Raw genomic sequence first — 139,530 nt, forward strand, 5'->3', positions numbered from 1 at the left:
TCAGAATAAAATATATACAGGTAGTCCTTGGCTTAAAACTATTTGTTTAGTGACCGGTCAAAGTTACAACGGCACTGAAAAATAACTTATGACCATTATTCACACTGACAACCATTGCCACATCCCCTTGGTCATGTGATCAAACATTCAGAAGCTTGGCAGCTGGTTTCATATTTATGACGGTTTCCGTGTCCCGGGCTCATGCGATCCACTTTTGAGACCTTCTGACAAACAAAGTTAATGGGGAAGCCAGATTCACTTAGCAACCGGGTTGCTAACTTAACAACTGCGGCAAGCAAAGTCATAAAATGGGGCAAAACTCACTTAACAAATGTCTCACTTAGCAACGTAAATTTTAGACTCAGTTGGGGTCATAAGGTGAGGACTACCTGTATGTCATCGAATGGAGGGCTGTTGATTGTGAGGTTTTTTAGAACAGTTTTGTTTCAGAGTGTTGAAGAATTTAGGGTAAGCTTTCTCCATCTTACAATTTCTGGATTTCATCTTCACTGCCTCGTTTACAATGAAATTGGAGCCAAACATTTTGTAGTAGGTAAACTCAAAGGTTCTTGAAAAATTGACCTGTCTTCTTGCGGACATATGTCCATCCATCAGAACCAATGTGCTACTTTTACTCTGTAGTCATTTAAATATAGAAAGAAAAATTTTAAGTTCTTAGCTGCAGCTTTGACTTCACCTTGCTGTAACCTTTTTCCTTCTAATACTGTACTCTTTATTACTGTCTTTTACAGCCTTACCAGATTATTGTTATTACGACCTATGATTAGACCAATAAAATCACTCAGTTACCATGAAGTCTTCTCTGAGATACAAGGTTAATCAGATATTAAGTGGTGGGGAGCCTGTGTCCCTAAAATGTTGAATTGCAGCCAGTTCCTGAGAATAGAATAGAATAGAATAGAATAGAATAGAATAGAATAGAATAGAATAGAATAGAATAGAATAGAATGGAATGGAATGGAATGGAATGGAATGGAATGGAATGGAATGGAATGGAATAGAATAGAATAGAATAGAATAGAATAGAATAGAATATGGAATGCAATGAATAGAATAGAATATGGAATGCAATGAATAGAATAGAATAGAATAATAAGATAGGATAGGATAGGATAGGATAGGATAGAATAGGATACAGAATGAATAGAATAGAATAGAATAGAATAGAATAGAATATAGAATAGAATAGAATAGAATAGAATAGAATAGAATAGAATAGAATAGAATAGAATAGAATAGAATAGAATATAGAATGGAATGGAGTATAGAATGGAATAGAATAGAATAGAATAGAATAGAATAGAATAGAATAGGAATAAGAATAGAATAGGAATAAGAATAGGAATAGGAATAGGAATAGGAATAGGAATAAGAATAGAATAGAATAGAATATGGAATGCAATGAATAGAATAGAATAGGAGAGGAGAGGAGAAGAGAAGAGAAGAGAAGAGAAGAGAAGACTTGGAAGGGACTTGTAGGTCATCTAGTCCAACCCTCTGTCCAAGCAGGAGATCCTACACTATTTCTGACATGGCAGTCCAGTCTCTTGTTGAAAAGCTTCCAGTGATGAAGCTTCCACGATCCTGAAGGCAGTCTGTTCCATTGGTTGACTGTTCTCACTGCCAGAAAATTTCTCCTCATTTGCAGGTTGAATCTCTCCTTGACCAGTTTCCATCCATTGTTCCTTCTCTGGCATTTGGGTGCTTTGGAAAATAGGTTGACCCCCTCTTTTCTGTGGCAGCCCCTCAAATACTGGAATCCTGATATCATGTCTCCCCTGGTCCTTCTCTTCCCTAGACTAGCCATGCCCAGTTCCTGCTGCAGCTGGGGTGGTGGTCTGGGACCCCTGATATAAATGTAAGAAGCCTGACTGGATTAGCAACTGACTGACTGGGATAAACGTGTTGTGGTTTCATGCCTGGGTGTTGGTCCTGGAGCAAATATCCCCATTGTTGTGTTTAAAAGAGACCTCACTTGTCTTAGAGAACAGGTTAGATTTCCTGCAAAAAAGGAGAGGAAAAAAAATGATCTTTGGAATTTGAGGATGAGATCTGGTTTGATTAGAGAAATATTGTGCCATGTTAAATATACGGTTATGATTTCTAGACAGATAGATTAATATAGGTTAGATGAAACTATGAATATTGCTTATTTCTTAATGTTGATAGTTAGCATTTTAAAGATGTTTAAGTACTGATTCATTTAAACTTAGAGAAAAGTTATATTTTATTATTGTCTCCATATTGGGAAAAAGTAAAAAGTCACTTTTGAATATATTTGTTTTGGGGGATTTTTGGGTCACTGTGTAACTTTATGCTTTTATCGGCTTGCCTTGTTTCCTTTATATGTTAGTTTGTATTTTATTGTTTTCTTGAAATTGAAAAAAGATATTGTATGTCTGGCAGGCTGAGACAATCGGCTCTGATGAAAGGTGTATCAAAAAGATAAAGGAGTTGTTTCATTGGCTCAAGAGGTCATCACGTTTCTTTGATCGAAAAATGAAGGGCTGGCAAGACTTGTTGAGTTTTATGAGTTCTTGTGACTGATTGGAAAAGTAAGATAGTAACATCAGAGGCTTCCTGATGCAACTGTCCACTAAAGTGTTTTTTTTTTAAAGATAGTTTATCTATATATTAAAAATAACAAATAATGCCCAGATATATTAAGACTCTGGAGGTGCTAAAGAATAAAAAAATGGTTTATCAGTACATCAGTACATTAAAAATAACAAATGGTATATAAAGATAATTGCTAGAAATATTAAAGATAATAAAATGTTCTATCAATACATTGAAAACAACAAATGGCCCGTAAGCAGTACATAAAGACATTTTGAAAATAATAAAAAAAATATTATCTATAATGACATTAAAATAATAAAATGACATAAATATGTATACAGTACTTGTCTACAAATATATTGAGAATAATAAACTCTTCTTGGATTGTTTCCTTGTTCCAGGAGAACCTGTTGCAACCAAAACCTGTACATTTGAATGCCTGAGGTTTACAGAGTACAAATATCCTTCAAGTATACTAGAGAGCTACACAGTTAGCACCTGCAGAGCAAAGACATCAGTCATGTAAGTGCCCTTTTATCACAATATTTTTCTCCTTCCAGTTCAAAGGCTTGGACAAGAATTCTATGCTGGTTTTTCAGAGCCGTTGCACAGAGCTCAAGAAGGGTATTTAGGAATAACACTTAGCAATAGCACTTAGACTTATATACCGCTTCACAGCCACCTCTAAGCAGTTTACAGAGTCAGCATATTTGCCCCCAACCATCTGGGTCCTCATTTTACTGACCTTGGAAGGATGGAAGGCTGAGTCAGGATAGAACTGGTCAGGATTGAACCCCTGGCAGTGGGCTGTGAGTTAGCCTGCAATACTATATTCTAACCAGTGTGCTCCATGGAAGGGAAGGAAGGAAGGAAGGAAGGAAGGAAGGAAGGAAGGAAGGAAGGAAGGAAGGAAGGAAGGAAGGAAGGAAGGAAGGAAGGAAGGAAGGAAGGGCAATAGTAATAGTACTTAGACTTATATACCGCTTCACAGTGCTTTACAGCCCTCTCTAAGCGGTTTACAGAGTCAGCATATTGTCCCCAATAATCTGGGTCCTCATTTCACCAACCTTGGAAGGATGGAAGGCTGAGTCCACCTTGAGCCGATCAGGATCGAACTGCTGGCAGTCGGCAGAGTTAGCCTGCAATGCTGCATTCTAACCACTGTGCCACAACAGCTCTTGTTTACCCGAGAGGCGGACTCAGCTCCATTCAAAGGATGTCTGGGCAAACTGTGAACTAAGGCCTAGGGATACCAAGGTGTATCTAGGAGTGTCGGGGGCACAAAAGTCAATATGGTGGACCCGCCCATGCAATTGAAGCCCTGCCCATTTTTATGTGTGTTGTGCATGTAATGCAAACTGGCAAACAGGCAGGTGAGCATGGTGCCATTTTGACTCTTTGACCATGTCCTACGCATGAGTGCAGGTAGAGCCTCTCTCTGCAGACCACCGAGGTTGAGGGGCAAACTGCCAGTGTGGGTCAACACCATTTTCCGCTTGGTATCCTGACCCATAGAAGCTCCAAAGCAGAGAAGAGCATTTTACAGGTAGTTCTCAACTTACGTCCATTCATTTAACAACCACTCGATGTTATGACAGGACTGAAAAAAGTAACTTTGACTGATCCTCGCAATTATGATTGTCACGGCATCCCCACACTCGCTGTGCTTGCAACCAGCATCTATTTACAATGGTTGCAGCATCCTGGGGAAGTAGAGAAATCAGACTCGCTTAAGGACTATGGCAAGAAAAGTTGTAAAAATCAGGTGTGACTCACTTAACGATCATATCACTTAGTAATGGAAGTTTCCATCCCAATTCTGGTCGTACGTTGAGGGCTATCTGTAAAATCTTTAGCCTGCTCTTGTTTTAATATTTCATCTGAGTTTAGATGAAATTGACTGACCTGCTTATTATTTATGACTTCCAAGAGATCATTTTTAAAAGAGCCTTGGTGGAGCAGTGGGCTAATGCCTCCTTAAGTAACACCAGCTGCCTGCAATTAGTGCAGGTTCGAGTCCCACCAGGCTCAAGGTTGACTCAGCCTTCCATCCTTCCGAGGTAGGTAAAATGAGAACCCAGATTGTTGGGGGCAATAAGCTGACTTTGTAATAATGCCGCTGGGGGTGTGTGTGTGTGTGAAAGCCCTAATAAGCAGGCATATACATAGAATGAAGGCTACTGCTAAGCACATTGGTTTGTGCTTAAATTGTAAGCCGCCCTGAGTCTTTGGAGAAGGGCGGGATATAAATGGGATCAAAATAAAAAAAATAAAAAAATTTGGTTTCCAACTTTTTTTTTTAACTTTTGAAGGTGAGCAGAACCAGACAAAAAACTAAATTACTGTAAAATCAAATCAAACACAGCAAACACTGTAATTCAGGGATGGGGCCTGTTGTCTGTGCTATTCAGCTGAGCTATATTATTTTCCATTTCAATTCATTATTATAGCCAAAGGCCAACACAGAAATTAAACATTCAAATAAGACAAAACGAAACAGAACCAAACACAAGAAGACATAGCAATATATTACAATTGATGATGTAATCAATGGGTGACCAAGGTCTGCCTAGTTTTACAGACAGTATAACAAAACCTAGCTGCCTTCAGAAAAACTGAATCATACTGGCCTGACAATAAAAATAACATTGAGATAATGCTGGATAAAAACACGTAATAAAATTAATTATAAAAGATTATTAAAAAGATCTAAAATGTTTGTTTATGTTTCTGGCGAATCCCCAATGCTGCTGCGCAGAATCTAGCCACCTGCATCGGGATCACTGTCTGCTCGTCCTTAAGCAGCCACTGGAGATAAATACTTTCCGAATGACCAAGATACCTATCAATTATGGGGAGGATATGGTTTTTCCGAATAGCTCTAGAGAAGGAACATCAAAGGAGTATGTGTCCCATGGTCTCCACCTCTCCTGAGCCACAGGAGCAGAGTCTTTCAGCCAGTGGTGTCTTTCTATATTAATTTGTGAGTTTGTACGATACACCAATCTAGGTTAAATTGGGATTGCACCAGATGTGGTTCTGCCTATCAAAAAACCCAACCATTCTTTTCATAGCTTGTGTGAATGTGGTTTACCTGTTTGTGGGGAGCAATTAATGCTTTTGGAATCCAGAAATTATATTTTATTATCCTTGGGTCAGGAGATGACCCAATACTTCAAAATTAAAGGCATTCTACTGAAAGTTAGTGGGATTTAAAAATGCTAAAATGTCCTGGAATGTTAATATGTCCATTCCATCTATTCTTACTCTGGTTTCCCCCCCCCCCCTCTTTCCTTTCTCTAGACTGAAAACAAAGAAAAACAGAACTTTGTGTGCCAACGGAGACCATGACTGGGTAAAGAAAGTTATGCGGGACATAGATGCAAGGACTATTCCTTCACCTTCCAGATATGGTACCACCACAGAAAATCTCCCTGCAGCTAACAGACATTTAGGAGGGGCTGTGCTGGAGGTGGATGGTCACGTTCAGCCCACAAAAAAGGTTAGCACAACCTCCCACAAGACAGCAATACTTCCTGCGAGAACCACAGAACATCCCCAACCATTCATAGAAAGAGGGTTGGCTTGGTTAGAGACCACAACATCTTCTACGACGTGGTTGACTCCTCAACCAGAAACCATTGCTGATAAATCCACCCTTCAGTCTGGCTTGATTGCAAATAACAAGATAAGATCAGAAACCACTGAGGGGCACCAGAGATTCAGGCAGCATTTCACACCAACGAAGAAAGGCCTGGGGGATTTCGCTAGAACAACTCAGCGTTTGGTGTCCCCTCCAGTGCCTTTTCCAGGAACTGACAAAAGAAGCACCCAGAGTCCTGCCTTTGTTCCAGAGACTCTGACTTCAACACCTCCTTCAAGGAACTCTTCCATCAGCAAGCTTCTCCTGGAATTTGTCACGAAAGATAAGGCGTTGATTACAATACCCATCACGCTTTCAAGCTCCTCTGATCAACGCCACCGTTTGTCTTTAAGCAGCTTCAGCACAAACCATAAACCACAGTCAGTTGAGGAGTCGACGGCTCCACTTCCTACCAGTTCTAGTAGCCATTCAAGCGCACCTTCCAGCTCTGATGGAAACGGCCTCAATTCTGTTCGGCTTCGAGGGGTGATTGATGGAGACCGTGAAGAAGACACCAGAGAAACTTCTTTATTTATCGGAAATGGTACTTCGGATAGAACTTTCTCCAAACCTTCAAACGCTCTCCCAGTTCCAGGTTATCACCCGGAAACTTTTAATGAGAGTACTTTAACGTCCAGACCAAAGGTCCCACAAGACTGCAATCACCCTTCTCAATCCATGGTACAAAATAACATTATCCCTGTGGTTTCTACTGGGCTTGTTCTCTGCGTCCTCTTGGCAATCGGTGGCTTAGTCTATGTTAAACGTAACATATGTACCAAACAGTCACGTAAGAGGCAGGTCCAAGGCCTGTTTTACTATCCATGTGCTTCTCAAGCTGAGTCCTATCCCATGGCAATTGTTTGACCTTTCCATCTTTTTGATTGGCAAAAAAAAATCTATCTTATTTTACAAGAGGGAGGGACTGGGTTAGTAGTGTAACTGATGGGAGTGCTGTCTGCTCTCCTTCTCTGCCAAAGTCCAGATGGTTTGCAGCTGTTGGTCAAAGGATGCACTAAAGCATAACAACCCACTATCGGTCTTATGGGATGTTTTAGCCCATTGGGCCATGGGCCAAGGACACAGTCTTCAATGTGGGAGGCAGGCCTCCATACCAAAGCAAGAACTTTGTCTGGAAGAAAAACAGAACTATTCCTTCCTAGGCTGAATACACCCAAGTGCCACTACGTTGTCGGTACAGTTTGAATGTAATTGATGCTTGGCAGTGTTGAGATGAGCCATAAAGGATGAGCAGGGCTAGCCCAGAACATCTACCTGTTTGAGATGAAAGATGTGCCCACATCTCTACTCTACTCTACCCTACTCTAACCTACTCTACTCTACTCTATTCTTCTAAATTTACTTATGGAGCCTGACCCAGTTGCTGATGAAAGAGTACAGATCCAGGGGTTGTGCTCTGTTGCAGCAGCTCCCGTGCCCTGATATCTATCTTTCTTAGTCCTCTTAGAAGAACAGCAAAGATGATATGGGGACTGGAGGCTAAGACATATGAAGAACAGTTGCAGGAACTGGGCATGGCTAGTCTAGTGAAGAGGAGGACCAGGGGAGACATGATAGCAAAGTTACAATATTTGAGGGGCTGCCACAGAGAGGAGGGGATCAACCTATTTTCCAAAGCCCCGGAAGGCCAGACAAGGAATTACAGATGGAAATTGATCAAGGAGAGATTCAACCTGGAAATAAGGAGAAATTTCCTGACAGAACAATCAATCAATGGAACAGACTGCCTTCAGATGTTGTTGGTTCTTCATCACTGGAGGCTTTCAAGAAGAGACTGGACTGCCATATGTCAGAAAGGGTGTAGGGTGTCCTTGTTCAGGGGGTTGGACTAAATGACTTACAAGGTCCCTTCCAACTCTGTTATTCTATTCTCTTGGAAGGTGCCGACTCTTGGTCTTTGATTGTCCAGCAAGAGTCTTTTAAATTATGCCAACATCAGCTGATAGTAGATCCTGTGGGTGCTCAAAGGGCAGGAATAAGTGGCCTCTTCCACTTAGAAATGATTGTCTTAAGACAGTGGTGGGGAACCTATGGCACGAGTGCCAGAGGCGGCACTCAGAGCCCTCTCTGTGGGCACCCGCGCCATCCCCCAGAGGTGGCAACTGTCCCTCTTCAACCAGCCGCCTGCTAATTTGCTGAAGTCCCATGTGGCCGGATGCATCCCGGCACGGCTGGTTTACCTCCCCCACATCCCGTCCCTCCTGGGCTTGCATGCTCTCCTTTTCCAAGGCACAACCCACTGCATCGCCTCCTCAGCTGTTGGCCGACCATCCATCTCGGAGGCAGCTTCTTTGAACTGCTGGCGACAGGCTGCGGAGCCCCAGAGTGTGCCTGTCAAGGGGCCGGCAGGCTGTGGCTACTTACGGACACCGTTGGCCCCCATGCACTCGCTGGCCCCTGTGTGCGGGGGCTGATGGTGTCAGGCAGCAGTTGCCCCAGCCCTTGCCTTGCCCCATGGCAATGGCACCCCCACCCTGCCTCGCCTCACCTCACAGGATGAGTCTCCTGCCTACCGCCCCCCCGCCAGAGACCTCCTGGAGCTCCCCCAACCCCCCCCACAGGTGTCCCTCCCCACAAGCAACATTGAGGTGACCACGCCCACCTTGGCCACACCCACCCAATCTTCCATGACCACCACAGCCACACCCACCCAGTGAGCCACGCCCACCTGGCACCCAGCGATAAATAAGTGGGTTTTGGGTTGCAGTTTGGGCACTCGGTCTCTAAAAGGTTCGCCACCGCTGGTCTTAGGACTTCTAAGGAAGTAAAAGTTGTTACACCAAAATTGCCATGGTGGGCGGGTGGGGGAGGAAAGAACAACAGACAAAGCTATTTTATTGTTCTCAGAATGCACTTTGATATTTTAAATCCTGCAGGTTTGGGAAATCTGCTTTAAATCAAATCTGTTTTATATATCATCTTTCAAAACAGTAAACTAAATGAAACAATTAAATAAATCAGGGTTGTTTTACATTTATCTTCCAGGCTAATAAAATAAATCAGAACTGCTTTTTTTTCATATGATCTTTAAAAATAATAAAAGAGACAATCAAACTTAAGGCAAGGAGCATGTCATCCTTCATCAGCGCAAGTTGGAAATGAATGATCGTTAAACGCGAAGACCGGTTGTAAGCCCCTTTTTTCAACACCATCCTAACACTGAACAGTCACTAAATGAATGGTCATCAGTCAAGGACTACTACAAGAGTCCTTGACTTACAACAGTTAATTTAAGTTACAGCGGCATTGAAAAAAGTGACTTATGACCGTTTTTCACACTTGTCAAGCGTTGCGGCATCCTGATGGTCACATCATCAAAATTCAGATGCTTGGCAACTGGTTCATATTTACGACGGTCGCCGTGTCCCGGGTGTGTGTGTGTCAGGTGATCTCCTTTTGCGACCTTCTGGTGGGCAAAGTCAAGGGGGAAGCGGATTCACTTAACAGCCGGGTTACTAATTGAACAACTGCAGCGATTCACTTAACAAATGTGCCAGGGAAGGTTGTAAAATGGGGCAAAAGCTCACTTAACAACTGTCTCACTTATCGACTGAAATTTGAGGTTCAACTGTGGTTCTACGTCCAAACGTATAGTACTGATGTATGTGGGATGGATTTCCTAATCCAGCCTGCCCTGAAGGAAGTTATCCGGGGAGCTTTTAAGGCGCGAAAACCTCAGCTCCAGCTTTGCAATTGTGGTAACTGCTTGGCTTTTAGGAAAAGAATGCCTTTCTTGTGTGGACACTGAGAGCTGTTGCACTGGAGACAAATTCCTTGTGTGTCCAGTCACACTTGGCCAATAAAGAATTCCGTCCTATTCTTTCACTACAAATGGAGTTGGGCGTCTTTCTTTCCTGGAAGCCCGAGCCAGGGCAGGCCCGATATTAAGCTGGAACTGAAGTTTTCACCTGTAAAAGCTTCCTGGTTACCTCCCCTGTTCAATTCATTTGAAACAAACTGTTTTGGTAACAGTCCCTGTCTTGGCCTGTTGGGTGATGTCACATTCCATACCTTGACCTTGAAGCAGCGAATGGCTCTCACGGGATGCCACTCTGAGTAGTTTGGATTCTCCCTTCCCAGCCCCCTTTCCTCTCCCCCTCGCCCTTGTCTATGGCAGACTGGCATCTAGCCAGGTTTGGCTGGCACGGCAGAATGACAGTCCCGACGACATTTCCCTCCATGGCTTCAGTGAATTTCTAGGTATAATTCAAGGTCCTGGTCATCAGCCATAAAGATAAGGTGAGATGAGAAGATAAGATGAGACGATAAGAGAGGAGAGGAGAGGGAGGGGGATGGGAGAAGAGGAAAGAGGAGGGGAGGGTGGAGTAGAGAGGAGGAGAGAAGGGAAGGGAGAGAAGAGGGGAGGGTGAAGTGGAGAGGAGAGAATAGAAGGGAGGGGAGGAGAGAAGAGAAGAAAAGAGAAGAGAAGAAAACTTTTATTGTCCTTTTTTTTTACTGTGAGCACACTGGCCCACTTTAAAAATGAAATTCTGTTGCCTGCTTTCAAAAGAAAGTATATGTGTACCCATATTAAAGGTAAAGGTTCCCCCGCACACGCGTGCTAGTCGTTTCTGACTCTAGGGGCCGGTGCTCATCTCCGTTTCAAAGCCGAAGAGCCAGCGCTTGTCCGAGGACGTCTCCGTGGTCACGTGGCCGGCATGACTAGACGCCAGAGGCGCACGGAACGCTGTTACCTTCCCACCGGAGTGGTCCCTATTTTTCTACTTGCATTTTTACGTGCTTTCGAACTGCTAGGTTGGCAGAAGCTGGGACGAGTAACAGGCGCTCACTCTGTTACGCGGCACTCGGGATTCGACCCGCCAAACTGCCGACCTTCTGATTGACAAGCTCAGTGTCCTAACCCACTGAGCCACCGAGTCCCTATGTGTACCTATACCCATACCCAATACATATTCACATGCTATGTACATACATAAATATATATATCTACACCCATACATAAATATACATATAAATATTAATCTCTGTCCATCTTGAATACGTAGTGGGAAGAGGAAGCTTGAGAGTTCACAAGGTTAATACTGTATGGAACAAATCTCTATGACTCAATCTGGATGTTGTAGCAGACAACCCTGCTCAAGCTTCACTTATATGCCGGGTCCAGAATAGGAGGAAGTGAACCATTAATAATCTTTTCTGCCATCCTCACCACTCTCTGCACCGCCTTCCTGTCCGAAGCAGTAAAGCTCTTCAACACACAACAGTTATCAACAATTAGCAGAGCCACCTATTCCCATGATCTGGGCTCACCCCACCAGCTTTCATAGGAAAAGCTTGCTTTGGCTCTCTTCCATCAAACAACGTCATCAAGAGTCTCCTTGGCGTGATGGATTTTCATGATAAACAAATAAAATCTTACTGGGTCCAGAAGTGGTGATTTCCGAGGAGCAACATCTGTGCTGTGAAACAGCAACCTGCGGAGATCCAGATGGCCTTGACTCTAATCTTACTGTAGTCTTGTAAATTGTTTGGGCCAGTAAATTAGGCAGCTGATTAATGTTGGGTTTCATAGGGAGAGATTGATCTTTACCCTACGGATGTTGTGGTTTGGATCTGAAATGCTTGTTTTAATCTTGTACGCCAGCCAGAAGTCACGGTATCAATTAATCACCTTAGGTCAATCTTCAACAAACTGGCCTTCCGTAGGAATGATTGATTACAGCTCCCAACTGTTTCCAAACAGCCCACCCAAGGGATCTCCAAGCACCATGGGAGTTGTAGTACAAGCCTCGCTCCTTAAGTAACACCAGCTGCCTGCAATTAGTGCAGGTTCGCATCCCACCAGGCTCAAGGTTGACTCAGCCTTCCATCCTTCCCAGGTAGGTAAAATGAGGACCCAGATTGTTGGGGGCAATAAGCTGACTTTGTAATAATGCCGCTTGGGGGTGTGTGTGAAAGCCCTAATAAGCAGGCATATACATAGAATGAAGGCTACTGCTAAGCTTGTAAGCCGCCCTGAGTCTTCGGAGAAGGGCGGGATATAAATGGAATTAAAATAAAATTTAAAATAAAAAATAAAAAAATAAAAAAGTCAGCCCTAAGTTGTAGTTTGGAAGATGTTCGAGAAATACGATCATGTCGAGATGATCATATTTTACTTCATTAAGCCCAGAAGACTATTTAAATTGGGCTTGCATCCTTTCTGCACCAGCCTTGATTAAACCAGGGATTTGACTCTGAAGGAAAGTGATTGCATTTCTTTATTTTACATCACAGTTTGGATGTCACTCACTTTTTAAAAAATGCAATATATCACCCTCCCCTCAAACTTGATTAATAGGAAACTCTTTTAGAGTTTTGTTCCATCTGTTTTTCACTTGGATGAAACAGTGTTTTTGGCTTAAGGATCTGGAACATTTAAGGCTGGGGGGGCGGGTGTCTCTGAAAAAACTCAAAGTAGTGGCCACGGCAACACAAAACACTGCTCCCCCCCCTTTTATAAGCAACCCACTAGAGAGTGAGATGATCCTGGATACCGTTTGAATTTAGATTTTTTTTAAAAAATCTAAACCTGTCTATTGTGTGCCCATGGCACTAGTCTTAATGATCCTCTAAGTATAGAGTGAAATATTAATCGAAGCAGCTAGAAGCCTTTGAGACAGTCCCCCGTCTCTGGATTGTCTAGTTTCCCTCTGCACCCCCACCCCCACCTCCCCCATGACCAATTTGCTTTCTCAAGGGTTAGTGGGTTTCAAGGAAAGATTGCACAACAAATTGTCCAGAGCTTTTCAATGTTTTGTGAATATCCATTCTGTGTTGATTCATCTGCAAGGACTCAAGCAGCACGAAACCGAAATACGGATCAATTCTTGGAACTCTTCTTCTTTGGAAGCAGCAAATATCCTCCTTTTAAAAAACAGAATTCTTACCAAGTCAAGTCAGCAGGATGTGTCTTAATCTGAAATACAATGTAGATTAAAGTGATGCGAAGAGGGAGAAGTTGCTATATAAAACATTTATGCAATTTTAATAGCTACCTAACTCAACAGCTGGTCTGGTTTGGTTTGGTTTGCAGAACATCTTCATTTGGTCACTGAAGTAAATACTTGGGGATTTATTTTATTTTATTTATTTTTATTTTTATTCCATTTATATCCCGCCCTTCTCCGAAGACTCAGGGCGGCTTACAATCTTAGCAGTAGCCTTCATTCTATGTATATGCCTGCTTATTAGGGCTTTCACACACACCTCAAGCGGCATTATTACAAAGTCAGCTTAATTGCCCCCAACAATCTGGGTCCTCATTTTACCTACCTCGGAAGGATGGAAGGCTGAGTCAACCTTGAGCCTGGTGGGACTCGAACCTGCACTAATTGCAGCCCACTGCTCCACCAAGGCTTTGCACGATAACAAGTAAGGCCTCCATCAAATAAAGCTTGGTTCCTGGTGTCTTCAGGTCGTGTTTGTTGAGGTTTTCCTGGCAACTGTGCAGAAGACATTGGTCAATGCCATCTTCTAAGATGCTTCTGGACTTCCCAGTTTGACCTACAGCCCTGGAGTTTTAGGTAGTCTCCCATCCGAGTGTGAACAGGTCCAATCCTGACCCAGCATCTGAGTTCAGCCAAGGTCAACTAGATGCTACCACAAGGTACAGATCCATAAACTAGCCAAAGGTGCCGCATTTTATACCACACACAAGCCATCCAAAAACTAACCAAGATTAAAGGAACCATCCTTTGCATGGTGAATGCAGTCACTGGTCTTAAATTAACTTGCGAACAATATTTTGTGAAAAGAGGCTGGAGGCCTCCCCCAAACTCTGCTGAACATTCCTATCATTCCATTTAGTTATTCCTCCACTAGCTTCTATTCTGAGCTTTGCTAGTTCCCCCTCCCAAATTATTTCTCTCTCTGCTTCATTTGGTTTTTCTAGTCATCAGTGGTGCTAGAAAGACTGAGAAAGTGGGAACTCTGCAGCAAAATACTACCCAGGTATTGTTTCATAAGAAATAAATGGAGTTTCATCTCGGCTTTCCCCAAGAGAACATAGAACACAGAATAAGAAAGTGGGAATGGATCTTTAGAGGTCTTATAGTCGAATCCCCTGCTTGACCATTATGGAGAAATGCCTGTCCAGTCTCCTTTTGAAAACCTCCAATGATGGAGCATCCACAGCTTCTGGAGGCAAGCCCTTCCACTGGTTGATTGTTCTCACTGTCAGGAAATTTCTCCTCAATTCCAGGTTGCTTCTCTCTTTGATTAGTTTCCATCCATAGCTTCTTTCCTGCCTTTGGGTGCTTTAGAAAACAAATTGACTCCCTTTTCTTTGTGGCAGCCCCTCAAATATTGGAACACTGCTATCATGTCACTCATAGTCCTTCTTTTTACTAGACTAGACATCCCCACAAATCCTGAAGTTGAAACTCAAGTACTTTGGCCACCTCATGAGAAGGAAGGACTCACTGGAGAAGAGCCTCATGCTGGGAAAGGTTGAGGGCAAGAGAAGAAGGGGACGACGGAGAACGAGGTGGCTGGATGGAGTCACTGAAGCAGTAGGCGTGAGCTTAAATGGACTTCAGAAGATGGTAGAGGACAGGAAGGCCTAGAGGAACATTGTCTATGGGGTCACGATGGGTCAGACACAACTTCGCAACTAACAACAAAAGACATCTCCAATTCCTGCAACCATTCTTCATATGTTTTAGCTTCCAGGACCCTAATCATCTTTGTTGCTCTTCTCTGCGCTCTGCAGGTTCTCAACATGTTTTTTGTATCAAGGTGATCAGGATTGGATTTTATTTGTTTGTTGATACATTCGATTTAGATAACTGCCTCTACCACATACTAGATTCAAAAATTTAAAACAGGAAAAAACAATTTAAAAATAATCAATATCATATAACAAAACCACTAAAAACCATAAGAATGAAAACCATAAAAACAATATGTCAGAGTGCCATCTAACCATATAGCCATCTAACTGTCTCTCTTCCACCACTATCAGATGGTGAGACGGCAGCATCAAGTCTTCAGGCCCTTCCTAAGAATCAGGAAAGTCAGTGTCAATCGAAGTTCTGGAGGAAGGCATTTGTAGTGCTTCATCCTCTCATTGTTCTCCTCAACAATAACTCTATGAAGCAAACTGGGTTAAGGAAAAAAAAATCCCATGGGAAGTTTCTATGACTGAGATGAAACTCAAAACTGGATTTTCTCCAGGGGGTTTCTGTGCTTGTAGATTCTTTGCTTTTCACGGTTTCTCCAGGCTGTCCCTTGGGCTGAGAAGGGAGGACAGGCCTCCAAGTTCTGAGACTGAGGATTTGGGACCTAGAACCCGAGTTTCCTTGCTCCTAATCCAGGATTTCTGCTTCTGCACCTTACGGGTTCTAGGTTTAGAGAGTGGAACTGTAGGACAAAGGTGTGGCAGAACCTGGGAGCAGAATCAAAAGAGGGATAAGCCTGGCATCCTTATGTAGACACAAGCAAGTGATGCCCAACCTCCCTTGAACTTTGTTGACCTTTATCTAACTACAGGAAAGTACTAGCCGTTAGTTAAGAAAATTCCTGTAGCAATAAATCAGTTAAACTGGACCTTCATGTGTGGACCTGATAGAGACTGGCCCAAAGACATTCAGAGAGCTTCCATGAACAAATATGGACTAAAAGCTAGACTTCCCTTCTCCAAGTCTATCACCTTCATCTACTATATCAGCATCATTCTCATTGTATGGATTGTTTTCACCTGACACCCATCCTCTTACATGCTTACATGTAAAGCATAGGCAATGTAGACCAGGGGTGTAGACCATGAACAATTATACCAGAGGTGTCCAACAATGTAGACCAGGGGTGTAGACAACACAGATCAGTAGTGTCCAACCTTGGTAACTTTAACACCTGTGGACGTCAACTCCCACAGTTCCCTAGCCTGCATGTTCAATTCCATGGGTCTTATAGCTGTCAAGATTGGACACCCATGATGTAGATGTCAACGCTGCTAACATTGGATGTTCTTGCTTTGACAACATACGGAAATGCAACCATTTTCCTTTGTGTGTTTTCCTCTTAGAATTAGAGTTAGAATTAGATGATGCTGGGGGGAGGAGGAGGAATGAGCATGGGAGTTTAGTTAGACATAGCAATACTGTAGCTAGTGTGAGAACCAAGGTTTTTGAAATAAGAGATGATAAGAATTGGTGGGCTGGAGAACTGGAGGGAGAGCCTGCATTTCAAACTAATTGGAGAATGTGATTTATGACTGTAAATTAGAGGAGGGAATTGTGCTTTGATACTATGTGCTCAGGGGAGGGGAATTCAGATTTTGGATTTGCCTATGTAAATGCAGATGCTATGCTTCTCGAATAAAGATTCTTTAAGGCAAACAATGCCTCGGAGTTCTTTGAAGAGTTTCATCCGTCGGAACCATGACAGTAGACCTTTAACACCAAACCAGTTATTATGACAACATTTTTTTCTGAAGTGTAGCCCAGATGCATCAAAGCTAAACTTGAAGATTGATGGCCTTAAATCAGTTGCAGTTTATTCCATCCAGTGGTAGTATCCCAAGTCGGCTCTTAAGATAGCCTTTCTTGTACAGAAGGACTACAAAGACAGCTTCAATCAGAAACTCCAGAACTACAATCCACTAAGAGTTTTAATACTGTAGTTTTGTCTTCAACAGTGACATAGCTATATCTTGTCAGATCTGCCCCAGTCGGCCCCCTCAGGAAAGCAAGATTCTTGAATCCATTGAGTTGAATCAAAAGAACTTTTCCCGAGAGAAAGTGGAGGCAGTAAAGTCAGGCAGAATCTAAAGGTCCCAGGGAAAGCGTAAAGCAATTCTTTCAGTTTCCCAATCCCAAACCCCTTGACCAGTCCACCGGCAGCCAATGCGATGCCAAGAGGATGTTTTGAGAATGCTGAGGTGCTAGGCAGATAACAGTCCACACTCCGGGCATGACAGCCTTGAAACCTGGCAAAAATCTGCTGGGAAGGAGCCCATCCCATCTCCGAGGATGGTCCCCCTCCCTAATTCCCAAGTGAACAGCAGAAGCAGGAAAACCCGAAGCGTCCCATCCCCCCCTCCACCCTCAGCACGATGGCAGGACCCCAGACTATGATGGTGGGCCTTACACACAGCAATATCAGTAAAATTGTTCTGTGGATGGACATGGTTGTTGAGGTAAATATCAACTGCTGCTGCTTCTCAATTTTCTTCTCCTCCCCTCCTGCCCCATCCAACAAATGTAGGAAGAGCACGTCCATTCCTAAGTCTTCCTGTCTCTGGGATTTGCAGGAAGGACTGGACCAACGTCCCCCAAAGAGCTCCCACGATCGAGAGAGAACTTGAATTTGAATCTCTCTGGTGTCAGCCTAGCTTTGTAACCAACACACAGGGACGGCTCTGTAATATCAGCAACATCTTCCCATTGTCCACCCTGAAATGCTGAGCGGCCTGCCTCACTCGGTGTAATTCCATTCTTTCATCCCAATGGCTGACTCTAAGAAAGGCTCAGCTGATCTTCCACCCGCTTTCCCCAGCTTTCTCTCCTGTTGCTGTTCGAGGCACCCATCCGAAACCCTAAGCAGATACAAAATTATTATAGAATCATAGAGCTGGAAGGAACTGTGGAGGTCTTCTAGTCCAACCCTCTGCCCAAGGCGGGAAAACCAGGTACACCATCCTTTGGGCACCTTGGAAAACAGGTTGAACCCTCTCTTCTTTGTGGTAGCCCATCAAATAGCAATGATTAAAAAGATTGGGGGCTGACCTGATGGCAGAGCTCCAATATTTAAGGGGCTGCCACAAAGAAGAGAGAGTCAAGCTATTCTCCAAAGCGCCAGAAGGCAGGACAAGAAGCAACGGATGGAAACTAATCAGGGAGTGAAGCAGACTAGAACTAAGGAGAAACTTCCTGACAGTGAGAACAATTAATGAAGCGTTGCCTTCAGAAGTTGTGGATGCTCCATCACTGGAAGCTTTTAAGAAGAGACTGGTCAGCCATTTTGTCTGAAATGGTATAGGGCAGGGGTAGGCAACCTTGGCTCTTTTATGACTCGTGGAGTTCAACTCCCAGAATTCCTGAGCCAGCCATGCTGAGGGGAAAGGGAGAGATTTCCAAGCTGAGCCATGCTGGCTCAGGAATTCTGGGAGTTGAAGTCCACAAATCATAGAGATGCCAAGGTCGGTCTAGACCAGCGGTAGGCAACCTTGGCCCTTTTATGACTCGTGGACTCCCAGAATTCCTGAGCCAGCATAGGGAACTATGGCCCCTTCATGACTTGTGGACTTCAACTCCCAGAATTCCTGAGCCAGCCATGCTGAGGGGAAAGGGAGAGGTTTCCAAGCTGAGCCATGCTGGCTCAGGAATTCTGGGAGTTGAAGTCCACGAGTCATAAAAGAGCCAAGGTTGCCTACCCCTGGTATAGGGCAGGGCGTTTCAACCTGTGGTACGGGTACCACCTGTAGTACATTGGCACCTAGCAGGTGGCATGCGACCATCCTAGAAGAGTGGTAGTCAGGGAGGGGAATGACACCGCACAAGCCTGAGCGAGAGACGGCTGGAGCTGCAGGGCTGTCAGGGCTCAGCGGAAGCGCCAGGATCAGCGCCAGGCTCCAGCTGGAGCTCAGATCTGATCCTGGCTCTTCTGCTGAGCCCAGAAGAAGCGCCGATCAGCTGGAATGTTGCAGCATCTCCAGGGTCTTGTGATTTACATTCAGATGCTTGGCAACTGATTCATATTTATGACAGTCACAGTCTCTCAGGGTCATGTGAAGTGACCAAAACCTGCTGCAACCACCCAACGGGGGGGGGAATAAAAACCAAACACCCCCTACCCCACCCCCGCTGCCAATCCTCAACAGAAATGCTCACAACAATGAAAACCTCGGACAGTAGGAAGAGCGCCACCGGGCAGGCAGGCAGGTGTCTTGCTCGGCTGTGGCTTGGGGGGCACTTTTTTCAGTGCCATTCTAACTTCAAACAGTCACTAAGCAAACTGTTGTAAGTCGAGGACTACCTGTACTTCATCACTTTTTTCCTTTTTTTTTTTTTGTCATTAAGTTTTTGACACCTTGCTAGGCGACTGGTGGTGCTCGGATGTTGCCATATCCTAAAAGTGGTACAATGGGTGAAAAGGTTGAAATGCCCTGGTATAGGGTCTCCCGCTTGAGCAGAGGGTTGGACTAGAAGACCTCCAAGGTCCCTCCCAGCTCTGCTATCCTGGTGAAATGGTTGCCCAGTCTATTCCCAGCAACGGAGCATGCACAACTCCAGGAGGCAAGCTATTCCACTGATCTCACCCTCAGGAAATTTCCCCTTAGTTCCAGATTGGATCTTTCTTTTAACACATTTCCATCCGTTGCTTAGAAATGTTATCGGAGAGACCCCAGTTTGATTTCACTTCTTCAAACTGGTGAAATGTCACCCCTAGGTAAGCCAAATCTTCTTTTCGTTGGAAAGGGGAAGTATGCCTTTTGTGAGTTTTCTGTGAAATGGCAGGAGGACTGTTGGAGTGTTCTTGGGAAGCTGGGGAAATGTCAGTCTGTCTGTATAAATTAAGCTTGCACCTCTGTGCCTCTAGCCATCCCAGCCTGGAAGGGAGAGAAAGCAACAGAAGACCTTCTCCAGATACATTTGCTGTTCATCCATCATGGCAAATCTGACCTCGGCTTTTCTGATCATCCTGATCTTGGCTTTCTGTTATCAACCCATAGCAGGTGAGTAACCACCCTTTCCCTGTTCATAAGCTTGTTCCCAAATGTTTATTACTATTTTTTGTGTGCAATTTTTCTGCTTACCTATTGCAGGGATGGCACCATGGAACCCCAAGCAATCATCAGTAGCTGATTTTTGAAATGTATAAAGTACGGAAGGATCCCTGTTTGGGGAAACAGGATATTGACACTTAACGCTGGTCGTTGACTGTAATGACAGTTTGATTTGAGGGTGTTTACATCGATGTAGAAAGCCAATTAAAAGCAGAATACAGCCTAGTTTTCCCACCCCCACCCCACCCATTTTTCTCAGTAATGTGGCAAGTGACGGAAGCACTTTTCAACTGTTGACCGGCATATTAAAGCAGCGATTCCATGTCCCAGAGGTGCTTTTTCAAAAGGCAACTGGACTTCCTTTGTTTTGCTTGAAGATATTTCACTTCTTATCCAAGGAGTTCCTTCAGTTCTGAAGAACTACCTGTAACGAATTAGGCTGCTCCTTAGATATGAAATTGCCTTTGATTTCTGATGTCTTGATAAATCTATGGCAGTAATTCTCAACCTCTTCCTTTGATCTTTAGGGAAATGTCTCAGCTGTCCAGAAGAGTGTTGTTATGAAGTTAGAACAGGAAACCCTATACCTCTAAGCAGAATATCCTCTTACAGAAGGACTTCTCTGACCTGCGGAATGGATGCCGTGGTGTGAGTATCCCAAAGTTTTCCTCTCTTTTTATTAAAGTTCAGCTGAGTAGCATTCATGCTGAGGGTTAGGATTCTGACTCTCCTTTAACTGAATCCAATGTTGCAAATGTTCTGATGTGAAGGCTGAGCAGAGCAAAGCACGTATTGGACACTGCGTTAATTAGCGTAATGTGAATTTGACAGGTGGGTTAGGGGATTAAAAGTGCTGGATTACAATTTGGGAGACCGTGGATTCCAGTTCTCCTTCAGGCACAGAAACTGGCTGGCTGTTTTCCTCTTAAGCCCTGGGCTGGGAATTAGAAAACATCAATTCACCAACCTGTTCTGGTCAGAGTCAGAGATTTCAGTCCATAATTTTTAAAGAAGAGGTTTCCATCCTGTGGTGAATTGATGGAGGATGAGGAGGGAGAGGAGGAGGAGGAGGAGGAGGAAGAGGAGGAGAAAAAGAAGGAGAAGGAGAGGAAAAGGAGGAGGAGAGGAAGGGGGAGAAGGAGGAAGAGGAGGAGGAGAAAAGGGAGAAGGAGAAGGAGGAGGAGAGGAAGGGGGAGAAGGAGAGGAAGGGGGAGAAGAAGGAGTAGTAGTACTACTACTACTAGTAGTAGTAGTAGTAGGAGGAGGAGGTGGCAGAGGAGATTGTGGTCACCAGGATTCTCCTGAGAATCGTGAGGGGAGGGAAAATGGCAGGGAACCTATATTATATGTACACCCAAGAGGTCACAGGTTGCCTAGTGGCTGATTGAAAGCAACCAAGCACCAGCTGGGGGAAACTGCCATTGCATTATTATGACACACCGGTGCCTATTTTGTATAGATGTTGTGATGTCACGTCCGTGCCACAAAAGAGACGGAGCTTGGGCGGCAAAGCTGCCTTCCTCAGTTTTGACGGAGGGAGGAATCAGACCCTGTCCTCCTCCTTCCTTTACTTAGCGTGTGGGGGAGGGGCAGGGATGATCTGCCTTCTGGGCTCATCTGAGATCCCATCGAAACTCCTCGCTGGGATGTTCGGGGTCAAAGTCACGTCCTCTTCTCTCTTTTTTATCCCTCTAGGCTTGAGATGAAGAAGGGGGGGAAATTGTGCGTCGAACCTAAAGCCCCTTGGGTGAAGAGGGTCATGAAAAGGAAGCCCAAGACAAGAAATGATTGACCGGCACAATATACCTCGAGCAGGGGGTTGGACTAGAAGACCTCCCAGATCCCTTCCGGCCAATCGATTCTATGTTCTATGAAATGCTAAACCTTCTCTCCTGTGAAGGAGAAGGCCATCGCTTCTCTACTTTACTGCTTTCTATCTGTTGGACTGGATGCAAAGTTTGAAAAGATTGAAAAGAGGTTCGCTTCGCGGCTTCCATCCGAAGCTGGCTGGGGAATTCTGGGAGATGAAGTCCACAAGTCTAAAAGTGGCCAGGTTGGAGGATCCCTGTATTAGATCTCTCCTTAGCACTCTCATTGGCTTCCTTGCAGGACCTGTTCCTCAACTACACAGGCAGTCCTTGTTTAGCAATTGCCATATCTAGTGGCCGCTCACAGTTATGACGGTGATGCAAACCCTCACCATTGTGATCTTGACAGGTCTGTAAATTAAAGAAAATTTGAAGCCAGATCGTAAGCAGAGCTGCGATTTCACGCAGTGTGACTGCTTCGCTTAATGACCAAGTTGCCAGTGCCAGAGGTGGTTGTTAAATGAGGACTGCCTTCAGTTTCATCACCAACTACTCTGGTTCCCAAAGGCAGTGCCCAGTGCTGGCTGTAGGGAGAAGTCCCTCTTTTTTGGTGTGTGTGTGTGTGTGTGTGTGACACAAGAGGACCCTGTCAGTTTCTCTTGAGGGAAGACCGCCCCCCCCACAAGTCCTCCAGCTGCAATCCAGGAATGCTGAGTCTCCGGTCCACAGAATTGTCCTGTTCCATATTTGTTTTCAACTTCCTCGTATTTATTGCTTGTGTAATCTTCAGAACAATGTAACCTACTTTTTGTTCTGTTTTTTTTAAGGAAGAACAATGAGATATAAGCTATTTGAGTAAAAATAAAACTTTGGCAGCTCTTTATTTTCTCTGTGGTTGTGATATTCCTTCGAAGGCAGGGAGTTTGTTTGTTTTTCTCCTGCTCACTTCATGGGGGGAATCACTTGCAGAATTCACAGGTCAATTTTTTTAAAAAAAGAGTCCAAATCTTACTTCTGTTCCTCAGAAACAAACTATGTTCGCAGACGTTACCTGTCATAATCAACTATAAGCATAAAGCTTGCTGTGTGGTGTGAAGGCAGTGGTTTCTAGGAAAGTCTTGCCCTCTTCTGTGTTCACACTGTGTTCTAAGCCATGATTTGTTTAATAGTGGCTTCTTGAATAAACCATGGTTGGCTGGATCCAAACAACGAAAAGCTAAATCTCGTCAACTCACAAGGATGGAAAATGGAGCCCCATCAGTTTATCACTGTATGCAAACAGGATTCAAACAAAATGCTAAGCCATCCTATGGCTTTTTTGGATTGGTTTAGTTATTTTTATTTTATTTTTATTTTAATCCCATTTATATCCCACCCTTCTCCAAGACTCATGTGCTTAGCAATAGTTAGTATGTTACTTGAACCCAACTGCTGTGTTTTATCAGCATGATTCAAGGTGCCATGTGAATCTAGATATGATCACTGCAGTGGTGCATTTTGAAAGAACCACTCAGAGCTGTGCTCAGCCATGAACAGCTATACAAATCTTTTAAATAAATCTGCAAATTTGACGAGTTCCCCTTGTATTAGATGAGGGAATAGAAGGGGAACTCATCTAATTTGCAGATGACACCAAACTGGCAGGAATAGCCAATACCCCAGGAGACAAACTCAGGATCCAAAAAGATCTTGACAGACTTGAACAATGGGCCCTATCCAACAAAATGAAATTTAATGTGGAGAAAAGCAAAGTTTTACACTTAGGCAGGAAAAAACAAAGGTGCAAGTACAGATTAGGCAAAACCTGGCTAAAAAAATGTACCTGTCAGAGGGACCTTGGAGTCCTAGTGGACGATCAGTTAAACATGAGCCAGCGGTGTGAGGCAACAGCCAAAATAGCTAATACATTTCTTGGTTGTATAAACAGAGGCATAGAATCAAAATCACACGAAGTATGATTTATAAAGCCTTAGTATGATTTATAAAGCCTTAGTAAGGCCACGCTTGGAATACAGTTTTGGTCACCACATTACAAAAAAGATGTTGAGACTTTGGGAAAAGTGCAAAGAAGAGCAACTAAGGATGATTAAAGGCCCGGAGACTAAAACATATGAAGAACGGTTGCAGGAACTGGGTATGACCAGTCTAGAGAAAAGAAGGCCTGGTGGGTGGGGGACATGATAGCAGGGTTCCAGTATTTTAGGGGCTGCCACAAAGAAGGGGGTTTCAACCTATTCTCCAAAGCACCAGAGGGCAGGACAAGAAACAATGGATGGAAACTGATCAAAGAGAGAAACAACCTGGAATTAAGGAGAAACTTCCTGACATGAGGACAATCAACCAGTGGAACGGCTTGCCTCCAGAAATCGTGGGTGCTCCATCACTGGAGGCTTTCAAGAAGAGACTTATTTGAGATGGTATAGGGCAGGGGTAGGCAACCTCGGCTCTTTTATGACTCATGGACTTCAACTCCCAGAATTCCTGAGTCAGCATAGCTGGCATAGCTGACTCAGGAGTTCTGGGAGTTGAAGTCCATGAGTCATAAAAGAGCCGAGGTTGCCTACCCCTGGTATAGGGTCTCCTGCTTGAGCAGGGGGCTGGACTAGAAGACCTCCAAGGTCCCTTCCAGCTCTGATTCTAAATAAATAAACTGAACAAGGACAATTGTCAAGTGGAGGCCTTGAGGGAGGAATGGGCATCCTTCCCTAAGCAGTTGGTTAACCTGAGACTCCAAGGCTTCTAAAGAGGACTGTGATCCCAGCCAGGACAGATTTAAGAAATCTACTACTTGTTTTTTTTATATAACCATGTTTTATTATTTTTTTATAATCACAAATCCTCAGTATTTTATCAGCAACATGTTGTCTGGGTTCCAGTATTTAGCTTATTAATACATGTTAAATTCCTTTCTCTCTACCTCGTTTTTTCTAACCATTGATAAAATGTATCCCATGTTCCGAAGTCTTCTGAATCTTCTTTCTCTTTCATTTTCAATGTCAGTCTGTCCATTTCTGCACAGTCCAAAATTTTCTTAATTATCTCTTCCTCCTTTGATAATTCTTCATCTTTCCAATGTTTAGCAAATACAATTCTCGCTGCAGTTAGTACATGTAACATTAAATATACACATTCTTTCTCATAATGTCTTGCAATTACACCTAACAGAAATAATTCTGGCTTAAAATCTACGTGGTTTTTTGTCATTTTCTCTAACCATATATGTATTCTTGACCAAAATCTTTTAGCCTTAGGGCATGTCCACCAAAGATGATAATATGTGCCTGGTTTTTGTCTACATTTCCAACAATTGTTAAGCATATATTTAAACATTTTTGCTAACCTCACAGGTGATAAGTGCCATCTGTAAAACATTTTATATAATTTTTCTTTGTAAGCCACCACCTTTGTTATTTTAGAATTTCTTTCCCAAAGTCTTTGCCAGTTTTCTAGCTCTATGTTATGCTCAAAGTTTTTCTGCCCATGGTATCATTGTTTCTTTAACTTGTTCCTCTTCCATCTTTAAACTTAGCATACAGTTTCTTAATCAATTTTTCATCTGGACAATTTCTGCCTGTTCTTTATAGACTCCAGATGTTTTAGCATCTCATTTGAATTTACAGGTGTGGCCACCAAGATAGATCAATACCCTGTTCTTTTGGTTCTTGTCTAGATTTTAATTTTCCTTCAATATTCAAAATGTCTTTATAAGTCACAATTTGCTCATAGTTAATTAGGTTTGGGTGAACAAATGCTTCCACTGTTGAAAACCATCCAGGAATTTTCATGTAAATCTTCGCTTTTACCTTTTCCCATTCTAAAAGAAGTGCATTTCTCAGACAGTGGTTTTGAAAGTATCTATGTATTTTATTCTTCCCATACCATAGGAAGGCAGGCCATCCAAGCTGTAGGCCATGTTAAATGGCTTTCCTACCCAGCAGATACCAACAGCTCTGGAGTCTCAGCCCAGCTATCTCCACACCGGTGTTTTTCAAAACTTGGCCACTTAAACATATGTGGACCAACAATCAGAATTCTGATGACTGTGGAATTCTGGGAATTGAAGTCCACACATCTTAAATCTTAAAGTTTAAATCTTAAAGTTAAACCTTAGAGTTTGAAAGAAAAAAAAACCCACCCTGAACTGTGAGAGGTCCTTTGGTGCTCTCTGAGCTTGGTTGTTTTTTTGCAGACATTTCATTACCCGAACTAAATAAAATCATCAGTGCTAGAATGGAGGAGGAGGAGGAGGAGGAGGAGGAGGAGGAGGAGGAGAAGAAGAAGAAGAAGAAGAAGAAGAAGAAGAAGAAGAAGAAGAAGAAGAAGAAGAAGAAGAAGAAGAAGAAGAAGAATGTAAAGTCGCGTGCTTCACATAGAGACGGACACAGAGCTGGGGTAAAGATGAGTTTATTCTGAACAGAACGAACTGGGGAAACAGGGAAGCCTGGCGTCTATTTGTACCTGCCCAGGTGGATGGCATCCAATCAGTTCAAACCTGGGCTTCCTGCCAGTGCAGGTGACAATGGGTGTAGATCCTGGCTTCCCACCAGGCTGACCATGCCTGGGGCTGTCAACAGCTTAAGTCATTAGGCTTATCCTGAGTGAGCAGTCATCGCCCGGAGCTGTCCAGCCCCTCTGCTGATCTGCACCATCAGCCTCCTGCTGTGCTGTCCTTTGTGTATGCTGGGAGGCATACACTGCAAAGAAGAAGAAGAAGAAGAAGAAGAAGAAGAAGAAGAAGAAGAAGAAGAAGAAGAAGAAGAAGAAGAAGAAGAAGAAGAAGAAGAAGAAGAAGAAGAAGAAGAAGAAGAAGAAGAAGAAGAAGGCTGTGGGGTCCTTGATGCTCTCTGAGCATGATTGTTTTCTTGCAGACCTTTCATTACCTAATTAGTTAACTTCATCAAAGCTAGAAAGGAGGAGGAGGGAGGGAAGGGGAGGGAGAGGAAGACTGTGGGGTCTTTGTTTCTCTGAGCTTTCTTTGTTTTCTCGCAGACACTCCATTACCCAAAAGAGATAACACCATCAATGTTAGTGAAACTCAAAGACTTTGGCCACCTCATGAGAAGGAAGGACTCACTGGAGAAGAGCCTCATGCTGGGAAAGGTTGAGGGCAAGAGAAGAAGGGGACGACAGAGAAGGAGGTGGCTGGATGGAGTCCCTGAAGCAGGAGGTGTGAGCTTAAATGGACTCCAGAAGGTGGTAGAGGACAGGAAGGCCTGGAGGAACGTTGTTCATGGGGTCGCAATGAGTCGGACACGATTTCGCAACTAACAACAACAATCAGTGTTAGTGTTTAAACTTAAGTTAGCTAGCACTAACTAGCACTGAGGATGTTATCTAGTTTGGATAATGAAACGTCTGCAAGAAAAGAAAAAAAAACACCATCTCAGGCAGCACCAAGGACCCCTCATTTCAACTCTGAGCTACAAATATTCTCCTTTATTTGACAAAAATACTGTATAGAGAATGACCCGACAAACTTTCTATTGGACCCATAGTCTGTCCAATACCTTTCAATGGAGCAAGAAGGATTTTGGGGGGGGAAAAATTCCATTGTTTCCAGTGGAGTCCAAATGTGTTAAGAGTGGAGGGGGAGGAAATTTATTTATTTATTTATTTAATTTAATTTCTATACCGCCCTCCTCCCGAAGGACTCAGGGCGGTGTACAGGGCAATAAAAATACAACATACAAAAATTAAAAATAATTAAAAATGATAATTAGAAGAGGGTCATTTTGAGAGCAGAGGAAGAATTGCTCTTCTCAACTTGCAGCTATGCCCCCTCCCACATGAGTCAACCCCCTCCCCCAGCCCAGGGCAGCCCCAACTCTAAGACTGAAGCCTCATCCTCTTTTGTGTTCATCGTAAATTACATTTAAAAAGGGGCATGGTTATGGCCGCCATCTTGACTTTTTTGACCCCGTCTCCCTGTAGACACTAAAACTATCTTCCATGCAGCTTAATTCATTTCTGAGAAATGATGGAACGTTTAGTTGGGCTTAATTAGGGCTAATATTATTAGAGCCAACATTGTGAACTTTATTATGCCTACCTTCTTAGTTCACACATCCATCACTGAGGCTTCAAATGAAAGGCTGGCATTCCAGGAGGACTTCAGTAGATCTGTGACTCATGCAGACATCACAGCTGCCTTGGCACAACATGCTGGGGTTGTTCTGTTTTTAACCTTGTTGACATCCAGGACGAAGAAAGAGGAACTGGTTTAGGACAAGGAAGGCAGTTATCTGGCTGATTCAGCATCTGTTCTAGTTCCATCAGAATTTTGATGTTGTTGAACTTCTAACCCAACCCCCATGCTCAAGGCAGGAATCCTTATACCATCCTGGACAAATGGCTCTTCAGCCTTTTTGAAAACCTCCAGTGATGGAGCACCCACAACTTCTAAAATCAACCCATTCCACTAATAAATTGTTCTGACAGGAAAATTCTCCTTACTTCTAGGTTGCATCTTTCTTCATCCATAACTTATTGTCCTTCCTTTGGGTGCTTTGGTGAATAGATTGACCTTCTCTTGTCTGTGACAGCCCCTCAAGTACTGGAAGACAGTTATCATGTCCCCCCCCCCTAATTCCAGATCTAGCTGAGAGACAATCCAACATCTGCCCAGGAGATGTTGTGGAAACAAGGAAAAAGTTTCCAGTTGTTTGAAACCTTCTGACTTGGGGGACATCAAAAGTCAGGATGTCTCCATTTCACTAACTTGGAAAGGCTGGAGTGGAACAGCTGGGAAGGAGGAGGAGGAGGAGGAGGAGGAGGAGGAGGAGGAGGAGGAAGAGGAGAATCTATGATTGGTTTCTCTCCAAGCATTATTTTCAACAACCCAATTTAAAGTTTTTGTGGGTGCTCTAAATGATAGGCAGCTGAAGGTGAACTCATCCAGGGGAATAGTAGATTGTTTTGCATCCAGAAATGAAACCTGATTTTTGATTCCCATAGATTAACCCAATTCTCTTTCTACAATTTTAGCATCCTGGACAGTTATCTTTTAGCAATCTTGAACAACTGGAGCATCCTTGGACAGTTGTCCAAGATCAGAGAGGCCCAGATAGAAATGTTGTATTTTAATAGAGGAATGGGACTGGGAAATTCAGACCCAGCTGGAATGGATGTTTACTTTTATAGTAAATGTAATCATTAACAGAGGACAGTATTTCTCAACCTTGCCCACTTTAAGAACTGTGGATCTCAGTAGATGCCATATGCTAACTTAAAAAAAGAAATTGTGAGTGCCCCAACATTGAAAATGTGTTGTGAAAAGGTGGGTGCCCCAACACTGGATGCTTTTAAAAAGAGACTGGGCAGACATGTATCAGAAATAGAATAGATCTCCTGCTAGAGCAGGGGGTTGGACTAGATGTCCTCCAAGAACCCTTCCAACTCTATTACCGTTATTGAAATAAGATATCTCTCTCTCTCTCTCTCTCTCTCTCTCTCTCTCTTTCTTTCTTTCTCTCTCTCTCTCTCTCTCTCTCTCTCTCTCTCTCTCTCTCTCTCTCTCTCTCTCTCTCTCTCTCTCTCTCTCTCTCTCTTTCTCTTTCTCTCTCTCTCTCTCTCTCCCTCTCTCTCTCTCTCTCTCTCTCTCTTTCTTTCTCTCTCTCTCTCTCTCTTTCTTTCTTTCTTTCTCTCTCTCTCTCTCTCTTCCCTCTCTCAGAAGAAGTAGAAGACAAGGACAAATCAGCTCCCAAAAAACTGCCAGACTGCCAAGAAAACTGCAGAGGCATGTCCCTGTAGCCATCAAGAGCAAGACAGCAATTTCCTCCACCTGTTTCACGAGGTTTGTGACATCGAGGTCCATCAGCCATGAGAGCCTGTCCCTTGAGGATAGATAGCACATCCCATCTTCCTTGGGTCTTTGCATTTGGGGCTCAAGAAACTGTCTCTTCTCGGCCCAAGCTCTAGCCCTCCATTTCAAGAAACATCACTCTGCTTTCACTTCTGCTGAGGGTTTACTCGTGGGCTGCATTGTCCATTGTTAAAAAAGGAGAAATGAGATGGCTTTAGTGACCCTTTAGTGAATTCTGCAATAAATGCAGAATTCCTTGGCATTTTACCCGAAAGTTGGTGTTAGAGAGAAGAACATTACTTCAGGGGAATTCCCACCAAGCTCTCAAAAGATATTGTCTGTGCCTACATGAAGCCAGTTCTCCTAATCACTCTCATTTTTACGCATAGTGTGGTCTTCTGTTCTCCAGAATCCACAGCCTCCATCTGCTGATGGGCCAAACCAGCTTTTTCATGACTTCCCAAGAACTATATTTCCATCTTTATTTGGTATATATTGCTAGAAAAAGTTCTTATCAGAATTTGTTATGCTTGTGGGTGCACATTTCCCCAAAATATAGATTTTTGGCCCATAGCTTTGCCTACACTTGCAATAGCATTTATAATTTTCTTTAAACAAGAAAATAATTTTTAGATGTTACTTTCATGTAACTTTGTACAGACCTTTCCTCTATAGGTGTCATTTTTAATGGCATTACGGGTTCAGAAATGGGCTAAAACTGAAGAATAATTGAGTTTCGGTTACAAGCCATTAAACATTGCCAAATTACTTTTGCATAAAAATTAAATAAGATTTTTCCCATGCCTGAGAGTAAATGTCATTGAATTCTAACCATTTTTTTTAATGAATAGACATAAAGTTAGGCTGCAGGGACACAGTGGCTCAGTAGCAGTTTGGCGGGTCGAATCCTGAGTGCTGCGTAGCAGAGTGAGCGCCTGTTACTTGTCCCAGCTTCTGCCAACCTAGCAGTTCGAAAGCATGTAAAAAATGCAAGTAGAAAAATAGGGACCACTACGGTGGGAAGGTAACAGCATTCCGTGCGCTTTTGGCATCCAGTCATGCCGGCCACATGACCACGGAGACGTCCTCGGACAAGCGCTGGCTCTTCGCCTTTGAAATGGAGATAAGCACCGGCCCCTAGAGACGGAAACGACTAGCACGCATGTGCGGGGGAACCTTTACCTTTAAAGTTAGGCTATCTCCATGCTAATGCTCTACAATTATTTGGTGGCAAAAGGTTCTACTCTTAATTATTGAAGCTACTATGGAATTAGGTGCTTAAATTAATGAAGATTTACAATAACTTTTTGCATGGGCCAATGACTCATTAAAGCAGCCATATCTTTTTTCAACTTGCAGGGCTGTTCTTGAGAGACTTTTGCAGCAACTAAGTAACCTTGGGAACAAATATGGCTGCTTTAATAAGTTCCTGGGATGTTGATTCTGCATTATTCTCAAGTACTTCCTTGGACTTAAATCTGAAATATTTTATATGTTTTATATGTTAATATCCCAGAAATGCTATTTGCTTATTTGATTTAAGCACTATTAAACTCCAGAATGTCTCTGAGCAGAGTCAGGCCAATAAACAGACACTGCAGAGATCCGAAGGTCTTTAGATAGAAGTATCTGAAAATGTTGAAGTTTCTCTCAGTCAACAGTTGCCTCTTATACTAAACAAAATTTCTTGTGAGTTTCTTTCATATGCTTCCTTCAATCTCTGGATCGTGTCATCTTTTATTTTTAATGAGAAGGACGACGGGGGGACATGATAGCCATGTTCCAACATCTCAGGGGCTGCCACAAAGAAGAGGGAGTCAAGCTATTCTCCAAAGTACCTGAAGGCAGGACAAGAAGCAACAGATGGAAACTAGTCAAAGAGAGAAGCAACCTAGAACTAAGGAGAAACTTCCTGACAGTTAGAACAATTAACCAGTGGAACAACCTGCCTCCAGAAGCCGTGAATGCTCCAACGCTGGAAGTTTTTAAGAAGAGACTGGACAGCCCTTTGTCTGAAATGGTATATAGTGTTTCCTGCCTGAGCAGGGGGTTGGATTCCAAGGTCCCTTCCAACTTTACTGTTATGATTATAAAATTTTAAAGGAGAAATATAAATAAAAGAAACGCAATACATATAACCAAAGAATGAAAGAATCAAATGCCAGTTGTGAAATACAAGTACGCATGCAATGTATGTGCACATGTGCAAATACAGGTTATGACATTTTACAATGTCATAAAAATTACAGTTTTCCAATATGTCATTAATACAGCAATATAAAATATGTCACATCACTTTTTTGAAGAAAAAACTGTAACTTTAAACTAAAGATACCTGGTTAACATAGGATAAATCCTCCCCCAAAACTAAAAGCTATAATAATTTAAATTAGCACAGGAAACTGCAGAGTCTTCAAATTCAGACTCATTGGGAGTCAGGCAGCATGTGCAATGTAATAAACAAACAAATAAACCCAATCTTCCATAAAACTGAGATACAGACTATGTATATGGAGGGGGGAGCCAAATTCTGAGTGTAACAAATCCATGTGTTATATTATAGTCTAGCAATGTTAATTTCCCATTAAAATTGCATATTACATCAGATGTACTTTGTAGATTACGAAATTGTTCTTAAGAGATCCTAGAATACAAGGGCTGGAAGGGACATGTGAGGTCATCTAAACCACCACCCCTATTCAGTGCAGGAATCCCCCTTCCAAAAGCAGAAAATCCTAAATGGGAACATTTGGAAGGGACCCATGAGGTCACTTAGTCCAGCCCTACCGCTACCAGAGTAGAAATGGAAATAAAAATCGCATTCCAAGCATTACGGCTGATGGTTAATTCTTTGGCTTAACCCAGAACTGGTCCGGATTAAAAGGCCCCTGCCTCCCCCATTGTGGTTTGCTGTGACGAGCTGCCCTTTGTAACTCAGTTTAAAGCAGGCTTCTAAATGGGGTTAGGGTTAGGGTTAGGGTTAGATCTAGTGGACAGAAGGAATGATGTGAAGAAGAAATTTTTTGCAGTTTCTTCTTCACATCACTCCGTAACAGCTGATAAATGCATGTGGGCAAAACCTTGGGAGACCTGGCTAAGAGCTTCTGCCAAGAAAAGAATCCGGTAAGAGACAGCAGAGCCCACGGCTGGATAATGGGCTGGGCAAAAGGCTCAGAAGAGACCCACCCTAGTTGCTCAGACTACAAAGGTAACAGTGTGTGTGTGTGTGTGTGTGTGTCTGTTGTGATTCAGGGTCAGCCTGTGGGTTCAGCAGTTGGGTCGGATGACTCAGAGGAGGAGGAGGAGGGGGGTGTTGAAGAGCTTGCTGAGGGGATTGGACAGCTTGATGAGAGCCCTCAGCCAGGCCCCTCCCACTTGGTCACCACGGAGACCCAGCTGTGTGAGCCTGACAGCGTGGATGAAGATGACCCACAGCTGGCCCTGTTCAAGGACGCCCGACGCAGGAGGCAGTCAATCAGGAGTAAACAGAGGAAGGCAATGGGGCTTCTTGGAAGGAGGCAGAGAGAAGCCACGCCCTGAACTGTATATAAGGGGAATGTGTGGGGAGGGCTGGTTTGCTGAAGGCAACTGCTTGGATAGTTCGTGTTTCTTAAAGCTCCTGTTTCTTGGTTCGTGCCGTTTGTTTTTGTAGCTATAAATTTGGCAGGCGTAATTCCAGCCTCTTGCCGTTTGTAGGGCCGGTAGCAGGCTGGTACAGAACAGTGTCGGGGTGGTGGTGTCAATGATCATTTGCCGTGGGCAACTCAACACGGCCAACTCACCACAGCCAACTCGCCACTGTCATCTTGCAGTGGGACAACTCATTGCAGGACAAAAGTTACACTTCCCTCAAAGAAATGATGGAGAAGAATCATTACAGAAAGTATGCAAAAGGAAAGTTCTTTCTTTACTTTCTTTATTGGGACTTATATGCCGCCCTATCTCCCGAAGGACTCAGGGTGGCTAACAACAATAAAAAATACAACCATACAAAAGTTAAAAAGAATTAAACTAACAGCCCCAATAAAATTAAAATTAAAATTAATAAATTAAAAACATTTTAAAAATCCCTGTTGTCAGCCCAGGTCAGCCTGATGGAAAAGGAATGTTTTAAGGCCGCGGCGATCCGGGGCCATGCGGAGCTCAAGGGGAAGTTGGTTCCACAGGGCTGGCGCTCCCACAGAGAAGGCCCTCCCCCTGGGGGTCACCAGCCAACATTGTTATGTATTAAATGTTATACTGTTATGTAGTTAAGGTTATACGATGTTAAAGTGGGGCTGCCCTTGAGGACTACGCGGAGCCTCCAGCTGGTGCAGAATGCAGCCGCGCGAGTGGTGGTGGGGGCTTCCCGATACTCCCATGTAACACCTCTACTCCGCAAGCTGCATTGGCTTCCGGTTGTCCTCCGGGTAAGATTCAAGGTGCTGGTTACGACCTATAAAGCCCTAAATGGCATGGGTCCGGGTTACTTACAGGAGCACCTGCGGCCGGCATCAACTTCCCTTCGTCCAGTGCGCTCCCACAGAGAAGGCCTCCTCAGGGTGCCGTCGGTCAAAGAGTGTCGACTGGCGGCCCCCAGGGGGAGGGCATTCTCTGTGGGTGCGCCAGACCTTTGGAACCGTTTACCGGTGGAGCTCCGGACGGCTCCCGACCTTCACTCCTTCCGACGTGACCTAAAAACATATTTATTTGAAGCCGGCCTGGTCTGATGGGTTTAGGGGTATTTTAATGTTTTGTATTAATCTATTGAATTGGGCTATTGTATTTAATATTTCTTTTAATTTTTATATATTGTATTTTATTGTATTGCCCTGTACACCGCCCTGAGTCCTTCGGGAGAAGGGCGGTATAAAAATTAAATAATAATAATAATAATAATAATAATAATAATAATAATAATAATAATAATAATAATAATAATAATAATAATAATAATAATAATAATAATAATAATAATAATAATAATAATAATTATTATTATTATTATTATTATTATTATTATTATTATTATTATTATTATTATTATTATTATTATTATTATTATTATTATAGTGTAAATAGTTATGAGGTAAAATCATGGACAGAAACACGCGGGCAGCTTTTGACAGTGTTTCTGTCCATGCTTTTACCTCATAACTATTTACACTTTAACATCATATAACCTTAAATACATAACAGTATAACATTTAATACATAACAGACATTGTCTAGCCGACGGCACCCTGAGTAGGCCCTCCCTGTGTGAGCGCACTGGGCGATGGGAAGTTGTTCCCGGCAGCAGACGGTCCTGCAAATGGCCTAAGCCATGTAGGGCTTTAAAGGTAAGTACCAGCACCTTAAATCTCACCCGGAGGACAACCGGTAACCAATGCAGCTCACGCAGGAGGGGTGTAATATGGGAGTATCGGGATGCTCCCATCACTACCCGCGTGGCCGCATTCTGCACCAGCTGGAGCCTCCGGGTGGTCTTCAAGGGCAGCCCCATGTAGAGAGCATTGCAGTAATTTATACAGGAGGTAACGAGTGCGTGAGTGACTGTACATAGGGCATCTTGGTCCAGATAGGGGCACAATTGGTGCACCAGGCGAACCTGGGCAAATGCCCCCCTGGCCACAACTCCTATATGATCTTCAAAACTGAGTCGTGTATCCAGGAGGACGCCTAAGTTGCGCGCCCTATCAACGGGAGGTAACACCTCTCCTCCCATAACCAAAGATGGAACCACTTGGACTAAACGAGATGCCGGTACGTAAAGCCACTCAGTCTTGGCCGGGTTGAGCTGGAGCCTGTTCTTCCCCATCCAGATCCGTATCGCTTCCAGGCAACGGGACATCACGTTGAGGGCATCGCTGGATTGGTTCGGGGTGGAGATGAAAAGCTGGGTATCATCAGCATATTGATGATACCTCACCCCGAAACCAGGGATGATCTCACCCAGTGGCTTCATGTAGATGTTGAACAGGTGGGGCAAGAGTACCGACCCCTGAGGCACCCCACAACTAAGGGGCCTAGGGGTTGACCTCTGCCCTCCTGCCAACAACGTCTGCGAACGGCCTGAGAGGTAGGAGGAGAACCACCGTAAAACGGTGCCTCCCACTCCCAACCCCTCAAGACGTCGCAGCAAGATACCATGGTCGATGGTATCAAAAGCCGCTAAGAGGTCTAATAGGACCAGGACAGAGGAATAACCCCTATCTCGGGCCCGCCAGAGATCATTCCCTGTGTGCGGGGGAGTAAGAACTGGACTTTCAGACTTGGAAGATTCCGTCAATGAGGGCTCCTTGGTGCTCTCCGCGCATGCTGGTTTGCTTGCAAACGTTTCACTAGTAATATTGCCAGTGCTAGTAAGGAGTGGGGTTTGCCAAGAGGAGGAGGAGGAGGAGGAGGGAAAAAACTGTGGGGTCCTTGTGCTCTTTGAACTTCCTGGTTTTCTTACAAACGTTTCATTACCCTAACTAGTAACATCATCAGTGCTAGTAAGGAGTGGGGTTTGCTGTCGCTTTATATTCTGGTGTCTTGTCTGTCTGGGTGGGTGGGGACAGTCTTGGGAATTCTTTGGTTGGGCTGATTCTGTCAATATAGCTTTTTATAAGAAAGTAGGATTAGATCGCCGGGTTGTGTATCCTGTCTGGTTTAACTGGGAAGCCTAAAAAGCTTGGTTGTTTATTCAACTTATATGCTGCCTTCTTCCCTAAAGGCAGCTCTAGCAGCCTACAGACAACAGAATAGCAATAGCAATAACACTTAGACTTAGATACCGCTCCATGCGGGAAAGAATTGCAAGAGCTTATATAGCGCTTCACAGTCCTCTCTAAGTGGTTTACAGAGTCAGCATATTTGCCTCCAACACTTTGGGTCCCCATTTTACTCACCTGGGAAGGATGGAAGGTTGAGTCAACCTTGAGATGGTCAGGATTGACTTCCAGGATGTGGGTAGAGTTTGCCTGCAATACTGCATTCTAACCACTGCGCCACCACAGTCTTTAACAAAACATTAAAACTGTAAAGCAACATATTAGCACTAAAATTCTTTTAAAAGTTCGCTCCTTCCTTCCCCTTTAACACCCAAGGCCAGCTCTGAATTTTTTTTACAACGTAGCACAGCGCGTCTTCTCCAAAATATCTGTTTCTCCCTTGCTTATTGCAGCATTTCCAGGAGAGGGCAATGCATCCCCAGAAAACAATGAGAAGCTATTGCTAAACTACCTCTGCCCAACATCGCCTCTCCCCCTCTCAAGTAAAGCTGACTTTATTCTTCAGAAATTCCTAATCTGTACTTTGGTAATTTCTCAACACGTTGGTTTCCTTCTGCAAGAAACCTCTGTTTTTCTACTTTAATCTCAGGGTGCTTGAAAATTTCTTTCAAATTTCTCTTGGGTTGATCTACGCAGAGGTCTGTGGTTCTAACCACACAGAACAGGTGCAAATCTGGCTCTTCTCTTTCAATCGAGGTGGGAGTGGGGAAGTTGCACCCAACTCTGAAGTCCCCCAAGATCATGTTACCCAGCAGTGAAATGTTGATTTGGGACAGTATAATATTTGGGATGAGTTTTTCACTCAAGAAGATAAGGATATAAGTAGGCACGAAGGGTCTCCACAGGGTTACTATGTGTATTTGGACCCTCTGTTCCATCCCAGCACTTGAGTTGTTAACAAAAAGGTGATAGTTCACCAGGATTATTAGGTGCAAATATACAAATGCATACTATTTCCATAGCAAGGAAGATAAAGCAGGAAAGGTTAAATTGATCATTGTATTCGAAGAGGAGAATATATTTAAGCACGTTTTTTACTTGGATATCACTTCTGGATTTTGTGCTTGTGATGAAAAAATAAATTTTGGCTTCAGTTTTGTCAATTAGATAGATTTGTTGTTATAAAAATGGCTACTTATCTACATATAAGCTCTAAACGACAAGTAGTCCTTGACTTACAACCATTTGTTTAGTGACTGTTCAAAGTTACAACAGCACCGAAAAAAGTGACTTAGGACCATTTTTCAGCCTTGTAACTGTTGCAGCATGCCCATAGTAATCAAAATTCAGAATATTTATGGCTGTTGCAATGTCCCGTGATCCCTTTTTGCAACCTTCTGACAAGCAAAGACAATGGGGAAGCCAGATTCATTTAACAACTGTGTTACTAACTTAAGTTAAGTGATTCCCTTAACAACAGGGCCAGGAAAGATTGTAGAACGAGGCCAAACTCACTCAGCAACCACCTTGGTTAGCAGTGAAAATTTTGTGGTCCTAAATCAAGGACTACCTCTGGGGTCCCCAGTCCTTTATGGCCAGCCAACTCCATACTCCCTTTCTCAGCATACTCCCACAAGCTTTCTTGCTTGCTGCATGCCCAAGGAAACTTGTGGGATGACACCTAGTCATCTGACTGTAACATTTTCTCTTGGATGGAGGAAGTCTCCAAGAACGAAATCTGCCCTGAATAAAGAATGTGCATAAAACGTCTTCTTTCCCGATTCTTGACTAGAGATCCGGAATTTATCAGTATGAATTCCTCAGTGCATGACTTCTTAAGATGCCACATAACCGGGTTGGAAGGGACCTTGGAGGTCTTCTAGTCCAGCCCCCTGCTCAAGCAGGAGAACCTATACCATCTCAGATAAGTGAATGTCTAGCCTCTTCTTAAAAATCTCCAAAGATGGAGCGCCCACGATTTCTGGAGGCAAGTTGTTCCACTGGTTGATTGTCCTCACTGTCAGGAAATATCTCCTTAATTCCAGGTTGCTTCTCTCTTTGATCAGTTTCCAACCGTTGTTTCCCGTCCTTCGCTCTGGTACTTTGGTGAATAATGTGACCCCCTCTGCCTTGTCGCAGCCCCTCTAATACTGGAATACTGCTATCATGTCATCCCTGTTTCTTCTTTTCTTTAGACTGGCCAAACCCAAGTCCTGCAGCTGTTCTTCGTATGTTTTAGTCTCCAGGCCTCTGATCATCTTGGTTGCTCTTCTCTGAATTTTTTCCAAGGTCTCAACATCTTTATTGTAGTAGGATGACCAGAATTGGCTGGATTGGTGGGGTTGGTTGTTATTGGTTTTTTTTTTTGCATTTTCTCTTTAGAGAACAGCTCTGGAGTGGTAAAATCAAATTACAGTAAATGTACCCTGATCTGCAAATTAGTTCAGGAAGCACAAAGTGGTACAGACCAAAAATAACGCATTAACTCAGGCAGGAAACTTTTAGAGAAATATTTACAGACAGAAACAATGAAAACTGGAAGCAGGTTAACAAATGGATATTTAAACAAAAGAATGCATCCTTTCATTTTTCTTTCATCTGTTTTTCTCTTTTCGTCAGTCTGACAAAGTCATTTTACTGAACTTGAGAATATATTTATTTAATTGAAAGTTGGTTGTAAATTCTATCTATATTTCAGTGTGTACTTCTCCAACCAGATTCATTGTGGGTTGAAATGCAGCACGATACGGCATTTTTGCAATCGGGTTTCTCCAAAAACGTGTTTTTCTTTTATTTCATGAATTTATTTTATGATCATTTTTTCCATGACTCTGTGCATTTATAGACAGACTTTCCCATGCTATATTTATTGTTCACCGTTAAATAATTAGGGAAATGCGGGGAAAATGCAAATTTTAGAAAAAGAGCTAGGGTTTGATTTCATGCAATGCAAAATCCTTTTGTGCTGAAACACGATAAAAAATAATGCTTCTTCCGTCTTTCATCTAAATAATAAAAAAACACTGTGGGCAGCGGAAGAGCACACATTTGGCTCATTTTTTTCCTTGATAGAAAATAATACAGGACATACAAAATAAGGCAAGGGACATTGAAGGTCTTCTAGTCCAACCCCCTGGACAAGCAGGAGACCCTATACCATTCCAGACAAACGGTTGTCCAGTCTCTTCTTGAAAACCTCCATTGATGGAGCACCCACGACATCTGAAGGCAAGCTGTTCCACTGATTAATCATTCTCACTGTCAGGAATTTCTTCTAGGTTGATTCTCTCCTTGATTAGTTTCCTTCCATTGCTTCTTGTCTTGCCTTCAGGTGCTTTGGAGAATAGATTGACACCCCCCACCTTCTACCTTGGGGCAAGATTATCTGTGGTTAGGACCTCTTAAGCCCACGGTTTGCAGGAGAGTTAACATCCCTTTTCTGGAGAAGAAGGAGATTCTTACCACCTTGGTTATTCTGATCTTGCTCAGATGCAGCTACTTTAACCCAGTTTATGCAGAACAGTCTCCAACATATATATTCAGAATATTCAGAGAATATTCAGAAAAGGGAACAGTAAACAGGATAAGATAAAGTGAAAAGAAGAAGAAAAAAGGAACTAGAAGCAGAGAAGGGGAGGGGCAAGACAGATCGTGACAGGGAGGGCTTGATCATTCAGAGTGAGAGCAGCCTCTTCTGATCCAAGGAGACGTTTGAGAATAAATCCTCCTTAGCCAGGTTCTCCCCACAATCTGGACCCGATGGTGGAGCTGAAGTCCACAGCAGGCAGATTATCTCCACTGCATGAGACAACATGAGCCTCCAGCTGGTCAGAATTGTTCTCTTCTTGCCTTTCCTCTCCATAGGTAAGTTTTCTTGGACTTCCGGAAGATGCCGCTAAAAATCCAACATGGCTCTAGTAGCTATGACAGGGAAGGAAGGTGGCAAATCACATTACTGGGCTGTGTTGTTTCTACTCAGAGAAGGGGTCAGTGACTTGGTGAATGCTCTCTCCGTTGAAGGACAGGACACGAGAAATAACTTTAAAAGCACGGCAGGCCATAATCTTGAGCTGGGGTGTCCAACCTACTTTAAGACTTCTAGACTTCAGCTCCCAGAACTCCTTAAGCAGAGGTCTCCAACCTTGGGCATTTTGAGTAGGACTCTCCAATCTTAGTCCAGAAGTCTTAACGTTCCCAAGGTTGGAGATCTCTGATCTCTGGACAGAAAATAGAAGACCTGAAGGAGTTCTGGTTGGGTTTGGCCAATTGGCAAAAATAGGACAGGTTGGTGTAGCGGTGAAGGCACCAGGCTACAATCCAGCACACCGTGAGTTCTAGTCCTGCTTTGGGAGAAAAGCAGGTGCATGATTTTGGGCCAGTCACTCTTTTTCAGCCCTTGGAAGGGACCTTGGAGGTCATCTAGTCCAACCCCCTGCTCGGGCAGGAAACCCTATACCATTTCAGGCAAATGGCTGTCCAGTCTCTTCTTAAAAACTTCCAGTGTTGGAGCATTCACTACTTCTGGAGGCAAATTGTTCCACTGGTTAATTGTTCTAACTGTCAGGAAGTTTCTCCTTAGTTCTAGGTTGCTTCTCTCCTTGACTAGTTTCCATCCGTTGCTTCTTGTCCTGCTTTCAGGCGCTTTGGAGAATAGCTTGATTCCCTCTTCTTTGTGGTAGCCCCTGAGATATTGGAATACTGCTATCATGTCACCCCCTCACCCTTCTCTTCATTAAACTTTGTTGTTATTTGTGAAGTCATGTCTGACCCATCGCGACCCTATGGACAATGTTCCTCCAGGCGTTCCTGTCCTCTACCATCTTCTGGAGTCCATTTAAGCTCATGCCTACTGTGACTCCATCCAGCTACCTCCTTCTCTGTCATCCCCTTCTTCTATTGCCCTCAATCTTTCCCAGCATTAGGCTCTTCTCCAGTGAGTCCTTCCTTCTCATTAGGTGGCCAAAGTATTTGAGTTTTAGCTTCAGGATCTGGCCTTCTAAAGAGCAGTCAGGGTTGATCTCCTCTAGGACTGACCAGTTTGATCGCCTTGCAGTCCACGGGACTCGCGGGAGTCTTCTCCAGCACCACAGTTCAAAGACCTCAATTTTTTGGCGCTCAGCCTTTCTTATGGTCCAACTTTCACTGCCATACATTGCAACTGGGAAGACCATAGCCTTGACTATACGCACTTTTGTTGACAGGGTGATGTCTCTGCTTTTTAGTGTGTTGTCTAGATTTGCCATGGCTTTCCTCCCCAGGAGCAAGCGTCTTTTAATTTCTTGGCTGCAGTCCCCATCTGCGGTAATCTTGGAGCCCAGGAAAACAAAATCTGTCACTACCTCCATTTCTTCTCCATCTATTTGCCAGGAATTGAGAGGGCTGGATGCCATGATCTTCATTTTCTTAATATTTAGTTTCAACCCAGTGTTTGCACTCTCCTTCTTCACCCGCAACAAGAGGCTCTTTAGTTCCTCTTCACTTTCTGCCATTAGAGTGGTATCATCTGCATATCTTAGGTTGTTGATATTTCTTCCGGCAATCTTAATTCCAACTTTTGATTCATCTAGCCCTGCCTTTCTCATGATGTGCTCTGCATATAAGTTAAATAGGCAGGGCGACAGTATACAGCCTTGCCGGACTCCTTTCCCAATTTTGAACCAATCAGTGGTTCCGTGTCCAGTTCTCACTGTTGCTTCTTGACCCGCATATAGGTTTCTCAAGAGACAAATAAGATGGTCTGGTACTCCCATCTCTTTAAGAACTTGCCACAGTTTGTTATGATCCACACAATCAAAGGCTTTAGCATAGTCAATGAAGCAGAAGTAGATGTTTTTCTGGAACTCCCTAGCTTTCTCCATGATCCAGCGTATGTTGGCAATTTGATCTCTAGTTCCTCTGCCTCTTCGAAATCCTCCCTGTACTTCTGGTAGTTCTCGATCCACATACTGCTGAAGTCTAGCTTGTAGGATTTTAAGCATAACTTTACTAGCATGAGAAATGAGTGCAATGGTGTGATAGTTTGAACATTCTTTGGCACTGCCTTTCTTTGGAATTAGAATGTAAACTGATCTTTTCCAATCCTGTGGCCACTGTTGAGTTTTCCAAATTTGCTGGCAAATTGAGTGTAGAAAAAGTTGTGATACATCATGACACGTCACATGATGTGGCGACTTTGACACCCCTGGTCTAGAAGCAGTCTCCAGATAGAAATAAAACTGGATGTGTTCTTTTCGTTGATTAAAGCAGTTAGTCTGGCATGTGTAACAAGATGGAGGGTTTGTTGTCACTGTGAGTTGGGGGGTGGGAGCACGAAGGGAGGCTCAGTCAATCTCAATGTATACTTGGTTGTACTTTGACAATAAAGGTTCATTCATTCATTCATTCATCAGTTTTTCCTTCCATTCTTCCATTATGGAGATGAACATCCATAGGTCTCTTCCAGCATTATTCTGTTCTAAATTCTGTTTGCTATCCAGTTTCCGCAGGGACTCATCCATCGACAAGCTTTCCATCCTTTTCCGTGATTCAGACGCCACTTTTTTTGAATGTGTCAGAAGGATCAGACGTGACGTTGAATTGTAACATGGAAGGCAATGTTTCTTCAAAGTGGTTTGTAACCTGGAAGAAGATGGGGGAAAAAGACAATATTAAAAATTCAAAACGGATTTTTGTAACTACGCATAAAATTAACAAATCTAGCACCTTAACTCTTAAATCAACTGTTATTGATGATTCTGGAATCTATCACTGTGAATTTGGCGATTCAGGACATTCGCAATCGGGGAACACAATTGTGGCAATCTGGGGTAAATATGCCTATTCATTCATTCATTCATTCATTCATTCATTCATTCATTCATTCATTCATTCATTCATGCTAGGGAACCTTGAATTCTTTTGCTGTTGTCCATTCTATGAAAATGTAGCAATTCAGGTGGCTTTCAGAGTGTCTAATTAGTCCTGCACAACTGGTATGACTTATTTGCGCAATGTGTGAGACATTTGTTAAAGAGTTTAGTCCCATTTGATTACTTTTGTTGCCAATGGTGTTAAGTGAATCATTGCAGTTATTAATTTAGTGACATGGTTAGTAAATGAAAATGACTTCCCCATTGACTTTGCTGGTCGTTTGCCTTCTTTTAGAGAGTCGTTGAGGCCACTGGGAGGTTTGTCTGTGTGCTCAGGGTCACCTGAGTAGTGCAAATGTGTGTGGACCCTGAGGACACAGGTAAACCTCCCAGTGGCCTCAAGTACTCTCTCAAAGGATGCAACTGACCAGCGGTCTACAAGGAATATAAATCCTTCCATTCCCCACTATCCAGTCAGATGGAGGCTGACCAAGCTTGGCCATGGATTTCAGTGGGTAGCTTTGAACTAATCACTTCATGTATGTCGTCTTGTATCCTCGCATGTCCAACTCAAATCTGCAGATGGAGGTGTCCCATGAATGCAGCCTGTGTCAACCCAACCTTCTCCTTTAGTCTTTCTTTGACCCTTGATTGAGTTGAACATCAAGGTTGTTGAAATTATTGTCTTCCCCCCCCCCCCACAGCTGCAAAACTCTTGGTGATCCAGTCACCACCTTCCATCCAGGCCACAGAAGGGGCAAACCTTACCATGGACTGTAGAGTCCAGGGGAACGAAACCAAACACCTCCATAATGTGTCATGGTATAAGACTGCCTCTGATGGACAGAAGACCTTAATGACACACGGAACTGATGTTCTGATAGACCGAGCTTCTCTGTTCTTGCGGAACATCAAAAAGGAGGACTCTGGAAACTATACCTGTGAAGTTGATAGATATGGCCAGGGGAAAGGAACTAATGTGACAATCCTTGGTAAATACAACACTTTTCTCCCCTTTCTATAGGAATAACCCACAGTTTGTGGCTTAGCAGGTCATTGTGGGTTCTTCTAGAAATTGTGGGGCACTAGAAATCACAATGATATCATGTGTGTTGTGATATTGTGCAAATGATGCAATAGTATTTTTTTTCTCCCTTCTCCCCCCCTCCCACTCCCCCAGATGTTGACTATTCTAAGAGTATCTCTGGAGCAAGGAGTACAGATAGTCCTCGACTTACTACAATTCATTTAGGGACTGCTCAAAGTTACAATGGTATTGAAAAAAGTGACTTTTTTTCTTCACACAACCATTCTGGTCACATGATCAAAATTCAAAGGCTTGGCAACTGACTCATATTTATGACAGTCGCTGTATCCCAGGATCATGGGATCCCCTTTTGTGAACTTCTGACAAGCAAAGTCAAGGGAGAAGCCAGTTTCACTTAACAACCATATTACTAACAACTGCAGCGATTCACTTAACAACTGTTGGAAGAAAGGTCATAAAATGGGGGGAAATTCACTTCTGTTGGTCGGCAACAGAAATTTTGGGCTCCATTGTGGTCGTACGTCAAGGACTACCAGTAGATGGAGTTCTCTTCCGAGGCTGTCCATTATTACCAACTCATTTCATGTCTCTTGTTTAAGCAGGACGTGAGAAGAACATCGAGGTCAATGGTGACGACAGACAACCAGGTTCACCCCAAGAAAATACCGGGGACGAAATTGTAATCCCTGTGGTGGTTGTAGTAGCCATGGGCAAACTTGTCTTCTTGCTGCTCCTGGGTGCCATGATGTGGAGATTGAATAGGAAGAATAAAGGTGGGACCTTCTTCCACAGCTGTCCTTTCAGACTTTTCATCCTCAGAATGAGGAGAAGAGAATAATCAGAATAACAGACTTGGAAGGGACCTTGAAGGTCATCTAGTCCAACCCCCTGCCCAAGTAGGAGACCCTACACCATCTCTGACAGATGGCAGTCCAGTCTCTTCTTGAAAGCTTCCAGTGTAGAAGCTCCCACAACATCTGAAGGCAGTCTGTTCTATTGGTTGATTGCTCTCCTTGTCAAGAAATTCTCCTTATTTCTAGGTTGAATCTCTCCTTGATCAGGTCTCTTTCCATGATATTGAGTCAAGTAGGAGAAGAATCTTGATATCCCAAAGATGCTTCTTCAGGAGGCAACTGGACTTTCTTGTTTTTCCTTTGAAGACGTTTCACTTCTTCAGCTCTGACTGACTCTAAAAGAAGGCAAATGACCATGAGTATAAATCCTTCCATTCCACACCATCCAGGCAGATCTGAAGAAGCTTCTTGCATGAGAAGTGAAATGTCTTCAAAGAGAAAAAAAGGACGTCCAGTTGCCTCGTGAAAAAGCATCTTTGGAACAACTAAGACCTGGGTGACTGAGAATCTCCATAGACAAGAATCTTTAGAACAGAACAGAACAGAACAGAACAGAACAGAATAGAATATAGAATGGAATGGAATGGAATATAGAATAAGAATAGGAATAGGAATAGGAATAGGAATAAGAATAGAATAGAATAGAATAGAATAGAATAGAATAGAATAGAATAGAATAGAATAGAATAGAATAGAATAGAATAGAATAGAATAGAATCTGGAAGGGACGATGGAGGTCTTCTAGTCCAGCCCCCAGAAGGAGTGTAAAGGTAAAGGTAAAGGTTCCCCCGCACTTGCGTGCTAGTCGTTTCCGACTCTAGGGGCCGGTGCTCATCTCCGTTTCAAAGCCGAAGAGCCAGCGCTTGTCCAAGGACGTCTCCGTGGTCATGTGGCCGGCATGACTAGACGCCAAAGGCGCACGGAACGCTGTTACCTTCCCACCGGAGTGGTCCCTATTTTTCTACTTGCATTTTTACGTGCTTTCGAACTGCTAGGTTGGCAGAAAGAAGGAGTGTAGTGAGTCCCTTTTCTGATGAACAAATCCAGCCTTTGAATATCATTTCTTGATTTATTTTATTTATTTGTTCAATTTATTGGCCGCCTATCTTACCACAGAGTAACTTACCACAGAGTATTTTTTTACAATATTAAAAAATAGAACTATACAAATAAAATACTACTGGCTTGAGCCCCAAGCCAGATGGCCAAGCCAGGTAGTTAGACCAGGGGTCTTCAAACTTGGCAAGTTTAAGACTTGTGGACTTCAATTCCTAGAATTCCTCAGCCAGCCGTCCTTGAAGGACTTATTAACCCACCTGGCTAAGGGGAGCGTCTTCACTAAATTAGACCTGAGAGAAGCATATTACCGGGTGAGAATATAGGAGGGGGATGAGTGGAAAACCGCCTTCAACTGCCCCTTGGGGAGCTACCAGTTCAAAGTCATGCCATTTGGGCTGCAGGGGCCCCCAGCCGTATTCATGCAGTTGATTAATGAGGTCCTACATGATCATTTGTACAAAGGGGTTCTAGTGTATCTTGATGACATCCTGATATACAGCACGAATATGAATGATCATATAAAGCTGGCGAGAGAAGCATTAAAGAAACTATTGAATGCCAAGTTTATGTCAAATTATCAAAATGTGAATTTCACCAAACCCGATTAGATTATCTTGGCTACAGAATTTCCAATGAGGGGATTGAAATGGACCCACACAAAGTGAAAACTATAATTGAATGGAAGCCCCCAAAGACTCGCAAACAGCTCCAGAGCTTCCTAGGTTTTGCCAACTTCTACCGTCAATTCATCCCCTCCTTTGCCGAGATTGCCCTACCCCTTACAGAACTACTGAAATCAGGCAGAGGAGGAGGGAAACCACGCCTGGGCCAACCCCCATTTTTCAGAATTTAAAAAGACTATTTCCTGTTGAACTGGTCCTAAAGCACCCCTGCCCAGGGGAGCCCTTCGTAATTCAAGCCAACACCAGCAATGTGGCCGTAGGAGCTGTATTACTGCAAAAGAACCAAAGTGGAGCCTTGCAACCCTGTGCCCAGACCTCGAAAAAAATTACTGAAAGCGAGAGGAGGTGGGCAATCTGGGAAAAGGAGACTTTCACAATCAGGTGGGCTCTCTTAAACTGGAGACACTATCTAGAAGGGAGCAAGGTGCCTTTTGAAGTATGGACAGATCCCTAAAATCTAGAAGCACTGAAAATTCCCCGCAAGTTATCCCCAAAACAGATGTGTTGGGCACAGTACTTTAACTGTTTTAACTTCACTCTAAAGTACATACTGGGAGGGAAAAACTTCCTAGCTGATGCTCTATCCAGACTACCCCAGTACAAAAGCCGACACAAAGAGGTTAACGAGGCAATTATCTCCAATCCGCAAACTGCTGCTCAACTCAAGCCTTGCAGGTCCCCTAATCCTGATGACCTGGGGCAAAGAAAATAAAACAAGAGCTCCTCACCGATCAGTGGTTCAAAGACAATCAAGCCTCCCTAACATGCAGGGATGGTTTGGCTTACAAGGGTGGGGGGGGAATTGTACTTGTCAGAAGCCCTCCATCTTAGTGCTCTCTAACACAGCCATGACACTTTGGATATTTAAAAACTCTACATCTCATCCGCCGGCAGTTTTGGTGGCCAGGATTAAAATGGAATATAGAAAAGTATACCAGGAGTTGTGCTGTATGTGCCACCATGAAAAGAATTCCAGAGAAAGCCCCTGGGTTATTGCAGCTGGTGGCAGACCCTTCTCAACCACGGGAAGAAATTGCTATGGACTTTATAGGAGACCTACCTGAAAGTAGAGGAAATACAGTCATCTGGACTGTGATAGACCTGTTTTCAAAGCAGGCTCACTTCATCACCTGCAAAGGGGTCCCATCAGCCCAACGGCTGACTACATTGTTCTTGAAACATATCTACCGGCTGCATGGTGCCCCTAAACGAATAATTTTGGACAGGGGGGTGCAGTTCACAGCTAAGCTTTGGAGGAGCCTTCTTAAATTAATTGGATTACAATAACTCTGTTCACAGCAGCACCGGCTTCACATCTTTCAGAGTAGCCACATGAAAAGAGTTCAACCCAATACCTGACTACCCTCAGGTGCCCTCCGCTTCCCAGACACTTGGTCAATGGGTGAGGGGGTGGGAAGAAGTTTGGAGAGGCACAAAAACTGCTTTAAAAAAAGACTTCTGAGATCTATAACAAGCAAGCTGATAAGAAGAGGGCTCCCCAAAGAACATTCCAACTTGGGGAACAGGTTTATCTGTCAACTAAATATTTACACTTCAAATTACCCAGCAAGAAATTAGGACTGAAATTCTTGGGCCCTTTCCCCATCGTAAAGATCATCAACCCGGTCACAGTAGAATTAAAACTCCCTAGGGTTTTAGGGAGAGTACTCCTTGTCTTCCATTGCAGCTTGTTGAAAACTTTTTGGGGCTCTACTTTAAGACCTCCCCCTACGAAGGCCCCCAAACCTCTCATAGTGGCAGGTCAGACTCACTTTGAAGTAAAGCGTATTCTTGATTCTAGAATTTTTAAAGGGAAACTGCAGTACCTAGTATAATGGAAGAGATACTCGCTGTCTGAAGCCACTTGGGTGAAATCTAGCGATTTGAAAGCTGACATACCCATCAAAAAGTTCTATAGGAAACACTCTAACAAACTGAAAGACAGTCCCTAACATATGCTTTTGTTTCCATTACAGGATCTGTTCTTTTCGCAAGGGGGGGCGGATGTCAACGCTGCTAATGTTGGATATTCTTGCTTTGACAACAGATGGAGATGCAGCCATTTTCCTCCTTATGGTTTACTCTTAGAGTTAGAATTAGATGATACTGGGGGGTGGGTGGGGGGAGAGGAATGTACATAAGAGTTAGACATAACAATATTGTACCAGTGTGAGAACCAAGGTTTTTTGAAATAAGACATGATAAGAAATGGCGGGTTGGAAAACTGGAGGGAAAGCCTGCAGTTCAAACTAATTGGAGAATGTGATTTATGACTGTTAATTGCACTTGATACTTTGTGTTCAGGGGAGGGGAATTCAGATTTTGGCTTCGCCTATGTACATGCTGATGCTATGCTACTCGAATAAAGATTCTCTAATATAAACAATGCCTCGAAGTTCTTTGAAGAGTTTCATCTGTTGGAACCATGACATAGACATTTCTTAAGTGAGTTTCACCCCATTTTACAACCTTCCTTGCCACAGTTGTTAAGTGAATCACTGCAGCTGTTACGTTAGTAACAAACTCAGACTCATTGGGAGTCAGGCAGCATGTGCATGTAATAAACAAACAAATAAACCCAATCTTCCATAAAACTGAGATACAGACTATGTCTATGGAGGGGGGAGCCAAATTTTGGGTGTAACAAATCCATGTGTTAAATTATAGTCTATGAATGTTATTTTCCAATTAAAATTGCATATTACATCAGATGTACTTTGTAGATTACGAAATTGTTCTTAAGAGATCCTGGAATACAAGGGCTGGAAGGGACATGTGAGGTCATCTAGACCACCCCCCCCTATTCAGTGCAGGAATCCCCCTTCCAAAAGCAGAAAATCCTAAATGGGAACATTTGGAAGGGACCCATGAGGTCACCTAGTCCAGCCCTACCACTCCCAGAGTAGAAATGGAAATAAAAATCGCACTCCAAGCATTATGGCTGATGGTTAAGTCTTTGGCTTAACCCAGAACTGGTCCAGATTAAAAGGCTCCTGCCTCCCCTATTGTGGTTTGCTGTGACACGCTGCCATTTGTAACTCAGTTTAAAGCAGGCTTCCAAATGGGGTTAGGGTTAGGGTTAGATCTAGTGGACAGAAGGAATGATGTGAAGAAGAATTTTTTTGCAGTTTCTTCTTCACATCACTCTGTAACAGCTGATAAATGCATGTGGGCAAAACCTTGGGAGACCTGGCTAAGAGCTTCTGCCAAGAAAAGAATCTGGTAAGAGACAGCAGAGCCCACGGCTGGATAATGGGCTGGGCAAAAGGCTCAGAAGAGACCCACCCTAGTTGCTCAGTCTACAAAGGTAACAGTGTGTGTGTGTGTGTGTGTGTGCGTGTGTGTGTGTGTGTGTCGGGGTGGTGGTGTCAATGATCATTTGCCGTGGGCAACTCAACACAGCCAAGTCACCACAGCCAACTCACCACTGTCATCTTGCCTTGGGACAACTCATTGCAGGTCAAAAGTTACACTTCCCTCAAAGAAATGATGGAAAAGAATCATTACAGAAAGGATGCCAAAGGAAAGTTGTCTCATTCCCTGTGTGCGGGGGAGTAAGAATTGGACTTCTAGACTCGGAAGATTCTGTCAATGAGGGCCCCTTGGTGCTCTCTGCGCATGCTGGTTTGCTTGCAAACATTTCATTAACCTCATTAGTAACATTGTCAGTGCTAGTAAGGAGTGGGGTTTGCCAAGAGGAGGAGGAGGAGGAGGAGGAGGAGGAGGAGGAGGAGGAGGAGGAGGAGGAGGAGGAGGAGGAGGAGGAGGAGGAGGAAAAAAACTGTGGGGTCCTTGATGCTCCCTGAACTTGCAAACGTTTCATTACCCTAACTAGTAACATCGTCAGTGCTAGTAAGGAGTGGGGTTTGCTGTCACTTTATATTCTGATGTCTTGTCTGTCTGGGTGGGTGGGGACAGTCTTGGGAATTCTTTGGTTGGGCTGATTCTGTCAATATAGCTTTTTATAAGAAAGTAGGATTAGATCGCCGAGTTGTGTATCCTGTCTGGTTTAACTGGGAAGCCTAAAAAGCTTGGTTGTTTATTCAACTTATATGCTGCCTTCTTCCCTAAAGGCAGCTCTAGCGGCCTACAGACAACAGAATAGCAATAGCAATAACACTTAGACTTTGCCAACATTGCTGGGGAAGGAGAGTGTAATCTAAACAGTGAGAATGAACCAGGGGCCGGGAATCGGCCTGGAAGACGTTCGGCCAGGACACACAAAACCCCGGCATATCTCAGGGACTTTGTGAGGTCTTATGGTGGTGATGGGTGGAAATGATGACTAGGGAATTTTCAACCGCAGTTTTGTTCTCGTTGTGGGGGAAGGGGTGTTATGTACGTAGGTCGTCAGGTGAGTGCAGCCACCTCAACACCAGGTGGTACCTGGCAGGTGCCCTGATTGATTAACCTGTCCAGCGGGAAAATAGAGCAACCGGGTTGGTTAGCTTAAGGGGACATCGGCAATATAAAAGGAGCCCCGGGGGGCGTGCACAGCATTCCATCTTGTAATCAATAAACGGATCTACGTACTTCCCTGTCTCGTTCATGTCTCCACGCAGTCAGCCAATACTTAACAACTTATATGCTGCCCTTCTTGCCTAAAGGCAGCTCTAGCAGCCTACAGACAACAGAATAGCAATAGCAATAACCCTTAGACTTAGATACCGCTCCACGTGGGAAAGAATTGCAAGAGCTTATATAGCGCTTCACAGTCCTCTCTAAGTGGTTTACAGAGTCAGCATATTTGCCTCCAACAATTTGGGTCCTCATTTTACTCACCTGGGAAGGATGGAAGGTTGAGTCAACCTTGAGATGGTCAGGATTGACTTCCAGGATGTGGGCAGAGTTTGCCTGCAATACTGCATTCGAACCACTGCGCCACCACAGTCTTTAACAAAACATTTAAACTGTAAAGCAAGATATTAGCACTAAAATTCATTTAAAAGTTCACTCCTTCCTTCCCCTTTAACACCCAAGGCCAGCTCTGAATTTTTTTTTTACAATGTAGCACAGAGCATCTTCTCCAAAATATCTGTTTCTCCCTTGCTTATTACAGCATTTCCAGGAGAAGGTAATGCATCCCCAGAAAACAATGAGAGGCTATTGCTAAACTACCTCTGCCCAACATCACCTCTCCCCCCTCAAATAAAGCTGACTTTATTCTTCAGAAATTCCTAATCTGTACTTTGGTTATTTCTCAACACGTTGGTTTCCTTCTGCAAGAAACCTCTGTTTTTCCACTTTAATCTCAGGGTGCTTGAAAATTTCTTTCAAATTTCTCTTGGGTTGATCTACGCAGAGGTCTGTGGTTCTAACCACACAGAACAGTTGCAAATCTGGCTCTTCTCTTTCAATCGAGGTGGCAGTGGGGAAGTTGCACCCAACTCTGAAGTCCCCCAAGATCATGTTACCCAGCAGTGAAATGTTGATTTGAGACGGTATAATATTTGGGATGTATTTTTCACTCAAGAAAATAAGGATATAAATAGGCACGAAGGATTTCCACTGGGTGTCAACGCTGCTAACATCGGATGTTTTTGCTTTGGCAACATATGGAGATGCAACCATTTTTCTTCTTATGTTTTACTCTTAGAATTAGAGTTAGATGATGCTGTGTGGGGGGAGGAGGAGGAATGTGCATGGGAGTTTAGTTAGACATAACAATACTGTAACTAGTGTGAGAACCAAGGTTATTGAAATAAGCGATGATAAGAATTGGTGGGCTGGAGAACTGGAGGGGAAGCCGGTGCTTCAAACTAATTGGAGAATGTGATTTATGACTGTTAATTAGAGGAGGGAATTGTGCTTTGATACTATGTTGCTCAGGGGAGGGGAATTCAGATTTTGGCTTCGATTATGTTAGTGCCAATGTCATGCTTCTCAAATAAAGATTCTTTAAGGTAAACGATGCCTCGAAGTTCTTTGAAGAGTACCTGGATATCACTTCTGGATTTTGTGCTTGTGATGAAAAAAATAAATACATTTTGGCTTTGGTTTTGTCGATTAGATAGATTTGTCATTATGGAAATGGCTAGTTATCTACTAATGTGTAAATGCAAAAAGCTGAGGCTGGAGTGTTTTTATCTTGTACCGTGCCCAGTCTGGACACCAAGTTGGGGGCTCCTTTCATGTCCACTCCAGGGGTTGGAGCGAAGGGTGGGACCTCAACCCTGCCCCATGGCTGCTCTCCGGTCTCAAACGTGGGCTTACTCACCTCTTCCCCAGACTTCCAACCACTCTGAGTACCGTGTTCCTTTTACCACCCAATTAGACTACTTTACAGATAGTCCTTGACTTATAACCATTTATTTAGTTGTCATGATTGAATTGCTAAGACGCTCGCAAACCTCCATCACTACTCAACTTGCCATAGATATGGGGGAGGGGAAGCTTGGGAAAGAAATGGGATGTTTAAGAAGCCGTCCACGGACCGTGAGAGCCAAGGTCACTAACGCAGGTGTCTGACGGAGAAGCGGACTGTTCTCATAACAGACCCAAGGAATGTGATTGGCCAACATGAACACTTGGTGACTGGGGGTTATGGAAAGCTATTGTTAGCTAACCAGATCTTTGTGCGGGAAAACCAGAGCTGGTTTCACTTCTTCAGTTCCGAGATGTGCATTCAGTAAAGTTTATTTTTTATGGAAGCTCAAGGCCGTAGAGTTTCCTCTGTGTTGAGTTCACTAGACAGACAGTTGACATTAGTGACCATTCAAAAATAGAACAGCACTGGGAAAAGTTATTTACAGAGAGTCCCTGTACTTGCGACCTTTGCTGCATCTCCACAATCACGTCATCAAAATTCAGGTGCTGGCTACTGTATAATAGTGGAAGCATCCCGGGGTTCATGAGATTCCCATTTGCAAACTTCCCAGCCAGCTTCTGACAAGCAAAATCAACGGGGGGGGGGGGGGGAGCCAGATTTGCTTAGCGATTGTGTGTTTCCCTTAACAACCGCAGTGATTTGCTCAACAACTGTGACCAAAAAGGTCACAAAATGAAGCGTGGCTGACTTAACAACCACCTTGCTGAACAATGAAAATTCTGGCTCCAGTCGTGGTTGCAAGTCAAGGATTATGTATAATGCACTTTTTTGCGGGGGGGGCATTCAAGAGTGTTTTCAAATGGCAGATTTTTAAAAATAATTTAGTAAAGTTACATAGCTGTCCATCTTGCCTACAGGACTCTGTGCGACATACCAAGTGAAGAAAAATGAAAACAAGACAACACAGTAATCAAGAATGTAACAACAAAAAGCATTAAAAGCAATAAAAACATTAAAAAAAACCTGGGGTGCAGCAGGAGAGCTGTCTGACATGTTGGCTGACATGCACCAGATCTGGTTACCTCCAAAATTGTAACTGCCGTTATTTGCCCCAGTTTCTGCCCACCTACCGGTAGCAGTTCGAAAGTTCCAATAAGGATTATACAGTATGTTGAGCGTAATTTGTCAGCTAGTTACAAATCCGCCTGGTGGTGATCCTGTCTTTCACACACGGAAGCCTGCGGTGATATTTCTGATAACCAGGTTGACCAGAAAATGCCTTCAGTTACTGGAATGGACCCAGGAAACTTCCAGAATGATTGCAAACTTCTCAGCAGGCTAAATGCATCGTGGTTCTGCCTTAAAGAGGCCAAGAGCAATGAGCGATGCAAATAATGTGAGCAGAGAAGGTTACGTTAAGTCAGAAGTGGGTCAAGGTTACGTTAAGTCAGAAATGGGTCAAAGGAAGCTGGGAAGAATTGAGGGGCGACTCGGTTAACTTGCTTCTGACCGACTTTCTGAGAAACAGTCCGTAACATTGTGCAAAGAAAACCCCTCCTGCAGATCCATATGTGCATTATTATAATACTTTTGTTCCACCTTTTAAATATATAACTCAAGGTGATAAAAATGCTCCTGGGGCAGGATTTTTCAAGGTTGTCCTTTTGGCTCTTAATCAATGGTTTGGGGATTTAATCATTTTTTAAAAAATAAATAAATAAATAAAAGTCTCCTGAAAAGTTTTAAACAAATAGATTGTGACAAGTAGACTCTCTTCTCTGAATTGCAAATTGCTCTGCAAAATTCAAGAGAATTGGGGATTGGGTTGCAAGGGTGTTTTCTGACTCTCCTCTAAGAAGGAAATATGGCTCATTGCTATTAAATGATATTTTTGGACAGATTGAATGTCTGGCCTTTTATCTATTCGTGGATGACTTCCTGAAAAATTGCATCAGTTATTTACGACAATGCCAGAACAAAATGCTGGCAATGAAATAAAACCAAAGTGCAAACGGCAGAAAGTAAAAGAAGAGGAAAACAGAGGAAAGATAAAGAATAGTACAGGAAATTGGGTCAATAAACTAGAATAGAATAGAACAGAACAGAACAGAACAGAACAGAACAGAACAGAACAGAACAGAACAGAATAGAATAGAATAGAATAGAATAGGATAGGATAGGATAGAATAGAGCTGGGAGGGAACCCCCTGCTCAGGCAGGAAACCCTATACCATTTCAGGCAAATGGCTGTCCAGTCTCTTCTTAAAAACTTCCAGTGTTGGAGCATTCACCACTTCTGGAGGCAGGTTGTTTCACTGGTTAATTGTCCTCACTGTCAGGAAGTTTCTCCTTAGTTCTAGGTTGCTTCTCTCCTTGATGAGTTCCCATCTGTTGCTTCTTGTCCTTGCCTTCAGGTGCTTTGGAGAAGAGCTTGACTCCCTCTTCTTTGGGACAGCCCCTGAGATATTGGAAGACCTCTGTCATGTCACCCCTGTTTCTTCTTTTCTTTAGACTAGCCAAACCCAAGTACCGCAGCCGTTCTTCGTATGTTTTAGTCTCCAGGCCTTTGATCATCTTAGTTGCTCTTCTCTGATTTTTTTCCAAGGTCTCAACATCTTTTTTGTAGTAGGATGACCAGAATTGTCTGGATTGGTGGGGTTGGTGGTTGTTGTTTTTTTTTGCATTTCCTCTTTAGAGAACAGCTCTGGAGTGGTAAAATCAAATTACAGTAAATGTACCCTGATCTGCAAATTAGTTCAGGAAGCACAAAGTGGTACAGACCAAAAATAACGCATTAACTCAGGCAGGAAACTTTTAGAGAAATATTTACAGACAGAAGCAATGAAAACTGGAAGCAGGTTAACAAATGGATATTTAAACAAAAGAATGCATCCTTTCATTTTTCTTTCATCTGTTTTTCGGTTTTTGTCAAGCTGACAAAGTCACTTTGTTGAACTTGAGAACATACAGTATTTAATTAAAAGTTGGTCGTAAAGTCTATCTATATTTCAGTGTGTACTTCTCCAACCAGATTCATTGTCGGTTGAAATGCAGCATGATCAGGCATTTTTGCAATCGGGTTCCTCCAAAAGCATGTTTTTCTTTTATTTCATGAACTTATTTTACGATCATTTTTTCCATGGCTCTGTGCATTTACAGACAGACTTTCCCATGCTATATTTATTTTTCACCATTATATGTAGGGAAATGTGGGAAAATGCAAATTTTAGAAAAAGAGCTAGGGTTTGATTTCATGCAATGCAAAATCCTTTTGTGCTGAAACATGATCAAAAATAATGCTTCTTCCGTCTTTCATCTAAATAATAAGAAAACACTGTGGGCAGTGGAAGAGCACACATTTGGCTCATTTTTTTCCTTGATAGAAAATAATACAGGAGATACAAAATAAGGCAAGGGACATTGAGGGTCTTCTAGTCCAACCCCCTGCACAAGCAGGAGACCCTATACCATTCCAGACAAACGGTTGTCCAGTCTCTTCTTGAAAACCTCCATTGATGGAGCACCCACGACATCTGAAGGCAAGCTGTTCCATTGACTAATCGTTCTCACTGTCAGGAATTTCTTCTTAGTTCTAGGTTGATTCTCTCCTTGATTAGTTTCCTTCCATTGCTTCTTGTCTTGCCTTCAGGTGCTTTGGAGAATAGATTGACACCCCCCCACTTTCTTCCTTGGGGCAAGATTATCTGTGGTTAGGATCTCTTAAGCCCACGTTTTGCAGAAGAGTTAACATCCCTTTTCTGGAGAAGGAGATTCTTACCACCTTGGTTATTCTGATCTTGCTCAGATGCAGCTAGTCTAACCCAGTTTATGCAGAACAGTCTCCAACATATATATTGTTTCTATCTATAACCTTTTGTTCCAGCCTTCTAAATTGGGTGACCAACTGGAAGGCGCAGCAATTTTTGTGAAAAAGGAAATATAGAATATTCAGAAAAGGGAACAGCAAACAGGAAAAGATAAAGTGAAAAGAAGAAGAAAAAAGGAACTAGAAGCAGAGAAGGGGAGGGGCAAGACAGATCGTGACAGGGAGGGCTTGATCATTCAGAGTGAGAGCAGCCTCTTCTGATCCAAGGAGACGTTTGAGAATAAATCCTCCTTGGCCAGGTTCTCCCCACAATCTGGACCCAATGGTGGAGCTGAAGTCCACAGCAGGCAGATTATCTCCACCGCATGAGACAACATGAGCCTCCAGCCGGTCAGAATTGTTCTCTTCTTGCCTTTCCTCTCCATAGGTAAGTTTTCTTGGACTTCCGGAAGATGCCGCTAAAAATCCAACATGGCTCTAGTAGCTATGACAGGGAAGGAAGGTGGCAAATCACATTTCTGGGCTGTGTTGTTTCTACTCAGAGAAGGGGTCAGTGACTTGGTGAATGCTCTCTCCATTGAAGGACAGGACACGAGAAATAACTTTAAAAGCACAGCAGGCCATAATCTTGAGCTGGGGTCTCCAACCTACTTTAAGACTTCTAGACTTCAGCTCCCAGAACTCCTTAAGCAGAGGTCTCCAACCTTGGGCATTTTGAGTAGGACTCTCCAATCTCCAATCTATATATATATATATACACAGAGGTATAGCTAGTCCCCAACTAAGACTACAATGGCAACCAGAATTTCCATGCTAAAGAAGGCAGTTGGTTGCTAAACAAACAGTTGGAATTTGAGGACTGCCTGTAGCAGCAACAATGACAATGACGACAACAGCACAATGTGAGAAAAGAACACATTGCCACCAGCTTGTCTCCTCTGTTCTCTGTTTCCTCATGGAGGGGGGCTTTTTTTCCCAGGGCCACATTTTAAAAGACCCGTAGAATAACAAATCCTAGAACTGTGGAGTTGAAATTCCATTGCCTGCTCTCAGAAGTGTACACGTACATAACACACATACAAATATGATATATACAATATATGTATATACCTCCCCCCCAACATAGAAATAGAATAGAACAGAGCTGCAAGGGACCTTGGAGGTCACTGTCCATCTTGAATACATAGCGGAAAGGGAAAGCTTGAGAGTTCACAAGCTTAATACTGTATGGGGAAAAAACTGTGGCTGATTCAGGATAATCTGCTTCGCATACACCTCCCAGAAGGTAACCAGAAAAACAGGTTGTAGCATCCCAGACAATCCTGTGGACCTTGCTCAAGCATCGCTTATATGCTGCATCCTGGATAGAAGGAAGTGGAGTGGCCATAATCTTTTCGGCCATCCTCACCACTCTCTGCACCGGCTTCCTGTATGAAGCAGGGATGCTTCCAAATCAGACTGCGATGCAATATGACAGGATGCTCTCGATCGTCCCTCTGTAGAAAGTGGGGAAGGGAAGGACATAGCAGGAATGAGTGGAATGGGTGGGGGACTTCAGACTGGAGGAAGAAAGAGCTACTGTATGGGCATTCATTGGAGTCTCCCAGGATGCCACATGCGTCTGGACATCATCTTGGAAATCTCACCTATTGTGTCCTGTTCATCATTTGGGCAACATCCTCATAAAGCACATGAGCACCATTGCTGCAGAGCTTTTACTTGAGATGGGAAACCAGAGCAGAGCTGAAAAGTCCCGAATGATATGGGGAAGTAGCACCACCCACAAAGGAAAGGGAAGTTTCGAAAGAGCAAAATGAAGCAAAAAAATAAAACCAAGATCCTAAGACAGAGGTTGAAAATGTGGGGACTTTTCCAGGCTGGGTTGGCAAGACCAGAAAACAGCTGTATTGAGCTGATGTAGAGTGAATTCTGCTGCTGATCGTTATTTATATTTTTTATATTAATTATAGAAGTTTTTATATGTTTGCATATTGGTTTTTTAACTTTATTTTTTATTGTTGTTACCTGTTGTGAGCTAGTGTGGGATAGAAGGAAAAGAACAAGAAAGTGTTAATCTCCAACCTTTTTTCAGAGCAGTGGACTAAAAATAGTAAAATACAGCCTCAAATGTTACTTTTACATACAGGTAATTTCTATAATAATATCTAATCAGCAAATCCCAAACTTTCATTTTTGCATTCTGCCTTGAGCACAAGGTCTAGAACAGGGGTGTCAAACTGCATCACGCAGAAGCCACACTCACCCCAGCTCTGGTAAGGGGGAAAAAGTTGCGATACGTCGTGACACGTCACATGATGTGGTGACTTTGACACTCCTGGTCTAGAAGCAGTCTCCAGATAGAAATAAAACTGGATGTGTTCTTTTCGTTGATTAAAGCAGTTAGTCTGGCCATCTCTGCAAGCTTCATTTTTCCTTCCATTCTTCCATTATGGAGATGAACATCCATAGGTCTCTTCCAGCATTATTCTGTTCTAAATTCTGTTTGCTATCCAGTTTCCGCAGGGACTCATCCGTCGACAAGCTCTCCGTCCTTTTCTGTGATTCAGACGCCACTTTTTTTGAATGTGTCAGAAGGATCAAACGTGACGTTGAATTGCAACATGGAAGGCAATGTTTCTTCAAAGTGGTTTGTAACCTGGATGAAGATGGGGGAAAAAGACTATATTAAAAATTCAAAAAGGATTTTTGTAACTACGCATAAGATTAACAAATCTAGCATCTTAACTCTTAAATCAACTGTTATTGATGATTCTGGAATCTATCACTGTGAATTTGGCGATTCAGGACATTCGCAGTCGGGGAACACAAGTGTGACAATCTGGGGTAAATATGCCCATTCATTCATTCATTCATTCATTCATCCATGCTAGGGAACCTTGAATTCTTTTGCTGTCGTCCATTCTATGAAAATGTAGCAATTCAGGTGGCTTTTGGAGTGTCTGTTAAAGAGTTTAGTCCCATTTGATGACTTTTCTTGCCAAGAGTGTTACTGCAGTTATTAATTTAGTGACATGGTTAGTAAATGAAAATGGGCTTCCCCATTGACTTTGTTTGTCAGAAGATTGCAAAAGGGGATCACGTGATCCCGGGTCACTGCAACCGTCATAATTGTGAGTGAGTCGCTAAGTGTATGAATGTTCATCACGTGACCATGGGGATGCTGCAACGGTCGTATGTGTGAAAAACGGTGATAAGTCACTTTTTTCAGCGCCGTTGTAACTTTGAACAGTCCCCAAAACAAACTGTTGTAAGTCAAGGAGTACCTGCATATCTGTAGTTATGCAAATAGATGCTTCGCCTGATTGACGTCAGGCTTCCTAGGAACCAAGAAAGACACAAGGAGTGATTTTTAAGCACAGGCAGTCCTTGACTTACCACCATTCAAAGTGAGCATTCAAGGATACAACAGCCCTGGAAAAAGTGACTTATGACCATTTTTCACACTTTTCACACTCACTTAGCAACAGAAATTTGGGGATCACTTGTGGTTGTAAGTCAAGGACTACCTGTGGTCCCCTTTCTTGTTCATCATTCACAGACTGTATGGAGCTTCTCAGTCCTCCAGGTCATGGTTGTTCCAAAGGTGCCTTTTTCAGGAGGCAACTGGCCTTTCTTGTTTTTCCTTGAAGACATTTTGCTTCTCATCAAAGAAGCTTCTTCAGTTGTTACTGGACGGTGTGGAATGGAAGGATTTATACTCCTTCCAGACGGCTGGTCGTTTGCCTTCTTTTAGAGAGTCGTTGAGGCCACTGGGAGGTTTGTCTGTGTGCTCAGGGTCACCTGAGTAGTGCAAATGTGTGTGGACCCTGAGGACACAGGTAAACCTCCCAGCGGCCTCAGGTACTCTCTCAAAGGATGCAACTGACCAGCGGTCTGCAAGGAATATAAATCCTTCCCTTCCCCACCATCCAGTCAGAGCTGAAGAAGCTTCTTGGATGAGAAGTGAGACGTCTTCAAAGAAAAACAGGAAAGTCCAGCTGCCTCCTGAAAAAGCACCTTTTGAATGGTCAGTTGTCTGTTGCATGTGCGCGTGTGTACGTGTGCTTGTGCGTGTGTGTGTGTGTGTGCAGGGTTAGCATTGTAAAGCATCTGACTCTTCTCCTAATATTTTATACAATTCTGTTTCCTTTGCTCCAACACAAAGCAGGGCTGAAATACAGATGGAAATTATGACCTTTTTTGTTTTTGTTTCTTGCAGAAAAGCCCAACGTGGTGGTGAGTCAGACCCCACAACAGGTCAGCAAAAAAGTCGGGGGAAATGTCACAATTATGTGCAATTTTAGCAGAGTTGACAATGCCAGTTTGATGGAGGTGAAATGGTACAAAGACAACCAGGAGCTCAGGAACCCAAAACACACTGAGAAATCAAAGCAGAAAGCGTTTCTTAAACTAGTGAATGTAAATCTGGAGGATTCGGGAAACTATGTCTGCACCATCAGGATCCGAAATCGAACAGGATCAGGAAATGGAACGTGGGTTAATATCACTGGTAAGTGGCAGGAATTTTCTGTGTGGTCTTACCAGGCTGGTCCGTGGCTTAACGTCAGGTGTAAGCAGCCAGGTCCACACATTATTATTATTATTTATTGCATTTATATACCGCCCTTTCCCTGAGGACTCAGGGCGGTTTACAGGGAGTTAAAAAACAACCATACAAAAGTTAAAACCCAATTTAAAAAATATTAAATCAACCCTGTACTATTAAAAAACCCCAATTAAAATGAATATCTCCTCAGCCTGGGCCCGAGAGCTCAAAGAGCCAGGTCTTCAGGCCCCGGCGGAATGATCGGAGGTCGGGAGCAGTCCTCAGCTCCACCGGCAGCTGGTTCCAGAGGGCAGGCGCCCCCACTGAGAAGGCCCTATCCCTGGGTGTCACCCGCCGGCAATCTCTTACCGGCGGGACCCTGAGCAGACCCTCCCTGTGGGAGCGCACTGGGCGAAGGGCGTTTGATGCCGGCAGCAGGTGTTCCCTCAAATACCCCGGACCCATGCTGACATTACAAAATTACTGATTTCTTCCCTAAGCCTATATATACAAGAATCTAACAGTGTAAGGTCCTGCCTCAGCTATATTCTCAGGAAAGCGTGACTCTTGAAATGAAAGTTATTTCAGAAGGACCTTTTACTGAGAGAAAGTGACTGCAGAGAAGCCAGGCGAAATCTGAAGTTCCCGCGCGAATCGTTAGGCTAATTTCCCCATTGTCCTCAATGCCCCCTGCCCATCAGGAGCCAATCGGCTGGCGTGAAGGTGTTATGAGAACTCTGAGACGAGAAGGTGATCACTAAGCATCTTCTTGGGGCCGCGGTCTTGTTAACAGGCTAGAACTGGCCGGAAAGGAGCACATCCAGTTGGCCTCATTTGCCCATTTGCCCCTCCCTATTTCCCATACAAAGGGACGCGGTGGCCCAGTGGGTTAGGACACTGAGCTTGTCGATCAGAAGGTTGGCAGTTTGGCGGGTCAAATCCCGAGTGCCGCGTAGCAGAGTGAGCGCCTGTTACTTGTCCCAGCTTCTGCCAACCTAGCATTTCGAAAGCACATAAAAATGCAAGTAGAAAAATAGGGACCACTCCGGTGGGAAGGTAACAGCGTTCCGTGCGCCTTTGGCGTCCAGTCATGCCGGCCACGTGACCACGGAGACGTCCTCGGACAAGCGCTGGCTCTTCGGCTTTGAAACGGAGATGAGCACTGGCCCCTAGAGTTGGAAACGACTAGCATGCGTGTGCGGGGGAACCTTTACCTTTTACCTTTATTTCCCATACAGATGCATCAAAGCACAAGAAACACATTCTTTTATCCCCACAAATATCAGCCCCTCCCACCCCTCAGAATGGCAGTGTTCTGTCAGCGACCTGACAAACAGCTTGCACCTGAGTAAAACTAGATAAAGCTCAACAGCATTCAAGGGGGTTGGACTTGTTCCTCTTGTGGCTATGTAGGGATGCTACACTGATTCCTCACTTGACTCCTCCCCTTGGCTCTGCCAGGCTTGCTCATACCAGTTAACCCAGGTGCCTGTCTTCCCACAACATAAACTATAGGTAATCCTCACTTTACGAGCCCAATCGAGCTCAAAGTTTCTGCTGTTAAGTGAGAGACATGTTCAGTGAGTTTTCCCCCATTGTACAGCCTTTCTTGCTGCAGTTCTTAAGTCAATCACTGCAGTAAATAAGTTAGTAACTCAGTTAAGTGAATCTGGCTTCCCCATTGACTTTGCTGGTCAAAAGGTCATAAAAGGTGATCACATGACCCCGGGACTCAGCAACGGTGATAAATATGAGTCAGTTGGCAGGCATTTAAATTTTGATCACACGATGCAAAGGTCGTAACTGTGAACAACAGTGATAAGTCACGTTTTTCAGTGCTCTTGTAACTTTGAAGGGTCGCTAAATGAACTATTGTAAGTCAAGAACTACCTGTATATATAAACTAAACTGCATACGTACTTCAAACTAGCTTTCTAGGCTGAGTTCAAGTAATATCCTGAGCCAGAAATGTGACAGTCGCATCTGAGCCCACTGTGTAGTAGGGGAGACTTAGGGTAGACTGGAAAGTCCCATGTACGCTTCTAACCTCCTGCCAAGTAAACAGCGTGAATGTTCTTGAGAATTTATTGAGAAACAGTAATAAAGACATGACCTCCATGCCATCAACATGGTAGGAAGAGAGCTGTGTTAATCCACGATAATCCAAAATCGGGAATCTGCTAGCCCGTTTTCCAGCTAGCACATTTTATTAAACGGTATCAGCTTTCGTGAGATCTAGCTCTACGGTAAGTCAGACAAGATTCCACCAGATTACTTCTGACTTTGTTCCATAGGCCAGCAAACTTGCATTCAAGAACAAGGCCCGTTTTTGAGGTTGCTACCTGGGATCGGGCAGCACCAAACATTTGGCACCAAAAATGAGTTTTTGTTTTGCTTGTCTTGCCTTGTCTTAGGTCTTACCTTTTATCTTAACTCTTGTCTCTTGTCTCATTGCATTGTACCCTCCTGGTTGGTTAAGGCTTTCCAGGAGGTGAGTTTCATTGAGTCCTGACCTTGATGAGAGTAGATTATGGCTTGCCCCTTCCCCAATAAAGGACATTCAAGAACATTCTTTATCCTTGCCTTACCGTCAATGTTCACTGTTGACAGGAAGGTGGTGGAGAAAGTGATTGTGTGCCAGTTTCAGAGAAGCCCACAGGAAGCAGATTATCACATCCCTTCAAGTCAGGTTTCAGGCCCAGACTCAAAACAGCATGAATCATCATGCAGATGATCTCTGGCAGGAGTGGGTGAAGTTAGTGCTCCATCCTTGCTCTTCTTAATCTCCCAGCAGCTTTCAATACCATTTCTGGACCAACTCTGGATTTTGGGAGTGGAAGACAGAGACTTGCTCTGGTTCTCCTCCTTCTTCTTGGGTTGGTTCCAGATGGCATTGATGGCATAACAAACTAACCAAGTTGGAAGGGACCTTGGAGGTCTTCTAGTCCAGCCCGCTGCTCAAGACCCTATGCCATTCCAGACAAGTGGCTGTCGAGTCTCTTTTTAAAAGCCTGCAGTGATGGAACAGCCACAACTTCTGGAGGCAAGCTGTTCCACTGGTTAATTGTTCTCACTGTTAGGAAATTTCTCTTTAGTTCCAGGTTGCTTCTCTCCTTGATTAGTTTCCATCCATTGTTTCTTTTCTTGCCTTCTGATCCTTTGGCAAGTAGGATGACCCCCTCTTCTTTGTGGCAGCCCCTTAAATCTTGGAACACTTTAACAGAGTCATGCCAGAAGCTTCCTGATATCAATAACAGCCAAGTGCTTAGGCTGATTCTTTCTTGCAAACAAAGAGTTTTACTTGTTAGACTGTAATTCTGCCTGGGCTTCTGGAGCAGAAAGCAGGGAACATAATAAGCATCCCTTTTCTGGATGCTCCCATAATCACATGGTTTAGTCCTGGAAGCTGTTCATTCGTTTATTAGAGTTTCATCTTGACTTTCCTCAAGAGAACATACAGTAGAACATGGAATAGTAAAGTTGGAAGGGATCCTTGGAGGTCTTCTAGTCCAAGCCCCTGCTTGACCAGGAGTTCTTGTATCATTCTGGACAAATGCCTGTCCAGTCTCTTTTTGAAAACCTCCAGTGATGGAGCATCCACAACTTCCAAAGGCAAGCTTTTCCATTGGTTAATTGTTCTCACTGTCAGGAAATTGCTCCTGAGTTCTAGGTTGCTTCTCTCCTTGATTACTTTCCATCCATTGCTTCTTCTCCTGCCCTCAGGTGCTTTGGAGAATAGGTTGAGCCCCTCTTCTTTCTAGCATTCCCTCAAATATTGGAACACTGCTATCATGTCTCCCCTAGTCCTTCTTTTCACTAAACACACCCAATGCCTGCAATTGTTCTTCATACATTTTAGGAGAGATGCATCCCACAGTTCCTTTCTTTGAGGTGCCCCAGGGCTTAACTCTCAGCCTGTTCCTATTAAACATGAAGACCTGTTAATGAAGAAACAAAATAAATACATAAATATGTAAACATATTTGCTTCTCTGCCTGGAACATGGGCGTGGACTTGTCTGTGCATAGTCGAGCAGATCAATGTTGCCATCAATATATATGGCCTCCTCTTGCCAGAATAACCTTGAGTGGCTAACAAGACCTTAAAAACAATTGCTAACAAATGTAATCGTATTTGTACATACTTAAAAAGCAAACATGCAGTCCGGTCACATCATAGCTACCTGCAGAAATGTCAGATTTGAAACCAGAGAAAGAGGAAGGACCGAGAGACCAATTTACTGAACATGACGGGGAAGAGTTTTTGCTGAATGGCCATGTTCTCTCGTCAAGACCAGGAAATGTCAGAAATTATATAAGAAACCATGAGCTCCTCAAGACAGATTTGCAGTCTACTTTCAGACTTAGGGAGAGAAAGAAAAAAAATGGTAGCAGTAGTAGATCAAAGAGTGAATTTCTGTCAACAATCTGGAGCAATCCAGAAATGTAGGGATTATAACTCACAGCTTCACAGTCGTGTAAGGAATGTTGTCCCACATCCTTGGGAGCTTCATCGCAACTCTCATAGAAGACCCAAATGCTATAATAACTAAGTATTGGAAGGTTACCAAGTTTGGCCATGGATTTCAGTGGGTAGCTTTGAACTAATCACTTCATGTATGTCGTCTTGTGTACCGGCATGCATGTCCAATTCAAATCTGCAGATGGAGGTGTCCCGTGAATGCAGCCTGGGTCAACCCAACCTTCTCCTGTAGGCTTTCTTTGTCCCTTGATTGAGTGGAACATCAGGGTTTTAAGGGACATCACAAGTTTTAAGGGACATGGGACTAACTGTAGAGAATCCAATCCTCATTTATGAGGATAATCAATCCGCAATCAAGATAGCAACCAACACAGGCATTAAAACACGATCTAAGCATACTGACTTACGATACTTAAATGTCAGACAGTGTGTAAAAGATAAACTAATACGGTTGGAATATTGTGCAACTGACGCTAACATTGCAGATCACTTTACCGAAGCTCAGGGTGCAATTAATTTTAATCTTATTTTAATTTTTATATCTTGTGTGTTGTTAGTGTTTTTTGCCCTGTACACCGCCCCGAGTCCTTGGAGAGGGGCGGTATATAAATCTAATAAAATAAATAAATAAATAAATAAAGCACAAAGCTTGTTGTGAAAGTTATGGCATAAGGTTGTAAAGAGCAATATATTGTCCTACCCAAAGGGGAGAATGTTAGGTAGATGACTATGGCCTAACTGGTTGGGTTGGCAATATATATAAACTATGATTGTGGTGTTGTAATAGAAACTGTATTGTATCACTTTAAATGTGATGATTGGCCAACACTGTTTTTCCAACTGCCATAAGAGGGAGCTAGAGACATAGCTTCTTTCTCTCTGTGATTCTCTCTGTAACGTTTGGTGTTACTTGCTGATTATTGTAGTTTGTGGGTTTGCTACTGTTTGCTAAACCTGAAGAACTGTGTTTTGACTTATGGACTGGTAAGAAGACCCTGTGTTGGATAATCCTTGGACTATTGTTATTTTACTGTTTTATCTTGGACTGTGCTATTGTATTATTCCACAAGTAAAATTGTTTACACACCTCAGTGTATCTGTGTGGTTGCTGCGTAAACTTGACTACTCTCAGTATCCCCTTTTTCTGTGCACACTCTTGTTAGCTCAAGAGGTACTCTGCACATCCTTATCAGGGTTGTTGAAATTATTGTCTTTTTTTCCCCCTCCACAGCTGCAAAACTCTTGGTGATCCAGTCACCACCTTCCATCCAGGCCACAGAAGGGGAAAACCTCACCATGGACTGTAGAGTCCAGGGGAACGAAACCAAACACCTCCATAATGTGTCATGGTATAAGACTGCCTCTGATGGACAGAAGACCTTAATGACACACGGAACTGATGTTCTGATAGACCGAGCTTCTCTGTTCTTGCGGAACATCAAAAAGGAGGACTCTGGAAACTATACCTGTGAAGTTGATAGATATGGTCAGGGGAAAGGAACTAGGGTGACAATCCTTGGTAAATACAACACTTTTCTCCCCTTTCTATGGGAATAACCCACAGTTTGTGGCTTAGCAGGTCATTGTGGGTTCTTCTAGAAATTGTTGACTGTGCCATAACATCAGCTAGGAGACATTTGGGTATCTTAAACCAATCGGTTTCATGAACCTGATTTCATGGGTTTCTCCCCAAACACCTCTGATGTATCTGATATTGCTATGTTACACATTTGTCTCTCCCAGAGAAGGTTGGCATGGAAACTAGAGCACATAGGGCACTAGAAATCACAACGATATCATGTGTGTTGTGATATTGTACAAATGATGCAATAGTATTTTTAATCCTTTCTCCCTCCCCAACCCCAGGGTGAGTATTGTAAGAGTATCTCTGGAGCAAGGAGTACAGATAGTCCTCGACTTACCACAATTCATTTAGGGACTGCTCAAAGTTACAATGGTATTGAAAAAATTGACTTATGGCCATTTTCACATTTACAGCCATTGAGGCATCCCCAGATCACGTGATCAAAATTCAAAGGCTTGGCAACTGACTGATAGTTATGACAGTCGCTGTGTCCCAGGATCATGGGATCCCCTTTTGCAACCTTCTGATAATAAAAGTCAAGGGGGGAGCCAGATTCACTTAACAACCATATTACTAACAACTGCAGTGATTCACTTAACAACTGTGGCAAGAAAGGTCATAAAATAGGGGGGAAATTCACTTCTGTTGGTCGGCAACAGAAATTTTGGGCTCCATTGTGGTCGTACGTCAAGGACTACCAGTAGATGGAGTTCTCTTCCGAGGCTGTCCATTATTACCAGCTCATTTCATGTCGCTTGTTTAAGCAGGACGTGAGAAGAACATCAAGGTCAATGACAACAGACAACCAGGTTCACCCCAAGAAAATACCGGGGGCGGAATCGTAATCCCTGTGGGGGTTGGAGTAGCTGTGGGCACCCTCGTCTTCTTGCTGCTTCTGGGTGCCGTCGTGTGGAGATCGAAGAGGAAGAATAAAGGTGGGACCTTCTTCCACAGCTGTCCTTTCAGACTTTTCATCCTCAGAAGGAGGAGAACAGAGTAATCAGAATAACAGACTCGGAAGGGACCTTGTACGTCATCTAGTCCAACCCCCTGCCCAAGTAGGAGACCCTACACCATCTCTGACAGATGGCAGTCCAGTCTCTTCTTGAAAGCTTCCAGTGTAGAAGCTCCCACAACATCTGAAGGCAGTCTGTTCCATTGGTTGATTGCTCTCCCTGTCAAGAAATTTCTCCTTATTTCTAGGTTGAATCTCTCCTTGATCAGGTCTCTTTCCATGATCTTGAATCAAGTAGGAGAAGAATCTTGATATCCCAAAGATGCTTCTTCAGGAGGCAACTGGACTTTCTTGTTTTTCCTTTGAAGACGTTTCACTTCTTCAGCTCTGACTGACTCTAAAAGAAGGCAAATGACCATGAGTATAAATCCTTCCATTCCACACCATCCAGGCAGATCTGAAGAAGCTTCTTGCATGAGAAGTGAAATGTCTTCAAAGAGAAAAAAAGGACATCCAGTTGCCTCATGAAAAAGCATCTTTGGGACAACTAAGACCTGGGTGACTGAGAATCTCCATAGACAAGAATCTTTAGAACAGAACAGAACAGAACAGAACAGAATCTGAAAGGGACCATGGAGGTCTTCTAGTCCAGCCCCAAGAAGGAGTGTAGTGAGTCCCTTTTCTGATGAACAAATCCAGCCTTCTGCCTTTGAATATCATTTCTTGATTTATTGTATTTATTTGTTCAATTTATTGGCTACCTATCTTACCACAGAGTAACTCTGGACAGCTTACAATATTAAAAAAATAAAACTATATCAATAAAATACTACAAAGTATAAAATCATAAAATACAATAGCTAAAAGGTAGGGAGGCAGGGAGTAGGATGAGTTGGGGGGAGGTGGGGTGTGATATTAATCTATCAGCCACCCCCAACCAGAAGCCCTTCTTTTGAGCCCCAAGCCAGATGGCCGAGCCAGGTCTTTAGGCCAGGGGTCTTCAAAGTTGACGACTTTAAGACTTGTGGACTTCAAATCCCAGAATTCCTCAGCCAGCCCTGTCTGGCTGAGGAATTCTGGGAGTTGAAGTCCACAAGTCTTAAAGTCACCAACTTTGAAGACCCCTGCTTTAGGCTCTTACAGAAGAACATCAGGAGGGTTGGAGAAGACCTCACTCTGGGTGACAAGATGTTCCAAAGGGCAGTCTTAATGGCAGAGAAGGCCCGTCTCCTGGACTCTGCCAGCCGGAATATCCTGACCAATGGGGCTCCTGGCTCCTGTGTCAGCATGGGTGGGCCAGACCAATCCCAGTGGGATGAGACAGTCCCTCAAGTCACCTGGTCCCGTGTTGGAAAGGGCTTTAAAGATGATTACATGGTGGCTCAGTGGGTTAGGACACTGAGCTTGTCGATCAGAAGGTCAGCCGTTTGGCGGGTCGAATCCCGAGTGCCGCGTAACAAGAGCGAGCGCCTGTTACTCGTCCCAGCTTCTGCCAACCTAGCAGTTCGAAAGCACGTAAAAAGGCAAGTAGAAAAATAGGGACCACTCCGGTGGGAAGGTAACAGCGTTCCGTGCGCCTTTGGCGTCTAGTCATGCCGGCCACATGACCACGGAGACGTCCTCAGACAAGCGCTGGCTCTTCGGCTTTGAAACGGAGATGAGCACCGACCCCTAGAGTCGGAAATGACTAGCATGCATGTGCGGGGGAACCTTTACCTTTACCTTACCAATACCTTGAATTCCACCTGGAGGTCCCCGCGAAGGCCTTCCTTTACCAAAAGAGCTGCAATTTGCGCTGCTGAAAGCATACAGTATATGCAAGCATGTAAAGCCAGAGCATTCCCCGTGTACTTTAGGGCAGAGGTGTGATTGCTTTGACAATTTGTTTTTTTAAAAAAAGGACTTAGAAGTTCCTCCAAAGCTCAGTGAGGTGTGAACTTCTTAAAAGGAAGAAGGATGGCGAGTGGGGCCACCCTTGCCGGTGTTCCTTCTTGGACTCCTTCGTGACAATTCTTGAATGTCATGGAGGGATAATGCTTTGCATTCCTGTTCATGTCCCTCCTCTAGGAGCTTCAGAAAACCCCTCGGAGGTTGAGCCTGCTGCAAGCAAAGAAGCCAGGAAGGTAAATACAGTGACTGCTTCATCCTGAAAACACACCGGCGGTCTCTATCTTGTCGTTAATTGGGTGTTTAAATACTTTTGGGTTGGTTTGCTTGTTTGTTTGTTTTATAATTTCTATTGAATATTTTAATAGCATAACGTTTAAGCAAAGGTTTTAATAGCAATACAGGTAGTCCTCGACGTAGAACCGAACACCGAGTGACTGTTTGAAGTTACAACGGCAGGGACAAAAGTGCTTTGTGACCGTTTTTCACACTTAGGACCGTTGTGGCAACTTGAGGTCATGTGATCAAAATTGGTACAGCCCAAATTGTGGTGCAGTTTAGGGACGTTCAATGCAGGTAGTCCTCAACCTGCGACCACAATTGAGCCCAAAATTTATGGTGCTAAGTGAGACATTTGTTAAGTGAGTTTCGCCCCATTTTACGACCTTCCTTGCCATAGTTGTTAACTGAATCCCTGCAGCTGTTAAGTTAGTAACTCGGTTGTTAAGTGAATCTGGCTTCCCCATTGACTTTGCTTGTCAGAAGGTCACAAAAGGGGATCACGTGATCCTGGGACACTGCAACCGTCATAAATATGAGTCACTTGCAAGTAATAATAATAATAATAAAGTTGGAAGGGACCTTGGAGGTCATCTAATCCAACCCCCTGCTCAGGCAGGATGAATTTTGATCAAACAACTGTAACAGTTGTTAAGTGTTGATGTTGTAACTTCAAACGGTCACTAAACAAACTGTTATAAGTTGAGGATACTGGCTGATGATTTCTTGTTAAATCAGAACTTCAGTCTCTTTAAATATTAGAGCTATATTAGCTTTTTTTCTAGCTATCCAGAATTTTTCCATTGTGTAAAATATTATATATTGTTTATTTTAAAGGTTGTAAAAATTCATCCTCAAGACATTTCTAATAATAAGGCTGGCAGGACCATCTGGAGCGTTTACCTTCCTTTTTTAGTCTTTTTAATAGTTTCACATATCTTCTCTTATTTTTATAGGTCTATTCAACATTTGCCTGTTTCTCTGTGACTGTCGGGAAATTCTGTTTACATAAATGTTCCTCTAGACAATTTCTTAGCCTATGTATAAAGTACAGTAGTGATGAAAGTCTTTTCACACATCTGCATTATCTGTTAGTACAGAATTTCCTTCTTGTCTCTTAGTATCATTTGATTATTTTTCTCTTTACGTAAGTCATGTGCCCATCATTTCCCCAACTTATCTGCAAATTCAGAATGCCTTTGTTTTGCATAATTCAGCTTTTCTTCCATCTCTGTCACTGTTAATATAGTTAGTTGCTGCTGTAGAAGTTTAATTTGGTGTCTAATAGTTGTCCTTTCTGGACTTTTAAAAATAATTCTTCCTTTTTTTTCATCCTAACTAAAATCTTTTCTTTTCTTTTTGCCTTTTCGTTTTAAATCCATTATTATGTTGTATAAAACATCCTCTTACAAACGCTCGGCTTGCACCCGAAGCAGTTCTTACTTCTGTGCCTTTATTAAGAACAGAACAGAATGGAACAGAGTAACAGAGTTGGAAGGGACCTTGGAGGTCATCTAGTCCAACCCCCTGCTCGAGCAGGAAATCCTATACCATTTCAGAAAAATGGCTGTCCAGTCTCTTCTTAAAAACCTCCAGTGATGGAGCACCCACAGCTTCTGGAGGCAGGTTGTTCCGCTGGTTAATTGTCCTCACTGTTAGGAAGTTTCTCCTTAATTCCAGGTTGCTTCTCTCTTTGGTCAGTTTCCATCCATTGTTTCTTATCTTGCCTTCTGGTCCTTTGGAAAATAAGTTGACCCCCCCTCCTTTTTTGTGGCAGCCCCTCAAATACTGGAAGACTGCTATCACGTCCCCCATAGTCCTTCTTTTCACGAGACTAGACATATCCAATAAAGGTGATTCTCAAAAAAATCCTTTTAACTTCCTTTTGCAATTCTTTACTATTGTTTCCTTTCGTAACAACATCTCTTTACACCCACACTTAAAAGAGCTATTTTTCCTTTTAAAAGTTAAAATCAGTAAATTGTGGTCTGCAAAAAACTTTGATGAGGACTCCGCTATATGAACATTAGTAGCCAAAGTCTTAAACATCCAAATCATACGTGTGTGTGTGTGTGTGTGTGTGTTGGGGTTAGGGTTAGGGTTTTTACAAATAACATTTTCAGTATTTAGCAAACAGCATAATGTCTGGGTTCATGTATTTAAAGAATAAAAAACAGTGAGTAATAATTAATTATCATAAGCAATATGTTAATTAATCACTCAATGGTCTTCTTGCTAATATATTTTCAAAGTTACATATCACGTTCCTTTCTCTCTAACTCGTTTTTCTAGCTATTGATAAAAATTATCCCACGCTCTAAAACACACTGACTCTTATTTCTCTTTTACCTTTAAAGTCAATCTATCAAAATGAATCTTTGATAGCTTCCCTTTTCTATTTTTAATATATATATTTTTTCTCAGAGCTTCTATCTTTTTGCTGGGAAATCCCCCCATTCCAGTCTTACAGAAAGCACTGATTTTCATAGAACATTTGCACACTTTTGCAACTCTAAAAGAACACTGACCTCTTGTAACATACGAGAACAGCAGGAACAGCCTTTATATTGTGCAACTAATAAATGTTTGTCAGTCTTGTGAGGTAGTCCAGACAAGAAGCACACCCAGAAGTAGTAGCTCGATCCTTGTAGTAAGGTTACATTGACAGAATCTTGGAAGTAGATTTCTCCCTGGTTGGGCAGTGCAATGACTCAGCGGTTTGTCCGCTTGAAAGCCGACAGCCAAGGGTTTGAGACCCGAGTGTTGCATGGCAGAGTGAACGTACTTCTTTTGCTCACCTAGCAGTTCAAAAGCATGCAAATGCAAGTAGATAAATAGGTACCACGATCAAAATTTGAATGCTTTGCAACTGGTTGATGTGTATGATGGTTGGAGCATCCTGGGGTCACGTGATCCCCTTTTGCAACCCCTTCTGACAAGCAAAATCAATGGGGAAGCCAGGTTCACTTAACAACCATGTTACTAGCTTAACAATTGCAGTGATTCACTTAATGACTATAGGAAGAAAGGTCACAAAGTGGGGCAAAACTAACTTAACTGACTGCATGAAATATCTTCGGACAGCCCTGGCTTAATGGACTTGAAATGGAGATGAGGACCATCCCCTTGAGTCAGCATCAACTTTACAGACTTTTTCCCACAGTTTGTCAATGGTTGACAGCTGTTCAATTAATCAGTGCAGTTGTTAAGTGAATCATGTGGTCCTTAAGTGGATCTGGCTTCCCTCGTTGACTTGGCTTGTTGGAAGCTGACTGGGAAGTTATAAATGGGGATCTTATGAGCCCAGGATGCTGCAATTGTTATAAATACATGCCAAGCACCCAAACTTTGATCACATGACCACGGGGACGCTGCAACGGTTGTAAGTATGCAAAAGAGTCCCAAGTCCCTTTTTTTTAGTGCTGTTTTGATTTCAAACAATCACTAAATGAATGGTTGTAAGTCAAGGAGTACCTGTATATGAATGGACATCTCTCTCCCTCTATGTTCATACTAGTGGCTGCCTTCGTACAATATGTGAAGCTTAATTTGTTTTAATTTTTGTAGGATTTGGGAGGGGGGAGGATGATCATAGTAACCTATTGTCTCCATTCTCGGTATTTTGGTAGTAAAATTTTATACCCTGTCCCATAGAATACGCCACATCCTTCTTCCCCGTTGATAGGTCCAGTCTGGTCATATGCTTTCCGACCGCCTAGTTCAGGGGTAGGCAACCTCGGCTCTTTTATGACTCATGGACTTCAACTCCCAGAATTCCTGAGTCAACATAGGTGACTCAGGAATTCTGGGAGTTGAAGTCCATGAGTCATAAAAGAGCCGAGGTTGCCTACCCCTGGCCTAGTTAGTAAAATTATTAGACACTGCAGCTGTACAATTAATAATTCTCCTTTGTTTTACCTTTTTACCTTTCCCTTTTCACGTTCGTGACATTCAACCAACTCAGCTCACAATAGGAGCCTTTAAGCTGGGTGATTACAAATGTTTCAACCCTGCTCCCTTGCCTATCTATACAATGCAACTAATGCCTGCTTCAAACCAAAAGTTGTGCATGTCATCCCTTTAGCAAGGTTAAATATGGCTGTACTTTGGCTATACGAGTATACCTTAAATATTGGCTCCAAATACTGTAGTTTTTACAAAATGTGAGCTAATCTCTATTATGAAAAATTTTAACACGTGCATTTATTGTGTACCTCACAACTGCCTAGTCCCAGAAAAGAGGTCCATCCATTTAGTATTCTTGTTAAGCAAGTGATGTGACCCATCCTTGCAAATGCCTGTTTCTGAGAAATGGTCTTTGAGAGCCAGTTTCTTTGTGGAGTCTCAGAACTCACGATGGTTTTTGTCCCTGTTTAGAAGAGCTCCTTCTTCTAAGACCACAGTTAAAATCACCCTTCTTCTGTCCCCCGTCTTCCTAGCAGCACGCTTCTTTGACCAAACGAGTGAGCGAGGTGACTTACGCTGACATCAGATTCCACAAAAGGGAAGTTCCGCCAGATGCTGAAGTTGTGTATGCAGAAGTGAAAATGGATGCAAAACGGCCTGAGCACAGAGACCGAGGGACTCAGCCTGCAGGCCTTCACTGAGAAAAGAGGAGAGAAGAAGCTATCCAGAGACGAGTCATCTTCAGAAGTTCCTGAGATATGTCCTCCCATGAAGCAGATGGTTCCTTTCAAAACCCTGACAAGTCTTCACCTGTTATCCACGAATGGAAGAATTGCAGTCTACCTCCCCTTTCCTGTTTCGGTAGAGATGGGTGACCCTGTCTTCTAAACTGAAGCCAATAATGGCTCATCTAGACACAATGTCTTCCAAAGGAGAGCCTTCTCTTGAAAGGACCATCTTTTCTGGAGAAGCATCTTTGCTTGAGCACCTGGAAGGCAGACTGGGACACAGTCTTCTCCGTTGGGGTGTAAAGGACCTCTCTCTCTCTCTTTTTAAAAAAAATCTAGGCAGTATTCTTGTTGCTTCTGATGTTGACAATTGAAAACCCTCGTAAACCTCTACACTTGCATGGGGTTTTCAGATGCGCAAAAATCCAGAAGGACACCAGGGGCCAGAAAAGATCACGATCAAGGCAAGAAATTCACTCTCCATCTAGTGGTCGTCTGAGTTTCTGCAGCCAACCTCTCAGAGGTCTGCAGCCAACATCCAATTAAAACAATCTGGCAACTGAACCATTTCCCAGACTGGATCCGTTTCTATTAGAAATTCTCTCAAGGGATTGTGTCTCCTCGGAAGTGATCTGTTTGCAGATCACATGCTGGGCCTGGTTGAAGGGAGCCAGAAATGAGGCTTAGTCTTAGAGCAACTGTTGGCAAGGAACCCAACTCTCTCCTCTGACATGCATCCTTCTCTTTTTCTTTTGAGTGCCCTCTTCTTTCTTCTCACCTCTGCAGGAGAACTGAGTGCAGAAGATGTTGAAAAGAAAGTTATATTTTCTAATGGGTGAAGAGGAAGATTTGCATTACTAACAGTTTTGGAGTTGGGAGCAGGAAGGGGACAATTGGAGACGATACCCAATTGGATCGTTGACTGATGGTCCTTCTCACTGTGTTAGTGGTAGCATGGCAAAAATGTGGGTTCCCATCTCAAGAAAATTGCACGAGGGGAGCTAATTTATAGTAATTTTCAAGAGGCTGTTTTCATCGGACTAGTTGGCTGGAGCAGAGAGGCCTTGCCTTTGGGGCTCCCTGTGGCTATGGCTGCTTTTAAATAACGTTCGTTCAGCCTCAACTCACCCCTCTGCAATAACTATATCCTTGTAACCTCCCACTTAGATTACTGCAATTAAATGGAGCTGCCCTTGAAGATCATTCAGAAACTCCAATTGAGGCAAGATGGGTGCTGGCTACACGGCACAGATTAAACCCTTACTCCACGATCTGGCCTGGCTGCCAGTGTGTTTTTGAGTGCAACTCAAGGTGTTGGTTGCCACCCTTAAAGCCCTACGTGGCTTAAGGCCAGGTTATCTGGAGGGACTGTCTTTCTCCCAGTCTCCACCCAATTCGATGGAGCAGATTGGACGCATTGCAGATCCCATCAACCAAAGAGAATCAGCTGGCAGGGACTATAAGAAGGGCCTTTTCTGCAGTGCCCCCCCTCTCTGTGGAATATACCCCCCACCCCAGAGATTAGAATGACCCTTTGAAAGGCTCTAAAACCTTGTTATATACCCAGCCTGGGGCTCGGACTATGTTAATGGCCCTGTGTTTTGACTTTACTGTTAATTGACTAATTATCTCAGCTGCTGTTTGTATTTATTTTCTGGATGTTTTTATTGTCTTAATGTTTTAATTAATTGTTTTAATTGTTCTATAGTTTCAAAAATATTTAGAAATATTTTAGAAATATAAGCCACTCAGAGTCACTTGATTGAGATGGGCAGCTATAGAAAATGAATGAATGGATGGATGGACAGATGAACGAACAAACGAATGAACGAATGAATGAATATGGGAATAATGATTGAGAGGAAACTTACAAGGTACGTTTAGAGAGATAATGGCTACAAAGAACTTTGAAGCATCCTCAAAACATCTATCTTATTTTCGTATGACCATGAGCCAGTTACCAGGAGAAAATTGTAGGTTGATAAAGTAATAATGTGTGTGGTTGTGTGTTACATAAGTCATTAATCTGCACATTTAGCCAGAAACATAGCTGAGTAATACTGAAATCCATCCATTGGAAATGCACCCTTAACTTCTCCATTTGAACTGGAAAGCTGCAAAATCCTACCAGAAGTCAGACTCTTGTTCAAGTCAACGCTTGGGATGGGTGTCATACAAAGACTCCTAAAATCTATACTCCCCACCCAGTTCCAAGGACAGGGCAGGACCTCCCAGCAACAATAGGAGTCAGGCAACAATAATTAGAATACTGAAAGGGCACACTCAAGCACAGGTCAAAGTTCATTTCACAATGGCCCAATCGCAAAGCCCCAAAGAATGTATAAAAACTCACCTACTCTCAACTCCATTTTGTCAGCCACCCGAGAAACATGCTGCTGTCACTGAAGTTTCTGGCAATTCAATAAAGAGATATCTCCTTTTGAAAATGCGCCCTGCCTACATTTTATTTCCAGCATCTTTCTCCTGGCTTGGAACCGGATGGGATTTTTCTTCCAACACTAGCAATCGGACTTGTCTAGTCGTGTTGGCAGTTTCCTGCAACCCTTCCTCTTTCTTTTGCTTTCTCCAAGCTGAGCTTACCAAACTACAATGTTCTTTTTAGCTTGCCTACCTAGGAGACTTTTATTATGGTCTGGACATTCACGAATTTGCCCTGTCCTGCTTCAGTGACACCACAGCAGTTCCCTTAGAATTAATATTAATTAGTAGCAAGAGGAAGTCTCTCAGAATTCAGACAGCGAGTTCTCTTAAACTTTAAAGGAAGGGAGGAGGAATACTTTGGATTTAAATTTGATATTCAATTTATTGATGTAAGATCATGGGAAACTGTTTAAAATGGCATCGACTCAAGAAATTTTGTCAACCTTTAGAGATGAAATTAGAGAAGGGAAGACCTAAGTACCCTCTGATCCCATTGAACACAGACAGCACAACAAATTAGCACAGACTGTGAAAGAGAAGTAGAACATGCAACAAAATATATAAGAGAAGAACATTGAAGAGGAAGAGGAAGAAGAGGAGGAAGCGGAGGAGGAGGAGGAGGAGGAGGAGGAGGAGGAGGAGAAGGAGAAGGAGGAGAAGGAGAAGGAGAAGAAGAAGAAGAAGAAGAAGAAGAAGAAGAAGAAGAAGAAGAAGAAGAAGAAGAAGAAGAAGAGGAGGAGGAGGAGGAGGAGGAGGAGGAGGAGGAGGAGGAGGAGGAGAAGGTGGTCTGAGAGTCTTGCTATCTTTCACACATATATCTAGCTATCAAAACCCAGAGTTTTTTTAAAGTGTTGCTCCATTGAAAGATTCAAAGAATTAAAGTTTCTTCTCCTTGGTGTTTTCTTACCAGGAAGCTCCAAAAGTTTATCGAAAGGAAGAAAGTGAATAATGGCCTGAGAAAAATAAAATGTCCTTCAAAGATATTTGGAATTGTTTTGTCAAACTCATATGGCTTTTGAGGAGCACTTCCCAGAAATGACTCACAAAAGAATCAAACGTAAAATTTAAGATATTCACAGAGACGAGGATCTTTGGAAAGCTTCTCTTCCAATGCTATATATTTCAGCGGTGCTCTCTCTTTATGCCTGGTGAAGAAAGACAAGCAATTACTGTTCCAATTTCATTAATTGTGTCACCAGTGATGCTGGCTGGGTTTTGTCCCTTCTTCTCTTTGGCCTTAAGTCCCATGCACACAATACCTGCTCAGTCGGAGCTCCAAAATGCGGATGCGAAACATGGCCTCTGAGCAGAAGTTCAGATAGGCATCTTCATCCTCCAAAGTCATGTTGAGTTGGTTCTGCTGGTACCACTGCTGCTTCCTCTGGAGTTCTTGAGTTTCCTATGGAGTGGGGGAAGAGAGAGAGAGAGAGAGAGAGAGGGAGGGAGGGAGGGAGGGAGAGAGGGAGAATGGCTGGGTTCACACCGCAGATAAATCTGCTTCACCAACAAATGACGATGGTTGTGAGCATGTAACATGCAAAGCCTTCCAAATAAACCATATTCTAGTTTAATGGATTTGTCTGGTTCAGACAATGGCTGGGTTCCAAAGTAGGCCAACACAGAACAGGACAGCCCCACTGTGGCCTAGTCTATATATGTGTGAGGGTGGAGGTTTGTTCTCTGAGCTTCTGGATTGGTTTCTGAACATTTCGTTACCAGGCTAGGTAACATCTTCAGTAGAATTTAGGGGAAAGTGGTGCTCTTCTTCCTTCTTATAAGGGCATTGTGGGGTCGGTAGGTCTTGTGATGGGGAGGTCACATCAGGTGAGGGTCACTGGGTGGTGAAGCCCTGGTTGTGCGGGGCTGCGGGGCTTGGTTGAGGGTCGGTGCCATCACTGGTTGGTTGTGCAGTTGATCTGAATTCTCAGGGCTTCATAGGCTAGTTGTAGGTCGATGTGTCTGTTGATGGGATTGTTTGTGGAGTGTCAGGCTTTGCTAAACTTGCATACATGGAAGGGGGGGGTAGCATGGCCAATGATCCAGTGATGTGTGTCAGAACTCAGCTGGGGAAGAAGAGTTGGGATCTCAGTCTACATGAATCTGAGAATGCCAATGGAGGAGGAGAAGGCCAGGAAGTAGTGGGACAAGGGTCAGAACAATCTAGTGGCCATCAAGAAGAAGGAACCGGATGTTTTAGGCTTGTGCCTAAGTCATGTGGGTAACAATGATTCAATCTAAAGAGAAAGTTTGTGTCCCACTCAATCATCAGCTCTCTAGATAACAATGATAGACTTAGATCAAAATATCTGCAGTGTTTGGCAAATAAAAAAGTAGAGATGCAATTCAAGTTCCACTTAAAATAAAAGACAGAGCTTTGATCTCAACATCACTACCACCATTTTGACTTTTTTTTTAACATCTCCTGCAGACATCCCTGTTTGGAATCAGTGTGCTAGCAGTTGAGGAGACAAAGAAATGGAAACAGACTGATGGAACCTGAGCATGAAGCTTTAGGAGACCCCTTTGTCTTGGCCATACTCCCATAGCCCATCCTTCCCCTTCCACCGAGAAAAACCAGTGAAGTCGTAATGGTTCCAGTAGACCAAGGGTGCTTTACAGAGACATCAACAAGAGCCCCCGGAGAGCAGTTTGGTCCATAGAAGTAGAAATGCCTGTCTAGGCAAGCCAGCTCTTGGTTTGGGCCAGAGGTCTTCAAACTTGGCCCTTTTATGACTTGTGGACTTCAACTCTCAGAATTCCTCAGCCAGCTATGCTGGCTGTGGAATTCTGGGACTTGACGTCCACAAGTCATAAAAGTTTGAAGACCCTTGGTTTGAGCCAGGGAGAGCCAGAGGTCCAACAACTGCCTAGATACCTTCTCAAATCGTGCTTGAATGAGGTTGGCCTTGTCAACGAGACGATGTTTGAAGTCATTCAGGCAATCTTCTTTCAGACGCAAAGCGAGCCACTTGGACATCTTCTCAAGGCCTCCCACCTGAATCAGGAAGGGCGCCAGGTAGTCCAGCTCCTGCTCCACCTGGCGCTGGCGTTCCTCTTGCTGTTGACGCTCCTGGAGAGGAAGGGGACAGACCAATATGGTTGATGGGCAGCTGACAGCCCCACTGGGTAGACCAGACGGTAAAATCCAATTCTACAGAAAGGCTAAAACCATTTTTTTTATTGAGACTGGCAATCATCACAGAATCTGGCAAGGATGATTATGGTACACCTTCTATTCTTCTTATAGAATCACAGATCATAGAATCCTAGGGCTGGAAGGGACCTTGGAGGTCTTCTAGTCCAATGGTTCTCAGCCTGGGGTCCAAGGACCCCTAACGGGGGACCACGATGTCTTCACAGGGGGTTTGCAAAGCCTTGAAGAAATGTTATGATTTAAATCTTGAATTAAGTCTCTAGAGAGGGACGTGGTGGCTCAGTGGGTTAGGACGCTGAGCTTGTCAATCAGAAGGTCGGCAGTTTGGCGGGTCGAATCCCGAGTGCCGTGTAATAGAGTGAGCGCCTGTTACTCATCCCAGCTTCTGCCAACCTAGCAGTTTGAAAGCACGTAAAGTTCGAAAGACGTCCTCGGACAAGCGCTGGCTCTTCGGCTTTGAAACGGAGATGAGCACCGGCCCCTAGAGTCGGAAACGACTAGCACGCATGTGTGGGGGAAACTTTACCTTTACCTTTTTAAGTCTCTAGGGAGTCCGTGCTCATGATCCGTGGCTGTAAAAGGTATTTAAAGGGGGTCCATGGCAAAGAAAAGGTTGAGAACCACTGTTCTAGTCCGACCTTCTGCCCAAGGCAAGAGACTTTATGCTACCCTGGATAAAAATAGTTCAGTATTTTAAGGAAGTCTCTGCCTTAGCCCCTTCTTATTGTTGTTCTTTAAACTTCAAAAAAGATTTCAATTCCTTTTGCCTAGGTAACAGGTCCTACGTATCTCCATCAAGAACATTTTCCCTACTCACTACAGCAGAGATGGGGAATGACGGTCACTTTATTCCTTGTGGACTTCAACTCCCAGAATTCCTGAGCCAGCTGGGCCATCGTTCCCTACCCCTGCTCTATAGGAACCAAGAAACCCTAACTCCACCCCGGATTCCATTGCATCCCAGGTGCACAAAACTGTTCAGCAGGTTTTTTTTACAGGACACAGAAAATATTGTGCATTTAAGACATTCGGGAAAGCAATAGCAATAGCAGTTAGACTTAGGTACCACCTCACAGTGCTATACAGCCCTCTCTAAGCGGTTTACAGAGTCAGCATAATTGCCCCCAACAATCTGGGTCCTTATTTCACCGACCTCGGAAGGATGGAAGGCTGAGTTCACCTAGAGCTGGTCAGGATCGAACTGCTGGCAGTTGGCAGAGTCAGCCTGCAATACTGCATTCTAACCACTGCGCTTCAGGAAGGAAAGAAGGAAGGAAGGAAGGAAGGAAGGAAGGAAGGAAGGAAGGAAGGAAGGAAGGAAGGAAGGAAGGGAGGGAGGGAGGGAGGGAGGGAGGGAGGGAAGGGAAGGGAAGGGAGAGCAGTATCAATAGTACTTAAACTTATATACTGCTTCAGTGATTTACAGCCCACTCTAAGCGGTTTACAGAGTCAGCCTATGGCCCCCAACCATCTGGGTCCTCATTTTATTGACCTTGGAAGGAGGGAAGGCAGAGTCAACCTTGAGCCAGTTAGAACTGAACCACCGATCTTCAGGCAGCCAGCAGGCAGCAGAAGTAGCCTGCAGTCCCGCATTCTAACCACAGCACCTCCATTTCAGGAAGAAGCATTCTTGAAATATTCAACATTTCAAAACAGGGAAGCACCCTAATATTTGTGGCAAGACAACCAAATTTTGGCAGCCTATTTTTTATTTTACATTATTATTATTATTATTATTATTATTATTATTATTATTATTATTATTATTATTATTATTATTATTTTAAAAAAAGCCTTTTTATGAATTGTGAATGAATTTGTCTGCTTTTAACTTGCATGATTAAGGGTGTGCTAAAAATACTCAGAAATTGTGCTGTAAGAATTTGACAACAAGGGCACTGAAAAACAGCCCCAGGGGTGCAGTCCACGACAACTCTCCTTGGCCATCTCGTCACAGGACAAGATATCGAAGAAACAGTGGAATGCAATCATTAAGGAAAGGATGCCAAAGGAGGGACAGAACGAAAGGTGAATGGCAACAATTAAAATAATGTTTTAACTATTTTAAATAATGAAATAGAATTGTTGATTTGCCCCATAGCAAGTTGTCCTGTGGCCAGGTGGCCATGGTGGGTTTTTCCACAATGAGTTGGCCGTGATGAAATGGCCATGGCAAGCTGACCGCGGCATGTTGGCTGCAGCGAGTTGTCTCGTTCTGCCCCGGGGCTGGGTGTAAAAAAATAAATCTGATGGGTTAATGAGGGGAGCAGGTTTGCCTTCCAAAGGACTCTCCTTCCCATTTTCCTCTCAAAACCACCAGAAATATTGTTGAATTCAGGTTTTCCCTCCAATTCCTCCTGTGATATCATTGTGACTTCTTGCTACATCCAGAACTTGGGAGGTACAGTATTTATTGTCCTCGGACACACAGACGTTGCCTGCCCTTGTGCCATAGTTCTTCTGACCTTCTCAAGAACCTTGGGTGACAACTAAGATGCTAAGAATTCCCATAATTCAATCCCTGATGCCTTGCTAGTTTTGATATTTTCCCAAGGATGAGGAAACGGCTCATAAATGCTGTGTAGGTCGATCCCAAAGAACCTCCATCTTACTATGGCTTCACGATGTTCTTTACTCTTCTCGTTCCTTTCTGTGTCATAAATGGAGACGCTCAACTTGCTAGCAGCCTCTTCCTCTCCTCGAATCCGCAGAAGGTCCAGAACCTTTGATGGCACGGAGATATCAGAGAGAGAATCACAGAAGGTTGACCACAGAAGGCAACCCAAGGTTGACCATCTCATTCAACCGCTGCAGGTGCAGCAAAACCAATTTGTCAAGCTGGCCCGACTAGGGACTTAGGAAAGAAAGACTCTCGACTCCATGACTGAAGTGAAAGGTTAACTTTTACTAAGTTGGAGCAGTTGCAGCAAAAGCAAAGCTGGATTTGAATACTCCCGCCCAAAGCCTACATGGCTTTCCCCTCTTCCTCAGCCCCCTCCCCCTGAACGGTCCATCTGTGTCCAATCCCATTCCTTTCTGATGTTTTGGGGGAGGGTTATGTTTTGGGAACAGCTCCGAGGTTCAGCTTGGAAAGTTGCCAACGTGGCAACTGTAAGGGTCTTGTGGACTTCAACTCCCAGAATTCTCCAGCCAGCATAGATCTTTAAAGCTTGTGGACTTAAAACGGCCAGGTTTGTAGACCCCCTGTGCTAAAATATTACACATCAGGGGTGAGAAGGAGGGGTGGGTGGGATGGGGGAAGGCCTATGATTTGAAAGCATGAATGAATGTTCAAAAGACGTTCAGGATTATAGACTCCTTCTTGGGGAAACAGGAACGAACCTCAAGGGGGTAATTAAGAGAGAAGCTCTAAATGAATTGAATAGCGTTGGAAGGGACCTTGGGGGTCTTGTAGTCCAGCCCCCTGCTCAAGCAGGAGAACCTATACTATTTCAGACAAGTGACGGTCTAGTCCCATGGTGGCGAACCTATGGTACACATGCCACAGGTGGCACACAGAGCTCTATTTGTGGGCATGCACACCATCGCCCCAGTCCTAGGCCTTCAGCTAGGTTTTATAAAACCTTTTCGCGTTAGGCCTCCACCGCCGTGTGCACAAAAAAAATGTTCAATCAATCAATCAATTTCAACTTCTCGTGGGAAAAAAAAAGATCTCGCAAAGTTGGAATTGATTGATTCGACTTTTTAATCCCACCCAGTCTGTCGTTACCACCATGGCCACGCCCACCCAATAGGCCACGCCCACCTAATGGGCCACACCCACCCAGGACCCGACGATGCATAAGTGGGTTTTGGGTTGCAGTTTGAGCACTCGGTCTCTAAAAGGTTTGCCATTACTGGCCTAGTCTCTTCTTAAAAGCCTCCAGTGACGGAGCGCCCACGATGAAGCAACGAGCAATTACTTCTCTGTGTACGTGTGCAAGCACAGGGTAGTCAGGGAAAGTGGGTCAGGGTGCATTCAACCAGAGGGACTTACCCTAAGGCAGGACTTCACAGACCCCCACCCGCCACCGGCAATAAAAAAATATCTCCCCGCTCTTCCCCCCCAACCCCCGTACCTCTATCTCAGATTCCCACACTTGATGCCGGGAATGTTTCTCATCTTCCATCAGCTGCACCAGCATTTCATAGAGATGGAACAGCTTCTTATCTTTCTCCACTGACCCCGCCTGAGAACACATGAGCCCCAAAGCAGATTTATGAACCCTAAAACGAATTGAGCAAAGGAGGTTCAAAGGAGATTCAGAACCCAGTCCGAACATTTGGCCCATGGGGGAGAACCAGCCCGCTCAGTGCTCTGCAGATCATTGGATGGTTTTTCTCCTTTCTGTGTATGTTTTGAAAAATATTTCCAGAAATGACCCCCCACCACCCACCCCACGTTTACAGACCGTTTGATCATGAAATGTATACAGGTAAGTCCTCGACTTATGACCACAATTGAGCTCCAAGTTTATGTTGTCCAGTGAGCTTTGCTCCATTTTGTGATCTTTCCAGCCACAGTTGCTAAGTGAGTCACTTCCGTTGTTAAGTTAGTGACACGGTTGTTAAGTGAATCTGACTGCCCTATTGACCTAAGTCAGGGGTAGGCAACTTTGGCTCTTTTATGACTCGTGGATTTCAACTCCCAGAATTCCTGAGCCAGCAAAGCTGGCTCAGGAATTCTGGGAGTTGAAGTCCACGACTCATAAAAGAGCCAAGGTTACCTAACCCTGACCTAGTTTTTCAGAAGACTGGAAAAGGTGATCATGTGACATTAGCCACAGTGCAACGGTCGTAAATATGAGCCACTTGCCAAGCGTCTGAATGTTGATCACATGACTAGTGGGGATGCTGCAACGACTGTGTGAAAAGCAGTCATAGGTCCCTTTTTCCCCCCCAGTGCTGTTGTAACACTGAATGGCCACTAAATGAACTGTTGTAAGTTGAGGCCACCTGTATTCTACATTTTTCCCCCATCCATTCAATTAGGTCTAGAACTCACGGGCTGCAGATTTTTAGCCTGATGCCTTAAGATTACACCAAAGTGGCCCTCGTTATTCTACATTCATGGCAGTTATTTGCATTTTATCTTGCGGGACTTACGGGCCACTGCAAACACAGGCAGCGCTTTTGGGGCAGGTGATATAGTTTCAAAGCCTTGTATCCAGTGGGCACTTTTCCTATTGGAAAAATGGCAGAAAGCTTCAGAAACTCCAGTCATGTGACCATGGGACAATGCAACTGGTCGTAAGTTGCAAGTTTGGTTGCGAGTCCCCCGGGGTTGTAGTGACGGCGGCAGTCATAATCTTGAGGACACCTTGTCAGTATCCTTTTTGAAGTCCATCGGAACTTCGCAAAGTGTTAAATGACCAGTCGTAAATTGAGGACTATCTGTATGTATCACAGTAAGTAGGTTGAATCATTGTGCCTGGACATGGGCAAAACATGTTCCGTTTTGACTATCTTCTTTGCTTTTAGCAAAAACGACTTTTCCTTAGGATTATTTTCCTTAGGGATAATTTACTAATTAATCCTTTCTGAGTCAAATGCCAAGGTGGAATTTCAAAAAAAAATAATAGTACAGTGATACCCCAGTACTTGACTGCTTCAAAACTCGTGGAATTTGGTCCTTGACACATTTTGATGTGAAAATATTGCCCCAGTACTCAGCGTTTGTTTAGTACTCGATGTGGTGCAATCGGAAGAGGGGGACGGCTGCAGAGAACCGACAGGAAGTCAGCCATGCTGGGAAGGTCACTGACATAGGAAAAGGGATGGACGGAAAGTTTTTCCTGGCCAAAACAGAGGGTATAGTTGCACTGAGAATTTTTGAATCAGCTGATTGGAATAGTATAGAACTGTGGTGGCAAACCTATGTCACACGTTCCACAGGTGGCACGCAGAGCCCTCTCTGTGGGCACACGCACCATCGTCCCAGTACTAGGCCTTCAGCTGGGTTTTATAAAACCTTTTCGCTTTAGGCCTCTACCGCCATGTGCCAAAAAAAAAGGTTCAATCAATTTCATCTTGAAAAAAAGTACTTGCAAAGTTGGAATTGATTGATTGAACTTTTTAGTCCCATCCAGACTGCCGTTACCACTGCAGCCACTCCCATCCAAAGGGCCACGCCCACACAATGGGCCACACCCACCCGGCACCCTATGATACATAAGTTGGTTTTGGGTTCCAGTTTGGGCACTCGGTCTCTAAAAGGTTTGCCATCACTGGTATACAAGCTGTGTAAGAGTGGATGGATGGATGGATGGATGGATGGATGGATGGATGGATGGATGGATGGATGGATGGAAAGCCCAGATAGATCCCACAAGATTTAAACCAATACTTTCTGGTTTAGGTTACTTTTGAAGAGTCTCTCACATGACTTTATCTGAGAATTCTTGTTTGCAACACTGAGATGTGGTCAGGAAAAAAATCAATCAATCAATCAGGAGAGAGCTGGAAGGGACCTTGGAGGTCTTCTAGTCCAACCCCCTCTGTTGAAGCAACAGACCCTATACCATTTCAGATAGGTAACTGTCCAGTCTCTTCCTAAAAACCTCTGGCAATGGAGCAGCCACAATTTCTGATGAGAAGTCACATGGCTTGTTTGGGACTCGTCCTTTTTAGTATCGTCACGCCTCCAGGAACCAATTAATGCCAAGTACGAGGTACCACTGTACAGGGGAAAGCCCAGATTTTGCTTTTCCTTCCTATACCTTCTCAGCCTGGGCAAAACGGAGTGATTAACCACAAGATACACAGAGCCCAACACCAGCTTTATGGTGTTTCCTTAAACAGGAAACATCATGCTTAGCGGTACTCAAGGGAAGAAACGTTATATGAATTGTAAATTGTGGTCTGTCTTCGCCTATCTGCCCCAGAGTCTCAAAACAGGCAGTGTCAACTGATTTGAATTCATTGTTTTACAATCCTATGAATTCATGCCATTTGTTTTACAATTCCCAGGGCAGAAGGCAATTGCAGCGAGCACGCAGGTAGCGCTTGACTTATGAATTATGACATGATCGTAAATCAAGGACAACCTGCAGCAGATTTTCCATCGTTAAGCAAGATAGGCTATTTTGGCCATGGCTGTTGAGTGGATCACTCCATTAAGTGAATCGTGTGGTCGTTATGCAAATCTGGCTTCCCCCATTGACTTTGCTTGTCAAAAGCTGGCAGGGGACAATTAAGCTGACTTTGTAATAATGCCGCTTGGGGTGTGTGTGAAAGCCCTAATAAGCAGGCATATACATAGAATGAAGGCTACTGCTAAGCTTGTAAGCCGCCCTGAGTCTTCGGAGAAGGGCGGGATATAAATGGAATTAAAATAAAAAAAAATAAAAATGAATGGTGACCACATGACCCTGGAACGCCACAACAATCATAAACGCATGCCAATTGCCCTAAAGTTTGATCCCGTGACGGTGAGGAGGCTGCCATGGTTCTAAGACATTTTTTTCAGTGCAGTTGTAACTTTGAAGGGTTGGTAAACAAAAGGTTGTAAAGTGAGGATTAGCTGTATACAGGTACGATCAAAACTGAGCCTAAATGTGAATTTAGCCCCATTGTTATGAATTTCCCTGCCCCAGTCGCTACTGTGAAGTTAGAACCACGGTTGTTAAGTGAATCTGCCTTCCCCATTGACTTTGTTGCTCAGAAGGTTGCAAAAGGGGATGACCTGGTCCTGAGACACTGTAACCGTCATACATACGAGTCAGTTTGCCAAGCATCCGAAATTTGAAACAGTATCCCTGGGGATACTATAATGGTCGTAAGTGTGAAAAATGGTCATAAGTCACATTTCCGGTGATGCTGTAACTTAGAAAGGTCACTAAACAAACTTTGTAAGTCAAAGACTATTCATAGTTTTAGTCAGTCTCCAAGAGTGGCGTGAGGCAGCTCTTAACTAAGCCATCAGGAATCCCACCAACCCACATTATTTGCTGAAGCGAATTCAGCTCCCTGGTTCTAAGTGACGGATACTCAACCCGAAAGTCTATTTATGTCCTGCAACCATTCATTTAAGTCCCATTTAAGGCCATGGATTGGATCCAACATGACCTGCAGGTACCGTATCCTTCATTTACCTGATAGCTGATGCACATATCCCGGCTCATGATGACCTTATTTCCTTTGCTATCCACCTCGGAACGCTTAGTAAACTCCCGCTTGGAAGGGGTGATGTAATTCTCCTTGCAATGATAAGTCAGAAGGATCTTATCCTCTGAGATCAAAAAGATGCGTTCGGCCACATCTTCATCAGCTGGTTTGCTTGGGTTCCTGTGGAATCTCTCGGTGATTTTCTAGAAAGTATAACAAGCAGGAGAGGACAGGGTAGTATCAAACTCCTGACCGCCAATGTTTTACAATGAGTTCGTTGGGATGGGTCACAGAGAGGAAGATAGCTATGCTGGTCTTTGGGCACAAGTAGTAGCTGTTCAATTAAAACCACGCAAAGTATTAGTACCGCTTTATAAAGCCTGAGTAAGGCCACACCCGGAATACTGCATCCAGTTTTGGTCAACAGATTACAAAAAAGATGTTGAGACTTTGAGAAAAGTGCAAAGAAGAGCAACTCAGATGATTAAAGGCCTGGAGACTAAAACATATTATAAAATTGCAGGATTTGGGGAATGGCCAGTCTAGAGAAAAGGAGGACTTGTGGGTGGGGGGACATGACAGAAGTATTCCAGTATTTGAGGGGCTGCCACAAAGAAGAGGAGGGGCTCAATTTATTTTTCCAAAGCAACAGAAGGCAAGACAAACAAAACAATGGATAGAAACTAATCAAGGATAGAAGCAACCTGAGAGGAGCAATATTTATGACGGTCACGCTGCCAGGAATCATGTGATCCCCTTTTGCGGCCTTCTGACAAGCAGTCAATGGGGAAGCCAGATTCGCTTAGGAACCATGTTACTATTGTGGCAATTGCAGTAATTCCCTCAACAACTGGGGCAAGAAAGGTCTTAAAGTGGGGCAAGATTCACTTAACAAATGTCTTGCTTATCAACAGAACTTTGGGCTCAATTGTGATCATAAATTGAGGACTGTTTATGTGGAGAGCAGCTGAACTCAAGCAAGGGATAGACAGCAGACAGAATGCTGCAGAGAGCAGCAAGGCCAGTGTGTCCACCCAAGATGGCATATAGAAGAAATAATAGAATAGAATAGAATAGAATAGAATAGAATAGAATAGAATAGAATAGAATAGAATAGAATAGAATAGAATAGAATAGAATAGAATAGAATAGAATAGAATAGAATAGAATCTGGAAAATGAATAGAATAGAATAGAATAGAATAGAATAGAACAGAATAGAATAGAATAGAATAGGAATAGAATAGAATAGAATAGAATCTGGAAAATGAATAGAATAGAATAGAATAGAATAGAATAGAATAGAATAGAATAGAATAGAATAGAATAGAATAGAATAGAATAGAATAGAATAGAATAGAATAGAATAGAATAGAATAGGAATAGAATAGAATAGAATCTGGAAAATGAATAGAATAGAATAGAATAGAATAGAATAGAATAGAATAGAATAGAATAGAATAGAATAGAATAGAATAGAATAGAATAGAATAGAATAGAATAGAATAGAATAGAATAGAATAGAATAGAATAGAATCTGGAAAATGAATAGAATAGAATAGAATAGAATAGAATAGAATAGAATAGAATAGAATAGAATAGAATAGAATAGAATAGAATAGAATAGAATAGAATAGAATAGAATAGAACCTTTTAGAGACTGAGTGCCCAAACTGCAACCCAAAACCCACTTATATATCGTTGGGTGCCAGGTGGGTGTGGCCTATTGTGTGGGCGTGGCTGCGGTGGTAACGGCAGACTGGGTGGGACTAAAAAGTTCAATCAATCAATTCCAACTTTGTGAGATCTTTTTTTTTCCCTGCGAGAGGTTGAAATTTGATTGATTGAACTTTTTTTTTTTGCACATGGCAGTGGAGGCCTAAAGCCAGCTGGAGGCCTAGGACTGGGTACGGTGAGCGTGCCCACAGAGAGGGCTCTGCGTGCCACCTGTGGCACACGTGCCATAGGTTCGCCAACATGGACCTATACCATTTCAGACAAGCGACTGTCTAAATAGAGTCAACTTAAGAGTTTGGGTAGATCTTCAACCGCAGCTGGTAAGATGCTACCATTCAGATTAACCCACCTCTATTGTGGATTAAATCTGCTCAGAAGAAACTTTCATATCCACCGCAATCCATTTAGATGGAACTGGAAGTCTAGGACAATCATGCCCCTCCCTCAAAAGACCCCTTCCCAAAAGCTTTCTGCTGGGGTTTTCCTACCTTCTAGGTTTTGTCTCCGAAGGGCTACGGGACATCAACCGAATACCGCCAACGGTGGCTGTTCTTACCAAAATTGGTCGGGCGTTGCTTTCGGTGGTAGCCGTTTTCTTGGTAGCCGTTTTCTTGATTCTTTTGCCAAACTCGGTGTGACGGTAGCTGAGGAAATCTAAGCGGCCTTCAAAATACTCTGCCATCTCTTGGGAAGTTTCTGTACGTTTCTGAAGGCCATCCACCCGTGTCTCGTTGTAGAACTCCATCGTGCGCTCGGTCTCCGGCTCCATGGTCTTGTACATGTGTGCTAGGAAAGCAAAGAGAGGCCCAGGATGGGATCTCCAGTTAGGGAGTGTAGAGAAGAGCTGATGAGATGGATCTCCATCCTTCTTATTTTTTTCCTCCTGGTCTAAACTAGCAACGCCCAAATAATACTGCAGAACTTCTACAGATAGACCAACGGACGCCAGGATGCTCTGGTATTGCACATGGTACATATTGTATACACACTGTACACATTACTGTTTGGAGGACAGATAGTCCTCAAATTACATCCACAATTGAGCCCAAAATTTCAGTTGCTAAGCAGGACAGTTGTTAAGTGAGTTTTGCCCCAATTTACGACTTTTCTTGACACTGTTGTTAAGTTAGTCACCCAGTTGTTAAGTGAATCTGGCTTCCCCATTGACTTTGCTTGTCAGAAGGTCGCAAAAGGGGATCACGTGACCCCAGGACACTCCAACCGTCATAAATATGAGTCAATTGCTAAGCGTCTGAATTTTGATCACGTGTCCCTGGGGATGCTACAATGGTCCTAAGTGTGGAAAATGGTCATAAGCCACTTTTTTTCAGTGCCGATGTAACTTCGAACAGTCACCAAACGAACTGTTGTAAGTCAAGGACTACCTGTGTGAGGTTTCTTTTTATCTAACTTTTTACAAACCATTCAAGGGAGACTGGCAGCAAAAGAAACACATAAATATTGTAATATCTAGGAATGCCATAATGACAAAACCAGACTGCAAATACTGATAGTCCTTGTTTAGCAACCACCTCCGTTCTAGTCCCACCTTAGGCATGAAAAACAGCTGGGTGACTTTGGGCCAATCACCAGGAGACAGTGAGTTCTAGTCCCACCTTACGCATGAAAAACAGGTGGATGCCTTTGGGTCAACCATTGGGAGATGGTGAGTTCTAGTCCTGCCTTAGCCATGAAAGCCAGCTGGGCCAATCACCAGGAGACGGTGAGTTCTAGTCCTGCCTTAAGCACAGAGTCAACTGAGTTGAACTGAATCCATAGCTCAGTTGTCGGCTGCAGTGGCCTTTTGGAAGATAGATAGATAGATAGATAGATAGATAGATAGATAGATAGATAGATAGATAGATAGATAGATAGATAGATAGACAGACAGACAGACAGACAGACAGACAGACAGACAGACAGACAGACAGATGATGGATGACAGATAGATAGATAGATAGATAGATAGATAGATAGATAGATAGATAGATAGACAGACAGACAGACAGACAGACAGACAGACAGACAGACAGATGATGGATGACAGATAGATAGATAGATAGATAGATAGATAGATAGATAGATAGATAGATAGATAGATAGATAGATAGACAGATAGACAGACAGACAGACAGACAGACAGACAGACAGACTGGATGGAATGAATATTGCCCAATCTAGAGACAGTCAGCCAAGAATCAAGGCCTTTGTTGCACCAGATACCTTTCAGTCCCAGGGCATGTCCAGGCAGGAATTGCTCTGCTATGATATTGGTTTGCTTATTTAATTCTCGAATGTCCAACTTGTCTTCACGGTACTTGAACCACTCTTTCACTTCAAGCACCTTGGTACCTGAAGAAGGAGAGAGAAGAAGAACAGCTCGTGGTACGCCCAAGAGGGTTGTGGCCCCCAGAAATGAAAGAAAGAAAGAAAGAAAGAAAGAAAGAAAGAAAGAAAGAAAGAAAGAAAGAAAGAAAGAAAGAAAGAAAGAAAGAAAGAAAGAAAAAAGAAAGAAAGAAGGAAGGAAGGAAGGAAGGAAGGAAGGAAGGAAGGAAGAAAGAAAGAAAGAAAGAAAGAAAGAAAGAAAGAAAGAAAGAAAGAAAGAAAGAAAGAAAGAAAGAAAGAAAGAAAGAATTCCTCTTGAGTGAGGATATTGGTTGGTTGATATTGTTTATTCTGGTGTGGATCCTTTGCCTCTTATGCTTCTACAACCATATATAAGCCTGGTGGTCATATAAATTTAGAAGAAAGTGAGGGAAGGAAAAGAAAAAAAAAGCATGCACACTGGTGGCTGCATGTCTTTCACTGAGGAAACATTTTCAGTTGCTCAAACAAATAAAATGATAAGAATTAATAATAGACTAATAGTATATAGAACATAATGGAGTTGGAAGGGACCTTGCTCAAGCAGGAGGACCTATATACCATCTCAGACAAGTGACTGTCCAGTCTCTTCTTGAAAATTTCCAGTGATGGAGCACCCACGATTTCTGGTGGCAAGCTGTTCCACTGGTTAATTGTCCTCACTGTCAGGAAGTTTCTCCTTAATTCCAGGTTGCTTCTCTCTTTGATCAGTTTCCAACCATTGTTTCTTGTCCTTCCCTCTGGTACTTTGGTGAATAATGTGACCCCCTCTTCTTTGTGGCAGGCCCTCAAATACTGGAATACTGCTATCATGTCACCCCTATTTCTTCTTTTCTTTAGACTACTAGCCAAACCCAAGTCCCGCAGCCGTTCTCCTTATGTTTTAGTCTCCAGGCCTTGGATCATCTTAGTTGCTCTTCTCTGAACTTTTTCCCCAAACTCTCAACATCTTTTTTGTGATATGGTGACCAAAATTGGCTGCAGTATTCCAGGTGTGGTCTTACTAGGGTTTTATAAAGCGGTACTTATACTTCACATGATCTTGATTCTACGCCGCTGTTGTATAATACCCAGGATTGCATTAGCTTTTTTGGCTGCTGCTGCACGTGGCTGGCTCATAGTCAAGTGATCGTCCACTCACAGTTGCTGTTTTTGAGCCAGGTCTCACCCAATCTGTACTTTAATTTTTCCTGCCTAAGTGTAAATCTTTGCTTTTCTCCACATTGAAACTCATTTTGTTGGATAGGGCCCATTGTTCAAGTTTGTCAAGATCTTTTTGGATCCTGAGTTTGTCTTCTGGGGTGTGGGGGGCTACTGTCAGTTTGGTGTCATCTGTATATGACTATGTGACTTTATATTTCTCTGCCCTGAGAGTTTAAGGGAAGGAGGACTTTATATACCATTCTGACAGATTCTATACAGGTAGTCCTTGACTTACAATGGTCCATTTAGTGACTGTTCAAACTTACAGCAGCACTGAAAAAAGTGACTTGTGACCATTTTTTTACACTCATGACCATTGCAGCATCCCCAGGGTCACGTGATCAAAATTCAAAGGCTTGGAAACTGGCATGTACTTATGATGGTTGCAGGGTCCAGGGGTCACATGATCCCCTTTTGAGACCTGCTGACAAGCAAAGTTAATGGGGAAGCCAGATTCACTTAACAACCATGCTACTAACTTAACAACTGCAGTGATTCACTTAGAAACTCTGGCAGGAAAGGTTGTAAAATGGGGCAAAACTCACTTAAGAAGTGTCTCACTTACAGGAAATATGTTGGGCTCAGTTGAGGTCGTGTGTGTGTGTGTGTGTGTGTGTGTGTGTGTGCATGTGTGAGTGTTTGTGTGTGTGTGTGTGTGTGTGTGGCTCTTTTATGGACTTCAACTCCCAGAATTCCTGAGCCAGCCTGGCTCAGCTTGGAAACCTCTCCCTTTCCCCTCAGCATGGCTGGCTCAGGAATTCTGGGAGTTGAAGTCCACCAGTCATAAAGCGGCCTAGGCCAGGGGTAGGCCACCTTGGCTCTTTTATGACTTGTGGACTTCAACTCCCAGAATTCCTGAGCCAGCCTGGCTCAGCTTGGAAACCTCTCCCTTTCCCCTCAGGGTGGCTGGCTCAGGAATTCTGGGAGTTGAAGTCCACCAGTCATAAAAGAGCCAAGTTGGCCTACTCCTGTTTATACAATTGAGTATCAGTCCTGTTTATACAACTGAATATCAGAACCTGGACAGCTCCTAAAGGCACAGACAGCGCTTGTTTCCAGTCATCAGGCGCAAAGGTCCCATAATTCAATTCTTGGTAGAAATTGAACGCCATCTTTATTCTTTTTTCTTTTCCTTCTGTCTTTGCACTTTCTGATCTTTTCCTTTTCCCTGTACTTTCTGTTCTTTTTTTTCTTCTTTCCCCTTCCTCTCTCTCTTCCAAATTTGGTTTAGATCAGCTTTTTAAAAACCTTAATAAAAATTATGAAAGGCAACCGGAGGATTATCCCAAACGCTACATCAACCTGAATGGGGCTCTTCTCCCAAAGGAGAAATTTTCTGACAGTGAGAACAGTCGAGTCATCCCGTGGAGCTCAGCTGTCAGATCCCACTCATGGTTTCAGGAAGGGAAGCCTCAGAGTTAGGGTTAGGGTAGCTGTCGATAATCAGGAAAGAAAGAAATTGTAATCCCATCAGTATCTGGAGAATTTCAGTTTCTTATTCTCACTGTGTATAAAGTTCCTCCAATTTCTGAAGGAACAGAAGTTGCCTTCAGAAGTTGTGGGAGCTTCATCATGGGAAGCTTTCAAGAAGAGACTGGACTGCCATCTGTCAGAAACGTTGTAGTAGGGTCTTCTGCTTGGGTAAGGAGCGGGGGGGTTGGACTAGATGACCTACAAGGTGTTCTGTTCCAGCCTACGACCGGCCCTGTTTGTGTGTCAGAGACAACTCCTTTTTCCTTTTTACAGTCAATAGGCTGGAAAAACTCAACCCAAATTTATTTACAGTTCAAACAAAGAAGCAACAGAATATTTCCTTCAATAAATGAATCAAAATATCAAACAAGAGTCAACAAACAAGAGTTAAACAGAAGTAGCAAGAACAGACCAGGATTCCCTTAGAATGTCTCCAAACGGTTGCCTTCAGCAACCAGCCCCGCCCACGCCTTCCCCTTTTATTATCAGTCCCAAGGCGTGGCTTCTCAATGCCTTCTCCTCCTCTCACTGAGTTGCTTCATTGATTTTCTCCGCTCTGCTCTGCTGGATTGCCTTCTGCTTCTAGCATCTCTGAACAGATTCAGCTGTGACTCTTCTGAGTCTGACACCTGGTACTCACACAGCTGAGCCTCATGAGGAACATGACTGGAGGGGCCAGGCAGAGAGTCCTGCAGTGCATCAGAGACTCCCTCTGACACTGAAGGCTCTCCAAACCCCTCCTCCTCCTCCTCAGATTCATCGGACTCAGCTGCTGGGAGCACAGGCTGACACTGAATCACAACACAAGGTCCCTTCCAACTCTGTTATTCTATTCTATCCTCTCTGGGATCTTCCGTTTTAAATCTACTTACAGTCTGGATCTTCATACAGCGTGAGTCGGGTGACTAGGCCGTTGGCGTTAAGATATGGTGCCCATTTCTCCAACTTGGCATTCTTATACTGAATCAGTTTCTTGCCTTGGGGACAACGAGTCTCAAATTCTAGAGATAAGAGCACAGAAGACTTTGTACAGGGTGAGAATAAGAAAATGAAATTCTCCAAAGATTGATGGAATTACAATTTCTTTCTTTCCTGACTATCAACAGTCTGGTAGTTGACCGATAGTTAACTGCAGATTTTGCCGATCTGTTAGCTACCTGCAGATTGAGCGGCCTTTTGGGTGCCTGACTGACTTGAAATAATTGATGGGCTATGTGGCTGGGTAGCTACTTGCCAGGCTGATTGCATGCATTGACTTCGTATTGAACTTTTCTGATTTACTATAACTATGCTTAACTCTCTTTTAACCCAATCCCTCCTTTGCCTCCAAAATCCTAAATTACTCTGACCCTAACCCTAATCCTGAGCCTTTCTGAGTGGAATCTGATAGCTGAGCTCAACATGATGACTTTCTTCTCAGCTTCTCCTCAGATTTCTAAAGTCTCCTTCTTAATTTGCAGGCAAGCTATCTCAAAGGAGGAGGAGGAGGAGGTGGTAGAGGAAGAGGAAGAGAAGGAGGAGGAGGAGCTAGTTATGTGCGCCCTGCAATAATAGGCTATTTGTTACAAACTGACCCTTTCTGAGATGGTTAGATAATATTGCTATCATTTCCTCACCAAGCTTGCCTACTGAAGACAGGTCAAGATGTGGGGGGGGAACCCCAAGAATACCTTTGGGAGATACATGGATCTGTTCCACCCAAGATGCAGGCATGTCAAAACTCTTCGATTCTTCCTCCTTCATCTACCAGGGTGCAATAAATAAAGCTGTGAGAATGCTCATCTACCAAGGTCCATGTGATCTAACTCCTGCTCTGCATCTGACAGTCTAAATTATCTTTCCAAACAAAAATCCTTGCTTTATTTTTAGAAGTTTTCTACTGAGCATTGGTAGGCTACCTTTACGGCAATAAGGCCAGACGGAAGAAAGAGCGACGGACCTTGCATTTTGCCCTTGACTGAACAATTGATGAAGACATCGGTGCAAGATTTAGTTTTAGAGTTGCTTATATATTGCTTACATTTATGCTGCATTGTTCTTATATATCATATATCTGGACCAGAATCCATTTGGACTAAGATATTGCATGGATTCCATAAGCAAAAATTACAAATGTGAAAAAGTTACCTTTCATATGCTCCTTAGTCAATTTTAGTGTATTATGTGAGTACAGTTGTCAAGACTGACTCACTCGTTCACCTACATTGTTCCTTCACTCGCTCGCAACATGACAATAACAGGGAGGATGGAATGTGTGTGTGGGGGGGATGGTATACAAGCATCCGTCGGCTTGCTGGCCTTTCAAGGACACACCGAGCAGATGTCCCAGCATGGCTGACTGTTTCCCACAACAATATGGGCAGAAATGATTGGTGGACATTATGGACTGTGGGTGGCCCGTAGGGGAAGGGGGGAATTAAGTACGCTTGCTTTTGTACGGGAAACCTAGAGCTGGTTTTGCTTCTTCTGTGCCAATGTGGTTTTTCAGTAAAGTTTGATACTCTTGGTAAAATAATGTCTCAGGAGTTCCTTTTTCTGGATTTGCCAACTGAACAGTTGACATTGTGATCTGATTTACATCTGCACTGCACACTTTAACACACAACTTTAATACTTGGTGTTAAGAAACCCTGAGTATTCCTGCTTCTACCTCCGCCAAATTACCAACCATATCATCCTGCCAAAGTTTGGCGGAGCCGGTCCAAGGAGGCTGATCTGTTTTTCAGCCCTATTAATATCTTGAACCCGGAACAGAAAGTTTTCTCAGGAATTGTTCATATTTTTTGCAACAGCCATCAGTCTGGGGTTGTCTGCAGACAGCACCTTTCAGTTCCGGATTTGCACAAGACATGATTTGTCCCAGAGAGCTGAGTTCACACACAAAAAAGCCACAAGAAACTAATCAACCCTAAGCAATATACTAAAGTAAGGATTGATTGATTGAATGTAAAACAAATTGTGCAATGTACAGATTGAGGATCTGTGCATTGCACGAACCACAAAGAGGGCTGAGAAATAGATCCTTCACATCCTAGACATAATCTATTTCAACTTCTTCCATCATGACCCCATTATAGGACATTGGACGTCAAAACAACATTATCCTCCTGTGCCATCACTCTGCGGAACAACTAATTCCCACAGGATCATCTTAAGCCTAAAGATATTTACCCATGTAGTAGACCTTATTGCTATTATCTTTCTCATCTTCTCATCTCGCTCTCATCTTCTCATCTTTCTTACTAGCTTCTCCTATAGTATCTATGATTTATCACTTGTTGCTCTATATTATGATTAATGATTTAATTCTGATTTATGATCTATGACCCATCACTTTGTTGTTCTATGTACACTGAGAGCTTATGCACTGGAGACAATTTCCTTGTGTTTACAATCATACTTGGCCAATAAAGAATTCTATTCTGTTCTGTTCTGTTCTGTTCTGTTCTGTCCCGTCCCATCCCGTCCCGTCCCGTCCCGTCCCATCCCATCCCATCCCATCCCATATTCTGTTCTGTTCTGTTCTGTTCTGTCCCATCCCATATTCTATTCTATTCTATTCTATTCTATTCTATTCTATTCTATTCTATTCTATTCTATTCTATTCTATTCTATTCTATTCTATTCTATTCTATTCTATTCTATTCTATTCTATTCTATTCTATTCGTCTAGTCTAGTCTAGTCTAGTCTATTCTACTCTCCTCTATTCTCTCTTCTCTCTTCTATTCTATTCTATTCTATTCTATTCTATTCTATTCTATTCTATTCTATTCTATTCTATTCTATTCTATTCTATTCTATTCTATTCTATTCTACTCTACTCTACTCTACTCTACTCTACTCTACTCTACTCTACTCTACTCTACTCTACTCCCCTCCCCTCCATTCCATTCCATTCCATTCCATTCCATTCCATTCTATTCTATTCTATTCTATCCTACCCTACCCTACCCTACCTTACCCTACCCTATTCTATCCCTATTCCATTCTTTGACATTATATAAAAAACTTTATAAAGTTTATTAAGAAAAACTGACTGAATAAACTTAGTATGATGTGTGCAGACAGCAATTAGTTTTGTAAGTGATCTGGGTGACTGGATTGCACAGACTCAGCAGCCAAACAGTTGATACTGGGGGTCACGTGTGGTCAGCTCAAGCCTTACCAAATCTTCCATATCATCTTCACCCAGATCCTCCTCCTCCTCCATTTCTGGCAGGGACAAGAGAGGTTTGTCAGTGCTGGGAAGCATGAATTCCCACCTCACAGGGTCCCCGAGATCAAACTGAAGATCCTAGAAAATCAACAGATCCGAGTGAATTCTCTGTGGGCAGCTTGCCCCTTGGGACCAGATTCAAAGGCGGGATCTCTGTCCTCATCCAAAAGGTTCTTCATGTAAAATTGGGGTCTGCAAGGCTCGGCCACCCCCCTGTGTCCTGTCCTTTGCAACAGAACCTCTGGAGTAGCTTCTCAGTAGACGGAGAAGGAGAAGCTGAAAAGGAGTAACTTCTGGAATTTGGCTTACGTGCTAGACTTGGTCTAAACAGGGACAATTTAGCAGGAATTTCTAGGGCGGGGTGGGGCTTCCTTGAAATCGGAAACCTGAGCTTGTGTGAGCTCCAGGGATAAAGCGCCTACAACACGAAGTTGTGGGTGCTCCGTCACGGGAGGTTTTTAAGAAGAGACTGGACAGCCACTTGTCTGGAATGTCTCCAGCTTGAGCAGGGGGTTGGACTAGAAGACCCTCAAGGTCTCTTCCAACTCTGTTATTCAGTTAACTCTGTAATTCAGCTTGAAACCGCAAGGTTCAGCACCAAATGTTTAAGAGGCCAGCTCCTGGAATTGAAGGAAAAGACACAAAATGAGTCCTTTTGTCAGCGGTACGTTCCCTCTTGCACCTCACATTTTTTGACCATGACTACTTTAGAGCAGAGGCCCCCAACCTTTGGGCACCAGGGACCGGTTCCATGGAGAGAGGTTTTTCCATGGACCGGAGGGTGTGTGGTGCTGCCTGCATCCTGTGGATGGGACTTTTCTTGTTTGCGCGGACCAGTTGCTGGCATGCCGTGGCCCAGTATTGGTCCACAAACTGGGGGTTGGGGACCCCTAGTTTAGAGGAGTGAATCATACACACTTTAAACCCTGGTTAACTAAATGTGATGACAGGGTCAGATACGCTCATCACACAATGCCTCGCATACTCTTGAAAACACAAGTAGTCCTCGACTTACAACAGTTCATTTAGGGACCATTCGAAGTTGCAACGGCACTGAGAAAAATGACTTTTGACCATTTTTCACAGTTACGTCCTTTGCAGCAGCTCCACGCTCATGTGATCAAGATTCGGATGTTTGGCAACTGGCTCACATTTATGACAATTGCAGGGCTCCAATGCAAGTTCAGTAAGCACCAAGGACCCTCTGGATCAAAAGATTTCACAGCACCACATGAGTTTCCTTCAATCCTTACCAAAAGAAAATATTAACCACAAGTTTGAGAACTTAAACATCTGCAATAAATGTCAAAAAAGGTGATTAAAACTTTGATTTTAGAAAATAACAAATGGGCTGAGGATCCAAGTAAATACGAAATAAGATTTTGGAACTATGTATAAAGAATCCTTCCCATGGGAATTTGTTTTTTGAGTTTTCTTTTTTTAAAAAAATAAATAAATAGTAGAATAAGACTTTAAAAATTGGATACTAGAGGGAACTAGAAGAACTAAATATTATCATTAAAGAAGACAGCTCAAGCTCAACTTACAAATACAGAATGAAGCAAAATATCCTAACATTGGACACAGTGATATTGTTGAACAATGGACCCATGAGTTAATTTTAATAGTACTATGTAAAAAGGTAAAGGTAAAAGGTTCCCCCACACACGCGTGCTAGCCGTTTCCAACTCTAGGGGCCAGTGCTCATCTCCGTTTCAAAGCCGAAGAGCCAGCGCTTGTCCGAGGACGTCTCCGTGGTCACGTGGCCGGCATGACTAGACGCCAAAGGCGCACGGAACGCTGTTACCTTCCCACCGGAGTGGTCCCTATTTTTCTACTTGCCTTTTTACGTGCTTTCGAACTGCTAGGTTGGCAGAAGCTGGGACGAGTAACAGGCGCTCACTCTGCTATGCGGCACTCGGGATTCGACCCACCAAACTGCCGACCTTCTGATCGACAAGCTCAGCGTCCTAACCCACTGAGCCACCACGTCCCTTATAGTACTATGTAGTATGTTTTAAAAAAAATGTTATGGAAAAAGGAAACAAGTTTTATGTGAGAAGATCGAGTTGAAAGTAGATTTAAAAATGACAGGTTCCACACAATTGCATGGAAAAAGATGTTACTGTAAAATGGACATACGAAAGAAAGTTGTTTGATATCTTAATAATTGAAAGAGATATGCAAATAACAAATAAAGAGAGTGACCTGGGTAAAATATATTATTATCACTGGCAATCTTTTATGGACCTTTGCTGATATGAGGACTGAATTAATGAAGCTTTTTGGATTTGTTTATAGATAAGAGATGGGATATAGAAAGGAGAGATCATATGTTGTATTTTAAGAAAATGTGGTAAGTTATGAAAATAATTTATGCTTGTTGTGATGAAGGGGAAGTTACTCTTTGCTATATTCTTATTTTTCCTTTCTTTTCCCTTCCTCTATTTTCTTTCTTTTTTAAAATTTTTAAATTTTTCAGTTTACATTAGTTTTTGTTGCTGCAATTGTAATTTTCAATAATGTTACCATATTAATATGCCATCAAATGATGAAATTGTTAATCTAATTATTAAACTACAAACAAAATTATTAATTAATTGTTAAAGGGCAGGACAAGAAGTAGCATACAGAAGATTGTTAAAGAGAGATCCATCCTGCAACTACGAAGAAATTTCCTGATAGTGAGAACAATTAATCAGTTTAACAGCTAGCCTCCAGAAGTTGTAGATGCTCCATCACTGGAGATCTTCAAGAAGAGACTGGACAGCTGTTAATCCAGAATGGTAGTGTCTTGTGGGAAGAATTTATAAATTTTATAAACTGTGTTAGAAATACTGTATAGGGAATCTTACGTTAACTGATACAGTTCTCTACAAAATTCCTAATTTACAGCCTCCAAAATCCTTTAAAACTACACAAACATCAGAATTAATTAAACACATATTTCAAATTGCAAACACACACAAGCCAACACACACAACTCAATTAACACAGTGTAAACATAATTGAGGCCTTTGAACTATGGTGCTGGAGAAGATTCCTGCAAGTCCCTTGGACTGCAAAGTGATCAAACCGGTCAGTCCTAGAGGAGATCAACCCTGACTGCTCTTTAGAAGGCCAGATCCTGAAGCTAAAACTCAAATACTTTGGCCATCTAATGAGAAGGAAGGACTCACTGGAGAAGAGCCTCATGCTGGGAAAGGTTGAGGGCAATAGAAGAAAGGGACGACAGAGAATGAGGTGGCTGGATGGAGTCACTGAAGCAGGAGGCGTGAGCTTAAACGGACTCCAGAAGATGGTAGAGGACAGGAAGGCCTGGAGGAACGTGGTCCATGGGATCACGATGGGTCGGACATGACTTCGCAACTAACAACAACAAAAACATAATTATAATGCTAACAGTTCAAAGGAAGAGACTGAATCCACATCACTTGATTTAATCAACCCCTTCTCTGGGGTCCGCATGTACACTTGCCCACACCTCTCAAGTGTCATCCTAGAACAGACATGTCAAACAGAAGGCCCAGGGGCCAGATCCGGCCTGCAAAGTGGTTTCATGTGGCCCACAAAGCCATCCTGAAAACAGTGAGGGAACGGCCCCCGCTGCCTTGACCCCGACCCAGGCCGGCCGGGAGCCCATGTACAATTTTGTGGTGGTCATCCATGCTGAAACGCATTCAGTCTTAGCTCCACAAGGCCGTCTGGAAACAGCGAGGGACCATCCCCTGCCGCATTGGCATTGCCCCCTGGGCGCATGCTTGGGAGGTATCACCCTTTCTGAGGAATGAAGAAATGCACCATCACCTGGAAGTGGCCAGCACATGGCCCTGCCTACTTCTGGCAGGCTAGGGGCTGGGCAGCGTTGCGCTTCTCTTCAGATTCATGCCACCCGGCTCAGCCTCTCGGTGCTGTGAAGAGAGCGCCCCTCTGCCTGCCAAAACCAGGCAGGCTGGGGGCTGGGCAGCATTGGGCAGGTAACACTGACTCTCACACTGCTCATGGCATCCCCTCCCCCAGAGCCCACCAAGCCGGATATGTGAAGTAGGCGAGGGCCATGTGCTGGCCACATCCAGGCGATGGTGCATTTCTTCATTCCTTACGAAGGATGACACTTCCCCAGCTGCGTTTCTTGCCTGTTTTTCTCCCTCCCTCATCTCAAATATTTTCCCACCACTCTAAGGAAGGAAGGAAGGAAGGAAGGAAGGAAGGAAGGAAGGAAGGAAGGAAGGAAGGAAGGAAGGAAGGAAGGAAGGAAGGAAGGAAGGAGAGGGAGGGTGTGAGGGAAGTCCTGCCTTAGTCCTTCCCTGCTGCCCTTTCACCATCCCCTTGCCCCCTCCTCTTGGCCTATCCTGGGGGGTCTCCCATCCTATTGCTAAGGAAGCTTTGAATACAAAGCTAGGTCTCCTTACATGGAGAGGGAGTGGGCCTCCCTCTTGACTTTGCCCTCATACCCATCATGAGCAACCTGGCTAAGGAGAGCAAGCACAGCAGCAGCAGCCTTGAAGAGCAGGTAAATGCAGCTGGGCGCCCCCTTGGGGAAGTGGGGCTGGGCTTGGTGCCACGGGTGCTTGAGGACTGGGCTGGGCATTTGACCTCCGCGCCACGGTCCAACCCTCCCCCCCGGGCATGGCCTGAGAGGAACAGTGAGGCTCCTCCAGTGGACCATGCCTTGGCACTTGCCCCAGTCCCATCTCCTTCTGCCAGAGACCCTCAGATCTGTCCCACTCCTGCCCAGGCCCCCACTGGCACCCTTGACATGAATGATGTAGAGCTGGCCATGCTCACCCAGTAGGCTCCTCCCCCCATGGCCACACCCACCCAGCCCCTCCGAGGACAACCGCGATGCTGATGCGTCCCTCAATGAAATTGAGCTTGACACTCCTGTACTAGAATCAGCATGCAGACACTTCTACAACCAGGACCAGCTCCCTTATAAAACAATGCCGCTGTACCCATTTTCTCTGCAGCTGCCCCCAAAGAGCCTTAGTGGAGCAGTGGGCTAATGCCTCCTTAACTAACACCAGCTGCCTGCCATTAGTGCAGGTTCGAGTCCCACCAGGCTCAAGGTTGACTCAGCCTTCCATCCTTCCGAGGTAGGTAAAATGGGGACCCAGATTGTTGGGGGCAATTAAGCTGACTTTGTAATAATGCCGCTTGGGGTGTGTGTGAAAGCCCTAATAAGCAGGCATATACATAGAATGAAGGCTACTGCTAAGCTTGTAAGCCGCCCTGAGTCTTCGGAGAAGGGCGGGATATAAATGGAATTTTAAAAAAAAAGCAAACCTCTTTGCTTTGGGGAATAAATATTTCTCCTTTCCTCCCAGTGTCTGCACGTCACTTTTATTTATTCTTGCACAATTCCAGCTCAAGTTAAAAGCGCAAATTATTCTTCTGACAGTCTCCTGCCTTCAACAGGGAACTGGACTAGAAGGCCTCCAAGATCCCTTCCAGCCTTATAATTCGGTGTTCTAGGTTCTACGGGTTGAAATTAAAAAGAAACTTGAGATTCCTCCGAGTAGGAAGGCCCGGCCAGACTCTTACCTTGCAACCATTCCAGCAATCCTGCATGTTGATCCAATAATTCCGATGGTTCCACAGACACTCAATACCCAGGAAGTGATCATCAGCAGGGCTGTAACTTTTTCCAGTAAACGGGTCAATAAAAAAACTTTCAGGCACTTCCCGCTTGCCAGAGAGAACGAGCACCCAGGCGTGGACCCGGAGACCCAGCAGACGGTCCGGCTTCGGCATCTCCGCCAGCTGCAGCAGAGAGAGATGGGGGGAAGTGGCAGGAGCTCTCTTAGCAAGTTCCAAGCCACAGAATGCTTGTTCTTCACCAAAGGTCTTTCCATGATCTGAAAATACAGGTAGTCCTTGACTTATGACCACAGTTTCACAACCAGGATTTCAATAGAATAGAATAGAATAGAATAGAATAGAATAGAATAGAATAGAATAGAATAGAATAGAATAGAATAGAATAGAATAGAATAGAATAGAATAGAATAGAATAGAACAGAATAGAACAGAATAGAATAGAATTTGGAAAATAGAATAGAATTTGGAGAATAGAATAGAATAGAATAGAATAGAATAGAATAGAATAGAATAGAATAGAATAGAATAGAATAGAATAGAATAGAATAGAATAGAATAGAATTTGGAAAATAGAATAGAATAGAATAGAATAGAATAGAATAGAATAGAATAGAATAGAATAGAATAGAATAGAATAGAATAGAATAGAATAGAATTTGGAAAATAGAATAGAATTTGGAGAATAGAATAGAATAGAATAGAATAGAATAGAATAGAATAGAATAGAATAGAATAGAATAGAATAGAATAGAATAGAATAGAATAGAATAGAATTTGGAAAATAGAATAGAATAGAATAGAATAGAATAGAATAGAATAGAATAGAATAGAATAGAATAGAATAGAATAGAATAGAATAGAATAGAATAGAATTTGGAAAATAGAATAGAATTTGGAAAAGAATAGAATAGAATAGAATAGAATAGAATAGAATAGAATAGAATAGAATAGAATAGAATAGAATAGAATAGAATAGAATAGAATAGAATAGAATAGAATAGAACACACATGGTTGTAAATCAAGGATTACCTGTAACGACAGATGAAAATTTGCATATTGTGGCTTCTGGTAGCTATGAACTATTAATCCAGGAGAAAAGAGATTGGTGGCCTTTTGAGGTGATTTGCTTGGTCCGTGATCATCTCTAGTGGCTAGTATATTAAAATTAACCGGTCAAAATCTCGCAGATTCCAGCCAAATCCCATGGAAATCCTGACATTCCACCTGATCTTGCAAAGTTATGGAGTTCTCCACTAGACTCCAGTGAGAGATGTCACAAAACCTTTTAAAAAAAAGACTTAAAAGAAGCACCGTGCATCCTTGGGCAATGGTGTCCAGTGGTCAAACTCCTTGAAGCTGGCCAAGATCAAGGTAGCAGGTCTTCTGGAAGGTCTTATTAGTGCTAATTGGGGGGGGGGGGGAAACGCAGAAGCAAAGAAACCAAGGCAGAAATTTCCCATCCTTGTTTATAGTGATGTCATCCAGATGGTGTCTCTGAATGATCCACTAGAGGGCTGAGCCGTCACCTATCTCCTGATCTCTTGATGCCTTCCCACAACACTCAAGTCAGCCACCCCAGCCCACAAGCCTCTCCTCAGCTACGTACGGCCTTCTTCTCTTCCTCCTCCTTCTGCTTCTTCTCTTCTGCAGCCTGTTCTTTGGTCTGCTGCTTCTCTTCCTGGCGCAATTCGTACTTGCTCCGCAAGTCCCGCGGGGGCTTGATGGCGTATTTCTTAGCCTTCTCCTTTTTAGCTTCCACTTGGACCTGGGGCCAAAAAACAATCCCTCTTTTTTAATCCAATCTTTGGAAGTTGTTCATCCCTAAATGTCTGCTTATGGTCAGGAGACGCAGGTGAAGACCAAATGCTTTGAATTGTGCAAAAGGGATGTGACATATTCTGCTCCAGGCCATCACTTCAGAGAGAGCACAGGGATCGCCCAAACCTCTTGAACTTGGTCACCGATTCATTTTCTACATTTGTACAAGTAGTCCTCACTTAAAAACCGGCCATTTTCAAAGGAACAACAGGCAAGGAATGAGTACTTGATGACCCATAGAGCATGCCCAGCTGTTGTAAATGGTTGGGGCGCCCCCCCGAGTCACATGGCCACTTGTTAGGTGGGTCAGCTTCATGGTCCATGATGGTGTTCTGCGGTCACCTCATTCACTATTTTTTTTACAATAATTGCTTGCTTCCTTCCTTCCTTCCTTCCTTCCTTCCTTCCTTCCTTCCTTCCTTCCTTCCTTCCTTCCTTCCCTCCCACCCTCCCTCCCTTCTTTCTTTTCTCCCTTCTTTCCTTCTTTCCTCCATTCCTCCCTCCCTCCCTTCTTTCTTTTCTCCCTTCTTTGCTTCTTTCCTCCATTCCTCCCTCCCTCCTTCCTTCCTTCCTCCCTCCTTCCCTTCTTTCTTTTCTCCCTTCTTTCCTTCTTTCCTCCATTCCTCCATTCCTCCCTCCCTCCCTCCTTCCTTCCTTCCTTCCTTCCTTCCTTTCTCTCTCTCTCTCTCTCTTTCTTTCTTTCTTTCTCTCATTCTCTCTTTCTTTCTCAATGGTCTAACTTGCTGTTCCTCAAACTTGACAACTTGAAGATGTGTGGACTTCAAGTCCCAGGAAGTCCATATATCTGCCACTTGCCGAAGTTGAGAAACTCTGGTTATCTAAAATTAAAGTGTTACTAAGCTTTAGTTAACCGACTGCATTAATGAATTGCATCAGAAATTTAATTTTAACTGGGTTTTTTTATTTTTCTCTCAGGGACTGATTTAATCTTTTTAATTGTTTTAACTTTTGTATTGATTTTTCTTTTAAACACCCTGTAAACCGCCCTGAGTCCTTCAGGAAAGGGCGGTACATAAATCTAAAAAATAAATAAAATAAATAAATCACATTGCATTAATCAAAAACCACTGTATCGAAACAATACAAAGCACTACCCGAATTATACAACAATAATTACAATTAAAAAAAATTCCTCCGAGAAGCTATTCGACCACAATATGCACTTTTGGAGTCACTGAAGCAGGAGGCGTGAGCTTAAATAGACTCCAGAAGGTGGTAGAGGACAGGAAGGCCTGGAGGAACGTTATCCATGGGGTTGCGATGAGTCGGACACGACTTCGCAGCTAACAACAACAACAATTATTATTATTATTATTATTATTATTATTATTATTATTATTATTATTATTATTATTATTATTATTATTTTAACACTCTCCAAATCGAAAGGATGTTGCCCTCTCGTGGGCTTTGCAGGCCGTGGATGCAAAGGTCAGAAAATGACTTGTGGGGATAATTTTGGGGTGGGGCTGGGGCCGTAAATTAACATTTGAAGAAAGGAAGTGGGTAGCCATGGGCTGGGGAACAAGGCAGAGTTCGCATGCAGGGCTGGGAGTTCCTGTTTCTTTTTTGGGTTCTGGAGTGGGGGGGGAAATTCTGTGGGTTTTTCTGTGGTTTCCCAATGACGTTGAACCCATTTCTGAAGTGCACAGCACGGCACTTTCGCTGCACTTCCAGCCTTGAAAACAGGCGGGGGGTGGGGGGAATCAGTAATAACTGTAAGAGGCGAGTCACATTAGCAGCCCCCAAGTAGGCGGCGTCTAGTTGGACCCTTTCCCGACTAACCAATACCCTGAAAAGACAGAAGCTTTGCTGAGCTGCAGGGTTGAAATGACAAGGTTGCAATCAGGATTCGAATCAAGGACAAAGTACAGGTAGCCATCAACTTATGGCTGCAACTGAGTCCAACATTTCTGTGGCTAAGCAAGACAGTTTTTGAGTTTTGCCAATGTTGGACGACCTTTCTCCCCAGCGTTGTTAAACGAATCGCCATGGTTGCTCAGTCAGCGACGCGGTTGTGAAGTGAATCTGGCTTCCCCAGCGACTTTGCTGGTCAGAAGGTGGCCAAAGGGGATCACGTGACCCTGCCGGGACGCTGCAAACGTCATAAATATGCCAAGCCTCCGGATTTTGATCATGTGACCATGGGAATGCTGCAACGATTGCAAGTGTGAAAAAATGGCCTTCAGTCACTTTTTTCCCCAGTGCCGTTGTAACTGAGTGGTCACTAAATGGACGATTGTAAGCCAAGGGCTACCTGTATTTAGCCCAGGGTTCTCAATCTTGGGAATTTAAAGATAGGAGGAACAGTTCCCGGAATTCTCCAACAAGCCGTGCTGGCTGGGGAATGCTGGAGCTGAAGTCCACCTATCTTAAAATTCCCAGGGTTGAGAAACACTGTTGTAGCACTTCATATGCCACACAAAATGAGCTCTTGCCTTTTCATAAAACCTAAAAAAGAGGCTACTGGATGACTCCTGATTTAAAATCAAAGTACACAGTCAGAACTTAGTCGTCCACTCGTTCTTCTCTCTCTCTTTCTTTCTATCTTTTTAGCAACCCCAAATTATTTATACTTATTCATTAAGTATTTAAATCCCGCTTTATTATTCCCTATAAATAAGTCCAGGCAGCAAACATACTTAATATTCCTTCTTCCTCTTGTTTTTCTCCACAACAACCCTGCGAGGTAGGTTGGGTTGAAGGAGAGAGGAACTGGCCCAAAGTCACCCAGCTGGCTTTCATGGCTAAGGCAGGACTAGAACTCACCGTCTCCTGGTGATTGGCCCAAAGTCACCCAGCTGGCTTTCATGGCTAAGGCAGGACTAGAACTCACCATTCTCCTGGTGATTGGTCCAAAGTCACCCAACCAACTTTCATGCCTTAAGTGGAACTAGAACTCACTGCCTCCTGGTGATTGGCCCAAAGATACCCAGTCTGCATTCGTGCCTAAGGCAGGACTAGAACTTACCACCTCCTGGTTTCTAGCTTGGCGCATTAACCTGTAGGCCAAACTGGTTCTGGATCCCACTCTAGTCAGGTTCTCACCTCTTCTGGCTTCTGTAAGAGTGGGCACACTTCCTTGGACTCATCCATCATGCAGATCTCCTTGGTGGCATAGCCGTTCACGCAGTAGGCATCATAGCCCGCCCCAATCAGCAGAGAGCATAAAAGGACACTGAAATCAAAGCAGTTTCCTCGTTGGTACTTCAAGATGGTTGTTGGTGAACATAAATAGCTGGGCTGGAGAGAGAAGACACAACAAAGATGATTAGAGGTTTGGACGCTAAAACATATGAGGAACGGTTGCTGGAATTGGGTATGTCTAGTTTAATGAAGAGAAGGACTAGGGGTGACATGATAGCAATATTTGAGGGGCTGCCACAAAGAGGAGCGGGTCAAACTATTCTCCAAAACACCAAAGACCAGGACAAGAAGCAACGGATGGAAACTAGTCAAGGAGAGAAGCAACCTAGAACTAAGGAGAAACTTCCTGACAGTTAGAACAATTAACCAGTGGAACTACCTGCCTCCAGAAAACGTGGGCGCTCCATCACTGGAGGTTTTTAAGAAGAGACTGGACAGCCATTTGTCTGAAATGGTATAGGGTTTCCTGCCCGTCCAGGGGGTTGGACTAGATGACCTCCATGGACCCTTTCAACATTATTATTATTATTATTATTATTATTATTATTATTATTATTATTATTATTATTATTATTATTATTATTATTATTATTATTATTATTATTACATCCTTTAACCTGCTGTGGCTTTTAATCTTTTTACTGCAACTTTAGTTTTCTGCATTGCTTATTTTTTATTATTGATTACTATTGATTTCACTCTGAATGTTTTATACTTGTTTCATGCTTCAATAAAAATTTTGATACACTGTGTTTACTCATAGTTTATTTAGTTCAATAGATATACAACTTTAAGTTCATTAGATAGACCACAAAGATGAAAGACACAAGTCTACAAAATATACCAGTTAATGAATATAATGAATATGTCCGACTGATTGATTGATTATATGCCATGAATTCCCTGTCGACTTGTAGTGACCAGATAGATGGGCCTTCTCCAAGACAATGTCCTTAACCTGGTCTTTCAGATCTTCCAACGACGCATCCATTGGCACTGTGGTCGTGATAGCATGTGTGAATGGCCTTGGACGAGGGAGTTAGGAAAAACTGATGAGGCGGCCTGCCTTAGGCCATCTTTATCACCACATCTACATGGCTTTGAGTTCTTCTTTGCGTCAGCTCCCCTGTGGGACTTAAGTTTCAGGTTACCCAGGCTGGCTCTATTTCTTACCGGTGCTAAAGGAGACACAAGAGGCTCCATGCTGAGGTAGTCAGAAACGAAACGGGCAGCACTATCCCAGTTGTATAACTCTGAGTAGGGGAGCAGACTTGGCCGGACAGTTGTGCTTACAAATTTCTGCAAGAAAAACGCCATTGGGTTACTTTTACAAACAAAGCCAACATCAATCAGGACTCTGAGCTCATCAGAAATATAATCCCATGTCAACGGAGTTGAGATTTGAATTCAAGAAAGCCAATTTGCTCTAGAGGTGAAGGACCAAGGCTTAGAAATCAGGAAATTGTCAGTTCTAGACCTGCCTTAGGCACAAAAACCAGCTTGGGGAATTTGAGCCAATCACCAGGAGACAGGGAGTTCTAGTCCATGAAAGCTGGCGGGGGAACTTTGGGCCAGTCATCAGGAGAGGGTGAGTTCTAGTCCTTTCCTAGGCATGAAAGCCAGCTGGGTGACTATGAAGCAATCACCAGATTGTGATTTCTAGTCCCACCTTAGGCACAAAATCCAGATGGGTGACTTTGAGCCAGCCCCTCTCCCTCAAACCAGCCCACCTTACAGGGTTGTTGTTGAGGGGGAAAATAGGACAAAGAAGGAGTATTGTCTGTGTGTTTGCCACCTTGGGTTATTTATAAACATAATAAAGGTGTGATAAAGACCATTTTAAAAAGAATCTTGTAAAAGCTCTAGCATTTCCATATTATGCGTCAAAACATACAAGCAAAACATTCTCGGATATGATACAAAAGCTTATGTCTCTTCATGGCTAAAAACAATGTGCTTCCAAAATACCAGCCCAACTCTGGAAAAAGGATTTGGTAAAACTGGCATTTTTTTTGGTAATTTTTGCTTTTTGAAAATGGACTGCATTAACCCTGATCATCTCACGATACGATCACATGCTTTGTCATTTTTTTTTATTAAAAAATGTTTTTTAAAGTTCTGTTTCAACTTTTTAATTTTCTGTGAAGTTTACAGATAAGAAAGTTCATGGAAAATCTCCTGCTTTCGTAGGTCAGTATAACATTCTAAGAAACTCTGCAAAATAAATGAGCTTATTTCCAAACACAACTCACGACATGTAAACGTTATATTTTTTAAAAAAACAGGTTTGCCAGCTGCTGTTTGCTCTTGGCTCTCTCCACACAAAAGCAGGAGCAGGCTTTGCAAATGACATGCAGAAATCCATCCCAGGGAAAAAATTTACAGATTGTCTTCTTATCCTGATCAGATAATGCCAGAGAGGATGTTTATGGGCAACTCTTACACCATTATAATTTTGCAACTGGGAGGCCAGCCGCTTTGCCAACAGATAAGCAAATCTAAAAGTTTTCCTTTCAGAGATTCAACAACATTCCACTTTAAAAAAACAACCAACAACAACATCGAAGAGAACTTTAAAAATTAGGATGTGGAGGACAAACAGTGAAGGATTGTGGTGTTTTGTTTATAACCTGCAATTTCTTGGGGAAACCACTTCAGAAAATTCCTGGAAATTGAGTTCCTGGATTAGCTTCATAAAAATCTTCTGCCATTTTTAACAAGCTGGGTGGAAGTTTGTTCTCCTCTATTTCGTTAAAAGCTGATCAACAAGCTTGTTTTTTTTAAATAAATAAATAAATAAATAAATAAATAAATAAATAAATAAATAAATAAATAAATAAATAAATAAATAAATAAATGGTGTCACACAAAGAGTAGATGAGGAAGCAACAGCTTTGAAAATAGCTGAATTGGGGGTCCTGGAAAGTGGTTCCCCATAAAATGGGTGCACCTCCCACACTTCCAAAATATACGTCTGATGACAGTGCTAATTGGTGTTTGAGTTAATGAGCGATAGGGGCAAATTATGGACAGAGAGGGAAGATGCTTCTTGTGCTTTGGTTAAGATGGAAAATTGGCCACCATTGACCGGTTTAATTTCCATTCCTTGGAAATTACTCTGAGGTTTCACACAAGCGTAACTCTAGGGTGACATGATAGCAGTCTTCCAACATTTGAGTGGCTGTCACAGAGAAGAGGGGGGGGGGTCAACCTATTCTCCACAGGACCAATAAAGCAGGATAAGAAATGACAAAAGGAAACATCAAGGAGAAATCCAGCCTAGAACTAAGGAGAAATTTCCTAAGAGTGAGAAAAATTATTCAGTGGATTAGAAATTCAGAAATTGTGGGTGCTCCATCACTGCAGTTTTTTAAAGAAGAGATTGGACAGCCATTGAGACGTGGTGGCGCAGTGGTTAGCAAGACGTATTACAGGCAAACTCTGCCCATAGCCTGGAGTTCGATCCTCACTGGCTCAAGGTTTACTCAGCCTTCCAAGGTCAGTAAATTGAGGACCCAGATTGTTGGGGGGGGCGCAATATGCTGACTCTGTAAATCACTTAAAGAGGGCTGTAAAGCACTATGAAGCAGTATATAAGTCTAAGCGCTATTGCTATTGCCCTTCCTTCCATCCATCCATCCACCATCCATCCATGATGTGCAGTGGTTAGAATGCAGCATTGCAGGCTGACTCTGCCCACTGTCAGCAGTTCGATCCTGACTCACTCAAGGTTGATTCAGTCTTCCATCCTTCTGAGGTCAGTAAAATGAGGATCCAGATTGTTGGGGGCCGTAGGCTGACTCTGTAAACCGCTTAGAGAGGTTGTAAAACACTATGAAGTGGTAGATAAGTCTAAGTGCTACTGCTATTTGTGCAGAAAGGTATAGGACAGGGATGGCGAACCTAGGGCACCCGTGCCAGAGGCGGCACTCAGAGCCTTCTCTGTGGGCATGCACGCCGTCGCCCCAGCCCCGCCTCCCCCCACAGCCCCCTCCTCACCAGCAGCCCCCTGGAGGAGAGTCACCCCCCCCCCGGTCGTGGCCCGGGCAGAGCAGCGCAGCCAGGGACATGGCAGCTGGGCACAGGTACAAGAGTTTGCCCCCGTGCCCCACAGCATCATGCTGCAGGGACGCCTGGGCGATCTGCTGTGGTGGGCCGTGGAGGCGGTAGGTGGCCCTGTGAGGGGGCGGGGCTGGGGTGGGGCAGAGTGGGTGGGGCAGGAGGTGGGGCAGATTAGGCAGGGCAGAGGGCAGAGCAGAGTGGGCAGGGCAGGGGGCAGAGCAGTTTTAGGGCACTCGGTGTCTAAAAGGTTGGCCATCACTGGCGTATTCTGTTACGACCATTTCTAGCAGACCATTCTCAGCCTGTTCATCAAGCATCGGTTTCCAGATTCCTGGGGCAACTTGGAATTTTCCTTCCAGAGTTCTTTGCCCGACTTACTTCCACTCCACATTCGTTGATTGGGTGAAGGAAGAGGGGCACACGGTCCGGGCAAAGGTGCGCGTATTGCCGATGAAAGTTATCAGCCACCTGTAGAAGCAACTGCTCCTTGGGCGTGTTGGTTTTGTACGACTCCGGCAAGTGAGCTGTGTCAATCTTGCTCCAATCAAATTCACTATATGCAGGAAAGACCAAAAAAAAGGAAATGCAGGTCGTCCTCGACTTACAACAGTTCGTTTAGTGACTGTTCAAAGTTACAACAGCACTGGAAAAAAGTGACTTAGGACCGTTTTTCACACTTACACCCGTTGCAGCATCCCCCCTGGTCACGTGATCAAAATTTGGATGCGTGGCAACTGTCTCATATTTATGACGGTCACAGTGTCCCTGGGTCACGTGATCCCCTTCTGCGACCTTCTGACCAGCAAAATCAAGGGGGGGGGAGCCAGATTCACTTTACAAACATGTGATTAGCGTAACAACTGCAATGATTCACTTAATAACTTTGACTAGAAAGGTCATAAAATGGGGCAAAACCCATTTAACAAATGTCTCACTTAACAATTTTGGGCTCAATTGTGGCCGTAGGTCGAGGACTACCTGTAGAAAGATTGGCAGAGAACAAATGTATTAGCTCCTTTTAGAGAGTGAAATCCTTCCTTGTTGCATTCAACAAATATTTAGGCTGCCTTACTCACATTTGCAGGCAGTCCTCATTTAACAGCCGTTTGGTTAGTGTCTGTTTGAAGTAAGTTGATAAAAGTTGAATTATGACTGGTCCTCGCACTGATGCCCATTGCAGTGCCCTTGCAGCCACGTGACTGATTCAGGTGTTTGACAATGGCGAAGAGAAGAGAAGAGAAGAGAAGAGAAGAGAAGAGAAGAGAAGAGAAGAGAAGAGAAGAGAAGAGAAGAGAGGAGAGGAGAGGAGAGGAGAGGAGAGGAGAGGAGAGGAGAGGAGAGGAGAGGAGAGGAGAGGAGAGGAGAGGAGAAGAGAAGAGAAGAGAAGAGAAGAGAAGAGAAGAGAAGAGAAGAGAAGAGAAGAGAAGAGAAGAGAAGAGAAGAGAAGAGAAGAGAAGAGAAGAGAAGAGAAGAGAAGAGAAGAGAAGAATAATGTAGACTAGACTAAACTAGACTAGATTAGACTAGACTAGACTAGACTAGAATATAATAGACTAGACTAGACTAGACTAGACTAGATAGAATAGAATAGAATAGAATAGAATAGAATAGAATAGAATAGAATAGAATAGAATAGAATAGAATAGAATAGAATAGAATAGAATAGAATAGAATAGAATAGAATAGAATAGAATAGAATAGAAATTCTTTATTGGCCAAGTGTGATTGGCACACAAGGAATTTGTCCCCTGTGCATAAGCTCTCAGTATTGTGAGAGGTTGTGCCTTACAACAGCCACAACATCCCATGGTGACAAGTTTACCAATTGTGACCTTCCCAGATGGCTTCAGACAAGCAACATCAGTGGGAGAAGCCAGCAGGAAAAATTGCGAGTCACATCCACACTATCTCTCACTTAACAACCATGGGGATTCCCTTAACAATGACCGCAAAAAATGTCCTAAAATTGGGTGCAATCATTTAAGCAATGCATTGCTTAACTGTGAGTTTTCTGGTCACTAGGCGGTTGTAAGCCAAAGGTTACCTGTAGCTTTCTCATCGAGAATTCTAGATAAAAGAACTACAGGTAGTCCATCAGGTATGACCACAACGGAGCCCAAATTTTCTGTGGCTAAACAAAACGGTTAAGTGAGTTTTGCCCCATTTTATGACCTTTCTTGCCATAGTTATTAAGTGAATCACTGCCGTTCTGAAGATAGTAACACGGTTATTAAGTGAACCTGGCTTCCCCATCGACTTTGCTGCTCAGAAAGCCGTAAAAGGGGGATCACGTGACCCTGGGACACTGCAATCGTCATAACTACGTGACAGCTGCCAAGCGTCCCAATTCTGACTGCGTGACCACAAGGAGGCTGCAACGGTCGTAATCGTGAAAAACAGTCATAAAGTCACTTTTCCCCAGTGCCGTTGTAACGTTGAACAGCCACTAAACAAATGGTTGTAAATCAAGGACTATTTGCAGCTAGGAATTTGCTGAGATTTCAGGGACTGACTCCAACAAAAGGAGACCTTGTTTTGCTCTAAGCTAGAAACACAGCACTTTCTGACCAAGTTCAAGGTGCTGTGCTAATGTGCTTGTTCCATCCTGCTGCAATTCCACTGAAGTTTAAGAGTATTTTTTTAAGAAGTTCCTGCAGCATAAGAAGAACAGAGAACTTCAGCTTTTCCCTGCTATCGTGTCAAAACAACCTTCACCCGTCCTTGAGTCAGCAGAAAATGACTGGCATGATAAGCTTCCTCTTGGCCCATCGCTCTCCTGCCTCAGTTACTTCTGCTCCCGTGCGGCCCTGACTCTCGGAGTAAAGGGTGATAACCCTTCAGAGATTTCACACACTTTGAGGCTGCCAAGGGTGATGTCAGAAGAAAGGGGAAAGCTATTTAGCACAATTCCCAGGCTGAAAAAGTTGTTGCCAGGCCACATTTCTGCCCAGGCTCAGTGCACGTGAGCAAGGGCGCTGAATCTACATGCAAATTTGAATCCCTCACTTCTAGAAGAATGGCATTGTTTTGCAATATCCCCAAAATTTGGAGAGATGCATCCTTTGTCTAAAAGGGACGTGGTGGCTCAGTGGGTTAGGATGCTGAGCTTGTCAATCAGAAGGTCAGCAGTTTGGCGGGTCGAATCCCGAGTGCCGCGTAACAGAGTGAGCGCCTGTTACTCGTCCCAGCTTCTGCCAACCTAGCAGTTCAAAAGCACGTAAAAATGCAAGTAGAAAAATAGGGACCACTCCAGTGGGAAGGTAACAGCGTTCCGTGCGCCTTTGGCATCTAGTCATGCCGGCCACATGACCACGGAGACGTCCTCGGACAAGCGTGGCTCTTCGGCTTTGAAACGGAGATGAGCACCGGCCCCTAGAGTCGGAAACGACTAGCACGCATGTGCGGGGGAACCTTTACCTTTACCTTTGTTAGGCATATGGTGTTAGCCTACAATGTTGGGTTGAAAATATAGTAACCATGATGCTATGTCTTTAAGATGTTAATTGGCCAATGGGTGTGTAAGTGTTCTCATGGCCATAAGAGGAAGCTAGGAACGTAGCTTCTCTCTCTCTGAACTCACTGCTTTCTACTGTTACTGTTTTTGCTTTGTTACCTGAACTGTGTATTGACCTCTGGACCCGTAAGAAGACTTTGTATTTTGGATTGCTACTTGGACTGTTTATTTTTGACTGTGCATTTTTGTTCTTACACCACCTTAAAGTAAACTACTTTTTGCTTTTACAACTCAGTGTACCGTACTCCTGTGTGACTTTTACTGCTCTCAGTACCCTTCCTTGTCTGTGCAACTCTTTGGTAGCACAAGGAGACCTCTGCACAACAAATCCTTAACAACCTTTATCCTTTGTCTGCGGGCCACAACACTGCTCCAAATTTTGTATAACTGCAATTGACATCTACTTTGATGCGGCCTCGGAAGGGTTACAACAAAAAAATCTATAATGTGGATTTTCAGAACATGCCAATACATTTCAATGTAGATTTTCACAACATGCTAATAAATTTCATCGTGGATTTTCCCACCATGCTACAACGTGGATTTTTCAGAACATGCTAATAATTTTCAATGTAGATTTTCACATGGTAATAAATTTCATCGTGGATTTTCCCACCATGCTACAACATGGATTTTTTTCACAACATGCTAATAATTTTCAATGTAGATTTTCACAGATGCTAATAAATTCCAGTGTCGATTTTAACAAGGGGTTAACACATGTCAACCCAGATTTTCATACTGTGCTAATAAATGTCGGTGTGCATTTTCACAATGGGCTAATCAATTCCGCCTTGCTAAATTTCAGGCACAACCTATTGTGAGAACCCAGAAAAGGGGTCAATACAGTAACTCACTTTCATGCGCCAAAGTTAGATAGGGCTTACCCTACAGCTTTAGGAACTTGGACTTTGATCCGCGACAGCTGCTTCTTCAGGTCTTGGAGTTCATCAGTAAACTTCGAAGATTTTTTTTGCAATTCTTCTTCACCTCCCGTTTGGGGAGATCCAGATTTTTCCTCTTGACCTTCCATCTTGCTACTCGCAACAGCACAGATTGTCTGAAAAAACCTGGGTGATAAAGTCATAGAAAGCAAAATAACACCTCCAGAACAAAAGATGTATTATTCATCTATGTCAGGGGTGATCAACCTTGGACCGTTTGTGACTTGTGGACTTCAACTCCCAGAATTCCCGAGCAAGCAGGGGTGGGGAACTATGGCCTTTTTTAAGACTTGTGGACTTCAATTCCCAGAATTCCCGAGCCAGCAGGGGTGGGGAACTATGGCCTTTTTTTAAGACTTGTGGACCAATTCCCAGAATTCCCGAGCATTATCTTTAAAAGGCCAGTTATTTTTGGAATCAGTTTTCCAAGGAAGCAATCAATATTTGAGAAAGATGTTATTCAAACTGTGGGATTTCCTGCTAAATTTCAACGGTATTATCTGTCAGGTGAATGAAAAGTTATTTTTTATGCATTCTAGTCAACCAGTTCTGGAAAGAAAGGACACAGAATGATGGAACGTGACTCCTAAGCCTTTTAGGATCAAATGGGATGAAAAGTAGAAAATCCATACAAAAATAGATATACAGGTAGTCCTCAACTTACAACAGTTCATTTAGTGGCTGTTAGAAGTTACACTGAAAAAAGTGATTTATGGCCACTTTTCACACTAACAACCGTTGTAGCATCCTCATGGTTGTGTGATCAAAATTCAGACACTTGGCAACTGACTCATAGTTATGATGGTTGCGGGGGTCCCAGAGTCATGTGATCATCTTTTGCGATCTTCTGACAAGCAAACTCACTGCAGAAGCCAGATTCGCTTAACAACCGTGTTAATAATTTCACAACTGCAGTGGTTGACTTAACAAATACGGCAAGAAAAGTTGTAAAATGGGTCAATACTCATCTAACAAATTTCTCACTTAACAACCTAAATTTTGGGCTCAATTGTGGTCGTATGTTGAGGACTACCTGTATCAGAGTTAGAAGGGACCTTGAAGGTCTTCCAGTCCAACCCCCTGCTCAAACAGGAAACCTAATACTATTTCAGACAAATGGCTGTCCTGTCTCTTCTTAAAAACCTCCAGTATAACTTCTGGATATAACTTCTGGTGGTAAACCATTCCACTAATTAATTGTTCTCACGGTCAGGAAATTTCTCCTTATTTCTAGATTGGATCTCTCCTTCCTAAGCATCCTCCGTTTCTTCTTGTCCCACCTTTGGAGAATAGGTCGATCCTCTGTTCTTTGTGGCATTTCTTAGCAACAGAAACTTTGTGCTCAGTTGTGAAAGCAAACTGAGGTCTACCCATACCCTTGGTTCATGCTAACTCACTTGTTCACGTGTTGTGTGAACGGAACACTTCTCCTTTCAGAAATTTAGTTCCATGGGATGAAAATTGACTATCAAAAAGCTTCTGAGAAGCATTCATGGAAGGAAATGCCTCACAGTCTCTCAGTAACAGTTGTGGACAAGCCTTGAAGCTAATTATTTTCCTGAAATACAAATCAGGATGAATAACTTGCATGGGTTTGCCTTATCTCTGCCTCCACGCAAACAAGGAATTCCAAGGAGGTTTGTAAACAGCAAAGCAGAAATATAAAAAGGGCTGGCAACTTTACAACAGGTCAAGCTGCCCCCCCCCTCCCCAGTCCTCCCTCCCTCCTGATTTTGCCCCTTTCCTCTGAGATAGAGGAAAGATAGAAAAAAGGAAAGTAGCCTTCAAGCATATCCTTGATTTAGCATTATTTGTGTAGGATATATCGGTAGGACCGTTATTCCGGAAGATTATTTTAAGATTAGATTCTGTAATCACCAATGTTTCTCAATTAAGCCCTGCCAAGGAAAAATATGATGGGCTAAAGACAGAAATATATATATATTTCTGGATTTCTCCTTCCAGAGATTTGAAACTCCTGAGACTGCAGGCATTCTCAGCTCGATAATTATAATTTTCACTTCCCATTTTTAATTCAGTTTGTTTGTTTTCTTTTCTTTTTGTTGAGAAATGAAGCTTTGTAGCAACTGAAACACAAAGCTTTCTTCCAGCTTTCCGGCGTTTTTGGCTAACAAATATGACAGAGATATACTACCAGGAGAAAAAAAAGATTTTCCTTCATGGAAAGTGAGAATTATTCTCAAACCAAAGCAGAAGTCTGGACTTTAAGACACAGCAAGCAGTGAAAAGCTTCCCTTTAAAAATAAATTAGTGCAAAGAGAAGGTTGCAATATTTCTACCAGGTGTTTCTCCCCATAAGCTTCTGAACTTTGGAAAAGTTGAAAATATGTCAATGCTTCCATGCCTGCATCTACAAAGCAATGATGGTTAAGGAGTGTGAATTGCATTGGCAGTTTTGCCCTTCGCTCCTCTTCGTTTAGTTGACCTTAAATACGTTTGTCCCTTTTCTAAATTCACCTTATGGATGGGTCACCCTTCCCTCCTACTGACCTCCAAGTCTCTGCTCTTTCCTGCAAGGTCTGTTGATCTCTGTCTCCATGACAACCAGCTTCCGGAAGCAGAGGCCTCTGGGAGTCGTAGTTTCCTCCTTTGCCTCAACGAGCTTAAAGTTGCTTCAGGCTGCTGAAACAGGGATCTTAAGAAGCAAAAATAGCAAAGCAGAATGAAATTTCTGAAGGATTTCTAAAAGAATGCTCCAGCACTTCCTCTGCAGTAACAAAAACTCACTTGTTGGTTTTGTTTAATTTTGTAACCCCCCCCCCCTTTTTATATATCGCTAGAAAAATAATAGTTATGGCAAACAAACTTCCATAATAAATCAATATAGGTGGTCCTCAGCTTAAACCACAACTGCGGCCATGAATTCTATTCTATTTAAGCAGTCTAGTTCTTAAATGAATCCCGCCTGATTCTACAACCTTTTTTGCCGCACTTGTTAAGCGAATCACATGGTTGTTAAGCAAATCTTCCTCCCTTGACTTTCCTCATCGGAAAGCCGCTGGGAAGGCCACCAATGGTCATCCCATTTGTGGGAAGAATCCAGAGAAAGAAATATTTGGGGGAATATTAAAAAGGCAGAATATATTTCCCCAAAGGAATAATGGAGAAGATCTTTAAAAAGACAGAAACCAGCCTCCAGAAATCAGCCCCAGCCCCAAGGCCAGGGGTAGGCAACCTTGGCTCTTTTATGACTCGTGGACTTCAACTCCCAGAATTCCTGAGCCAGCCACGCTGAGGGAAAAGGGAGAGGTTTCCAAGCTGAGCCATGTTGGCTCAGGAATTCTGGGAGTTGAAGTCCACAAGTCATAAAAGAGCCAAGGTTGCCTAAACCAGGGGTCGGCAACCTCGGCTCCTTTATGACTCGTGGACTTCAACTCCCAGAATTCCTGAGCCAGCCACGCTGAGGGAAAAGGGAGAGGTTTCCAAGCTGAGCCATGTTGGCTCAGGAATTCTGGGAGTTGAAGTCCACGAGTCATAAAAGAGCTGAGGTTGCCGACCCCTGGCCTAAACCCTGCCCTAGGCAGAGGCCAGCTTTTAAAAATGCAAATTCAATAATCCATTCAGGAAGGTTGGAGCCAGGAAGCTAGAAATTAGGACGACAAAGACACGTAAAATCTACATACCCCCACCCAAATTCTAAGGACAGGAGACATAATAGGATTAACCCACCAATGCCAAAGGGGCACACTCAGACTCGGGTCAAAGTACATGACACAGGAAATACAAGGCCTTAAACAGAAACAGGAAACAACCTCAATAGCCCTAGAAGGTATAAAAGTCCACCACTCTGCTCCATGTGGTCAGTTTTTTTTCCAGAGCCATCTTTTTGTCTGGCTCTCCTCTTCAATAAACTGCAACCCTTCTTTCTAAAGCAGTCTCCATTTTGTTTATTCCCAGCTTGGACTGGAGCCTGATGGAGATTTTTCTTTCAACACATTACAGATAGTTTTTGTCTTACAACCATTCATTTAGTGACCATTTGAAGTTACAGCTTATGACCGTTGCAGCATCCCCCGTGGTCCTGTGATCAAAATCCAGATGCTTGCCAACTGGCTCATGTTTATGACAGTTGCAGTGTCCTGGGGTCATGTGATCTCCTTTTGCAACCTTTTGACAAAGTCAATGGGGAAGCCAGATTCACTTAACAACCATGTTACTAACTGAGCAACTGTGGCAAGAAAGGGAGAAACAACTGTCTTGCTTAGCAACAGAATTTTTGAGCCCAATTGTGTTCATAAACCTAGGATTATCTGTATTGATGGACCATACCACTGCTCCAAAATAAAACATTTTGTGAAGTCCTTGTAGTCAACGAATATAGGAAACACCAGCATTGACTCAAATGGATCTCTCAATGTACTTAATAAAGGTAGTCCTTGACTTATGACCACGACTGAGTCTAAAATTTCTGTTGCTAAGCAAAACAGTTGTTAAGTGAATTTTGCCGTAGGAGCTGTGGTGGGGCAGTGGTTAGAATGCGGTATTGCAGGCAAACTCTGCCAACTGCCAGCAGTTTGATCCTGACCAGTTCAAGGTTGACTCAGCCTTCCATCCTTCCGAGATCGGTAAAACAAGGATCCAGATTGCTGGGAGCAATAGGCTGACTCTGTAAACTGCTTACAGCGGGCTGTAAAGCTCTGTGAAGCGGTATATAAGTCTAAGTTGTTTTACTATTGCTATTGCCCTATTTTACAACCTTTCTTGCTACAATTGTTAAGTGAATCACTGTAATTGTTAAGTTAGTAACCTGGTTGTTAAGTGAATCTGGCTTCCCCATTGACTCTGCTTGTCAGAAGATCACAATAACCCCAGGACACTGCAACCGTCATAAACAGGAGTCAGTTGCCAAGTGGGGATGCTGCAACAGTCATAGGTGTGTGAAAATAGTCATAAGCCACTTTTTTTCAGTGTCGTCGTAACTTCAAACATTCACTAAACGAATGGTTGTAAGTTGAGGACTAAATGTACACAAATTCTCACTTTTGTTTCCTTTTGCATCTTCTCTCTGAATTGTCATCAGTGCTAAATGCCAGTGATGGGACTTGCCATTGTGTCAGAAATATATCTTGCAGCAATCACCGTTTTTTTTTAAATTTTAAGATTCTGTTTCTTTTCTCAGCCATGCTCCTTCCAAGGAAGAAAAGTGTGAAACTTGAAAATTAGCTGAATAATTGGAACTTTCAGTCACTGTGAGCAGGGTAACTCTTGTGCCTCATCTAATTTCCTGGTATGTCCTTCTTTCTGTCCTAACTCATCACAGACACCAGTTTTCAGCAAAACAAAAAATGATTATTCCTGTCCCTTAGAATGGAGGGCTGGGTCTGCATTAAATCTTGCTCTGATTCTCTTCAAGGGTCTAGGAGGAACATCTGGAAGGACCTCCTTCAAAGCAGTTCTTTAAAAAGACAGGAGGAGATCAAAAGTTGGGAGGAACCAAGAATTTTCTACACCCCTTGGAAAGCCAGAAACCAAAAAAAAAAAAAAATAACAATCCAGCTTCTATACAGTGGCTTATTGCCTTGGGTTGCTCTTATTAGACAGTATTTTCAGAGGCGTTAGAAAGTCTCAATCTGGCAAAAGAATAGTCATCCCGGGAGTCCTGGTAGGAGGGGACCAGCTGGTTTGGAGATAGTATATATAAGGGCAGAGTAAAGTCGGTGCCATACTTACCATAGATGCTCGTGAGTTGCAAGCTGTTATGGTGAGGAAGAGAGCAGACAAGCAACCTATTTGTCCTTACTCCGAAGTCCAGCAGGCCTTACTTGCAAGTAAGTGCAACATTACATTGCATCTCCTCAAAGGAATGCCTATGGGTTGTGCTAAGGTCCAGTCCATCTTCCTGTTTTGAGTTTGCTTTTAGTTCTGGCATTGGACTAACTTGACACCTGTTCCTCTTCAGATAAATTGACTAAAGAAACGATAGGGTTCCCTTTTTTATTTGTTTTCTTTTGGTTTTTCTTTTAAGGAATACACATTTCTTTCCTGGGGAGGGTCAGTGTGTTTGAATTCTTCAAGGATTATTCTCTCAATTTCTTCTGAAGTCCAGAACGACTTGATCTGGGCATACCTCGGAGGGATTCCTGTAAGAGAAACCTTTTTTAAAATCACCTTTTTAAAACTTTGATATTAGTGTCCTTCCCTAGAGTTTAAGGAACAGGACAGCTAAACAATCTCCATAACCTGAGTTAGAGCAATTCTCAAAATTAGATGCTTTGTTCCCCCCCACTCCCCATTTCAGTTCTTTGACCTTCAGAATGTTGAGATTGCTTTAAACAGGTGTCTCAAAAGCAGATATTTAATCAAATTTCACCAAGATGATGTAATGGGAATATCCTTGCTTGTTTGAATTAGTGAGATACACTTAAAGGACCTGGCTCTTTGAGCTCTCCGGCCCAGGCTGAGAATTTTTAACTGAGGTTTTTAGTTAAGGGATAATTTAATCTTTTTAAATTGTTTTTTAACTTTTGTATTTCGTACTGTTTGATTTTAAATACCCTGTAAACCGCCCTGAGTCCTTCGGGAAAGGGCGGTATATAAATTTAATAAAATTAAATTAAAAGAAGTTTCTTAGGGCTAAAAATGCTTATCTTCTCTGAACTAAAAAACAACACTTTGAAGATGAGGGCCACATTCAGAAAAAATGGTTGAAAACAGTCTTAGCTATTGCTAGATAGAATAATACGTATATTTTAAATTAAGACTGGGGGAGAACTTTCTTTGGGTTTAATTAATTGGAGAACAAATGTGTTGAACATTCTGATGCTTATTCTGGGTTTTATAATGCATTAATGGCTGTAATTAGAGCACCAAGCTTCCTTATATTTATTGAGTGGGTTGTTATTTGTTGCTTTTAATTGTGTATGCCTCGCTGAATCATATACTGAGCGGGTAGATAAATGAATTAATTTCAAATAATTAATAAACATAACTCCCAGCTTGAGAATGTCTGTGGCAGAGAAGGTATTTTTAGATGAAAAATGCTGCAATGGTCAGTTTGTCTTCTGTGACATTTGTTAACGTGGTTTGCCCTAATCCTAATGGAATACAAGGAGCCACAAACTAACCTAGCAATACTAGCCAATGAAGTTAGCTTTTCATTCATTCTGTTGTGTAAACCAGGAACATTGGATAAGCCATGCAATATCTGAATGCAAGAGTGGGTGATTGTGTAACCCACAATCTGAATAAACACATGTAAATACAATGCCATAGAACACAAAGTATCCAGTAATCTTAACCAGTTCTAGCCTACAAACACATCAATGTGAATAAATTGACAATTGTGATTCCATATGCTCTGAGAATACAGAAAATTAATTTTGGAATTTGTACCTAATTTATCTACTCAAAATGTATTGCACTAAATACAGTAGCTAAACACAGAAGAGAATTTTCCCCCAACTCTCTTCACGATGGCTGTGTTTGCATGGCACTCTCTGAACTACAAACCAGCTAACCATTATTGTAGCTTAGCTTGTCATGTGAATGTCAACAGTGTAGGCTGACTATGGTTCAGTGTGTCTTGAGTACGCAGAAAACCGGTGAGCTGAAAAAGCCAAGGTTCTCTTAACCATGGACGTGTTTTTGAAAGACACCTGATGAACATCACGGTGACCAGATTTGAAAGAAGAGGGTGGGACTGTAGTTCCAGAAAATGGGAATGAAAAGAGAACATCACTAGGTCACCCTTGGTGAGGAAAGTTCTCAGTTGCATAACTATTCAAGACGAAGGACCTCCAACTCTTACCACGTCCACAACAGAGTCTTCTGCAGGCAGAGGTCAGAAGAGTTAAGAGGGTGGCCAGTCAAAGCCTACCCATTTTAAGTAAGTCATTTGCACCCAGCACCTTAAAAAGAAGGAGGGGCTTAAGTCACATGGCTATATGGCCACCATCTCAATTTTTTAAAACCCTCCCCCCCACATACACATCCCTGGTTCGCTACCAGCAGTTCAGGGAGGGTGTACCTTGGGTATAGATCGGTCCATTTGTTGGGAAGCAAATTCAGCCTGTGGGAAGAAAACTATGAAGATTTAAGATAAGGCAGGTTGAAGCTGCAACAAGATATAGGGGTGAGTGTAGAGATCCACAAACAGGTCTTTGCCCTCTCTGTTCATTCTGCAATTTTTAAAAAAATATTTTAAAAAATTAAATATTTTTTTAAAATTATTTTCTTAAAATATGGATAAAATTGCAAACCAAATAGATATTTTTTTCTGATTATGAATCGGGTGGCTTTGCTGCTGCTTTGCATCTGGTCAAGATCAGGTGGGGCACCATCCCAGGGTTATGGGACTTCTCCATTTAAAATGTTCAGATTGCAGAAGTTGTGAGACTTGGTCTGAACTGGGAAGTTCAACATGGTTGGCTGGACCTGATTAGATAGAAAACCACCAAGAGAAGACCAGGGGAGCTGAAAAACAAAGTGTGGCTAGAAGACTCTTAAACGGCACATTTTTCTATACTATTTCCAAAGCTCCGTCAAAGTGTCCAGGAATTCATTTCAATTCGAGGCAGCCTTGACCTTGATCATAAATACCTTATTTTTCTTTCAGGATAGGATTATGATGTTCTGGCTTATCGTCCCAGTTCTCTTCTTCCCTGTGACTGAGAGCTCTGACTGTAAGTTTCTGGTTCCTTCTTGGAAGGAAGGAGGGGGTGGGTGAACCTCCAGCTGCCTCTAAGTCTACCAACTAGGGTGTTTTTCATTTGAGCTACTCCCGAGAAGAAGCAAAGCCAGGAGTATTAGCTGTGTCCTTACTGTGGAGTTACAGGAAGAGAATTTTGCAATTAACAGAAACTTTACAGCCTGAGAAACTAAGATGGTCTCTTCTGAGCATCTTGCCCCACCCACCATACAGCTGTGGCCTGTGCGTCTCTTATCTGACCATTCCCACAGCAGCATCCCACGGCCCAGTCTCCAAGGTTTGTTTCCCCAGACCTCACGATATGCAGAGATGCCTAACCTGGTTCTCCAGAAGGACACGTGGCCTCCGACGCCCTAAAGAACCATCTCGGAGAAATTGTCGCTCGGTTCTGCGCCTAAATTGTAAATCTGTGAATGATGACATTGTTCATCTGACTGTCGTATTAAATGTACGGAATACAGGTAGGCCTTGACCTTAAGAACACAAAGTGAGCTCAAGGTTTCAGTTGCTCAGGGAGACCTTTGTTGAGTGAGTTTTGTCCTATTTTACGACTTTTCTTGCCAGAGTTGTTAAGTGAATTGCTTCAGTTGTTAAGTTAGTAAACAGGGTTGGTAAATGAATCTGGCTTCCCCCATTGACTTTGCTTGTCAGAAGACCGTGAAAGGGGATCATGTGACCCCGAGACGCTGCCACCGTCATAAATGTGAGTCAGTTGCCAAGTGTCTGAATGTGGATCACGTGACCCTGGGGATGCTGCAACAGTCATATGAAAAACGTCCGTGAGTCACTTTTTTCAGTGCTGTGGTAACTTCAGAGGGTCACTAAATGAACTGTTGTAACTCAAGGACTACCTAGAGGAGGAGATTCCATAGATCCCGCCAGCTCAGGATGAGGTGTCTGTTTTCTGTTACAAATCTAACTTTGCCAATGGCAACTTGACTTTAGCAACTAGGGCAGGGGTAGGCAACCTTGGCTCTTTTATGACTCATGGACTTCAACTCCCAGAATTCCTGAGCCAGCTAGGAATTCTGGGAGTTGAAATCCACGAACTAGGGTGATAGTCCATCCCACGAGGATCTATCTGGGATCCCTCTAAATTCAGTTCCAGAATTCTCCAGTCAGGAAGGGCACTGCAAGTGATTGGGACATACTATAATATTTGGAGAGTCCCTCTTGTAAGCTGCCCTGTGCCTTCATGGAATAGAAGGTATAGAAATGAAATAACCAATCAGATTGTCTGTGTTGTTTATAACATCCATGTGCCTTGTGGCAAGTTTGCCATGGAGATACAGGTAGTCCTCGACTTACAACAGTTTATTTAGTGACTGTTCAAAGTTACAACGTTACTAGAAAAAGGGACTTATGACCATTTTTCATACAGACGACTGTTGCTGCGTCCCCATGGTCACGTGAGCAAAATTCAGATGCTTGGCAACTGACTCATAGTTATGACGGTCGCAGTGTCCCGGGGGGGTCACGTGATTCCCTTTTGCAACCTTCTGACGAGCAACGTCAAGGGGGAAGCCAGATTCAATTGAACCACTGTGCTATTGATTTACCGACTGCAGTGATTCACTTAAAAATGATGCCCAGAAAGGTCATAAAATGAGGCAAAACTCACTCAACAAATGTTTCACTTCGCAACAGGAATGTTGGGCTCCACTGTGGTTATAAGTTGAGGACTCCCTGTAGTGTGGGGCTTGTAGACATGGGCCGCAGAAGATAAAGGACCACTTTGTTGTTGTTGTTGTTGTTAGTTGCTAAGTCATGTCCGACCCATCACGACCCCATGGACAACGTTCCTCCAGGCCTTCCTGTCCTCTACCATCTTCTGGAGTCCCTTTAAGCTCACGCCTACTGCTTCAGTGACTCCATCCAGCCACCTCATTCTCTGTCGTCACCTTCTTCTCTTGCCCTCAACCTTTCCCAGCATTAGGCTCTTCTCCAGTGAGTCCTTCCTTCTCATTAGGTGGCCAAAGTATTTGAGTTTCCACTTCAGGATCTGGCTTTCTAAAGAGCAGTCAGGGTTGATCTCCTCTAGGACTGACCAGTTTGATCACCTTGCAGTCCAAGGGACTCGCAGGAGTCTTCTCCAGCACCATAGTTCAAAGGCCTCAATTCTTTGGCGCTCAGCCTTTCTTATGGTCCAACTTTCACTGCCATACATTGCAACTGGGAAGACCATAGCCTTGACTATACGCACTTTTGTTGACAGGGTGATGTCTCTGCTTTTTAGTGTGCTGTCTAGATTTGCCATGGCTTTCCTCCCCAGGAGCAAGCGTCTTTTAATTTCTTGGCTCCAGTTCCCGTCTGTGGTGATGTTGGAGCCCAGAAAAATAAAATCTGTCACTACCTAGGTGACCCCTAGGTGGCACCAAAGCAACATAGAAAACAGTAACTCTGCTTCCATCTAGTGTTTGGAGCTGGTGCCTCCAAATGCAAAGGAATTAAGCATGCTGAGTGCACATGGTGGGGAGGATGTTTTTTATAAGACTTACAAGAATTGCTCTACCTGCTTTAAAGTGAAACAGAGCCAGCAATAAGAAACAGGCATAGAGTACTGAGTTGTTGGGGCGCAAGGGTGAAACTATGGTTTTCTCAGCTGGTGATCCAACATCTGATGGATCCCTTTGGTTCTAGATCCCCCGATGGAGCTCCAGAAGCGCAGAGGAGAGGAAGCAGTGAGGATTCACAGGACTTTGGGACCCTGCCTTCCAAATCCATGTTTTCACCAGGGGGAGTGCAGGGTTGTGAGCAACAGTCCAAATTGCACTTGTAAGACCGGCTTTACGGGACGATTCTGTAAAGGTAAGACCTATCTGCTCTGGGATGCAAAGGCCTACAGCAGGGGTAGACAACCTTGGCTCTTTTATGACTGGTGGAGTTCAACTCCCAGAATTCCTGAGCCAGCCATGCTGAGGGGAAAGGGAGAGGTTTCCAACCTGAGCCATGCTGGCTCAGGAATTCTGGGAGTTGAAGTCCACCAGTCATGAAGGGGCCAGAGTTCCCCCATGCTGGCTCAGGAATTCTGGGAGTTGAAGTTCACGGGTCATAAAAGAGCCAAGGTTGCCTACCCCTGGCCTACAGACTTCCTGTGCTCAGAAGGAATTTTCTTAACTTAGAAGCTTACGGAGTTTTTCTTTTTTTCCTGTTTCCCCAGAAGCACTTAACTGATCTGGCATAAAAAGCATTTTGAAGATCTCCACCAGGAGGGATTACCTCTCCTTCAAAAATTCCCACAAATGTCTTTGTTATAAACAAACTTAAGAGTTACCAGTTGCAGAGAAAATGTTTTTTTTTTCTCCCCCAGGAATATGTCCTTGAGGAGATCTTACTCTTTGAGGACAGTTTGCTTTCAGTCATTCTTTGGGGTGAACACTGGGTTTTTTTTTTATTGTTCTCTTTTAACTGAAGCACAATTCTATTACAGGTTGAATCCGGTAAAATTGTCCTGCAAAATTGCAGACCTCTGCCACAATAATATTTCCAAATCGGAATGTGTAAATTATTAAAATATATCCTTCAGCATCACGCCCAAAGATGTATGTTATCCATGTTGAGCAGTGATGCCTCAAGGCAACTTTCCGTTTTATGCTGTTTCTAAGTCTGATATTAATTGAATCTTTCATAGCTTAGAAATTCTGAGTGATCAGATAGCCAAGAGGTATATATGAAAGGTATGTCCTTCATTCCAATTCTCATATTTACATTCAGTCCCACAGAAAGATCTTGGGGGTCCTAGTGGACAATCATTTAAATATGAGCCAACACTGTGTGGCAGCAGCCAAAAAAAGCCAACACAATCCTAGGCTGCATTAATAGAGGGATAGAATCAAGATCACGTGAAGTTTTAGTACCACTTTACAAAGCCTTAATAAGACCACACTTGGGATACTGCATCCATTTCTGGTCACCACAATATAAAAGAGAGGTGGAGGCTTTGGAAAGAGTGCAGAAAAGAGCAACTAAGATGATTAAAGGAGACTAAAATACGTGAAGAACGGTTGCAGCAATTGGGTACAGCCAGTCTAGAGAAACGAAGGATGAGGGGAGACGTGATAGTAGTGTTCCAATACTTGAGGGGCTGCCACAAAGAAGAGGGGGACAACTTATTTTCCAAAGCACCAGAAGGCAGGACAAGAAACAATATCTGTATTTGTGCATTCTGATATTTATGTCACTGTTCACCGCCCTGAGTCCTTAGGGAGAAGGGCGGCATACAAATCAAATAAATAAATAAATAAATAAATAAATAATACATGGAAACTAATCAAAGAGAAAAGCAAGCTGGAATTGAGGAGAAACTTCCTAGCACTGAGGACAATCAACCAGTGGAACAGCTTGCCTTCAGAAATCGTGGGTGCTCCATCACTGGAAGTTTTTAAGAAAAGGCTGGACAGTCGTTGGTCTGGAATGTTATAAGGTCTCCTGCTTGTTGAGAAGGTTGGACTAGATGACCTCCAAGGCCCCTTCCAACTCTACTATTCTGTTATTCCGTTAAGATATGGAGGTGAAACTCCAGTGCGAGGAGGAGTATATGAAGATGCTGGTGAGGAAGGAAGTGTTTGAGACCCTGAGGGTCCCGCTGAGATCCGTCCACCTGAGGAATAGATCCTGTGCCATTTCTGAGCAAGAGGAGGATGGAGAGAGCTTCTTCGGAGCCACGTTGACGGGTGAAAACCACACTGCCTGCGGGTCAGAGATCAAGGTAGGTGGAGGATACAGGTACGACCGCAATTTTATTTTATTTATTTTTATTTTAATCCCATTTATATCCCGCCCTTCTCCGAAGACTCAGGGCGGCTTACAATCTAAGCACAAATCAAATGTGCTTAGCAATAGCCTTCATTCTATGTATATGCCTGCTTATTAGGGCTTTCGCCCCCCCCTCCAAGCGGCATTAATTGAGCCCAAAGGTTTTATGGCACAGCTGTCAAAGCAAGAACATCTGGTTCTTTGAAGAATTGCATCTGTCGGAATCGTGACAAAAGCAAAGCAATGGTTAAGAGAGTTTTGCCCCATTTTATGACCTTTCTTGCCACAGTTGTTAGGTGAATCACCGATGTTAAGTTAGCAACACAGTTGTTAAGTGAATCTGGCTTCCTCATTGACCTTGCATGTCAGAAGTTTGCAAAAAGTGGTCACCATCGTAAATGCAGGCCAATTGCCAATCATCTGAATTTCGATCATGTGATCCTGGGGATGCTGCAATGGTCCTAAGTCAGGTTGCTCAATGCCATTGTAACTTCGAACGGTCACTAAATGAATGGTTGTAGGTCAAGGACTACCTATAGTGCTTGGCTTACAGCCATAACGGCTATCATTAAATGAGTTGTTATGTGACCAGGCCCAATATTGTGACCTTTTTTTGCCACAGTCATTAAACAAATCTGACTTCTCCAATTTACTTGGTTGGTTGGAAGCGGGTGAGGAAGATCGCAGATAGCGATCATGTGATCCTTGAAGGCTGCAATTGTTGTAAACAACTTGCCAAGCACCTGAATTGTGATCACGTGACCGTGGGAAGGTTGCAATGGTTGTAAGTGTGAGGATTAATCATAAGTCACTTGGCGGTGCTCCTAGGTACAGGGGTAGGCCACCTTGGCTCTTTTATGACTCGTGGACTTCAACTCCCAGAATTCCTGAGCCAGCATGGCTCAGCTTGGAAACCTCTCCCTTTCCCCTCAACAGGGCTGGCTCAGGAATTCTGGGAGTTGAAGTCCATGAGTCATAAAAGAGCCAAGGTTGCCTACCCCTGTCCTAGGAGCTCAGCCAATTTAGAAATGGCCACTTCTGGTGTTGCATTACTGTACTACACTTTTCACCCACAGTCCTGAGCTTGGCCCCTGTAATCTAGTTTCTGGTCCCTTTTGCAGGTCAATGGTTCTCACGTGTCTTACGCCAACGTGATCGAGTCAGACCGGGAGGATAACGGTGTGATCACCAGGAGCGCTGTGATTCTGATACATTTCTCCTGCATCTATACCTACAAGCGTGTAATCAGCTTGCAGTACTCACTCAAGGCTATGGACACGTATGTTGTGGCTTGGGTTACTGTAAGCACTCTCTTTAGCTATCTCCCTGATGTCCCGTGTTAGGGTGGCTACGATAGTTTTTAGACCATTCTGTAAGCTGGCAAGTGTAGTCTCAACAGATGAACCCGTGGCTTTGGCATCCATCCTGCGTGGTTTTGAGGTCACCACAGTCAAAAGTGGTGCTGGGCTTGGCCATAGTCTGTAGCCTGAAGGGAGATCCCATGTTTTGCAAGTGAAGGTTCAACCTCCAGCAGGCTCAGCTAGGAAGGAGCTCTTTCTAAAACTCCAAGATACCGAGCAGTACAGCTTGGCTTAAGACAATTAACAATAGGTTTGTTATTGCTTCAAAAGCAGTACACACGACACTTCTGAGGGTTAGGAAATTGCAAGGACCGGGTAGGGTAAGCAACCTTCCAACAGCTGAAGACCTCCTGTTGCATTTTTTTGGGGGGGCCTATTCAAGGGATACAACCAACAACGTTTCTAAGGTGAAATGAGCAAGGCTTTGGAATTCCTGGTGTGTTTTTTTTTTAAATCTAGGTCAGCGTTTACCGACATCAGGAAATGATAATAGCAATAGCACCCAGACTTCTATACCGCTTCACAGTGCTTTACAGCCCCCTCTAAGCGGTTTATAGAGTCAGCCTTTTGCCCCCAACAATCTGGGTCCTCATTTTACCGACCTTGGAAGGGTGGAAGGCTAAGTCAACCTTGAGCCGGTCAGGATCGAACCGCTGGCTGTCAGCAGTGAGTTAGTCTTCAATACTGCGTTCTAACCACTGCGCCACCATGGCTCATAAGAATTATGCTGGGCTGTAACTCCTCTCTTCCCAGCTAGGAGGTTTATTGGTTAAGTTGGCAAAGATTGTCGGATAAAATTTGTCACCCTGACTGTAGTACTAAGGCAATGTGTCTTTGACTGCTTTAGATTTGGACACTGCAAATACATATTACACAGCAGTGTTTCTCAACTTCAGCTACTTTAAAATATGTGGACTTCAACTCCCCAAATTCCTCAGCCAGCATATCTTAACGTTGCCAAGGTTGAGAAATATGCTGTACTGTATGCAGAATATATTATTCTGGATAACCTTTCTGTATTCATGGGTACCCCCTAAAGCAGTGGTGGCGAGCCTATGGCACGCGTGCCAGAGGCGGCACTCAGAGCCCTTTCTGTGGGCATATGCACCATCGTCCCAGCCCCGTGTCCCCCCATGGCCCCACCCTCACCGGCAGCCCTCCCACAGGAGAGTCATCCCTGGGCACGGCCCTCGTGGAGCAGCGCAGCCAAGGACATGGCAGCTGGGTAGTAGGGACAAGTCTCACGCCCCATTGTGTGCAGATGATGCTGCGGGGCGCAGGGATAGGGCATGGCTGCCATGGCACTGCAGGGCTGCCTGGGTGATCTGCGATGGGCCATGGAGGTGGTGGGTGGCCTTGTGGGCGGGCAGGGCACAGGGTGGGGTGGGCAGGGGGCCGGGGCGGTTTTTGGGCACTCAGTCTCTAAAAGGTTCACCATCACTGCCCTAAAGGACAGAGGCCATCTGAACTGTATCAGAAGGGTGAACAACTAATGGGAATCCTTTCTTATACTTGCTCTTTTGGGCTGCAAACCCCGCAAAGTCTCTAGCTAGTTTTCTTACTATTAGATACTGTACGTTTGAATGGTAAAATAAAAACAGGCAGGGACAACTAGCGACTGAACAAGGAAGAAGCTCTGGAAGGAGATGTTAGTTTCCTGATTTTTGCTAAAATGGAGACAACCTGAGACGCTACAGTGTTTTTGATCCATAGCCGAATGTAGCCGGCATCAAGCAGGGTTTGGAATATGAGAGAGAATCATGGGTTGAAAGAGGAAGCAAAATTATTTCTCTTATATGTAGGCTCAGAGAATTAACCAATGCTGCTGCCTTCAGATACTTTCACTTCTGTCTTCCTTCTTTAAGATGACAAGCATTCACAGTGTAGGACTGCCTTTAATTTTTCTCGGAGGGCCTATTAATACATGTGTTGTATTATCAAAGGCTAAATTCAATAATGAGGTCCAAAGAGGATAAGGATGGCCTAGGACCTGATCAGGTGTAGGCTGGAAGATGACTGGCAGGTAGAATGGTAAGATAAGAACGAGAAATATGCAGCATGATTATTATTCATCATTAATTTGATTGATTGATTGATTATGTGCTATCAAGGCCATAACTATGCTTGGTTTTTAGGTGCTATGTACATAGTCTATTGACACCCTGTCCAGATCCCTTCTAGCGTAAAATAAAAGTCGTCCTGTTTTACCGGGTATATGCAGCAGTTTGATGTTAAGTACTTCGCAGCAATTTGTTTTATATAGTGTAATTTATCTTTTCTCTCTTCCTGGTGTGCTGTTATTAGTTGCGTGTTAATTGTTTTACTTTTTAGACAGGATTGTAGAAACAGTTGAAATTGAAGACACTTAGAAGGCCTTCCAGAAAAACCTATGTGGAATAGAAAAAATAATAGTAGTGAGAAAGTTGAATAATGAAAAGTTCCTCTTAAGTCTTGGCAGCATATTCCTCCCGGTATGACCAATCTGTGGTTGCAGGAGAAGTCAAAAATAGTTGAGCTGCAAACTTGAAAGGGCACAGTTGACTTCACATGGACAATTTAGAAGAACAGTAGCTTAGCACAGGAGGTGTCCAAATTTGGCAATTTTAAGACTTGTGGACTTCAACTCTCAGAATTCCTCATCAGCATGACTCAGCAACTCATTCCCTCTTCACACAGATACAACTCTCAGACAGACAGATTGATGGGCGATATTTCTGTTTCCTAGATTTGTGCAATTTTCAGTCAAAGAAGGGGACTTTACCGTAACCATGGGCCTCTACGAGAGTGCTAGCTTCCAAAAGCCTTACAGCCAGCAGCCACTGTCGCTTCTCATGTCGGACACCCTCTACGTCCTCCTGCAGATAGAAGGGCAAGACCAGGTGAAGTACTTCTTCCTAAGTGTGGAGGACTGCTGGGGCACCCCCACGAATGACCCCGATGACAGCACCAAGCACTACCTCATCATGAAGGGGTAAGAGGCATAGGCTGGGGTTGTCTAGGATGCTGGTTGAAGATCTAGGGTGGTGAGGAGAGTGGACAATCGTTTGGTGTCAGGAGCACATTTTGAAACCAGAGAACTCTTTGAGCATGGATGGATGGATGGGATGAATGGCATGAATGGCATGAATGACATGATGGGTGTCATTTTTGCGATGAAGCCATGATGCATGGGGTATCATTTGGTTTCTACCAGATTTCTGTAGTGACAGGCAGGCTTTGTGTGTGTGTGTGTGTGTGTGTGTGTGTGTGTGTGTGTGTGTGTGAAGGAAAGGGTTTTAAGGAGAAGAAGTTGGGATTGAGTATACCAGATTACTATATTTTATTTATTTATTTGCATCCCACCTTTAATATTTTTACAAACAACCAAGGTGGTGAACAAATCTCCAACACATCTTCCTACTACTACTTTCCCCACAACAACAACCCTGTGAGGAGGGTTGGGCTGAGAGAGAGGGACAGGCCCAAAGCCACCCAGCTGGCTTTCATGGCTAAGTCAGAACTAGAACTCTCAGTCTCCTGGTTTTGGGCCAAAATCACCCAGCTGGCTTTCACAGCTAAGGTGGGACTTGAACTCACGGTCTCCTGCTTTCTAGCCTTTTCAAGACCAAACCGGCTCTACCTGTGGCTGTCAGTTTTAGGAGCAGCTTAAGGAAGTCCTGATCTCTTCCAGGTGTCCTCGCGACAAGACGCTGGAGTTCCTCAACGCCATTGGAACCAGCACGGTGGCAAAATTCAGCTTTCAGATGTTTCAGTTCAAGAACTTGTCCGAGGTCTTCCTACACTGCAAAGTCCGTCTCTGCATTCCAGCTAACCAGGAGCCTTGCGCCAAGGTGAACCCACGTCTTTTGCACATGGCTGTGGAACACCAGGCACTTTTTCATATCTTCTGGGTGGGGGGGCTGAACAGCTTATTTATTTGCAATCCCTGATCTGGGGGAAATGTTTGGGTCACAGTGAAGAAGGTGGGGCTTTGGGGAGTCCTTGACGCTTAACCATAACTGAGCCTGGAATTATGCTCATTGCTTGTGCCGATGATTAAGTGGGTCACCCCATGACTGTGCCCACTTTTACGACCTTTTTTGCTGCAATCACTAAATGGATGTGGTGATAGTTAAGCAAACACATTAATTTAATTTAATTTAATTTAATTTAATTTAATTTAATTTAATTATATTATTTAATTTAATTTAATTTAATTTAATTTAATTTAATTTAATTTAATTTAATTTAATTTAATTTAATTTAATTTAATTTAATTTAATTTAATTTATTATGGGATTTATATGCCGCCCTATCTCCCGAAGGACTCAGGGTGGCTAACAACAATAAAACAACAATAAAACAATAAATACAAATATTAAAAGAGATTAAATTTACAAATTATCTGCAATTTACATTATCTGCAATGGGTTTTTGTTTTGTTTTGTTTTGTTTTTTGCTGGAAACTGGAAGTAAAAGTCGGTTCCCAGCAAAAAAAACAAAACCAGACATCACAATCATGTGTCCACAGGATACTGCAAACGTTTGTAAATGTGGGCAGATTGCTGAGCTGTCCAAAATGGGATCACACAACTGTGGGGTTGGTCAGAATGGGATGATTCGACATGGCCCAAATGCCGTGTCCAACTCACCGCTGCCAACTCAACATGGTCAACTCACTGAAACCAGCTCACCATGGCCAACTCGCCACAGTCAACTCACTGCGGGACAATTCATCTGTAAGGAACCGCCCCAGTGGTCCTTCAGGAAAGCAAAACTCTTCAATCCGTGTACTTGAATCAAAAGAAAGTGGTTGCAGGAAAGTTGGGTGCACAAAGCACAAAGCTATTCTTTCATTTTCCCCAAGTCCCAACCCCCTGATCAATTTACCAATATGATGCCGCGAAGATGTTTTGAGAACGCTGAGGTGCTTGGCAGGTAACAGGTCAATCTCAGGGCACAATGGCCTTGGAACCAGGCTGGAACCGGCTGGGAGGGAGACTGCTTCGTCTCCGAAGACAGTCCCCCTCCCTAATTCCCAAGTATTACAGCAAAAGTGAAAGCATACCAAATATGCAATTGTTTACACACACACACACACACACACAGAGAGAGAGAGAGAGAGAGAGAGAGAGAGAGAGAGAGAGAGAGAGAGAGAGAGAGAGAGAGAGAGAGAAAGCGCTCTTTCAACAGAATGGCAGGACATGAAGGTGGACCTGACATCAACAATTTCATTTAATTATTTAAAATAATTAAAAAATCATTTTAAATTTTGTCATTATCCTTCCTTTTGCATCCTTCATTTAATTATTCTGTTTCACCATTTCTTTGATATTATGCAACGTTTGTCCCACAGGACATTGTCCCAGGGTGAGTTGGCTGTGGCGAATTGTCCCGTGGCGAGTTAGCCATAGTGAGTTGGCCACAGCTAGTTGGCTACGGCGAGTTGTCCTAGACCCAGGGTTGGTGGCCATTGTAAGTTCGAATCTGTCTTGTAAGTAGTCCCGGGAAGATCACTTGTAATTGCAAATGGTTGCTAAGCACCTGATCATTACATCAAGGACTATATGAACCTTCTTTTTTTTTTCATGAACAAAGAAATGAAACTGCATCATTAGAACCTGGCCTTGAAAAACCGCAGTAGTTTCTGCAGATTGTTTGTCTGGAGGCACATAGCCTCACGACAAAGACAGATTAATTTGGAGTCAGTGGTTTGTAACTAATCAATCT

At 43.4% G+C, this 139,530-nt stretch overlaps 4 protein-coding genes and 1 long non-coding RNA gene across 6 annotated transcripts in view; 4 read left to right on the forward strand and 1 right to left on the reverse strand.

The window, feature by feature from the left end:
• Positions 1 to 2,864: 2,864 nt before the first annotated feature.
• LOC308672958 (uncharacterized protein) lies at positions 2,865 to 7,093 on the forward strand (the record flags this gene model as incomplete). The annotated part of the gene is made up of 2 exons (XM_081336274.1): positions 2,865 to 3,105; positions 5,887 to 7,093. The coding sequence occupies exons 1-2, from the start codon at positions 2,915 to 2,917 to the stop codon at positions 7,091 to 7,093; spliced, it is 1,398 nt and encodes a 465-aa protein (XP_081192400.1). The 5' UTR covers positions 2,865 to 2,914.
• A 32,879-nt stretch (positions 7,094 to 39,972) lies between these two features.
• LOC308672959 lies at positions 39,973 to 49,128 on the forward strand. Its single transcript, XR_014027545.1, has 4 exons — positions 39,973 to 40,144; positions 42,757 to 43,086; positions 44,779 to 44,949; positions 48,749 to 49,128. It is a non-coding gene; the product is annotated as an uncharacterized lncRNA (long non-coding RNA).
• An 8,009-nt stretch (positions 49,129 to 57,137) lies between these two features.
• On the forward strand, positions 57,138 to 77,684 carry LOC308672744 (neural cell adhesion molecule 2-like). 2 transcript variants are annotated; one of them, XM_081335895.1, is made up of 7 exons: positions 57,138 to 57,293; positions 59,381 to 59,710; positions 61,086 to 61,376; positions 67,126 to 67,413; positions 68,247 to 68,414; positions 70,502 to 70,557; positions 75,040 to 77,684. In XM_081335895.1, exons 1-7 carry the CDS (start codon positions 57,242 to 57,244, stop codon positions 75,205 to 75,207), a joined length of 1,353 nt encoding a protein of 450 aa, XP_081192021.1. In that variant the 5' UTR covers positions 57,138 to 57,241; the 3' UTR covers positions 75,208 to 77,684. The 2 variants fall into 2 exon arrangements, with proteins under 2 accessions (XP_081192021.1, XP_081192022.1); XM_081335896.1 differs by having other exon boundaries at positions 75,043 to 77,684.
• A 797-nt stretch (positions 77,685 to 78,481) lies between these two features.
• DRC7 (dynein regulatory complex subunit 7) lies at positions 78,482 to 119,126 on the reverse strand (the record flags this gene model as incomplete). Its single annotated transcript, XM_081335892.1, has 17 exons — positions 78,482 to 78,821; positions 78,936 to 79,075; positions 80,552 to 80,746; positions 83,443 to 83,553; positions 84,910 to 85,020; positions 88,924 to 89,139; positions 91,229 to 91,458; positions 92,896 to 93,024; positions 96,585 to 96,713; positions 97,383 to 97,455; positions 99,879 to 100,007; positions 105,474 to 105,692; positions 107,138 to 107,296; positions 110,419 to 110,613; positions 111,691 to 111,816; positions 114,958 to 115,132; positions 118,981 to 119,126. 17 exons carry the CDS (start codon positions 119,124 to 119,126, stop codon positions 78,728 to 78,730), a joined length of 2,577 nt encoding a protein of 858 aa, XP_081192018.1. The 3' UTR covers positions 78,482 to 78,727.
• Positions 119,127 to 132,209: 13,083 nt separating this feature from the next.
• LOC308672591 (uromodulin-like) overlaps positions 132,210 to 139,530 on the forward strand; it is a gene marked incomplete at its 5' end in the record, with an annotated part of 10,260 nt that continues 2,939 nt past the window's right edge. Inside the window, 4 exons of the mRNA XM_081335635.1 lie at positions 132,210 to 132,413; positions 133,582 to 133,739; positions 136,547 to 136,792; positions 137,492 to 137,651. Coding sequence (XP_081191761.1) covers positions 132,210 to 132,413; positions 133,582 to 133,739; positions 136,547 to 136,792; positions 137,492 to 137,651 — 768 coding nt within the window. The remainder of the gene's footprint in view (positions 132,414 to 133,581; positions 133,740 to 136,546; positions 136,793 to 137,491; positions 137,652 to 139,530) is intronic.

Source organism: Vipera berus (genome assembly GCF_964194415.1).
Source record: "Vipera berus genome assembly, chromosome: 10".
Classification (NCBI taxonomy): Eukaryota; Metazoa; Chordata; class Lepidosauria; order Squamata; family Viperidae; genus Vipera; species Vipera berus.

Bases quoted from the DNA above. Each gene is read 5' to 3' on its own strand.
- LOC308672744 (XM_081335895.1), top strand. From the start codon at position 57,242: ATGAGCCTCCAGCCGGTCAGAATTGTTCTCTTCTTGCCTTTCCTCTCC. The intron at 57,294-59,380 runs GTAAGTTTTCTT...TTTGCTATCCAG, and splicing joins CTTGCCTTTCCTCTCCATAG to TTTCCGCAGGGACTCATCCG. The intron at 61,377-67,125 runs GTAAGTGGCAGG...CCCCCTCCACAG, and splicing joins AACGTGGGTTAATATCACTG to CTGCAAAACTCTTGGTGATC.